The sequence below is a fragment of the Corythoichthys intestinalis genome, chromosome 17, assembly GCF_030265065.1.
Source record: "Corythoichthys intestinalis isolate RoL2023-P3 chromosome 17, ASM3026506v1, whole genome shotgun sequence".
NCBI classification, from domain to species: Eukaryota; Metazoa; Chordata; class Actinopteri; order Syngnathiformes; family Syngnathidae; genus Corythoichthys; species Corythoichthys intestinalis.
The window spans coordinates 8,532,494-8,676,672 of NC_080411.1; the positions used below are offsets into that span (position 1 = coordinate 8,532,494).

Genomic DNA, 144,179 nt, shown 5'->3' on the forward strand with positions numbered 1-144,179 from the left:
ACTCGATAATGGATTAGGCAGCAACTTTGCCGACCGTCATCCTGTCAGTGATCTTTAGAGGAAACACTCAAGAGGCCCCGTGTTTAAAAATGTTAGTCATACATCAATACCGCTTGTGGGTGGTCATACTGAACACCACCACTAGATGGTATCTGTAGCTTGATTTGATAGAAATCTTTCCTTATCCAATCAATGGTTGACTAATAACCATTTCTGCTTGTGCGTAAATGATTTTACCCCCCCACCCCTCCAGGAATGTCCTTATTCTAACATCATAAAAACATAAATTAAATCAATGCTTCTACATTATTTTGTGTTGCATTCCACCCGAATAAGAGGAAATTATTTCACGTCTCCCGGTCGATACCATTGATTATATACAGTCAGGCCTGGCTGCAGGATGAAATTACAGGGGGGACATTACATTTTTTTTGGGGGGGGCGGGGGGGGGGCAGGGGCACTTCAACGTAAATTTAGCCTGAACAGTGGCATTCTTACCCGTACATTACTACATCAGTGCACTGAAATATTTTCTGTCACTTAAGTCACAAGTGGTAGTTCATCGTAAAATCTTTAAGGCAAACGAAATTAGCATACCTGTAAACCCAAGGCCGTTGGCAATCTTACAAATAGTGACGTATGCCCTTACAAACTGGTGACTAATCTTACAACGTTGTATATAGCGTGCAATATAGGGCTGTCAAAATTATCGGGTTAACGGGCGGCAATTAATTTTTAAAAATTAATCACGTTGAAATATTTGCCGCAATTAACGCACTTGCCACGCTCAAACATTAAAATGACAGCACAGTGCAATCTCACCTTGTTACTTGTGTTTTATGGAGTTTTGTCGCCCTCTGCTGGCGCTTGGATGCGACTGATTTAATGGGCTTCAGCACCCATGAGCATTGTGTAATGATATCAACAATGGCGGGCTACTAGTTTATTTTTTGATTGAAAATTTTAGAAATTTTATTAAAATGAAAACATTAAGAGGGGTTTTAATATAAAATTTCAATAATTTGTAATAACATTTATCTTTTAAGAACTACAAGTCTTTCTATCCATGGATCACTTTAACAGAATGTTAATAATGTTAATGCCATCTTGTTGATTTATTGTTATAATAAACAAATACAGTCCTTATGTAACGTATGTTGAATGTATATCCATCTTGTCTTATCTTTCCATTCCAACAATAATTTACAGAAAAATATGGCATATCTTACAGATGGTTTGAATTGCGATTAATTGCGATTAATTAATTTTTAAGCTATACATATATATATATATATATATATATATATATAAAATGCAGAGCCATGGAAATGTAGTCCAGTCAATACACATTTACACAGTAGGCTAAAAACTAACTAAATATTTTTATAAATTACTATCACGACAATTGTTCTTGACAAATTGTTATTCCCATTCAATTGATATTCTCATTCAATGTTCTAGATTGCACACAAACAATAACCGACGTAAACTGACAAACTATTCAACCAGCATGTTTCCAAACGTAGCGGTTCAAAACTACGTTTCCCATAATGCCTAGCATGGTTTAGCTTACTGATATCTAGCTGAGGCAAAAATCAAACTTTGCTAGAAAAGTATACAATCATCGGCAGTGCAACGATGCGACACCAAATGGGATTTTACAGTCAAAGCTCCGATAGAAGTCAACAGTTGCCATTATTTATAGAGGCGTCCCGATCGATCGGGTCCGATCACGTCATTTTCAAAGTATTGGAATCGGCAAAAAAATATCGGCCATGCCTTTTTAAAAATTTTTTTTTTTTTTTTTTTTAAAATCTAATTGTTTTCTAATTGTATTTAACGTTACAGACATAATGTTACTCTCATCCAGAGTCTTTAGGCTTAAAGTAGGGTTATCAATGATATCCCGATAACGGCGGCAATTTATTAAAAAATGTGTCACGTTAAAATATTTAACGCAATTAATGTATGCGCTGCACGACCCTCTCACTCATTGTCGCGCTCAATCTGTAACGACGCCGTTTTACCTATATAGAGAGATAAAAGGCAACGCAAAATGAGTTAAGTGAATTTTGGCAGCCTTTGGAGTCTTGTTTTAATTAGCTTAAGCCTTGCAATCCCTCTTCCTATGAATAGAAATATCATGGGAAGCAATGTGGGGAAGCAAGGTGGCAATTGATCTTGTCTCAACACCTTAAGCTATTTCCCAACGCAGAGAAGATATATGAATTGGTAGCACGACGCAGAGTCATGGTTCCACTTCCCATCATGCATTTGGGATGGCCACAGTATCATTTACTGAAAGCTCAACAAATACACTAGATGGCAATATTTAGTCACAATATACAAAAAAGTCACAAGTCTTTCTATCCGTGGATCCCTCTCACAGGAAGAATGTTAATAATGTAAATGCCATCTTAAGGATTTATCGTCATAATAAACAAATACAGTACTTATGTACTGTATGTTGAATGTATATATTCGTCCGAGTTTTATTCATTTTTTTCTTAATGCATTGCCAAAATGTATATGATCGGGAAAAATTACAGGGAATGATTGGAATTGAATCGGGAGCAAAAAAAAGCAATCGGATCGGGAAATATCGGGATCGGCAGATACTCAAACTAAAACGATCGGGATCGGATCGGGAGCAAAAAAACATGATCGGAACAACCCTAATTAGTTACGTATTTATCGTTAAAAACTTAACTGGTCAGGCGTTGTGGCCAAATTGTCAACCCAGTAGATGGCGGTAATGCCTCATGATAGGGGTAAACTGCCAACAAAAACAAGAAGAACTACTTCTTCCCTCCCTTCTAGTAGGAGCCATGTCAACTGCTGCCACTCAGCGGCCGGAGGGATTCTCTTCAAATTGGCCCTGTGAAAAATAATAAAAACCGGACATTTTTATGAATTTATAAAACCCGCCCAGACGACGAGGATACTATGTGAAAGTAGGACTTGTCTGGGCAAAAGAGGACGTTTGGTCACCCTACCAAACGCCTGTGTAATCGATTTCCTACGGCCCCACTGAAAGTCCCTACCTCAGAGTAGGAACTACAATTTTTCTCGGAACTCAAGTTCCTGGTCCTTAGTTCCTACACGTGCGAACACGCAAAACGATGTCATCGTCCCCCAAAAGGTTCTAGGAACTGCATATAGTTCGTTTTAGGGGCAGTATACATGGCGACTCTGCGACACAAAGACACAATGACTGAGTTGCGGACTCGACTCGCGTGCATATGGTGTCGGCGAAGACGAAAAATTCTGAATCCTGCCTCCAAAGTGGAAGAATCCGATTGCGGGGGGGTTGAGAGGGGCATCCTCGGCATGCATATCAAAGGCTTCTGCGGCTCGAGACCGCACCGTTAACGTCAGCACTCGTACACGTCACATTGGGCGTGCGCAGTGGTGCTACTAAACATGAAAAACAGCAAATATGGCGGAATGTCGGCTTTAATTTACTGTTTTAATAATATTTTTAAATTAAATATGTTGAACGTTTCAATTTTTGTACCTTTTTGAACAAAAGAAAAATGACATTGCTTCGAGTGGGCGGGCATATTTTTTTTCCGGGCTGAGGGAGCTTGGTGGGGTCAAAGTGCATCATTCTCTGTCGCCCAGTAAATCTGCACTGCCCCCTAGGGCCTGGCATGAATACTACATCGTTTTCATGCGGAATTGCGACATTGTTCAAATGGAGACACAAATGCAAATGCAAATTTGAAATTTATCGTATTCTCGGAGAGTCATCATGTAAACGGCCCCTTAGTGCAGTTGTTGACTTTAAGGACTTTGTCACACCCTTCACTGTTTTGCTAAGTCACAAGAGACACTTTCACAGTCTATCAACCAAATGGTAAATGTCTTATTAAAAACAAAAAAGCAAGAACAAATTTAACAAGGGGATGACCGTCCCGCAGCTTCGTCCGTCATCAAAGTTTGTGGACAAATGTCAAAGAACTGCAAAGAAATAATGAACTTTATAATCGCTCTCTTGCTAGTGTGCACTCCTCTTTACTCAATTCGCTGTCCCGTCTCATGCTTGATTAATGCTCTTAATCTTAATAGCGATTCTGATCCTCACATCCAGGCTGGCATCTGTAGTCTATATCATCCAATTCCTTGAAAGCCTTAAGCTAGAGAAGAGTTCTGTGCATAACATACTTTGACAAAGGTCAAAGTGATTACTCCACTCTCCCCAAACGACCTACTTTTCTACAAATATAAATGGAGGAACCAGAGTTTGGAGGTTTGACTGCATTACCGGACATTATGAAGTAATTATTCAGAGGTTTCCTAAAACCAGTGGCGAATTTAGGGGTGGCGCCACAGGGGCACTGGCCCCACTTCTAATTTGAATGGCCCATGAAGTGCCCTTGTTCCCATTTTAGCACTAAGCATGGAGAATCCTTCATTTCCGAATGAGATGATAATGTCTCTAGAGTATGTTAAATATTAATGCCGCTTTTCGTGTTTAACCCTTAAACACCGAAAGTGTTGGCGGCGACATGTTTACGCATATCATTAGGGGTGTTACGGTACGCAAAAGTCTCGGTTCTGTACATACCTCGGTTTTAAGGTCATGGTTCGGTTCATTTTCGGTACAGTCAGAAAACAAAATGCAAAATATAAATGTGCTAGTTGTTTATTACACAACTTTGTGCTTTCAACAATAGGAACGTTAGCCTATACCAAGCTAGAATTATGCTCAAAAAGTAGCGGGTATTTAAAGATAATCCAACAACAATTTGCCTTTTAGACCCTGGGTATTGGTCAGCTTTCTTTCTGGAAGAAAGAAGAAAAAAGAAGTCCTGTGCTAAAGAAAAAGCAATCCCATTGACAAAGATTTTAACTAGGGTTGTTCCGATCATGTTTTTTTTTTTGCTCCCGATCCGATCCCGATCGTTTTAGTTTGGTAATCTGCCGATCCCGATATTTCCTATCTTTCCTCGTCATCACTGCGAGCCCGCAAACCATGGCGCCAACTAACGGTCAAAATATGGACTATATATTATAAAATATTGCCATTAATTTAACATTTTATGTGTTTCTAACAACATATTTTAGTACAAGAGAACAATTGTGGTTTATTAGAGCCTACATGTATTTAAGCTAGAGGATCACTTTAACAAATGAGCAAGACGCCACCTAAGGAGAGGGAGGCGCGGTAGCAAGCAACGGTCGGTTGGATTGAGCGAGCAACTTTGAAATGTGTGGAGTGAATCAAAAACTAAATGATGCGCAAGCTAATGCATTATTTCATTAACTCGAGGAAGAGGAAGGGCCAGATTTGTCGTTGTTTTCTTCGGATGAGTCTGACAGCAGTGCGCAAATGGCAGAACAGTGGGTTGTATGACGTAGTGTTTGAAGTAGCCCTGTTTATTGTTCAACGGGAAAGTGAGTGGCATGCCTGAAAAATTTGGCTCTAATCCTAATCCTTTTGTCCAAAAGAACCACCAGAAGATATCAATAAAGAAAACTTATCTTTTTCTCCCCCTTGCCGCAAAGCACATTTGGCCTTAAGCATGTTATGTCTAGTAAGAGCAAAACAGTAATAAGTAAGATTTTGAGGACAAAGTGGTGCTGACCCCAGAATTATTATAGCCCTTGTGACGGGATGTCTCATCTTTAATAGCATCTCACAGCCAGGGGAACAATGATAAGCTCCATCTCGTGAGGTACAAAACCTTTATTTATACCCCTAAATAAAACTTAACTTTCCTGTGCACCACTGCAATATAGGAATGGCTTCATGGGTCATTTACACTACATAGACTACACTAACTAGAAAGTGGGATCTCATTACAGGAACCAGCCACCAGTCCGTGTGGGAGTTAATCATAAACATCATGTAATACATTACAGCTCTTAAAATGTCTACTGCAGGCAGTTGTAGACTCAAATTCTTCTATTCAGCCATTTCCCATTGTGGTTTTCCTGATAAGGGTCAAAGGTTAACTGGTGCCTATTCCAGCTAACTTCGGGCAAGTGGTGGGATTCAACCAGGGCTGGTTGCTAGCCAATCATAGGGCACAAACAACTGCTCATAGTTACATAACATGGATGTTTGGTGTAACTTACACATGCAATATTTACATTATACAGCATTTTAGTTGGCTGTTTTTTCTTCCAAATATATTGAATATTAATAAATTATAGAATTTGCCGCGGAAATTTGGAAAATTTCATCAAAATTAAAGAAAAATGCAACTGACTGGAGCGGTCAAGTTAATTCGAGATTAGGCACCAATACAACCACAATCATCCATGACAATATTCTACACACAAACAAATAGCGTACCGCACGAATGCTATTTTTAGACCTTGACGTCGCCAACGCAGAAGTGGGACATTATGGACACACCCTCGCATATAACCTGTTATTTCTGCTTGTTTTCTCCGGTAATCTTAAAAAAAAAAAAAAAAACATGCCGATCAAACACTGCTGCTACAGAACTTGTAGAAACGACTGTAGACATTACGACATATGAAGGATGCTTTCTTCATACGTTTCCCGAAACCAAAAACTCAGATGAAAAAATGTGAAGAATGGATCAACTTGTGTGGACGTCCAAAAGACCAGTTTAACGCCAGCAAATTGAAGCAATTCACATTTCATATGAAGTAAACATTTTGTTGGGGACACGGTACTACAGAGGACAAAGAAGTATGCTATTTTGATATTTTTACTAGGGCTGTCAAAATTATCGCGTTAACGGGCGGTAATTAATTTTTTAAATTAATCACGTTAAAATATTTGACGCAATTAACGCACATGCCCCGCTCAGACAGATTTAAATGATAGTACAGTGAAATGCCCACATGTTAATTGTGTTTTATGGAGTTTTGCCGCTCTCTGCTGGCGCTTGGGTGCGACTGATTTTATAGGCTTCAGCACCCATGAGCATTGTGTAAGTAATTATTGACATCAACTATGGCAGGCTACTAGTTTATTTTTTGATTGAAATTTTTACAAATGTTATTAAAACGAAAACATTAAGAGGGGTTTTAATATAAAATTTCTATAACTTGTACTAACATTTATCTTTTAAGAACTACAAGTTTTTCAATCCATGGATCGCTTTAACAGAATGTTAATAATGTTAATGCCATTTTGTTGATTTATTGTTATAATAAACAAATACAGTCCCTATGTACCGTATGTTGAATGTATATATCCATCTTGTGTCTTATCTTTCCATTCCAACAATAATTTACAGAAAAATATGGCATATTTTATAGATGGTTTGAATTGCGCTTAATTGCGATGAATAACGATTAATTTTTAAGCTGTAATTAACTCGATTAAAAATTTTAATCGTTTGACAGCCCCAATTTTCACTTATTTTTAAGCGTTGTGTTTTGCCGTGCTGCTTCTATCTGACTATGGACGACCTGAAAAAAATTAAAAATGGTATCTGACTGCCACTGTTGCCTTTTCTGTTGTAATAAAAACAACTATGGTAAGGGGGGGAGTGTAAATACATTGTAGAATTGAGATTTGTTATTAATGAAAAAATTAAAAGTGTTCGGTGACTGTCACATTTGCGATCGCAACACAAAAATAGCAATCTAAATTGCCTTCAAGAACGGTCAGAGACGTAGGACAACCGGAGGATATAATGTATAAGAAAGATAGGGCACATGGTGGTAAAGGATAGCTTGTTGATTGACTTTTTTCATCCTTTTGGCATGCCTTTTTTCTTTCATATCATATCCATCAATCAATCTTTATCTGTATTATACATCTGTCCATCCAACTATCGACCAACCCATCTACTGGATCTATCCATTTGCTCTTCTATAAAATATTAATCTATCCATTTATGGAATGTATCTATCAATAAAATATTTATCCATTAGCAATCCATCCATTCACCCGTCATCTGTTTGAACATCTGTAGATATATAATACAGATATACAGTGATCCCTCGCTACATCACGCTTCAAAATTTGCGCTTCCAGTCCATCGCGGATATTTTTTCCAATTAAAAAATAAATAAATAAATAAAGTATTGTTGTATATAGCTGTCCCAATCCAATCACGTAGTCTCTCACTCTCGCTCCCGCACTTTTCTTAGTCACGCAATGCACTGGAGTTGCTTATTAAAGTTAACGATGATTGACAGACAGTTACGGTTTCAGCTTGCCAAAGCCATTTTTAAGCCAAGACTTCAAAGCTCTGCATGAGTTAACATCGTTTAACATGTTAAACAGTTGCTGTGGTAACTCATTGTGTGTAAGTGAGAAGCTGAAGCGGATTTGAGTGGACTCCCTCAATGAAGCATTTAATAAAGACAAGATTTTTGGGGTACTTTTTTTTAAATGGATTTGGCGTCTACTTTTATTCTTGTTTAAAAAAATAATTCAGTGGGACAGTAACATGTTTAAAACTTCTCATAATTATTACATGTGAAGTGCTTAAAAACCCTTTATTAAAAAATATATGGCGAAAAACACTCAGGCGACTTGAAGTTCCGCTCTGAGACCCCCAGTTTGGCCAAATTTCAATATTGTACTATATGCATGTGTCTCTATATGCGCGGTGTCTGTAAATGGGGGTCTCCAGGGTAAAACTGACAAATTAAAAATAGTTTGGGGGCTTAATGCGCCATGAAACAGATATGGCAGCATATAGACATATTGTTCAATCAAACACAACATTCTTTTGGCTTAAAATACAGCAGTTTATTTTAAAGAGGGGTTCAAGATTAGAAACTGCTTTTATAGCCTTGTCTGTGTTTTCCGCCATATATTATATATATGTGTGTGTGTGTGTGTGTGTATATATATATATATATGGCGGAAAACTCTCAGGTGACTTGAAGTTCCGCTCTGAGACCCCCAATTTAGCCAACTTTCAAAATTGTCCGATATGCATGTGTGATACATCATTGGAAAGCTTAAAATCTCAAATTTTTTTTTAAAAAGCAAAACCCTATCTGGAGGTGAGAGCACGCGAGAGCAGAATTACAGACGCCACGACTTTAACGAGATATTATCGCGTACTTACCTCGTTTCGATCCAAAAACTTAATGTAGCATACATCACTAAGTGTCAAGACACAGCTGTGAATGGCCACAGCTGGATTTTTGGGGGATTTTATGGGTGAAACATGGTAGTATAAAACAAGGGTCGCAGACATCAAATAGTGGTTGAGATTTTCTTTTTCATATGTTTGCCCTTTTAATACAATTAAGCGATAGTTATGAAGTTATCCGTGACTTTTTTACAAATGCCAATTTTTTGGAACCATATATACGTATATATATAAATATATTAGGGCTGTCAAACGATTAAAATTTTTAATCGAGTTAATTACAGTTTAAAAATTAATTAATCGTAATTAATCGCAATTGAAACCATCTATAAAATATGCCATATTTTTCTGTAAATTATATATATTCTGTAAAATTGTTGGAATGGAAAAATAAGACACAAGATAGATATATTCATTCAACATACGGTACATAAGGACTGTTGTGGGCATTTCACTCTACTGTCATTTAAATCTGTCTATGCTGTCCTCACTCCGAAGCGTCTACTTTTTCCAAAGCTAGACAGCTAGTGAACGACGCCTTAATAATCAGACTTCTTCCTTTTTCATCTGATTTATTAATAAAATGGCCTCAAACCATTGTCCTCTTTAGACCGTCGTAAAACTACAAAAAAAAAAAGTACACAAGCATTGCATTAGCAACAACGTTAGCTTAGCACGCTATACAGGTTCACTAAACATAAACAAAAAGCGTCTCATACAAAAAATATAACATTTCGCTTACGTACATAATAGGTACATTCTTTACAACAACCATACTTACAGACAAATCTTGTCCAAGGATCATTTAAGCACCACATTACAACGTAGGCGTCAGCCCGAGATGTCGTGCAGCCATATTGAACTGGCAAGAAGACAATAAACCATGTCGCAAAGCGACCACAAGAGTTCGCTGTTGACAGCACAAAAAGCCTTGCTGTAAAACTTACCAAAAGGCAGAATACTGTCTGAGCGGGACATGTGCGTTAATTGCGTCAAATATTTTAACGTGATTAATTTAAAAAATTAATTACCGCGCGTTAACGCGATAATTTTGACAGCCCTAACATATATATATATATATATATAATATATGGTTCGCTACTTCGCGGTTTTTCACTTATCGCGGCGGGTTCTGGTCCCCATTAACCGCGAAAAATGAGGGATCGCTGCAGATTGATTGATGCATATGATATGAAAGAAAAAAGGTATGTCAAAAGAATTAAATTACAATCACGTTTTATGGCAAGATAATATAATATCGTGTATGTGTGTAAAATACCAGTTACAATATTTTGACTAGGGTTGTTCCGATCATGTTTTTTTGCTCCCGATCTGATCCCGATCGTTTTAGTTTGAGTATCTGCCGATCTCGATATTTCCTGATCCGATTGCTTTTTTTTTTTTTGCTCCTGATTCAATTCCAATCATTCCCGATAATTTTTCCCGAACATTTTGGCAATGCATTAAGAAAAAAATGAATAAAACTCAGACGAATATATGCATTCAACATACAGTACATAAGTACTGTATTTGTTTATTATGACAATAAATCCTCAAGATGGCATTTACATTATTAACATTCTTTCTGTGAGAGGGATCCACGGATAGGAAGACTTGTAGTCCTTAAAGGATAAACGTGACTTTGTATATTGTGACTAAATATTGCCGTCTAGGGTATTTGTTGAGCTTTCAGTAAATGATACTGTAGCCATTTAACTTCTGCCCAAATGCATGATGGGAAGTGCAACCATGACTGTGCGTCGTGGTACCATTGATATATCTTCTCTGCGTTGGGAAATAACATAGGGTGTTAAGAAAAAGATCAACTACTACCTTTCTTCCGCACATTGCTTCCCACGATTATTCTAATCGTTGGGAGAGGGATTGTAAGGCTTTAGCCATTTTAAAAAAGGCTCCAAAGGCTGCCAAAATTCACTCTACTCATTTTACGCTGCCTTTTAGCTCTATATACTAACTGTATGGGGAAAATGGTGCCATTATAGATTGAGCGCGACAATGCGTGAGTGGGTCGTGCAGCGCATGCGTTAATTGCGGTAAATATTGTAATTAGAAAACGATTTAATTAAAAAAAAATATATTTTTTTAAAAAAGGCATGTCCGAGATTATTTTGCCGATTCCGATACTTTGAAAATGACGTGATCGATGACATCTCTAATTTTGACATTTATTAATGGGAACATATGTATTTTTAGGAGTATGGAAAAGAAAAGTAAGGCAAAGCAAGGCAAATTTATTTGTATCGCACAATTCATGAGAGAAGAGATCCATGAGCAGAGATCAAATGATTTGTAAAAATCACATTAAATCAAAAGAAAGTTAAAACAAAGACAACTGAAACAAAAACAACCTTGTACTTTGTAATCTATTGTCTTCTTGCACTTCAGGTTAAAATTATATGTGGTAAGTAGTCTTTCTATCCTTCATAAATAAAAATGTAAAGTGACATTCTGCACAGCCTGCATTGTTGAGTACATTGATAAGGGTACAGTATTGTAAATGGGACGGTGGGGGTGCTCACAAAGGACTCCTCCTGTACGTGCTTATTTATGTGCACTCGTGTATGTTAGACAGCGCCAGTTAACCCGTGGCTGCAAGCGTTTCATGACGTCGAATTACTTGTTTTGGTCCTGGTTCGAACCTGCTGTATAGTTTCCTTCTACAGAAGCCGATATGGCTCTGTCCTGGTCCGAGTAGCACATAACACTTTGCTGGGTGCTCAGTGGCGGGCTGACTGCTGCTGCTGCTTTAAAAAAAAAAAAAAAAAAAAAAAAGGAGCCGTGACATGGGAAGCCCGTTGCAGCTGCGGAACCATTTCTACCAGGAGCAGCAGTTGGAACCGAGTCAGTACCACCGGCACCCCTGCGGACAGCCGCCGCGATACACCTGCGCTTGCAGCGACTACTGCACCTGCCATGCCCGGGAAAGCTGCGTCCTCCGCGGGACGTCGCCGACATGCACCGCGGTAACTTTGAGGACATCTTCAGACACGTCTTCCAGGCGCGGCGTCCGCGACCCGACCCCCTCTAGTCATGCTACTTCCTCCAGGCATCCCCCTCCTCCACCGCCGCCGCCTCCTCCTCCTCAGCAGCAGCAGCATCCGCAGCATCCCGGGGCCAGCCACGCGAACGCCTCCCGCCATGAGACAGCCATGAGCAGCTGCAGATACAACGGCGGAGTCATGCGGCCGCTCAGCCACTTGAGCTCGTCCCGCAGGAACGTGCACGAGTTCGATTCCGAGTCGCAGCCCCTGCAGCCCCTCTCGGCCGTGGACGCGTCGGACAACTTGGCAACCTCCAAGCCGGAGAACCGCTCTGCCACGCTCATGCCGTACTCATCCGGGGACGGAGGCGGGGGCTGCGGCCACGGCGGCGGGAAATCTGGCAAGAAGAAGAACCAGAACATTGGGGAGAAGCTCGGCCACAGGAGGGCCTTGTTTGAGAAGAGGAAGCGACTCAGCGACTATGCTTTAATCTTTGGGATGTTTGGGATCGTTGTTATGGTTATAGAGACGGAACTCTCCTGGGGAGCCTATGGAAAGGTGGGTCAAATTAAATTAAACCAACTTTTTTTTCCCCTAAAAAGTACACAGACTCAAGCATGTACTGGAAAGGATACTGCCGAAGTGTGCCCTGTCCCGCAAGGTACATTATCCCTGAATGACTCCATATTGGACCCCGTAACTGTTTATTCACTTAGAAAATTTGTTTCAAGTTTTTAAAAATCAATGGTTCCCAAGCAATATCTTTGAAGGTGATGAGCCATTACTTTTTCCCGCTTAGCAGGGGTCAGCAACCTAAAATGTTGAAAGAGGCAAATTGGAGCAATAGCTATCTATCTATCTATCTATCTATCTATCTGAAAAAGAAAAAATTATTTGACATCAAATAATGTGTGTCACAATTATTAGCACTCCTGGTGTTAATACTTTGTACAACCCCCTTTTGCCAACAAAATAAGGTCTGGGGACTGAGATGGCCATGGGAGGAGCTTGATTTTGTGTCTGGTGAACTATTTCTCTGTAGATTTGGCCATATGTTTAGGGTCATTGTCTTGCTGAAAGACCCAGTGACGACCCATCTTCAGCTTTCGGACAGAGGGCAACAGATTTTGATTTAAAATGTCCTGGTATTTCAAAGCATTCATGATGCCATGCACCCTAACAAGGTTCCCAGGGCCTTTGGAAGCGAAACAGCCCCACAGCATCACTGACCCACGCCCATACTTCACAGTGGGTATGAGGTGCTTTTCAGCATGCGCATCTTTCGTGGCACGCCAGACTCAGAGTGTTTGTTGCCTAAAAGCTCAATCTTGGTCTCATCTGACCAAAGCACACGGTCCCAGGGTATGTATATATATATATATATATAAGGGCTGTCAAAATTATCGCGTAAACGGGCGGTATTTTTTTAATTAATCACGTTAAAATATTTGACGCAATTAACGCACATGCCCCGCTCAGACAGATTTAAATGACAGTAGAGTGAAATGCCCACTTGTTAATTGTGTTTTGTGGAGTTTTACTGCCCTCTGCTGGCGCTTGGGTGCGACTTATTTTATAGGCTTCAGCACCCATGAGCATTGTGTAAGTAATTATTGACATCAACAATGGCGGGCTACTAGTTTATTTTTTGATTGAAAATTTTACAAATTTTATTAAAACGAAAACATTAAGAGGGATTTTAGTATAAAATTTTTATAACTTGTATTAACATTTACCTTTTAAGAACTACAAGTCTTTCTATCCATGGATCACTTTAACAGAATGTTTATAATGTTAATGCCATCTTGTTGATTTATTGTTATAATAAACAAATGCAGTCCTTATGTACCGCATGTTGAATATATATATCCATCTTGTGTCTTATCTTTCCATTCCAACAATAATTTACAGAAAAATATGGCATATTTTATAGATGGTTTGAATTGCGATTAATTGCGATTAATTACGATTAATTAATTTTTAAGCTGTAATTAACTCAATTAAAAATTTCAATTGTTTGACAGCCCTAATATATAAATATATATTATCGGTTATCGTATCGGTATCGGCCTTGAGGAGCAGGAAGTTATCGATATAGGTATCGGTTTTAAAAAATGGATATCGCGCACCCCTAGTCCCTACCAATGTTAAGACCAAACCTACGTCCTTGTTCCGTACTATAAGGCGCACCTGAAAGCCTTTAATTTCCTCAACATTCAGCAAAATCTGATGTGGCTTATATATGGATCAATAGCAGTTAATCATGGCATGACATTGTTTAGCTCAGCTCCATCTTGTGGATGCATAATGCAGTGCGTCCTATACATGAAAAGTTTTAAAATAGGCCACTCATTGAAGTTGCGCTTTATACTACAATGCACCTTATAGTGCGGATAATACTATAATTATGTATTTTCTCTGCAGTGAATCCTATAGAAAATGACACACCACGTGACTACTCTGATGTACGATGCTCCCTCAAGTTTAACTTCATTACAATATGAATGAATTAGATGAATGTTTGTGTCATGTTTTTCCTCCTATAGAACCCGTATTAAAACTAAAAATATACTAGGGAGCCACTAGGTTAGCGCTAAAGAGCCGCATGCAGTTCTAGAGCCGCGGGTTGCTGACCCCTGTCTTAGAGAAAGCTAACCAAAGTGTTGTAGCCATCTTTGTGATTTCTCCACCTGTGTAACATAACAGTGGAATATTTTATACCACAATGTTGTCTTTGGTTTTAGTGTTGTCACTCTCTTCCAGGAGTCGCTGTATTCATTAGCTCTAAAATGCCTGATAAGCCTTTCTACAATCATTCTCCTGGGACTGATTATCATCTACCATGCGAGAGAGATCCAGGTAATGAAACACGCATTTGCATTTGTGTTTGTTTTCTTCCACTGTTTTAGATGTTAATGTGACCTACGGGGATAGAAATGTGTGTAGGATCATATAATTGACTAAAAAACTATTTTTAAACACTGAAAGAGAATGTGGCTATTTGCAGGTTAGAGGAGGTAAAGCTGCACACATGCTCGTTGGACTGTATATACAGTGTGTGCTTGTGTATGTGCGTGTTTCTACAAAATCATTCATTTCATTTATTGATTTACTCAACTACTGATGGCAAAGGCGCCAAGAACTAATAAAGACTAGGCAGACCTATAAAGTCACATGGAATCACAAAACATTCTAAAGTTATGTTACAGTATGTAAAAGTACTGAAACATTTGTGGTCGTTAAAGATTTGTTTCTTCTGCGTAACCCAGATTTTCTTTGACACTGTACACTGTACAGGGAACTCGTTACACTGTGCATCCATTTTACCTACGTCAATTCATTTGTAGTTGGTATCCATCTGAGTCTATTGAAGTTTTAGTGCAAATTCTGTGGAAAATGTGCACAGGAAAATGCAAAAGTATGCTGATTTACATGCGTGAAGGTTTTGCGATTTTTGGGAGAATAGTGCGCCATGTGATGATGTCATAAGGGCGTGACTGTACCTCCAAAATAGACAGATTCCTTAACGTTAACCTGTTCTATTTATTCTTTTTCGAATATGGCTTAAATGCCAGCAGCTTTTAATAATTCAAGAAATGTTTCAGATTCTTCATTCAGTCACTCATGTGTATTTATAATATTTTTGAAAATGTGCGCAGAACTATCGGTGGATAAACGGCACTTGTGTTTTGTTTGCTTCAGGTGGTGCTGCTGTTTTGGTTAGCATTCAAAAACTCAGACGTTAACTCTTGTTTTTTAAAGGTACCGTATTTTTCGGACTATAAGTCGCGTTTTTTTTTTCATATTTTGGCTGGGGGTGCGACTTATACTCAGGAGCGACTTATGTGTGGAATTATTAACACATTATGATATAATTTCACATGTTATTTTGGTGTTTTGCAGTGACACTGATGGTTTTGTAAAGTTGTTAGCATGTTCTTATGCTATAGTTATCTGAATAACTCTTTATAGCTATGGCCACGTTCGCGTTCTGCCTTTGGCAGTGTATGTTCAATTGTATTATTGACTTTTTTATCTTGAAATGGCTGCATTTAGTTTGTGGCGCTTTCACGCCCACGTGAGGGCGCACTCGCGCTTGTTTACGTGACACGCCAGAAGAAGACGGACAGCTACGTAGCTCTGAGTGAGTTGAGTGGGCGAGTTAGCTAGAGAGAATAGACGGCTGCGAACCTACTTTCATTGTTTATGCTTTTAAATCATCTCTACAGAGGCAACACCTGCGTGTATCATCTTTTCTGTTGTTGTTGTGTGTTTTCCACCCGCGATCGGACACTTAGAGCCAGTTGTGTGGTTTTTTTGAACGATGTGCTAATGATAGCGAACGCATGCTAACCTGTTACTTATTACTAATAGTACCTAATTATCATTTATTTACGTTGATGCGAACCTGTTTTCTATCGAGGACCAAATTGATTCAGCAAATTAGACGGACGTCCAGCATTGTCTTTTGGGAGTTCGCTGTATAGCCACGACCGAGCCTTAACGTAGGACAGTATATTCACATTTCGTTGTTCATACACTGTACACTGTACATGTTTTTTAGCATGTTGTTCTCAATTGTATTTTTATATTAAATTGCCTTTCAAGATGACATGTCTGTTCTATGTGTTGGATTTTTATCAAGTAAATTTCCCCCAAAAATTCGACTTATACTCCGGTGCGACTTGTATATGTTTTTTTTCTCTTCGTTGGGCATTTTATGGCTGGATCGACTTATACTCAGGAGCGACTTGTAGTCCGAAAAATACGGTAGATGTTTTTTGTCTGCTTGTTCGTAGACTTGTGCGGATTACCGGTTTCAAAGTATACCGTTGTATGAACACATCAAGTTTTCAAAATTTCCCTCATACCGTCCGTATTAGCTATTTTTTATGTTCCAAAAATGCATGGAGAAATTCATCGCTTGCAGCTGTAAGTCTCAATGCTTCCCCACCAGTTGTTGCTTAGTGTCAGTGAGTCAGCTGTGCTACACGATGACTGGAGGATGTGAAACTCATTAACTTTTTCCCCCATCAAAGAAAACAAAATCGCTGGTATGGGAATACTTCAGCTACAGAAAAGTTACAGACGGCCGCGGCTTTGAGGAGGAGGGCCCACCGACTTATAAAACATTGTTTGCGGAGGGTGGCTGAGAGGAGAACACTGTCATGAACGTTTCCCACCAGCTATGAGAGTTTACTCTGTCATGTCATGTCATTTCCTGTTTTATTTTGAAGGCTTCACCCTCCTCATGTCTGTGTACTTGCCCTTCCTCTTGTCACCTAATTACCTATTGTTTCCACCTGTTCCTCATTACTTCGTGTGTGTATATATTGCCTGAGTTTCCCTTGTCTTGTGCAGAAGTGTCTTTCTACCCATGTTGGTCACGTCAGCCTTGTTTCATAACAATCATAGTCTATCCTCCATTTGGAGTGCTTTGTGTTTGAACTTTTGATCCTCGTTATCCTGACTTTTTCCTCCATTTGGAGCGTTTTATGTTTGTACTCTTCCTCCATTAGGACTGTTTTGTGTTTACATTTTTGATCGTAGTTGTCCTGGCTATTTCCTCCGTTTGGAGCATTTTTTGTTGTACTTTTCCTCATCCCCGCATGCCAGCGGAAGAACCTTTGTTTTGTGAATAAAATTTTTTTCCTGGACTCAGCAGCTGAGTCCGCCTCGTCATCTTGGTCTGACAAACTCCAGCGTGTTTAGTGTGTCTAGCGGTGGTAAAACATGTTTTCTTCTCTCTGGCAACTGTCTGTGTTGAGAGAGACAGTGTGTGTATAATGTAAACATGATACGAGTTCCAATTTGCTAATATGTTTTGAAAAAAAAAATCATGTTCAATGGAAAAAAAGTTTTTATTTTTATTTTGTTTATTTTTTTAAAACCCAGATATCTCAAAGTAACAAAGTTTAGAGCTGTAATTGGAATTCCGTGATACCGTGAAACCATGATATTTTGGTTTAAGATTATCATACCGTCAGAATATCATATCGGCACATGCCTACTTGTTCGTCAACATCTAGTAGAGTGACAGGGATTGTTTGACGTAATGTGGTATTTTCATAACCAAACTCAAATGCTCTTATAAGGTTTTGTTGTCTCATATTGAGCATTACACAGTGGCGTGGGAAGTTGGGTGATGTTGGGGAGGAAAAGTGGTGAATTCCTTTTTTTTTTTATTGTTTTTTTTTTTTTTTTAACATATTGAAACAATATAGCATCCAATTTTTGGGATTAGATATATATGTTGAAAAAATGTTGTTTTTTTTGTCAATAACATGGTCTTTACCTGTCACCTTGCTTGCTACCAGGTGACGTTGGATAAGGCGCTATTGTAATGGAATAGTTGTCAAAGGAGGCGTTAACATTGCGCAGAAACAAATTAGCAATTTTTTCTCTACAAAAAAAAAAAAAAAGCAGAATTTTCTAAAATTCCATTAGAGGTAAAAAACGAAGACGATTATGATTGTTTATAATAGTGCCCAGAAAGGAAAAGTTAGCTTCTGATTTAGACTGTGGAGAACTACAAATAGCTTGCGTTATAGCCATATTATTGTTTGTTGGTGCTGTTGAGCTGCCGCCATGCAGAGCACTGTTGGATGTTCGTGTGCAATTTATTTGAGAGCTGTGGAAATTGGGTATTAAACAGAGGCTTATTGAACCTTTTAGTTTTTAAATATGTTTGTGTGGCATTGCGCCCTCTAGCTGCGGGGTTTTGCATTATAATACATGGGCGCTTTTATTTCCAATACAAAAACTCAAACACTCTGTAGGTGAAATAGAACGCTGTCTTTGTAGTAGCCTAGTAGTAGTAGGTAAACTATCCAGCATTCGTGTGTACTGCCTTTGCGCATGCCTTGTATGGAGAAAAAAGCGTAAGCATGACAAATTTGGACTGAAACGGCTCTTTTTAGATGGGGAAAACAAGATTAGATCCTCAGCACCCCCTGCTGTGAGTGACTTTCAGCGCCCCTGGCATTACATGGAATCTCAGATTAACCATACCAACGATGGATAAATGATAACTTGAATATAGAGATGGATGTGAGAGCATTTGAAAAACACATTAAACAAGATTCAAGAAGTTCTGGTGTTGAGTGTATGAATAGGGGCAGTCGCCCACAAATAAACACCCCATCCACATTGAGGTTTCCCCAGCACTTCGACAGTTTAATGACCTTGCTCAGGAATAGTGCCGCAACAGTTCATCTAAAGCCACAGCACTTGCATCTTTGTTGAACAGCCACAAAATCAATACTGACACATCTTGCCCCCGAAATGAATGGCGCTTCCACATATGCAAGACTTCTCCATTTTTATTAACATGAAAGGGATACAATTTGAATACAGGCATCTGCGTTTAAAGCAGGTTTGCCTAACAGTTTAGTACTCAATTCAGATTACAGTAAATATCAGACTACAATCCTCTTTGACTACCCCAGATAGCAAAATACTGTATAACTGGAGCGGACATGTGCCAGAAGTACTGCAATTTGGCCCAACTTTGTAAAACGGATCCGCCCCAGTGTCTTTTTGAACAATGGCCCAAACACAGTAAGGAGTCACTTGCCAGATCAGCAACCGGTTTTGGGCCAGAACTGGTCCAAAGTAGCAGACACGACATTAATGTATGGCCCGGATATGGCACATGTTACCCAATCTGGGCCAGATTTGTATCAAAACCACCATTTTCAGTATTAAATTAGGAGTCCATTTTGTTCAGTGTATCATACTGCAATGTTATATTATATATTGCAAAATAATTTGTCTATTAAAAGCAATAATTATAACACTTCTTTTTCATGCCATTTATTAATGCTAACATATTAATGCAACATACAACAACATAACAATATAATGTTGTTTTTTTTTCACAAAATATTTGAATTGGAACTAGCGACTCAACATTAAAGGTGACCAATTTTTTGACTATAAACAACATATTGTATTTGTTAAGGTTCTGGGGTAATGGGGGTCCTAATTCATTGACGATGAGAGGGAGTGTTCGATAGTGTCCAAAGAAACTGGTGGGCAATTTGGCGATAGAACAGATGAATGGCAGGTAGGCATTTTGCCAGGCAAGCAGTACAGGATCTAGGGGGGAAAAACACAAAAATGACCTCAGTATCAGGATTACAAGATTCTTTGTTAGCTGAAAGTCACATACTTGTTGGTGAGTTGTTGATCTGGCGATGATGTATGGCTAAGGACACTGTTTAACACTAGAACTACTAAGGGTGGATCAGTTGATGCAAATCACTTTTGTTACCAGAGAAGGGTCATCTGACTCTAATCAGCATATCTTTTGTGAGCATTGAGGTTCTAATTAGTCATTCCCATTCACACTCGCAAAACCACAGGGTTGGATTGCTCCAATTAGCATCTTTGAGCTGCCTTGGCTTTGTCGGACAGTGGATCGCTCAGGCAGGCAATCGGGCGGACAACCTTTTTACAGTATGTACGGTATACTGAAGCTTGTGTTTGCTGTGACAAAACAGCTGTTTGAGCTGCTGTGGAAAGTTCTTTGGTCATTGTGTGCTTCAACGTAATAAACTGTGAACCTTTACAACTGAATGTTGGAGTTGTCAAGACAAAGTAAAGGTGCTTGATGGGATATGTCCCAAACAAGGACAGCCTATACGCAAACTATGCAGCTGCTTAGGGCCCCTGACCACTAAGCGCCCCCAATCTGGCAACCTCATTTTATACGTTGTTAATAGAGCATCATGAATAATGTGTCGCGCATTGCCGTTTATTGGTGCAAACATCCATTTTCTTGTCATCACAATCTGGCAACCTGGGGAGTGACGTTGAACCTGCTTTGCAATGATTCGTGCTCAAACTTGCTTGGAAAATAGATGCACGAATATGTCGAAGAGAATTTATCCTTCTAGAGCAGAGAAACGAAAAATCATTAATATACAAAATATGGCCGTATGGGTTGGATTGCATGTATGGGTTTCACAGTACATTGTGATGAAAAATATGGACCCCTTGGCATTATTTTGCTTAGGGCCCCCAAATGGCCTGGGCCTGCCCTGGTCCCAAATGTTCTAACACTTAATTTTCTAAAATGTAGACAGTCCGGTTTAGCTGCAGTTCTGGATGCTGGACGTACTTTCATGCCACATGGCCCTATTTTTACAGTAACCCAGGAGTTAACAAATCTGGATCTGCAAATATTCAAGTTGCTAATTGCAGCTATCCAGCGTGACCCCCCCCCCCCCTCACACCTAGGCTGCTTGATTGCTTGTTTGAGTGGTCTATTGTTTGACAAAGCAAAGTAGTCAGTTTGATATCGGGGTCATTTGACGCCTTTCTGGTGTTTCTTTATAGCCAAAAAAAAACCGGGACTTCCGGTGTTAAGTAAGCTGCTGACGATGATCAGCGGCACCTGGTCCCAGGCTCCCCCATCGGTGCAATCAAGGCGACAATTAAGGCAAAACTGTCATAGTGCTGATCAGGGTCGCATCTGGCGCACTGACGTTAAGCGGGAGTTTGAGCACGTCCAGTCTGCCAGGTCCGCCCTAGAACAGTGCGTAACCTATCATTTGGACTGCCAAAGTGCTGATCCGGGCCGCATCTGGCACACTGACGTTAAGCAGGTGTGATTGATATGTGGATCTGGCGAGCTGAGACCGGATCCGGCACGCAGTCGCCTGCTATTGGGGTACGGTTTATAGTCCAGTGCAGTTTATATGTGGCATTTTACAGGCTGATGAACTGCATGTCTTTATTAAGGTTGTCAAAAGTATCCAAATTGAAATGCTGTTGATGTTGATGTTGTCGATACAATATTTGATTGCAAAAGTTTCAATACTAAGGTACACTGTTGTTTTCGTCAACGTTGACGATAATGAAAATATTTCGTCGACAAACAGTTTTTTCCATGATGATGACTAGACGATTACGAACTGAAAACATGTCTTAGGGGACGAAAACGTAACGAGATGAATGCCACTTTTCGTCCGACGAGACGAGAACAAGACGAAAATGAGTCAGTTCATATAGCCATATATTCGTAGCCATTTGCTAACAATGTGTGACATTTTATTTTACGTGTAGTGAGCCTGCATTGTAACAGTGTTTAGTTGCGTCACTCATGTGACGTGCTGCTAGAGCTGGGCGGTAAACCGAAAATTTACCGTCACCGAAATTCTTCACGATGACCGACGTAATTTTGACCATGTCGGTAAATTCGGTAAATTAATAAAACAAGAAAATAGTCTTTTCATCCCGCTTTGACTCTGTGTTGTTCGTCTATGCTCATTCCCCTTTAAGAAAGCAGTGAATGTACTTACGTAGGGAGTCACGTGATCATGAGGAAGCCAATCAAACAGAAGCCCGGTAAGCTAACGCTAGCAGCTAATGCTACAAGCAAAACGTGATGGAGTGTGGCTTAAGGGAGGTTCGCCAAACTTTCACCCGACATTTAATAGACTCTTGGTGGCATCCAGACGGGCTTTCACCAGCTGTCCTCCCTTGTTCTCACAATTTCCGGAGATGGTGCTTTCAGTGCTTTCTACCGGTAGCCAGGCCACAGGCTAACGCTAGCCGCTAACGCTAGCGGCCGCTAGCGGCTAACGCTACAAATGAACGTGATGGAGTCGGATAGCGGCTCTAACCTTGTCGAAACGGCTGAATTTAATGAGTGGATTGGGCATGGACTGCATCTAGCAATTACTATGTCGCGTTATTTTGTATCTGACTGTGTGTGATTTCTCTGATAGCTTTTGTGATGGTAAAGCATTCAGCATAAAGCACAAATGGCCCCAGCTATTTTTCTGTATGTGTTTAATTCTGTGTCATTATTGCTATCATAAAATCTTAAGTGTTTCATTTGCAGAAGATCAATATAGCTTTAATGTGTGTCTGTCTGTCTGTCTGTCTGTTTGGGGGTTCATGTATGTGTGCATTTATTAAAAAATGCACTGGGGGGACCCTGAAACCATAAAGTAAACACTTGTATTGAATAATTATGTCACAGCAGCCATTAACAATAAATTGTCTTTTTGAAGTGTACTGTTCGAGCTGCAAGTCATTTGTGTTACAATGACATGTTTGCACAGGCATATCGATTTTGACAATGTACATTGTTCAAGCCATACACTCTGTTATAAATGCTCATACTTGAATTCTTATTGTTTACAATTCATTTGTATAAACCTAATGTCTAGACTGCATGTACATTTGTTAAATATATAAAATTGAATGCTGGTAACTAAATCAACAAGAAACTGTTAATCTGTATTTCATGCATTGATTCAGATTTTCAAATTATATAACAGTCCGCTTGGACGACTTTATCGTCATTTATCGTTATCGAGATAAATCTGCTCCATTTATCGTGATACATGTTTAAGGCCATATCGCCCACCCCTACGTGCTGCGCCTTCGACTCGCTTGCCTGACTTGCTTGTCACGTGTAAGACTTGTTTTCTTATTTTGGTAGGAGAGAAAATGCAATGTTACTTTAGCCTTTAAAGGCATGTGCTCAGTGATCATCACACAAATGTAACCCATAGTAGCATTAGCATAGCATTCACGTTAGCAATAGCATGGCGAGCGTCATCTTAAAACTCTTCAACAATTTTTTTTAACATACAGTTCGTGGCTTCCAGATGGGTATCGTTGTTGAAAATACAGGTTGTCTCCGGTTTACGAACGAGTTCCATTCCTACGCTGGCGACGGAAACCTGTTACGTACCTCTAAATACCCTCTAAATCTCGAAATAACTATCCAAAAACATGTATTATACGTCTTTGGACTGTCCTCGCCTAGACATTGGAGCTAAGTCCTAGCTAGACAGTGAGCTAAGCTATAATCTTTCCCCTCTTTCTCTCACTCAGCTGCGCTACTTCTTCGTGGGAGCAAATAAGTCGACATTATAATCAAATACACATTTCGCTAAAGGGCGGAACGGTCATATTAATTAAATATATTAAATACTGATAGTGTAGATACTGTGATTCACAATAAGGTTTACTCGACAAAAAAAAAAAAAAAAAAAAAAACGTGCTCGTTTGTCAGTGTTCTTTTGAAATAGTTGGAAATATTTATTTTTGGACTAAAACTTTTGAATTTGATAGACGAAAAAATTTTGGGTAATCATCGACTCACACTAGACGAAAACGAACACATTTTCAAATGACTAAAATACAATTTTTTCACTACTTTTGATATCAATGGCGGATATTTATTTTGTATTTTTCTTGTTAACTCATTGGCAGCAAGTGACAGCGCTAGACGTCCAATCCATTTGAAGTGGGAGGGTTGTTTCTGGTGCGCACCAGAAACTATCTGGTAATAAACATTAGCATTATATAGTATTTAAGCTAGCGGACTTTTGCTATGCAAGTTAGCCAATTGTTGCATTGTTGCAATTGGCTTACTTGCATAGCAAAAGTCCGCTAGTTTAAATGCTATATAATGCTAATGTTTACCAGATTGTTTCTGGTGCGCACCAAATGTATCTTATTTCTGTCGATGTCCATATAGGGGCTCCGTATATATACAAATACTGTTTTCTTGTCAAATTTGATGGGTGTGGCTTATAGTAAGGTGTGCCTTATTGACCAGAATATACAGTAAAAATGTTATTTTGCACAAGTGTTCTATTTGATAAGTCTCTGAGGAATATGTCATTGGAATAGCCTAACGAAATCCTGTCGTATACCTTTCTTTTATGAGAAATGATATGAATGCGCACATTTAAATATTGATCCCATGTGGTTCCTTTCCTTCCCTTAGAACTATCTCACATCCTTGCAGCCTTTGTGTTAATTATTCAGTGTATAAATGAGGCTTTTCTGAACTTTTCTTTCTGTGCGTCATCTAAGGACTTTTTTGGGGGGTGATTGATAGCTCGCCACGGTGCATTCTTCATTATAGTGAGTTTCCATTAGTAGCAAATAACAGGTTGGCTTGAATTGCTGATGGAGCCTCAGTGCACATTTATTGGCTCCAGTTCCCATAAACACTTCCACTGCATGTGCATGTGGACTATGTTTGATAGTTTTAGACATTGTTATGAGGCACACTTGCACATTATCTCATGTATGAAAAATCTGCCTTAACAAAATCTGATTGATTAACCAATCCTGTCAGAGGAGTTTCATTTTAACAATGTGCTTAAAGGGGAAGTTCATACATTTTTACCTAAGGCTTAATCTTCGAGTTAGTGGGGGTTTAATTAGTCAGTGGAGTTGATTTCAACAAATTCTGTGCAGTTTGTTAGTTGTTTGTTAGTTTCAGGGCTCCAGTGTGGCTAAGCTAGCGCGAGTCAATGGTGCCTGCTTAGCATACCAATAAAAACCAACATATGTACGCATGAGAATCACTGGTGAGCCATGCAATCAACAGTGTTGGCTATCTTTTCAGGTTAAAGTTGTTTAAACTTATCATTGCATGTCAATAATTGAAATATGAACAGCATTTGTAATCCAGCAGCTCTGCAGGGAACAGGCTGTCTAGGCAAGCAGGGCAGAGTGATATCACATCGGTTATTCACAGCTAGAGATGTCCCAATCGATCGACATCCCGATCGATCGGGTCCGATCACGTCATTTTCAAAGTATTGGAATCGGCAAAAAAATATCGGACATGCCCTTTTTTAATTTTTTTTTTTTTTTTTTTTTAATTAAATCGTTTTTTAATTGTATTTAACGTTACAGACATAATGTGTTACACTCTTCCAGAGTCTTTAAGTTTAAGGTAGGGTTATCAAATTTATCGCGTTAACGGCGAGAATTAATATATTTTACATTTATCACGTTACAATATTTAAGGCAATCAACGCATGCGCTGCACGACCCACTCACGCATTGTCGCGCTCAATCTATAATGGCGCCGTTTTACCCATACAGTATATAGAGCTAAAAGGCAGCGTAAAATGAGTACAGACAATTTTGGCAGCCTTTGGAGCCTTTTTTTTAAATGGCTAAAGCCTTACAATCCCTCTCCCAATGATTAGAATAATCGTGGGAAGCAATGTGGGGAAGAAAGGGAGAAGTTGATCTTTTTCTTAATACCCTATGTTATTTCCCAACGCAGAGAAGATATATCAATTGGTACAACGACGCACAGTCATGGTTGCACTTCCCATCATGCATTTGGGCAGAAGTTAAATGACTACAGTATCATTTACTGAAAGCTCAACAAATACACTAAATGGCAATATTTAGTCACAATATACAAAGTCACATTTATCCTTTAAGAATTGCAAGTCTTTCTATCCGTGGATCCCTCTCACAGAAAGAATGTTAATAATGTAAATTCCATCTTGAGGATTTATTGTCATAATAAACAAATACAGTACTTATGTACTGTATGTTGAATGTATATATTCGTCCGAGTTTTATTCATTTTTTTCTCAATGCATTGCCAAAATGTATATGATCGGGAAAAATTATCGGGAATGGTTGGAATTGAATCGGGAGCAAAAAAAAAAAAAAAAGCAATCGGATCGGGAATTATCGGGATCAGCAGATACTCAAACTAAAATGATCGGGATCGAATCGGGAGCAAAAAAACATGATCGGAACAACCCTATTCGCAGCTGATTTTTTTTTTTTTTGTGGAACGAAAGGGACTGGGCACGATTGGCCGAAGCACACCTCTCCATTGTGGTGGCTTTACACATCTTCCAAATAGAGTCCTGCGGAGTGAAATAAATTGCGGCAGTGTGGTATGTATTGGTTTGCAGTAAAGCGAAAACATTGTTTCCTGTCAAGAAAAGCTTGTTCATTTGCTGCCACCCTCCCAGTTCAAATGGATTGGACGTCTACTACACTGTAAAATATTATAAGTTGACTTTACTAAAAAAAAATATGCAAACTTGCTGCCTTAAAAAATTTAATTTATGTTGACTTAGATGAATTAGATTTGATTAACTTAATTATTTTGAGTTGGCAGTACTCAAATTAACTTAAAAATTTTGGATTATAGTCACTTGTTTATTGTGAGTTGGCAGTACTCAAATTAACTTTAAAAAATTGGATTATAGTCACTTGTTTATTTTGAGTTGGCAGTACTCAAACTAACTTAAATAACTGGATTACAGTAACTTGCTTATTTTGAGTGTACAATACTCAAATTAACTCAAATAATTGGATTGTAGTAACTTTTTTTTTTTTTGAGTGCAGTATTCAAGTGATAATTGTGTATTAATTATCTTTAGTTTTCCATTTCATCCATCATATTCAGGTCAACTTAATTTTCTTGACCTAAAAGAATTCCACAATAGAAATTACAACTGCACATACTAATTTTATTAAAAACACATTATCTAATAGTAATGACCCCCAAAACACAATAAATGGAGAACACTCATTGGATTAACTCAGTGGAATTAAAGTTTACTTTAAAATGCTCAAAAGTGCATTTAATGGGAGACACTGGCTCCTGGCAGGCTGAACAGTGTTTGGTTAATTCTCAGTATCAATGAACAATCAGTGGATTAATTATAAACCCACTTTTGCCAACATTTTGCACTTCATACAAAGTACAGTATAAGTACCTAAGATAACCTTTTGCGACAGAAATTACTGAATAATACCTGAACTGCATCAATGTTCACTCCTATCCTGTGATTTCCAAAGACTAACAGGAGAGATCCTATTTTCATAATTTCAGGACATTAACTTAGCATTGAAGACATGGCAACAAACCAGTTGCCCATTATTTTTATTTATTTATTTAATAGGGACAGTGCACATTGATGAACATCTAAAAAGATGTAAATATGCCAGATTGTAGCAAGTATATGCTAATTTACATCTGTAGTCCCTAAACAGGTGACACAAAGATACAAAAAGGAAAGAAATAACAAAAGATTACAATAAAACAACAATACAATACGTTACTAAGAACTTAAAAGTCAGTGATTGCAAGACTGATTTGCTTTCAACCACTGCTTGAGCTGAGTTTGAAAGTTCGTATTGTGGGACATTGCCTGATGGCCCATTACAACATGAGCTTGAGCTCTGGTAAAGCTAACAGTTCTGATTTCTTCAACAATATTAGTGATCACAACGAACTACAATCAACATTGCCCCATGGTTTAAACTGTGCAGCAGTGATAAAATAAATATAAAAATACAGAACTCTTTTTAAAACACTCAGTTCAAATTCAAATTTCACTTTAACACCTGAAACAGTGAACAAGATACCTTGTTTTTTTCACATCACCAGAAGAGTACATGCAAAACGTGTACTGGAGTTATACACCTCAGAAACCTAAAATCTTACCAAGAATATGTGTCTTATTTTTATTCAAATTCTAATTTCATATTAAGCTCTATCGTCTAAAAAAAAAGTCTAATTTCTAGTCAAAAGTATGTCATTAGTAGATATATATTTTTTTTCAATCGAAGAAAAAGTAACTTTAAAAAAATCAATTGTAGAAAAAAAGGTTTGAATGTGAAAAAATATTTGAGACTCAGAAATTCACATTTCAACACTTTATTTTTCATTGAAACTGTTTTCTTTGATCGAAGCAATCCTTTTTGTGTTTGAGCCATATTATGGGTAGAGGACATTTGTGTCCAAATCATTCAATCCCAATAAAAGTTGCTTCAATCAAAAAAACTATTTTTAATCAAAGAGAAAAAAATCTTTTGCAAAATTTTTTTTAATTTAAATATATATTTTTTTATTGACGTGTCACTTTTTTTGAAAAGCAAAACGTTTTAAACGCCTTTTTTTTTTTTTTCTGAAGTGGGAAAAGTTTTGAAGGCACTTTTTTTCGGTTGAATCATTTTGACACGAAGATACAACTTCAACGCTACTTCCGACATGTTTGAGTGGCAGGTGATTACGCCAATGGCATAAAAGCAGGCAGCAAGAATAATGGCCACCAGGGCTTCATCCAGCCATCGGACTCTGCTCGAGTCCAAGCCAAAAATAGGGCACCGGTAGGGGGGTGTGACATCGGCATCTCACCGGAGTGTCCGCGATGGTACGGTGCCCTGTCTCGGCACACTGGCTGACCCCGATATCACCCCCCCTCCCCGGCGCGGAGGCCGGCTGTTGAGTGGACGGCCCACGAGTGACACAACACTCATTCAAAGCTGAAGCGACGGGGCTCCCGAAGGGGGCTCCCGGCGCGGATGCCGGCGACTCGCCGGTAGTCCACTCGCTTACTGGGCAGGCTAGTGTCGGGCCACTCGTCAGCCACTCACGTACCGGCGCGTCGCGACACTGCGGTAGGACCACGATTGCCAACTATCACGTCAGGGCAGCGGGTGAAGTTCCCTTTGTTGAATGACATTAAGCAGCAGCGCACCATACCATCGCAGGCACTCCGGTGAGATGCCGATTTCACACCCACGTACCGGTGCCCTATTTTTGGCTTGGACTCAAGCAGAGTCCGATGGCTCGATGGAGCTCTGGTGGCCATTATTCTTGCTGCATGCTTTTATGCCATTGGCGTAGTCACCTGCCACTCAAACATGTCGGAAGTAGCGTTGAAATCGTATCTTTGTGTCAAAATGATTCAATCGAAAAAAAGTGCCTTCAAAAACTTTTTCCACTTTAAAAAAAAAAAAGCTTAAAACTTCATGCTTTGCAAAAAAAGTGACACGTCAATAAAAAAATATATATATTTCAAAAAATATATATTTTCAAAAAAACATTTTAGCAAGAGGTTCTTTTTCTTTCATTAAAAATATTTTTTTTGATTGAAGCAACTTTTATTGGGATTGAATGATTTAGACACAAATGTCCTACCCATACTATGGTTCAAACTCATTTCACATTTCTGCTTTTGTGTGCAGTGAAGGTAGAATAAACAGTGCTCTGAAAGTTACAGTCTTGATATATGCAAGTAACCATTTGCCTCAGCTTAAGATGTCTTCGCAAATGGGTAAAGAAGTCTGCTTCTTAACAAGGCTCCACAAAGTTGCACAACTGACAGTCAAATGCAGTTTCTCCACTTTTGTCTGCATCTTTTTGAGAGTGGCATGTCGATAGGTGTACTTTGAGTGCATTAAAAGATTTAAATGTGCAGAGGCAGTCCTTATGAAGACATGGGGAGTAGGGATGTCCGAGTGTGGTATCCATGTTTTAAGCGGTAATGCTTAAGCAAGTAGCCTCTCTTTCCAGCAGAAAATGTGCAGTACTTACAAGTCCACTGCATTAGAGAATACTGCTCTGGTTGACCTGAAAAGACATAATAATTTCAGCATTGAGAACTTGTTAGAAAAAAAAGTTACATTTTTTCTTAACAGTTACAAATTAAAATGTCCAATTATTTTTAATCACAAATTAAAATCTGCAATGAATTAGTTTAATATTCACAAACAGTGTAATAATTAGTTAGTTATAATTAGTTATTTTTAAATTAATGTAATTGATTATTTTTTTAACATTCAAATTGAGATGTACAATTAATTTCTTAATCCATCTGTAAAAACATTAATGCATGTTTGTTATCCCAACCCAACAAATACAAATATTAAATAATTCATTGATCAGTGTATGAGACATACCTGTAATTGCAGAGACTGAGGTATGTGTGGACTTCTGACCATTTGCTTCAGCCTGATTGGGGGACGGTGAAAAAGAACACAAAATTAAGGCAACAATTTCAAAATATAGGCACATAAATGACCAACCTTCAACACACCAGGTTGTTATAGCATCGACTGTGATCTCTGCACTCTGAAATGTGATCTAGTCCTCCGTTTTTGCGATTAATGCATTTTAAAACAATTTCAAATTATCAGTGCAGTTTGATCAAACATGGAGGGGGAGCACTGCACATGAAGAAAAGCAAATGGAAGTGCAGATGACAAACACTCTAAAGCAGGGGTCCCCAAACTTTTTCCTGTGAGGGCCACATGACTTTCCCTTCTCTGATGAGGGGCCGGGTCAGTTTGTAACAGAAACAGTGTGACGATTGCAGCAGTGCCTAAATGTAAAAATGTATTGTTTTTCAGAAAGCCACAATTAAATTACCCTTTCTGGATTCTTCACGCAACAAAATAAAATAAAAATAATAACATAATATAATATGATATAATATCATATAATAATGAATAATAATAACACTATTAATTAAAGAGATAATAACCAAATAACCCTGTTTGGGTTCTTCACAGAAAAAAAGCCAAGAAATAGATAACACTATTTCGGGGGGGGTTCAGGAGGCCGGACCAAATGTGGAGGCGGGCCGGAAACGGCCCGCGGGCCGTAGTTTGGGGACCACTGCTCTAACGCAAGAACCGATTACGTTGGCGTACATAAAGTCTGAGTGTGCATTTAGCTCTTACCTGAGCCGAAATAGACAGGCTGAAGCTGACTTAATTCTAGCACTAACTCTGTAAATAAATCACTTTATCGACATTTCTAACATTTTTACGTGAGAAAGTAGCCGTTTAGATCCACAACGTGGAAATTCGGCGCTACTCAAGCTGGCCGTAGTGACTAAGGCACTTCCTGTTATTTTCACAAAATAAAACACCCACTAACGATAGAATTACTGTTTTTATTTTGAAAACAGGAAGCGAACCTCCTCTCGGTCTAGCTAACTTAACTGCTCGGTAACACAGGAAGCGAACCTCCCCTCGGTCCAGCTAACTTAAAACCGCTCGGTAACTGTTTTAAATCGGTTTTAAAAACCTCTCCCATCGCCTAAAAAACGTTACGAGCCCCGTCTGTCAACTTAATCACCAAGAATTCAAAACGCCGGCATAAATGGTAGTCTACCATAAACTGTAGTCTACATTTGTTTCTGAAAATTATGAGGTTACTGTCACGGTCATATAGCATGCTTGCTAGCGGTGATATTTGATGTAATTGACACTTTTCCTCCCTGGCAGCACACAGGCTACTACACTACAACAAGACAAATAGACGGTTTACAAAAGAGTAAAATATTTACTTACCAAATCAGTGTGCTGAGGACAAATAAACCCACAATGGCGAAAATAAATGAGAAAGGTGTTGGAAAGAGCGCGAAAGTAGGCAGGGGAGATCTGCGCATGTCTGATAGAACGCGCAAAGGACACTGGGTACAATAAATTATTTTTTCTAATTTGACTTAACTGGGATATATCAAGTTAAGCAAGTTCTCCAACCCCAAATTACTACTTACTTATTTAAAAGTAGTGTTCACAACAGGTTGATGAAAACTGAGTTTAGTTCACTTATCAAATTTAATTAATTTGAATGTTAGCATTTACAGTGTAGTGATAAACTCATTCCAATTCACAGCATAAACTTGTTTTTCTGTTTATTAGTTGTTTGTAGAAAATCCTAGAATGATTTCCTGACCAATGTATCGATAACCGTTGTATCGTTATATCGTCAGATCGTTATCGTGAGCTTTGTATCGAAAATCGTATCGTATCGTGATCCTAGTTTACATCAGATCTAACTTGCAGATGTTCATATGTTGAAAACCACTTCTTGCATATGCTTCATTTTTTCAAAATTCGCTTTTACAGGGATCAATGGCAGTCTAAAAAATGTCAGAATCCTACAAAATTCATAAATGTAAACAGTCCAGTTTCTGGATCCTCACTTTTATCCACGACTAGATTTATGGGTTTGTCTTTTGACTTGCAAAGTTAAGGCAAATTTGCTTAGCGTAATCCCCTTTATGTAATTTGGTAAGCAAACACAGATTAAAACAGTTAATGAGATTATAAAAGTACTAAAATACCTTCAGAGAAAAGCACATTTCCAATAAGAGTTTATCTTTCACCACTTATCTTACTCCTTTCAAAAACCATTTAATGGTGTCTTGTTAAATTGTCGACAGGTCAAGTGTTTTTCATAGGATAAAAATGCAGTAAAGTTGTATAATTTACAACGGCTTCATTTAATGTTTTCCAGGCATGCAGATAAAGGACAATCAAACTTTTATTTGCTTTATGCGTTTTTATTTTCAGCAACACTGAACTGCATAACTACTCAAATGAAAAGACTCTACGAAAAGGTTCATTTTGATTCACCACCAATGTGTTAATTCAACCTGATTTTTATTGTGAAGTCAATTCCAATGTTTTTGGTTGATTAACCGCTTCATTCCTGAATATACATTTAACAAATATACATTAAAAAGCATGAGGGAAATACATAAGTACATGAAAGTAATAATCATTAAATATATACTGTATTTATTTAAATACAAATAACAAAAATACAACTCCAAATTCAAAAATAAATTACACAAAAACACTTTTGTAAGTATTTGAACCTTTTGGAATTTCTCACTCTTCTGCATAAAATCACCATCAAATGTGAGCTGATCTTTGTCAAAATCACACAGATGAAAATACAGTGTCTGCTAAGCCTGAACGATATATCGTTTAAACATCGCCATCGCGATGTGCGTGATAGTCCCATCGCAAGCACGTGCGATAGTTTTACGCCTTGCTTTCCACTCTGCGCACAGCCTCACACCCTCCCTCTCCCAGCCCTTTGTTCCTCTCAGTCACTGCGGCACTTGCTTATTAAAGTTAACGATGGCTTTGATCTGGCCAAAGAAGCAGACTTCACACGGGCATCTGTCAATCATCGTTTAACTTGTTACACAGTTTCTGCAAGGAAGCCGCGCTGGAATGAATGTGTGTGTGTGTGGAGACGTTGGACACATATAAATGCCAGAAGTGATCATGAGGAGTTTGAAATTTCTACATGTCACTCCAACGTTCACAGCTAAGGTAGATAAACAGAAGCAATTAATAAAGCCAAGCATGTATCTACTACAGTACTTTATTCTTGTTCAAAAATGATTTGGTTGGACAGTTATGTTTAAAACTGATCATAATTTTGACATTTGAAGTGCTTAAAAAAACATTTTACATACATTTTTTAAATCACTTTGGGGGAAAAAGTGAGGAAAAACATGTCTTATATGTATCTCTTTCCAATGCTAAATCTGAATAAATACATTGAGCACAAAAAACACACACACAAAAAAAGGGATCACTGTACACTTTGGTGATGGCGAGTCATCCAAAGTCTTTCCAAACAGCTATGCAAGTCATCAAGTGAAAATTTCTTTAAAAAAACATATATAATTTTTTTTAATATCGCAATATAATATCGCAATATATCACAAACCCCCCAAAAATCGCAACAATAGTTTTTTCCAATATCGTTCAGGCCTAGTGTCTGCTTTAACTAAAACCACCCAAACATTTATAGGTTTTCATATTTTAATGAGGATAGCATGCAAAAATGTGATTTTATACAGAAATGTGAGAAATTCCAAAGGTTCAGATACTTTTTCATAACACTGTAAATCTTGTAAACAATATTGTTTTCTGTGTTTACAATTCTGGTGCTTATTTGATGGGGCAAACGCTCATTGCTTTATGTTTGTGCTCATACTACCACAGCAGGGCCAGGAACGAAAAGTGGTATTTGGTATATGGCAAAATGGCTTTTGGCAGATGGCAGCTTTTGGGGCATATGGCGAAACGGCTTTTGGTATATGACATTCTTTTTGGTATATGGCATTTTTTTGGCATAAGCCAAATTGGCTTTTGGCGTATGGCAGATTTTTTGGGCATATGGCATTTTTTTGCATGCCTCACACATCTATGCCTTTGACTGCCATGCACGTCCAAATTTCCCATTTATTTTAAATGGCAGAAAACATGTGGTTGTGATTTGTGACCATACACTTACCGTTACAGCACATTGACATTCAACTGGCATCCAAGTAAGGCAATGACAATGACAGCCATACAAAAACAATGCTATTTGTCCAAAAATGCCATTTTCCAAAAACCATTTGCCAAATACCCCAAATAAATCCATTGCCTAAAGCCATTTTGCCATATACCAGAAAAACTGCAATATGCCAAAAGCTTTTTTTGCCATACACCAAAAAACTGCCATATGCCAAAAGACATTTTGCCATCTGCAAACAAATGCCATATACCAAAAGTTATTTGGCCATATGCCCAAAATAATGCCATAAGCCATTTTTTCAAATACCCCAAAAAATTCTGTATTCCAAAAGCTATTTTGCCATATACCAAAAAAACTGCAATATGCCAAAAGCCATTTTGCCATATACCAAAAAACCGCCATATGCCAAAAGCCATTTTGCCATATGCAACAAAATGCCATATACCAAAACCTACTTTGCCCTATGCCCAAAATAATGTCATAAACCAAAAGCCATTTTGCCAAATACCCCCCAAAAATCCATATCCCAAAAGCCATTTTGCCATATACCAAAAAAAAAAAAAAAAAAAAAAACAGCAATACGCCAAAAGCCATTTTGCCGTATACCAAAAAAACTGCGGGATTCCTAGTCATTTTGCCCTATGCAAAAAAAAATGCCATAAGCCAAAAGCCATTTTGCCAAATACCCAAAAGAATTCCATATGCCAAAAGCCATTTTGCCAAATACCCCCAAAAAACCATATGCCAAAAGCCATTTTGCCATATGCAAAAAAAAAATGCCATATACCAAAAGCTATTTTACCATATGCCCAAAATAATGCCATAAGCCATTTTGCCAAATACCCCAAAAAATCCATATTCCAAAAGCTATTTTGCCATATACCCAAAAAATTGTAATATGCCAAAAGCCATTTTGCCATAAACCAAAAAACTGCCATATGCCAAAAGCAATTTTGCCATATGCCAAAAATCCCATATACCAAAACCTACTTTGCCCTATGCCCAAAAAATGCAATAAACCAAAAAACATTTTGCCAAATACCCCAAAAAATTCCGCATGCCAACAGCCATTTTGCCATATACCCCCCAAAAAAAACAGCAACATGCCAAAAGCCATTTTGCCCTATGAAAAAAATGCCATATACCAAAAGCTATTTTGCCATATGTCCAAAATAATGCCATAAGCCGAAAACCATTTTGCCAAGTACACCCCCCCCAAAATTCCACATGCCAAAAGCCATTTTGCCAGATACCCCAAAAAATCCATATGCCAAAAGCAAAACACTGCCGTATGCAAAAAAGCCATTTTGCCATATGTCAAATACCACTTTTCGTTCTCTCTTTTCTCTACTACCATGTGCACCATGCACAGTTTAACACAGCCTGCAGTTACACCTTAGGCCAGAGGTGGCAGTCGTGAGTAAAAATAGTGACAAACTCCATATAGCACCTTAAAAATGAAAATTAAAGAAATTAAAATTACTCTTTTTGTGTTTTTTTATTTTAACATTTTCAGCTGTATTTTCATTTTCTATGCTCATTATTTTTTTATTCATCCATTCATATTCTGTAGCACTTACCTCATAGGTTTAGCGGGGGTGCTGGAGCCTATCCCAGCTAATTATGGCGAGGAAGCAGGGCACACCCTGAACTGGTTGCCAGCCAATCACATTTTTTATCAATACTATTTAGAAAAGTATTAATAGCATTGTATTGTATCCCTCCAATGGTTTATATCCATTTTAGGTTTCAAGTAGATTGGAAATCTACTAGTAAACTCATTTCAATTCACAACAGAAGGACGATTGAACGTCTAACATCGTCATTGGCGCAATAAAAGTTGTAAATGTAGTCCTGTATATATGAAATCCATTATGCATGCACGTCCATGTGTATTCGCAAGACGTTTGTCACGTAATAAGTCGAAATGTTCCCTTCACCACTCCCAGCCGCTTAAAACCGATTCACCTGTCAAGCTCAGTAAATATTACTCTCGTTCCACTCGTTTATCTACTTCCTAACAACGTGAAATGTTTTTGCTCGCCGAAAAAGGTCACGTCAGACAGGGATGGATGCTGCCTACCTGCTGTCATGGGAATTAGTTGGGGAAGTATCTCCCGTGCCCAGGTAGCCTCCAAAGGCACATGTATTAACACAAAAAAGACACAGAATGTCCTAGATTGGTCTCATCTTCTCCAATAGCTTTCATGTAAAATCCTCCTTTCCCCAATGTTGATGTTCGGCCTATTTTTAGTCCTCCTTGAAGTGTTAGCAGATGATCAAGTTGCCTTTATACCTCTTGTTGACACATGGCTATCCGCCAGAAGAATTTTTAGACTTTTTACTTTAGCTGCGGTTGCTGTGTTGGCAGGCAGCGACTTAGCGTACAAATGGAAATTGTGTTGCGTCTCCCCCGACTTTGATTTGTCATTGTCAACGTGCGGACGTCATCCTGCTTCGAGATGGTCACCGGGTTCACCTTCCTCTCCACGGGGGAGTAAACTGGCATGATCTAGTTATTTTTAAGGTGTTTTATTTTGCTATTTGCTTTCAGCATAATAATATGGTGATGCCTTGTAATGACAGTTCTACTGGATGACTTAAAGGGACTATACGAGATTTTAATTAATTGATAGTAGCTTTGCATGTAATTCAAAAGATACAATCTATGTTATTCTGTTATCCTCCCACTTCTTCTCCTTAATCTTATTCTCCTCTTTTTTTTGCGCGCCGCCCAACCAAAACAGTTTGACCCACCGACATGTGACGTGGGCTCTCTTTCATTTGACCGTTTGCCGCAAAATGCTGATTTTTGACAAAAACATGAAATTTCTAAACACTACTTGTCCCAAAAAAATTTGTCCAAATCACATCATTTCTACATAACGAAAATTATGGTTGCTATGGGGCACAAAAGTTCGATAGTTTTTGCTAAAAATGTACTGTAATGTACTGTACTGTAATGCCAAAATTTGTCAAAAACATACAGTGGGGCAAACAAGTATTTAGTCAACCACTAATTGTGCAAGTTCTCCTCCTTGAAAATATTAGAGAGGCTTGTAATTGTCAGCATGGGTATACCTCAACCATGATAGACAGAATGTGAAAAAAAACAAAATCATATTGTTTGATTTTTAAAGAATTTATTTGCAAATCATGGTGGAAAATAAGTATTTGGTCAATGCCAAAAGTTCATCTCAATACTTTGTTATGTACCCTTTGTTGGCAATAATGGAGGTCAAACGTTTTCTGTAACTCTTCACAAGATTTTCACACAATGTTGCTGGTATTTTGGCCCATTCCTCCATGCAGATCTCCTCTAGAGCAGTGATGTTTTGGGGCTGTCGTTGGGCAACACGGAATTTCAACTCCCTCCACAGATTTTCTATGGGATTGAGATCTGGAGATTGGCTAGGCCACTCCAGGACCTTGAAATCCTTCTTACGAAGCCACTCCGTTGTTGCCCTGGCTGTGTGTTTGGGATCATTGTCATGCTGAAAGACCCAGCCACGTCTCATCTTCAATGCCCTTGCTGATGGAAGGAGATTTTCACTCAAAATCTTTCGATACATGGCCCCATTCATTCTTTCCTATACACAGATCAGTCGTCCTGGTCCCTTTGAAGAAAAACAGCCCCAAAGCATGATGTTTCCACCCCCATTCTTCACAGTGGGTATGGTGTTCTTCGGATGCAATTCAGTATTCTTTCTCCTCCAAACACGAGAACCTGTGTTTCTACCAAAAAGTTCTATTTGGTTTCATCTGACCATAACACATTCTCCCAGTCCTCTTCTGGATCATTCAAATGCTCTCTAGCGAACTGCAGTCGGGCCTGGACGTGTACTGGCTTCAGCAGGGGGACACGTCTGGCAGTGCAGGATTTGAGTCCCTGGCGGCGCATTGTGTTACTGATGGTAGCCTTTGTTACTGTGTACAAGTTCTCCTACTGAAAAGATTAGAGAGGCCTGTAAATTGTCAACATGGGTAAACCTCAACCATGAAAGACAGAATGTGTGTGGACAATCACATTGTTTAATTTTTAAAGAATTTATTTCTAAATTAGAGTGGAAAATAAGTATTTGGTCACCTACAAACAAACAAGATTTCTGGCTGTCAAAGAGGTCTAACTTCTTCTAACGAGGTCTAATGAGGCTCCACACGTTACCTGTATTATTGGCACCTCATTATCGGTATAAAAGACACCTGTCCACAATCTCAGTCAGTCACACTCCAAACTCCACTATGGCCAAGGCCAAAGAGCTGTCGAAGGACACCAGAGACAAAATTGTAGACCTGCACCAGGCTGGGAAGACTGAATCTGCAATAGGTAAAACGCTTGGTGTAAATAAATCAACTGTAGGAGCAATTAGTAGAAAATGGAAGAAATACAAGACCACTGATAATCTCCCTCGATCTGGGGCTACATGCAAGATCTCACCCCTTGGCGTCAAAGTGATAACAAGAACGGTGAGCAAAAATCCCAGAACCTCATGGAGGGACCTAGTGAATGACCGACAGAGAGCTGGGACCACAGTAACAAAGGCTACTATCAGTAACACAATGCGCCGCCAGGGACTCAAATCCTGCACTGCCAGACGTGTCCCCCTGCTGAAGAAAGTACACGTCCAGGCCCATCTGCGGTTCGCTAGAGAGCATTTGGATGATCCAGAAGAGGACTGGGAGAATGTGTTACGGTCAGATGAAACCAAAATAGAACTTTTTAGTCGAAACACAGGTTCTCGTGTTTGGAGGAAAAAGAATACTGAATTGCATCCGAAGAACACCATACCTACTGTGAAGCATGGGGGTTGGAAACATCATGCTTTGGGGCTGTTTTTCTACAAAGGGACCAGGACGACTGATCTGTGTAAAGCAGACATGTCCAAAGTCTGGCCCGGGGGCCAAATGCGGCCCGTGGACAAATTTCATCCGGCCCCCAGCCTCTGTCATAAAATCAATAACGTCTGGCACGCACACAGACTTCATAAATTGGTCAGCAGTACTGCTACCAGCATATTAAGTATCTTACACACTAAATGCTGCTCCTCATTTACCCACGAAAAGGCAGCAGCACTCTAAGCAACATTACCCCTTGTGGCCTTTACTCCCAATTTTCTAAATTTTCTAACAATCAACAAAAAAAAAGAACGTTGACTGCGACGGCCGACGCTTCAAGGATAGGTGGAAATTGGACTGTTTCTTCACTAAAATACGAAACAACTGTCTGCCTCATTTGCAAAAAGACTGTTGCTGTTTTTAAAGAGTTCAATGTGAGGCGATATTACCAAACAAGACACGCTGACATGTACGACAAGATTACAGGGAAGATCAGTAGCGAGAAATTGAAGCAACTTGAAGCCAGTTTAATTTTACAGCAGCAGTATTTCGCAAGAGCCCGACAGTCGAAAGAGAATGCTACAAAGGTTAGTTGCGAGATTGTTGAAATTATTAATTAAAAAAGTAATAAAGCAAATGCGACACACAGAATGGATTGCTAAAGGACGTCAGCCAAGGTCGGCCCCCCAAATTTTTACCACACCAAATCTGGCCCCCTTTGCAAAAAGTTTGGACACCCCTGGTGTAAAGGAAAGAATGAATGAGGCTATGTATTGAGAGATTTTGAGTGAAAATCTCCTTCCATCAGCAAGGGCATTGAAGATGAGACGGGTCTTTCAGCATGACAATGATCCCAAACACACAGCCAGGGCAACAAAGGAGTGGCTTCGTAAGAAGCATTTCAAGGTCCTGTAGTGGCCTAGCCAAACTCCAGATCTCAACCCCATAGAAAATCTGTGAAGGTAGTTGAAAGACTGTTGCCTAACGACAGCCCCAAAACATCACTGCTTTAGAGGAGATCTGCATGGAGGAATGGACCAAAATACCAGCAACAGTGTGTGAAAAGCTTGTGAAGAGTTACAGAAAACGTTTGGCCTCCATTATTGCCAACAAAGGGTACATAACAAAATATTGAGATGAACTTTTGGTGTTGACCAAATACTTATTTTCCACCATGATTTGCAAATAAATTCTTTAAGAAATGGTTGAGGTTTACCCATGTTGACAATTACAGGCCTCTCTAATATTTTCAAGTAGGAGAACTTGCACAATTAGTTGTTGACTAAATACTTACTTGCCCCACCCACTGTAAGTGACTTTTTAGCATAAACACAAGATGGTCTTGATGTGTTCATTTTTTGGGGAAGTCATGTGACTTCCCTGGCTGCTGACCTCAATGTTTTCTCCGAACACATAAGCTTTTGGAGCAGACAAACTTCTCTGCCTCCCGACCAGAACCCGAAGATTATTTATTGATGGCGTCCTCTAAAACGTGCTCTGTGTGGCAATGCGAACATGTGGGGCATTTCAGTTCACTAAATGTGTGCATCTTGGCTACAACAACAAAGGGAGAGAGATTTATTCAGGTGCTTACTTTGCTTGATTAAAAATACTTTATTTGCATGCGTGAAAGTTGATTTCAAAAAGAAATTCGAGGGGGAACCCGCGACAGCTTCAGATTTACACTGCAAAGTGGCCCCTTAGTGGCTCGCCTTGATATCATAAATAAAGCATTGCATTAATGTCTAATTGGGCCGAACCTCTCAACTTTGTTCGCTAATGAAATTGAGTGATTTCATTCTCGATGGCAAGATGTATGTTTCCCACTCGACATTACACAGATTAAATATTGAGCTGGACTCCATTAGTTATATTGAGCGTGGTGAAGTCGGTAACCAGCACAGCTAGCAGAGTAGGTGAACTGTCTCTAAGGCTATGTTCACACCACAAGAAGTGACCCAATTCTGATTTTTTCCCCCCCATTTTTATCCAACTCGAGTGAGATACTTTCTTGACGGTTTGAACGGAACAAGTCGCATGGAAGTTGCATTTTCAGATCCAATTTGCCACAGTGTTGTTTTTGGCAGCCTTTTTAATTTTGTCTTAGTCTTTTGGACAATAATACTTAGAGATGTCCTGATCACGTCATTTTCAAAGTATCGGAATTGGCAAAAAAATATCGGACATGCCTTTTTTTAATATATATATTTTTAAAATCATTTTCTAATTGTATTTAACGTTACAAACATAATATGTTACACTCATCCAGAGTCTTTAGTTTAGGCTTAAGGTAGGGTTATCAAGTTTATCCCAATAACGGCGGTAATTAATTTTTTTAAAAAATGTATCACGTTAAAATATTTTATGCAATTAATGCATGCCCTGCATGACCCACTCACGCATTGTCGCGCTCAATCTGTAATGGCGCCGTTTTACCTATATAGAGAGATAAAAGGCAGCGTAAAATGAGTAGAGTGAATTATTTTGGCAGTCTTTGGAGCCTTTTTTTAATTGGCTAAAGCCTTACAATCCCTCTCCCTACGATTAGAAATATCGTGGGAAGCAATGTGGTGAAGCAAGGTAGTAATTTATCTTTTTCTTAACACCCTGTTATTTCCCAACGCAGAGAAGATATATCAGTTGGTAGCACTACGCACAGTCATGGTTCCACTTCCCATCATGCATTTGGGCATGGCTACAGTATCATTTACTGAAAGCTCAACAAATACACTAGATGGCTATATTTAGTCACATTTGTCCTTTAAGAATTACAAGTCTTTCTATCCGTGGATCCCTCTCACAGAAAGAATGTTAATAATGTAAATGCCATCTTGAGGATTTATTGTCATAATAAACAAATACAGGACTTATGTACTGTATGTTGAATGTATATATTCGTCCGAGTTTTATTCATTTTTTTTCTTAATGCATTGCCAAAATGTATATGATCGGGAAAAATTATCGGGAATGATTGGAATTGAATCGGGAGCAAAAAAAAAAAAGCAATCAGATCGGGAAATATCGGGATCGGCAGATACTCAAACGATCAGATCGGGAGCAAAAAAACATGATCGAAACAACCCTAATAATACTTATTTGTCTTAGGGTTGGGCATCGTTTGAATTTCAACAGTTCCGGTACTGATTACGATTCCGGTTCCTAACAATATATATATATATTAGGGCTGTCAAAATTATCGCGTTAACGAGCGTTAATTAATTTTTCAAATTAATCACGTTAAAATATTTGACGCAATTAACGCAGATGCCCCACTCAGATAGATTTAAATGACAGTTCAGTGAAACGCTCACTTGTTGTGTTTTATGGAGTTTTGCCGCCCTCTGCTGGCGCTTGGGTGCGACTGATTTCATAGGCTTCAGCACCCATGAGCATTGTGTTAGTAATTATTGACATCAACAATGGCGGGCTACTAGTTTATTTTTTGATTGAAAATTTTACAAATTTTATTAAAAAAACGTTAAGAGGGGTTTTAATATAAAATTTCTATAACTTCTACTAACATTTTTCTTTTAAGAACTACAAGTCTTTCTATCCATGGATCGCTTTAACAGAATGTTAATAATGTTAATGCCATCTTGTTGATTTATTGTTATAATAAACAAATACAGTCCTTATGTACCGTATGTTGAATGTATATATCCATCTTGTGTCTTATCTTTCCATTCCAACAATAATTTACAGAAAAATATGGCATATTTTATAGATGGTTTGAATTGCGATTAATTACGATTAATTAATTTTTAAGCTGTAATTAACTCGATTAAAAATTTTAATCGTTTGACAGCCCTAATATATACATATATATATATATATATATATATATAAACACAGACAAGACTTAAAAAACAGTTTCTGCTCTTGCACTCCTCTTTAAAAGAAACTGCTGTATTTTAAGCCAAAACAACTGTTGTGTTTGATAGAACAATATGTCTATATGCTGCCATAGCAGATTCATGGCGCACTAAGCCCCCGAACTATTTTTAATTTGTCCGTTTTACCCTGAAAACCCCCGTTTACAGACGTCGCGCAACCGCTTTTGTTTCAACCTAACCATAAAAAGGTAATTATATTTATTATTCAAAATGTCTGTCATTTTTAGCTTTGAATCATTAATTGATGTCTAAATTTTAGTTAAAAAAAAAAAAAACTTTAAGAAATTATTCACTCTACTATTTTAAACTTTTAAACAAATTACGTCACAATGAAAAATTTGGCGTCTGTTAAAAAGGCACGGATATCAACCTCATAACTATCGCTTAATTGTATTTTTTTTGTTAGTGTTGCATTTTCCCCGATATGTTAGATGATAAATAATCGATCCTGTCAGGAATACGCGGGCAGGCTGGTGGTGTGTGGACCCAAATGCAGGGAAAGGGAAGCGAGGCAGAATGGCGGTGCAAAAGGTTTTTAATTAATGCCAACAAAAAACAAAGTACCAACAAAACGACTGGGGTATGCAAAAACTTATAACAAACAAAAGTCAGGCTAACAAATCAACTTATTTTCAAAGCAGGGCGAGTAACATGAGGGGGGGGGCGCAAGCATGAACGCGGACAAGTACATTGACAATGACGCAACAAGGAGTGACAAGAAACTGGGTGCTTATATACACACACACACAGACAAGGGGTAACGAGACAACGAGGAACAGCTGGGTTACACAGGAGGATGCAGATTAGAGGATACACTAGGAGAAGGAACAACAGGTGAAATTAATGGGCAATCACAGGGACAAGTCACACTAGGAGAAAACCAACACAAACCCTAACAGATCCAAACAAAAAAAAAATTTGAAAAATAACGTTTAAAACGACAGCCCCAAAACATCACTGCTCTAGAGGAAATCTGCATGGAGGAATGGGCCAAATTACCAGCAACAGTGTGTGAAAAGCTTGTGAAGAGTTACAGAAAACGTTTGGCCTCCGTTTTTGCCAACAAAGGGTACACAACAAAGTAATGAGATCAACTTTTGGTATAGACCAAATACTTATTTTACACCAAGATTTGCAAATAAATTCTTTAAAAATCAAACAATGTAATTTTCTGCTTTTTTTCCCACATTCTGTCTATCATGGTTGAGGTTTACCCATGTTGACAATTACAGGCCTCTCTAATATTTTCAAGTGGGAGAACTTGCACAATTAGTGGTTGACTAAATACTTATTTGCCCCACTGTATATAGTAGTCTGTGATTTGACGTCTATTATTGTCAATGGCAGCCAATGAGTTATTGAGGCCACCTCTTTAAAAATAAATAAAGTACTTCTGTAGTTTTTGCCAGATTCTTTAAACTACCTAACTATCTCACTCAGCAACTGTGGACAGTCTCTTTGGATTCGTGTTGTACAGTTCATAGGATTAGCGCGCCCACGTCTCGGGTGAGTGAACGTCCTCATTACGAACACATGTCCACTCCTTTCTCGGCTTAACTTCTAGGTGAAGGTGATTGGATCCAATTGTGTGTCACAAAGAGCCAACACGAGTGTCTGTGTGAAGCTGAAAGTGTAATTCATGGTTGACGTAGGGAGAAAAGGGGAATAACTAGCATGCTAATTAGCCTACTCACTTTCCAAACAGGCTCTTTTTTGTTACACGGGCCACAGCATAAATGTTTCTGTAATGTAGGGTGTAGTGTAGTGTAGAGTGTACTGCAGTTTTGTTTTTGGCATCCCTTTTAATTTTTGTTTTAGTCTTAGTCTTTTGGACAAAAATACTTATTAGTTTTAGTCAAATTATAGTCATTTCAAAATGTGTTCGTCGTCGTCTAGTTTTAGTCGAGGAAATCGCATACAAATTTAGTTTTAGTCACCAGTTACTTAAAATGTTTTCGTCTGTAAAATGCAAAAGTTTTAGTCCAAAAATAAATAAAGATTTCCCACCATTTCAAATTAACATAGACAGACGAGCACATATTGTAGCATCTGCAAGGACAACGCCAACTTATAAACCTAGATCGATTAAGATGATACACACTCATCAGGAAAAGCAGTACATCATTTTCAATTAAACCCACCAGGAAACCACGAACTGTCCATAAAAAAAAATGTTGTCCGAGTGTTAAACACCAGAAGCCAGAAGTTGCTAGCAATCAGTATTTCCCAGTAATTACTAATTTACCAAAAAAATAGCTGAAGTGGACTATTTGCTAATTGTCATTTCGCTAACTGACTCTCCTCTAGATTTACAGACCAGAAAAGCCAAGTGGCTCTGCTTTAGACTGGCTTATGCTTTAAGAGGACGCTCGCCATTCTGAAGCTAATGCTAACACTAATGCGTATGATACACTAACGCTAGAAGTTACATTTAGCATCTCATGCTCACTCAGCACAGACCTTAAAGTACCTGGCCAAAATAAGAAAACAAATCTTCCCACGTTTCCAGACAAGCAAGATGGAGCGCAGCCTAGCTTGAGACACATTGTAAACTCCGGCGAGGAGGGAGAGGCGCAGCACATCTCACATGAGTGATACGACCCAAACACTGCTAGGATGCAAGATGACGTACTCCATGTACAGTGGGGCAAATAACGATTTGGTCAACCATTAATTGTGCAAGTTCTCCCACTTGAAAATATTAGAGAGGCCTGTAATTGTCAACATGGTTAAACCTCAATCATGAGAGACAGAATGTGGAAAAAAAAAACAGAAAATCACATTGTTTAATTTTTAAATTATTTATTTATTTATTTATTTATCTTATAAAGCTAATGTTTTGCTAATATTATTGTATTTCCCCTATTTTTTGTACTTATTTTTACCCCTAATATTGATGTAGTTTTTAATAAATCTTTCATGTATGATATATCTAAAATGGCCGGGTTTTTTTCTATAGAGTATTATTTTAAATGATTTTTAAGTAGTGTTTATAAATCTAAAATTCATATTGAAAGTCCATTACCGTCACTGGCAGCCATTTAGTTAAATGCTGATTTTCTTTGTTTTTCATTTACTGAAATATGAGGATGTAAATAATTTTTTCCCCGTTGAATATGTATTGACTGGCCCTTTTAATAAGCAGCGGAGCACCTGAAAATGAGACTTTATGCTAAATGTGCTTCATTTAGTCGTTTATCAACGCAATTCATCATTCTGGCTTGAAAACAATTAGTTTTCTTTCTCCTGCTCATGAGTTTTGCACTAGCTACACCGTTACAGATGAATACACTCTGTTATTTTTCTTCAAGAAATAACGGGGGAAAGTGAATTATTTTGTCGACGAATGCAGTTTCTTTCATTCAAAAAAAAAAAAAAAAATACATGAATAAGTGATTTTTCGATGTTTCCTTGTGCCACATCAAGTTTTTCCGCAAGATCCCATTAGACTTTAATAGGAAATCACTAGTCACGCACTACTGTATATTGTATTCTCAGTTTAAAAATAGATGACTTAACTGATGCAAAGTGTTCAACAAACATTGTGGACTTGCACTTCTTAAAAGAATTATACAGGGTGTTAGAAAGAAAAAAAGGGAATTCATATCAAGTAATTACTGCACATTTCTGACATATGCAGATTGACTCATTAGCTGCCATTATCCAGACATCCAATCTATTTTGACTGGGTTGGGTTCGGCTTGCTCGTAAGGGTCAACATTGTTCACATCCTTAAGTTTGATCACATATCTGTTCTTCGCCTTAGTAACGAGTTTGTCTCTTTATCGAACTGGCAAGTTAAAGTTTAATGTCCCGCGAGCCAGACCTACTTCCAATATGGCTGCGTTGTTGTCAAATCTCACGTTATCCCCCATTCTGTGACGTAAACGCTCGAGCCTACCGGTGTTTTCACACACAAACCGGAACAACGCGTGCGGCAAACACGCACACGCAAAACAGATGCAGAGGGATATGATGGCAGAGCATTCAGAGGAAAATTTGCCCTTTATGAGGTGGAGATATAAACACTATTTTAAGTTGGTCGAAATTAAAGGAAAGAACGTGCATGTAAAGTGTAATTTATGTACATCTGTGGTAAGCAGTTCAAATCTATTTTTGTTGCACTTCAAGTGTAGGATAAATCTGTTGCTGGTGAGGTGCAATAAATAATACAAGGTTCTATAACACAACTACCTGTCTGTTATTCTCTATTCAACTGACTCGAATACTGCTCAGAAAATTTCAAATTCTTTGACATACAACAACTTCTTTTTAAAATAACGGAAATAGTTACTTTCCCTGGTAACTAGTTACTTTTACTATAGAGTAATTCAGTTACTAACTCGATTACTTTTTGGAAGAAGTAGTGAGTAACTATAACTAATTACTTTTTAAAGTAACGTGCCCGACACTGCTTATTACTATTCATTCATCACAACGCTGCTGGAAACAGAAATGTCATTTAATCCATCTGCAGGCAACCGGAAGATTGATTTTTGATTGATTGATGATTTTACAACACAGTGCGGGTGTGCGCTGATCATGGGAAACGCAGTCTTCCTTCAGGCAAAACACTACCAATTTTGTCCACTAGGATCGCTAAAATCGACCAAAGGGGGGGCCAATCGGTAAATATTTTGGTTTCCTTCATTTTTGGATTTAAATGTATTAAACAATGGGAGAAAAACGGTAAAAAAAATTCTTGAAAGAAAGAAAACAAAACCTAATACTCTCGGATTTTTGGAATACGAAAATTTTAACATCTGTTTTATTTTAGCGAAAAACATAAATTTGATGCAGTCATAATGGATTGGACGTTTTGTGCGGTCATGATCTTTCCATGCCATGCATCTTCGTTAAACTGAATTGTTCTTCATCTATCATTGTTAGTGGCAGGCAATGAGATTTTTCATAAATCCCAACAAAACATTTCCAAAATATACTTTGTGGGTTAATAGATTGATTTTAGTTGTTGCAAATCTGCAACGCCTGCTTTGAGTGAGTTGCGGATGGATGATAAACTATATTAGCTTGCAAGATCCTAGAGTCCAACATCAAAACATTCCTCGGTTTTAGTCTTTGATTCCATGCTTTATTGCCTTGTATGCACCTGTGTGTCATAACTGTTGTTCTTGTGTTGCCGTTGAATACTTGATGCTCTGTGGTAAAGGGCCCTGGAGTATTGTATTTCAGGTCAGCCATTACCCTAATTGCTTTCAGCCACCATGTAGGCTCTCCTTATGAAACCGGGGTCTAAATGTTTAATTACATTGTTTTGAGGTAACAAGCTTTGTAAATGCTTCACACAGGGACGGGCGTGTTGTTTAAAATGTAAAATAAAACGCAGCTTGAGCCGCGTAGAAAACAATGCATTTAGCCCGTGCAAAGTAAGTAAGTAAGAGGCGGGAAGCAGGAGGCCGACCGGTGGAAGACGTTTGTGTGTCTGTGTGTGTCTACATTACACCGGGCTGGACGGGTAGGTTAGGGTTACACACTTCTCTGACAGATGTCTGCTTGTCAAAAGAGCTCGGTGTCACTCCGCTGATATGAACAACAGCCACTGAAAATTTAATTGACGCGTCTTCATGTGTTTAGAGGAAACGGATTGCGGCTTTTAAATAATTATAGATGAGTCGGGCAGCCTTTGTTGGGCCACTCGGGGGACGTTCTGCTCTTTTCTCGTCGTATTATACAGAGCAACCTTTGACATGGGTAGAGTCAAAGAAGGTGATGCCTTTGTTTCAGTGGAGTTTTACCATGTTTTTCATTTTCAGTGTTGTTTTTGGCAGACCTTTTCATTTTAGGCTTTTGGACAAAAATACTTGTTGTTAGGGATGTTCCGATCATGTTTTTTTGCTCCTGATCCGATCCCAATCGTTTTAGTTTGAGTATCTGCCGATTCCGATATTTCCCGATCCGATTGCTTTTTTTTGGCTCCCGATTCATTCCAATCATTCCCGATAATTTTTCCCGATTATATACATTTTGGCAATGCATTAAGAAAAAAATGTATAAAACTCGGACGAATACATACATTCATCATACAGTACATAAGTACTGTATTTGTTTATTATGACAATAAATCCTCAAGATGGCATTTACATTATTAACATTCTTTCCGCAAGAGGGATCCACGGATAGAAAGACTTTTGATTCTTAAAAGATACATGCGACTTTGTATATTGTGACTAAATATTGCCATCTAGTGTATTTGTTGAGCTTTCAGCAAATGATATTAATTAAATGATTATTAAATGATAATGAATAATTAAATGATATTAAATGTAGCCATTTAACTGTTCTGCCCAAATGCATGATGGGGAGTGCAACCATGACTGTGCGTAGTGGCACCAATTGATATATCTTATCTGCGTTGGGAAGTAACATAGGGTGTTAAGGAAAAGATCAACCACTACCATTCTTCCCCACATTGCTTCCCACGATATTTCTAATTGTTGAGAGAGGGATTTTAAGGCTTTCGCCAATTGAAAAGAGGTTCCAAAGACTGCCAAAATTCTCTCTACTCATTTTACGTTGCTTGTTAGCTCTGTATATAGGTAAAACGGCGCCATTATAGATTGAACGCGACAATGCGTGAGTGGGTCGTGCAGCGCATCAATTAATTGAATTAAATATTTTAACGTGATTAATTTTTTAAAAATTAATTACCGCCGTTTACGCGATAAATTTGATAGCCCTACTTTAAGCCAAAGCTAAAGACTCTGGATGAATGTAAGACATTTTGTCTGTAACGTTAAATACAATTAGAAAACGATTTAATTAATATATATATATATATATATATATATATACAGTGGTACCTCTAAATACGAATTTAATTCGTTCCAGGACCTTGTTTGTAAGTCGAAATGGTCGTATGTCGAGCAGGATTTTCCCATAGGAATACATTATAATTCCATTAATTCGTTCCAAAGCCTAAAAACAGACACTAAATTCTTAATAAATACTGCTGGCACTGTTACAAATGGCAGTTAAACATAGAAAAACAAATAAGTTATAAATAAATAATTCAGAATAATATAATAATAAGAAGAATAATTAATAATTATTCCTGTAAATAATGTAACGAATCGGATTCTAATATGGCGGACACTTTTTACTGTCCCTGAACGCACCGCGAAGCTGACGTCTCAGTGAGATAGGTCGGTGCGGTAGAGATAATACTTTCGTTTTCTTGAGAGCAGTCAACTGCTTAAGACAATGGGCGTTTTGTGTTGGATAAGTTCTTAAATAAATGATAAAAACGTGACGAAGCTGGCGATTTCCTTGGCAATGTTACCACAATAATAATTGCCACCTTAACTTATAAATAGTGGCGAACGGTGGTCGGCAGAGGACCATGGAGCTGTATTGTTGAGCCAGTTCAGGGACGCGCACCCCAAGCTCATATTTTTCTATAACTTGCATCTTAATTTCAAAGGTAAGCATCACTTTTTTCCTTGTTTCTCCAACTGTATCAACTTTTTTTGAAAACTGTGTTGATTTCTCACACAAGAAAATCCACCGTGCGTTCGTTTGCAGTGCTGTCATGTCGTCGTATTTTGAGCAACTCGTCGGATGTAGAAACAAATGGCGGCTCAAATTTTACGTCGGATGTCGAAAAGATCGTGTGTCGAAGTGATCGTATGTAGAGGTACCACTGTATATATACAGTGCTGCTCGAAAGTTTGTGACCCCCACAGCGATGGTCAGATTTTTTGTAAAAAAAACTAAAATAACCTTATTAAATGTTAAGTTATACCCAAATCCACAATACTGACATTCCAAATAATGGACTGAAACAAAAGAAATAGTTATATTGTCATTCTTTATTTAACAAAAGTGGTTGATTTAAGAAAAACTCAGATATCATGTGTGCAAAAGTATGTGAACCCCTTCAGTTAATAGGATATTGCGCCTCCTTTTGCAGAGATTACCTCAACCAAACGGTTTCTGTAGTGACTAATCAGCCTCTCACATCTACTTTGGGGGATTTTTGCCCATTCTTCCTTGCAGAACGCAGTCAGTTGAGAGAGGTTTGATGGGCGTCTGGCATGAACTGCTCGCTTCAGGTCCCGCCACAGCATTTCAATGGGATTTAGGTCAGGACTTTGACTGGGCCAGTCCAGAACACGAATCTTCTTCTTTTTCAGCCATTCCTTGGTTGTATTGCTGGAATGCTTTGGATCATTATCATGTTGCATGATCCACCTTCTGCCAAGCTTTAACTTCAAAACAGATGGCGTCAGGTTATGTTCTAGGATTTGACAATATTCCTCAGAATTCATCATTCCCTGGACTATGTGGAGTTGTCCAGGTCCTGAGGATGAAAAGCAAGCCCAGATCTTGACATTCCCACCTCCATGCTTCACTGTTGGGAGAAGGTTCTTTTGGTGGTATGCGGTGTTGACTTTTCGCCAGACATGGCGGTTTTGGTTGTGACCAAACAGTTCAATTTTGCACCTACATCAGTTGATGAAAACTCTTTTTAATTTAGTCTCGACAACACAACTGTTAAAAAAACAAAAAAAAAAACTACTGAATTGATTGATTAGGAAATCAGGTTGAAATAATAGAAAATTCCAAAATGTTGAGGGGGTTCACAAACTTTTGAGCAGCACTATATATATATATAAAGGCATGTCCAATATAAATGTGCTAGTTGTTTATTACATGCCTTTGTGCTTCAAAATAGGAACATTAGCCTATAGAAAGCTGTAATTCTGCTCAAAAAGTAGCGGGTGTATAAAGATGATAATCCAACCACAATTTGCCTTTCAGACCCGCGTATTGGTCAGCTTTCTTTCTGAAAGAAAGTAGAAAAAAGTCCTGTGCTAAAGAGAAAAGCAATCCTAATGACAAAGATTTTAACATGTATTTTACAAATGAAATGCCTCAATGAATCATTTTTTAGGGCTGTCAAACTATTAAAATTTTTAATCGAGTTAATTACAGCTTAAAAATTAATTAATCGTAATTAATCGCAATTCAAACCATCTATAAAATATGCCATATTTTTCTGTAAATTACTGTTGGAATGGAAAGATAAGACACAAGATGGATATATACATTCAACATACGGTACATAAGGACTGTAATTGTTTATTATAACAATAAATCAACAAGATGGCATTAACATTATTAACATTCTCTTAAAGCGATCCATGGATAGAAAGACTTGTAGTTCTTAAAAGATAAATGTTAGTACAAGTTATAGAAATTTTGTATTAAACCCCCCCTTAATGTTTTCGTTTTAATAAAATATGTAAAAATTTCAATCTAAAAATAAACTAGTAGCCCGCCATTGTTGATGTCAATAATTACTTACACAATGCTCATGCGTGCTGAAGCCTATAAAATCAGTCGCATCCAAGCGCCAGCAGAGGGCGGCAAAACTCCATAAAACAAAGATGTGGGCATTTCACTGTACTGTCTTTTAAATCTGTCTGAGCGGGGCATGTGTGTTAATTGCGTCAAATATTTTAACGTGATTAATTAAAAAAATAATTACCACCCGTTAACGCGATAATTTTGACAGCCTTAATTATGAATGAATAATTTGTAAGCTGTGATTAACTCGATTAAAAATTTTAATCATTTGACAGCCCTAGTTTCCACCTAAATCCGCCGTTAGAACGCAGCGTGTGTGTAAGTTTATCGCAGTGAAAGCTTCCACGGCGCTCTGCCTGGCCTGGCCCCCTACAGGAAGCCGTGGCGTACTGCATGGAGAAGCTGTCTCGTCAACTGACAATAAAGTCTATGAAGAGTTCATATAGATAACTTTGTGCTGAGAAAAAAATAACATCGTAACCAGATATTTACAATTTTACTCATTACTTGAGTATTCTTTTCACCAAATATTTTTTTTTACTTATACTTGAGTACATTTCTTTGATGACTACTTTTACTTTTGCTTGAGTAATATTATTTTGGCTACTATACCCACCTCTGACTGCTACGATGCAGGCTAACAACACCTACGAAAAGAAAATGTCGCACATTGTGAACATATGACGGAAACTATGGCACATTTCAACTTGTTGTCGTCTCGTCACACGAAAACTGGCATTCTTCTCGTTACGTTTTATTCCCCGAAGACACAGTAAAGATGTCCCGATCGATCGGGATGTCCGATCACGTCATTTTCAAAGTATCGGAATTGGCAAAAAAATATCGGACATGCTTTTTTTTAATATATTTATGTTTTTTAATTAAATCGTTTTCTATTTGTATTTAACGTTACAGACAAAATGTGTTACACTCATCCAGAGTCTTTAGTTTTGGCTTAAAGTAGGGCTATCAAATTTATCGCGTTAACGGCAGTAATTAATTTTTTAAAAAATGAATCACGTAAAATTATTTAACGCAATTAACGCATGCGCTGCATGACCCACTCACGCATTGTCGCGTTCAATCTATAATGGCGCCGTTTTACTTACATATAGAGCTAAAAGATAACGTAAAATGAGCAGAGTGAATTTATGCTATCTTTGGAGCCTTTTTACAATTGGCTAAAGCCTTAAAATCCCTCTCTCCACAATTAGAAATATCGTGGGAAGCAATGTGGAGAAGTAAGGTAGAGGTTGATCTTTTTCTTAGCACCCTATGTTATTTCCCAACGCAGAGAAGATATATTAATTGGTGCCCCTACGCACAGTCATGGTTGCACTTCCCATCATGCATCTGGCCAGAACAGTTAAATGGCTACAGTATCATTTACTAAAAGCTCAACAAATACACCAGATGGCAATATTTAGTCACAATATACAAAGTCACATTTATCCTTATAAGTCTTTCTATCTGTGGATCCCTCTCACAGAAAGAATGTTAATAATGTAAATGCCATCTTGAGGATTTATTGTCATAATAAACAAATACAGTACATATGTACTGTATGTTGAATGTATATATTCGTCCGAGTTTTATTCATTGTTTTCTTAATGCATTGCCAAAATGTATATGATCGGGAAAAATTATCGAGAATGATTGGAATTGAATCGGGAGCAAAAGAAAGCAATCGGATCGGGAAATATCAGGATCGGCAGATACTCAAACTAAAACGATCGGGATCGGATCGGGAGCAAATAAACATGATCAGAACAACCCTAGTTTTTAGCTTGTCATCGTCACATCATTGCCATGAAAAAATGTTCGTCGACGAAATATTTTAGTTATCGTCATCGTTGACGGAAACCTTCTCCACAATTTTCCTTTGTCCTTAACTTGGAAGTGGTGAAAAGAAGCATCCAATTTTACATTGGGGGGGAGAAGACAATTCAGCAATTAAATTTTATGTATCAGTGCTAAATTTACAATCTAGGTCACTGATCCCATTAGGCCTCCAGAACTGTTTTCACCTCCATAATGAGAAATCTCAAATTAGACTAAATGGAAACTTGCTGGCGAGGTTCCGACATGAGCTTGCGGTGAGTGTTCCATATGATGGATATTACTGTAGTTGCATAGTCAACATTACTGTTATGACCTCTTTTCAACACATTTTATGTTTGATTATAATGTAAGCCATGCTGCGTAACTCAAAGCAGTTAAAGTTTGTTTGCGCGGGGTAACTTAGCTGGCCGAAGGCCTGGAATTGTAAATTAGCAAAAAGCTTTGTACAGCGCCTCATTTTCATGACCTGTCTTTGAACTATGCTTAATTGCAGTGTCCCTGTCAAATAAATGCAGGGGTAAAATATAAGCTCAGTGGTGAACGAGCAGACATTTCGGGGACACTGTTTGATTTGTGATTTGCTCAGATTTAAATTGAAAATAATAAACACGTATGAAATAGAAATGATGTTTTCTCTGTTTCAATTAGCATTAAAACTAGGGATGTCCCGATCCAGGTTTTTGCACTTCCGATCCGATACCGATATTGTTTTACACTTCCGATCCGATACCAATACTGGCCGATACCGATACCGACCTATCTGAGCATGTGTTAAAGTGTAAAGTTATTTAGCCTCCTTACTTAGTTGTCAGACTCATGTTGAAAAAGGTTTTAGTACTCTTGATAACAACTAGCCAGCTGAATTAGGTGAGTTTGAATAACACACAACGGTTGGTAACAAGAAACTGACCTGTTTATTCAGTGACAAACACAAAAAATTATAAATAACAAACAGAAATGGCATAGTCAGTCAGTAAAACGTGCAAATAATATTGTAAACTGTCTTAAAAAAGCAAAACACACCAACAACCTCAGTGGAAAATCCCACAAATCCCCCAAGCTATTAGATGCTTTTAATTTTTCGTGCATTAGTTACAAAAATTGTATAAAAAGCCTCTCAGGTTTAAATAAACGACTATTACAGTATCAAGTTAACATTTTAAAACAGTAAATAAAATACTCAAGTCCTCATTCTGTATCAGCAGCTTTAAGCTACATTCAATTCATTTAATTTTGCGAATCAACTGTTAAAGTTGTTAAAATTGCTCCCGTTATTCCATAATTTCCCTTCTGTCTACTTTCGACATGTGAAAGTTTTAAAACTGTTTTGAAGATAGATTCAAGTCAAGATTTTGCCGATTTAGGAGTATTTTAGATAAAAAGTTAATTAGGTTCGCTTGGAAGGTTCACAACAACCTACTAGGGAAGTCTTCTGCTTTAAGATGGCGGCTGTTTACTAACGCATCTGGTTTTCAATACTTCAATGTTGCTAACGCAGTCGAGTCTGTCCTTTTGCATCTAGTTCAATATACATATGATATCTATTATCTCCAGTAAAATGACGTTGGCGTAGTTTGTAGCGGCTGTCAGCAGCAGTCAGGTATTCTTGTGTTTTTTATCCAGCGGCATGAGTTGAGCTAAAGCCGTGAGTTAAGCATTGGCATTACCCGGGTCTATGGCAAACATTATGTTTACTTTCGGGACACAATGTGGTCAGTTTCTCATTGCGTCCCAAAGACCACGCTGTGTATTAGTTCCGCTTTACTTGACATATTTCATTAATCGGAATTTGGATGTTTGTGAATCGTTCTCGAATCTTCCATGGCCGAATCGCTCAAGGATGTAATGACGGCTGGGCATGTTGTACCGTGGTTCTAAGTGTTGGATGGTGCGTCTTTACTCACGTGAGATAATGGCTCGTCATCCAGAATGAATTCTTCGGCAATGACTCTTGTTATTCCCTGGGCTTTGGGACTGTCGAGTGCCAGTTTGTCACGCATAGCAAAAGTTTCTGCCAGTGTTAGTTGTGTAGGACCTTTCTTTTTGTCTTCGGTTTTCTTAACATACTCCTCATATTGTTTGTGGTGGCATTTCGCTAAATGCTTGATTAGGTTGGTTGTATTAAAACTTCTTACAGCTTTACCACTACGCTTGACTTTATTGTGGCATATGTTGCACTCTGCCTCTTCGTCTATGTCGTCCTTTAAGGTGAAATGATCCCACACAGCTGACATTTTTACCGATAAAGTCTCTCGGTAAATTGGGAGACGGTAATATAAATGCAGTGTGTTGAAGGTGTGCCGTAAAATTGGACCGGATTTTAAGCAAAGCGAAGCAAAACCTGGAATGCATTATGTAAATCGGTGTGCTGGAAAACCCGGACCGAACTTTTTTAAAAAAACTGGATCGGAAGTCTGGATCGGAATTTTTCCGTGTTCCAATCCGAGACCGATGCGCATTTTTTTGCCCATATCGGCGTCCGATCCGATCCAAATATCGGATCGGGACACCTCTAATTAAAAAATTTTCATGAATTGGATTCATGTGACGCAAGTGCCCCATCTAGAGAGCCCTATGTCTTCACTTTAATAACAAATAATAAATGTTACTGCATTGAAAGTGAGTCAGCATAGTAACACCCAATGAACTAAAGCCGGTGCTACGTATAGCTTGACATCATAGCTGATTTTTTTTTAATGTAAGAGACGAGACAAGATGACAAAAAAAAAAGTGTATGATTTCTGCTTCAATGTAATTCAACGTATCCACTTGTAATTAGGCTCGAGCGTTTACGTCACAGCAGCACGGGATCATGCGAGATTTGCGACAACGCAACCATTGCGGAAGCATCACGGGACATTTAAACTTAGCGGCAACCAAAGATGGAAAAAAGTAAGGAATACTTGCCAGTTCGATACAGAGACAAACTTGTTACCACGGCGAAGGACAGATATGTGAGCAATTTTAAGGATGTGAACAATGTTGACCCTCACGAGCAAGCCGAACACAAATGGAATAAAGATGTCGACAAGCTTCCACCACTACGCGAAATGGACATCATGCTGTATTTAGTGTTTGGTATATGTTACTACACTCATCAGCAATTCCGAAACTACAAATCGCTACAAAGCTACGAACAGTTTTGCTGCGGATGGGTGCAGGATCTTCACTTTATGACCATAGCAAACGGCAACACATCTTTCTAGCAAAGGTAGGCAATGTGTGTTTACATTAGTCTGTGACCACGGATGTACAAATCTTTTGCTGCATAAAATGTAGCCTGTGTACAAATTCTTTGCCACTCTCTCACGTCAAAATATTACAGCTTTTTCATTTAGCAACGACATGAATTATGTCTTATGAAGACAATGCACATGTATGCATGCTAGTTGTTTAGCTTTAGCAATAGCTAACAACAGGCCGACTTAGGGCGTAAAGTTACTGAAATTTGCGTAAACAAACGAAATTAACTTACCGGAGTGGAAGTGCATAGAGCAAACTCAGTGTGTAACTGGAGAATCAAACGTTATGCCCTTCCTTCTGATCGAGGCCACCCATGCCATTCTTCGACGTTTGGTAAGTTCAGATATGAGCTTTCCCTCGCCTTTTCTCCATGTAGGGATCCGGAAGAAACTCAATGGTGTTCCGTCGAGCTGTACATTCTCCTTTCTATTCGATCGGTTGTTGCAATTCTTTACCGCACAATAATTTCCAACCATTTTTAAAGAGCGACCTGTGTTGAAATGCCTCATTGCTTATGTTTCTCGCTTCCACAATGGCGATAGCGGCGGAAACCTCGCGAGTGCCACGTCATACGCTCGAGCCTAATTGGATTTTTTTTTTCAGAAAGTATGTATCCATATGTAACCCCTTTTTCTTTGTCTGCTGCAATTTGGAGCGTCGAACTCCTGGACTCTGGGTTGTGTTGTGTTTTAATTTAGCTCCAGGAGACGCGGATGGTTTTCGACTTTTTATTGTCTGCATAACACACGCACACGATGCGAGCTGGTCTTTCTCACAGGCCTCGCCACAACATGCTTTGCTGATGAAAAATTACAACTGGCGGAAAATAATAATAATAAACAATAATTGTACCTGCATAACACACGCACACGATGCGAGCTGGTCACTCTCACAGGCCTAGCCACAATATGCTGAAGAATAATTGGAAATGGTTAGCTCTTTGGCGCTAAGCTAATAGCAATTTAGCAATGCTATTCAACTCACCTTTGCTGATGACAAATTACAACTGGCGCCATCTGCGGCGCGCCCAGCTATTTATAGTCACCACATGAGTTGGGGGCGCTATTGTGCCTTCTAATGTGGACAAGTGGAATCACACATATCCATAATAACTCTGTTACACATATTTGATTAGTCCCAAAATGCATCAGATGCACATAAAATATGTTCAAAGAACCTAAGTTAACTCATGCAGTGCCATTGACAGTGATCGCTAAAAAGTGCTGTGTAGTTTTTGCTAAAAATGTACAGTTCGGCCAAATTTCGTCAAAGGCATTAACATTCATTTCTAATGGACAAAATTTCCGATTCATTTCAGTGGCACAAAACGTCCATTCACTCTTCATGATTTCCAACCCAAGTGACCCCCACAATGTCCCTGAACCAATAGAAAGTGACCCAGAAATCTTCCAAAATCAACAGGAAGTGTATGTACAAGAATTGAACTCAAAATCCCCCTCATATCAACAGATAGTGAGTCAATATAAATAGAAAGTAAACCCAAAATGCCGCAAAATCAAGGAGAAGTGACCCAATATTAACAGGAAGTCACCCTGAAATGCCCCAAAATCAACAGAATGTGACCCTGAAACCTCCCAATATTTACAGGAAGTGACCCAGTAATGCCTCAAAATCAATAGGAAGTGACCCAATCTTAACATGCAGTGAACCTGAAATGCCCCAAAATCAACAGAATGTGACCTTGAAATCTCCCAATATGAACAGGAAGTGACCCGATATCTACAGGAAGTAACCCGGTAATGCCACTAAAATCAAGAGGAAGTGACCCAAGAATTTAACTCAAAATCTCCCCATATCAATAGGTAATGACTCAATATGAATAGGAAGTGAACCCGAAATGCACCAGAATCAACAGGAAGTGACCCGGTAATCCCACAAAATTAACAAGAAGTGAACCGATACATATGAGAAGTTAACCCGAAATCCCCCCCATATCAACAGAAAGTGACCCAATATAAACAGGAAATTATATACAGTGGTACCTCTACATACGAATTTAATTCGTTCCAGGACCTTGTTTGTAAGTCGAAATGGTCGTGTGTCGAGCAGGATTTTCCCATAGGAATACATTATAATTCCATTAATTCGTTCCAAAGCCTAAAAACATACACTAAATTCTTAATAAATACTGCTGGCACTGTTACAAATGGCAATTAAACATAGAAAAACAAATAAGTTCTAAATAAATAATTCAGAATAATATAATAAGAAGAAGAATAATTAATAATTATTCCTGTAAATAATGTAACGAATCGGATTCTAATATGGCGGACACTTTTGACTGTCCCTGAACGCACCGCGAAGCTGACGTCTCAGTGAGATAGGTCGGTGCGGTAGAGATAATACTTTCGTTTTCTTGAGAGCAGTCAACTGCTTAAGACAATGGGCGTTTTGTGTTGGATAAGTTCTTAAATAAATGATAAAAACGTGACGAAGCTGGCGATTTCCTTGGCAATGTTACCACAATAATAATTGTCACCTTAACTTATAAATAGTGGCGAACGGTGGTCGGAAGAGGACCATGGAGCTGTATTGTTGAGCCAGTTCAGGGACGCGCACCCCAAGCTCATATTTTTCTATAACTTGCATCTTCATTTCAAAGGTAAGCATCACTTTTTTCCTTGTTTCTCCAACTGTATCAACTTTTTTTGAAAACTGTGTTGATTTCTCACACAAGAAAATCCACCGTGCGTTCGTTTGCAGTGCTGTCATGTCGTCGTATTTCGAGCAACTCGTCGGATGTAGAAACAAATGGCGGCTCAAATTTTACGTCGGATGTCGAAAAGATCGTGTGTCGAAGTGATCGTATGTAGAGGTACCACTGTGTATATATATATATATATATATATATATATATATATATATATATATATATATATATATTACAGTATATGATCTTTATTCAGGAGTCACACGGTGTGTCCATATCACACAAATCAACAGAAAAATGACATAAGAAAACACAGAAACAGAAACTGAAAAAGCAAAAACATGAAAAAGGCACAAACTGTGCACAACAAACAGGCTTTTACTCCAATGGCGCCACATGCTTGACCTACATCTATAACTATTTTTAGGATCCGTTATTTTCATTAAAATACTATTTTCGGACTTAAATTAACCCGAAAGCCCCCAAATAAAAAGGAAGTGAACCTGAAATGCCCCAAAATCAAGAGGAAGTGACCCAATATCTACAGAAGGTAACCCGGTAATATCTCAACATCAACAGGGAATGACCCAAGAATTGAACCCGAAACCCACCCATATCAACAGGTAGTGACCCAATATTTAAAGGAAGTAGTAGAATAATAATTACGATAATTATTCATTGCCAGTCATATTTGTCATAAAGAGTGTCATTTGAAAGCTATTCTTGGTGTAGAATCTGTATTCTGTAGTATTTACTCTACATATTATAATATTAATTCTGAAGTACAGTTGTGGTCAAAAGTTTACATACACTTGTGAAGAACATAATGTCATGGCTCTCTTGAGTTTCCAGTTATTTCTACAACTCTGATTTTTCTCTGATAGAGTGATTGGAACAGATACTTCTTTGTCACAAAAAACATTCATGAAGTTTGGTTCTTTTATGACTTTATTATGGGTGAACAGAAAAAAGTGATCAAATCTGCTGGGTCAAAAATATACATACAGCAGCGCTAATATTTGGTAACATGTCCCTTGGCCATTTTCACTTCAATTAGGCGCTTTTGGTAGCCATCCACAAGCTTCTGTCAAGCTTCTGGTTGAGTCTTTGACCACTCCTCTTGACAGAATTGGAGCAGTTCAGTTAAATTTGATGGCTTTCTAACATGGACTTGTTTCTTCAGCATTGTCCACAAGTTCTCAATGGGACTTTGGGAAGGCCATTCGAAAACCTTAATTCTAGCTTGATTTAGCCATTCCATTACCACTTTTGATGTGTGTTTGGGGTCATTGTCCTGTTGGAACACCCAACTGCGCCCAAGACCCAATCTTCGAGCTGATGACTTTAGGTTATCTTGAAGAATTTGAAGGTAATCCTCCTTCTTCATTATCCCATTTACTCTCTGTAAAGCACCAGTTCCATAGCAAAACAGCCCCACAGCATAATACTACCACCACCGTGCTTGACGGTAGGCATGGTGTACTTGGGGTTAAAGGCCTCACCTTTTCTCCTCCAAACATATTGCTGGGCATTGTGGCCAAACAGCTCGATTTTTGTTTCGTCTTACCACAGAACTTTCCTCCAGAAGGTCTTATCTTTGTCCATGTTATCAGCAGCAAACTTCAGTCGAGCCGTAAGGTGCCGCTTTTGGAGCAAGGGCTTCCTTCTTGCACGGCAGCCTCTGAGTCCAAGGAGATGCAAAACACGCTTGACTGTGGACACTGACACCTGTGTTCCAGCAGCTTCTAATTCTTGGCAGATCTGCTTTTTGGTGATTCTCGGTTGAATCTTCACCCTCCTGACCAATTTTCTCTCAGCAGCAGGTGATAACTTGCGTTTTCCTCCTGATCGTGGCAGTGACAAAACAGTGCACTTTTTACTTACAAACAATTGTTTGCACTGTTGCTCTTGGGACCTGCAGCTGCTTTGCTTTCCTGACTTGTTCAAGTCAATGATTCGCTTTTTCAGATCCATGTATGTATATTTTTGACCCAGCAGATTTGATCACTTTTTCTGTTAACCCATAATAAAGTAATAAAAGAACCAAACTTCATGAATGTTTTTTGTGACAAAGAAGTATCTGTTCCAATCACTCTATCGGAGAAAAATCAGAGTTGTAGAAATAACTGGAAACTCAAGAGAGCCATGACATTATGTTCTTCACAAGTGTATGTAAACTTTTGACCACAACTGTACGTGGGATTAACTCCAGAAATCTTTATTTATATGACGAACATGACATGCTTTTATTTTGAAATGTTCACCGGAGGTACGGTCGCTAAACCGCTAACCGAAAGCTTTACACTCCGTAAAAAAAAACGTTCTTCGTCATTGCTTGTGGTGTCACTAACAGATTTAATTTTTTTTTTCGTTAGCATATGCTGTTAACCAGCTGTTGATTGTCATTGTATGACTGATTGGAACTGTACTGCATTGTTTCGCCACAGGGTGTGCTGTCAGTGTGTTTATGTTCGGTGTGACGAAGAAGAAAGTTAAAAGAGGCATTAGCGGCCTATTCTCAACGTCTCCCTCACTGCACATTTGCTCATGTGTTCGATATAAACGATAGCCGACGTGCAAAGTAGCAAGTGAGCTGTAAAAATAGCGAGCTTAGTGGCGTGAAAAACGCGGGAGAGCTAAGTGAAGCTAACGAACAGCTAAGTGGAGCTAAGAGATGCTAAACGGAGCTAAACTAAGCTAAACGGCGCTAAATAAAGTTAAGCAACTAATACTCAGTCCGTCGTCGTGGAGCAGTCCATTGTAGTGCATGTGTGTGGGGGAGATAATATAAATGCAACTTTTGCTGCATTGCTTTCTTTTTTGTTTTGTTATTTGTTTGTTTGGTATGCTGACATAATTATACATGACGAATAGTTGGGGGTGCTGCTGGCTCCGGTGGCCCAAGCCCTTGCTCGTTGGGGCAAGAGCAGCTGGTTGGGGGCCCCCTACTTGTTGGGGGCCTAAGGCGATCACCTACTTCACCTGAATAGTAGATCCGCCTATGGGTATGATGCATGGTATGACCCAATATCAATAGGAAGTGAACCCAAAATCAACAAGAAGTGACCCAATCTTAATAGGAAGGGACCTGTTAATGCTCCAAAATCAACATGAAGTGACCCTATGTTTACAAGATTTGAAACCAAAATGCACCAAAATACCCGTAAAAGAGTCATCTGTCTGCCATTCTCAATGTAAAATGTCTACCTGTGGCGGTGCTATAATAGCTATAACAGATCTGGACAAAACTTGTACCAAAAAGCACTTTGTATTGCAACAGAGATGTGAAGTCTCTCACTTCTCCCGCTCTATTGCGTTGAAAGCAATTGTCACTGCATGTGAAGTGTTTCATACCTCAGCCCAAACACCGTCACTGACGCTATCGCACATTTGAATGCAGGGTGTTATGTTCCTGTTCCAATATGAAAGCAACATTTACAGTGTTGCACTTCTGAGATTCGTATAGCATAGCAATAGCATAACAAAGGCCTGTACAGTAAAATTCCTTTTTTTGTTGTTTTTGAATGGCGCCCCACACAGCCCGAACGGTTTGACCGATCGGCACCTTTTGGAATTTCTCACATTTCTGCATAAAATCACCATGAAATGTGATCTGATCTTTGTCAAAATCACACAGATGAAAATACAGTGTCTGCTTTAACTAAAACCACACAAACATTTATAGTTTTTCATATTTTAATGAGCATAGCATGCAAACAATGACAGGAGGGGGGGGGGGGGGGGGGGAATACAGAAGTGAACCCTCTGCCTAAGGCCGATATGTCCAAAGTTCGGCCCGGGGGCCAAATGCGGCCCGTGGTCAAATTTCATCCGGCCCGCAGCCTTTGTCATAAAGCCCATAACGTCTGGCCCGCACATAGACATAATAAATTGAGCAGCATATGATGCTAAATGCTGTTCCTCATTTACCTACTAGATGTCAGCAGCACTCTGAGTGACATCACTGCGTGTGACGCTTTATTCCCAATTTTCTAAAATGTCAGCAATAAACAAAAAAAGGAAAGTTGACTTTGAGGGCCGGCGCTTCAAGGATAGATGGAAATTGGACTATTTCTTCACCGAAACTGCCGTGGATGACATGAAACTCCTGTGGAATAAAATTTCTGGGATTATTACGGATGGAGTAAGTCTCTGAATTGATTTTGTTTCTTAGGATCTGTATATTCATCAGTATATTCAAGTGAATATTCAACGGCATGTGATATGCATGTTTCAAATTAACCAAAAGACATGCTTAAGACTGTTGAAATTATAATAAAAAGGCAAATGTTTAACAGAAAGGCTTGCTAAAATTTGTTTAAATTAGGGATGTAAAAGTTATCGCGTTAACGGGCGGTAATTAATTTTTTAAATTAATCACGTTAAAATATTTGACGCAATTAACGCACATGCCCCGCTCAGACAGATTTAAATGACAGTACAGTGAAATGCCCACTTGTTAATTGTGTTTTATGGAATTTTGCCGCCCTCTGCTGGCGCTTGGGTGCGACTGATTTTATAGGTTTCAGCACCCATGACCATTGTGTAAGTAATTATTGACATCAACAATGGCGGGATACTCGTTTATTTTTTTATTTAAAATTTTACCAATTTTATTAAAACGAAAACATTAAGAGGGGTTTTAATATAAAATTTCTATAACTTGTACTAACATTTATCTTTTAAGAACTACAAGTCTTTCTATCCATGGATCGCTTTAACAGAATGTTGATAATGTTAATGCCATCTTGTATATTTGTTATAATAAACAAATACAGTCCTTATGTACCGTATGTTGAATGTATATATCCATCTTGTGTCTTATCTTTCCATTCCAACCATAATATACAAAAAATTTTGACATATTTTATAGATGGTTTGAATTGCGATTAATTACGATTAATTAATTTTTAAGCTGTAATTAACTCGATTAAAAATTTTAATCGTTTGACAGCCCTAGTTTAAATATATTGTTGTTGTACCTAAAGAACCTCAGCCAAGGTCGGCTTCCCACATTTTTACCACACCAAATCTGGCCCCCTTTGCAAAAAGTTTGGACACCCCTGGCCTAAGGAGACTTAAAGAGCAATTGAAACAAATTTTTACCAAACATTTTAAGTCAGGTGTGTGCCCAGTCACTGATGTGTGGTTTAAAGCTGCCCTGCCCACTATAAAACACACACCTGGTAAGATTTGTCTTGATGAGAAGCACTGTCTGATTATCATGGCTCAGTCAAAAGAGCTGTTTGGAGACCTGTGATCAAGGATTGTTGATTTGCATAAAGCTGGGAAAGGATACAAAACTATCTCTAAAAGTCTGGATGTTCATCGATTGACAGTCAGAGAAGTTGTTTTACAACTGGAGAGAATTTGGCACTGTTGCTTCTCACCCAAGGAGTGGCCGCCCACCAAAGGTGATGCCTGGAATTTGTGCAAAATATTCAGAGAGGTAAAAAGGAACATTTGAGTGTCTACTAAAAACTTACAGAAATCACTGGCACAGTCCAATATCTCTGTGCACACATCAACTATATCTAAAACTATGCCCAAGAATGGTGTTCATGGAAGGACTCCACGGAGGAAGCCACTGCTGTCTAAAAAAAAAAAACGTTGTACGTTTAGTGTTCACAAAAAGGCACTCGGGCACTACCCAGATGTTTTGGCAAAATATTTTGTGGACTGATGAAACCAAAGTTGAATTGTTTGGGAGTAACACACAACGGCATCTGTGGAGGACAAATGGAACAGCTGACCAACATCAACACCTCATCTCCACCGTGAAGCATGGTGGAGGGAGCATCATGATTTGGGGCTGTTTTGCTACCTCAGGGCCTGGACAACTTGCAATCATTAATGGAAAAATGAATTCAAAATTTTATCAGGATGTTTTGCAGGAAAACATGAGGCTGTCTGTCAGACAGTTGAAGCTAAAAAGAGGATGGATGCTGAAACAAGACAATGAACCAAAACACAGAAGTAAATCAACTTTAAAAAATACACGTTCCGGAGTGGCCAAGTCAAAGTCCAGACTTGAACCCCATTGAGATGTTGTGGTATGACCTAAAGAGAGTGATTCATGCTAGACATCCCGGGAATCTGACTGAACTACAGCAGTTTTGTAGGGAAGAATGGGCCAAGATTAGATGTGCCAAACTGATCTGCAGCTTCAGGAAGCGTCTGGTTGAAGTTATTGCTGCCAAATGATAGGCCACAAAATATTAAATATGATGGTTCACTTACTTGTTTTCCTCCTTCTGTCATTGTTTGCATACCATCCTCATTAAAATATGAAAACCTATAAATGTTTAAGTAGTTTTAGTTAGAGCAGACTGTTTTTTCGTCAGTGTGATTTTGACAAAGATCAGATCACATCTGATGGTGATTTCATGCAGAAATGTGAGAAATTCCAAAAGGTTCAGATACTTTTTCATACCACTGTATTTAGTCGTTTTGGTGGAATTACATGTTTGAACGATTTGTTAAGAGAATTGTAAAAAAAAAAAAAAAAAATGTTAGCATTTAAAGAGCATATGACACCAGAAAAAAAGTCTTAAATGGCATTATTATGTGAATTAGAATCATATTTTGAGACAATTCGACTATATACAACAATTTAGCAAAGCGCAGATGACGAGAAATTAGTCTTTTAATCTGCCGGTTAGCCACGCCTACCATTATAGGGCTTTAGCGTCCCCAACAGGTGGATGACGTCAGTGGTAGCCTGGGCTCATCGGTTTTACTATTCAGCCCATTGAGGGGGAATTGTTCAGAACGAGGAAAACGCGACGAAGAGAGCCGCAAAATGTCATTGTTTCAGTCTCTCTACTCCAATATTTTTACAGGATATTCTTTTTAAGCCAAGTATTTTTCCCCAATAGCTATATAAATGGCTTGAGAAGGACCAGTCAGCCCGTCGAGGGGGAACTATTCACAACGAGGAAAACGCGACGAAGAGAGCGGCAAAATGTCATTGTTTCTGTCTCTTTACTTCCATATTTTTACAGGATATTCTTTTTATCCAAGTATTTTCCCCGATTGCTAAATAAATGACATGGTCATGGCAAATAACAATCTTGTGCTAAATGGAATATGAAATAATAAAAATCCATTTATTCAAGACGACATGGCAAAATTACTCCATAATGGTAAAAACTGTCGACTTCACCTTTGCTGTCGCACCTCCCGAACGATATTTTATGACACCTAAATCGGACATATGTCATTTCCCTTCCCCGGCTTCGGAGAATGTAAACAAACCAGAAGGAGTGACAGCTAGCCGACATGCTAACCCGAACCGAGGGATGTTTCAAAGTCTTCGAAGTGGAAAATCACACGTAACTAGCCTGGATTATTTGACATGACGACCCGGTTGTCGATTGTCTTCGCGGATCGGCAAACCGCCTGACGGAGAGCAATTTACAGTTCGTTCCCGGGAGGAGGGTGGCTGGAGTTGTTGTGCAGCTAACGTGCTAACAGCTAACTGCTAATGAGCATGAGGAGAGCTTTTTACATGCCTATCAATGATCAAACGTAAGTAGTCCTTTATTTAAAGGAATTTTGTAGTGTTTACTTTGTAATCACTGTATTCGTATTTGACATAATACAAAACAAGATGTTTACTCACTTCCTCGTAAGTCCAATGGTCCCACAGTAAATATCCACGGTGAGTGGGAACCTTTTGAAACTCCAAAAAGGCGCATACGCCTCTCCCGCACACAGAATGATTTTTCTACAGCCGTTTGGCTGGCGTGATGCGAAAAATAAACGTATTAATCCGCAAAATCAGCTGAATCCTTCGTCCTCATACACAACAGTACACTGTATAGTGAAGAGGATGTCTTCTACCGTACACGTCACAGCACCCTCCTCCTCAATGAAAGACCGAAGCCGGAAGTCACTCATTTTCATGGCGCGGGATTCAAAAAACTAAATAAATATAGCGATCGCTTCCACACACATCCAAGCGGTCCATATCATTCAGGGGCATAAAATACCGTGTGTATTATGAAATAAACATGCTTTTTCGTGTCACAGGCACTTTAAGCTAGCGGACTTTTGATGAATAAGTTAGCATAGCATATTTTATTTTGTATTCGCATTTAATGGTCTTTTGAAAGTGCAATCTTAGGAAGCCTTGGTTTTACAACTCCTAAGATTGATTCTGGAATGCGTTAAATGTTCCTAATTCAATTACACGATTATTCGAACTTACTAGTTGATAGCTTAACCGACTACTGAAATATTCAATAGCTGCAGCCCTAATATTTAATGTTCACGTTTCTAACTGAGCACACTTCACTGGCATGTTTTTTCCCCACTGGCTTCTACTCTCGTGGCATAAACAATCCACCAGGAATCACCCCGTATGTTTGCTGACTGATCAATTTTGTGAAATATCTAATGACGGCTCTGACAGCAAGAACATACAAGCAGAAAAGGGCCTTATTGGCAGGAGCTGGGAAAATCTGACTTTGAATTTGACAAATGTTGTGATAGCCAGTGCAGCTTGATGGACTTATCTTCACACAAAGAGGTTTAGATACTGTATAAATGTGATAAGAGAGCACTGTGATGGGACTGCTGCCATTAGTTCAGGGTGAATACGCTCGGTCTTCATAGATAGCTGTAAATTGCACTGAAAATGATGAAGAGTAGAAAGGAGGGGCCACAGTAGGCGTTTGTGTGTGTGTGTTTGTGGGAGTGACGAAGGGTGTTAAATTACAGCCACATTCAAGTCCCCAGAGAGATGACTTCACCGGTGGTCACTGGCACCGTCCACTCGGAGGCAAGCGCTTAATGTGGCGGCAGCAGATGTTCGCATCAGTGCAAGCTGAAAATGCTGACTGCACGCTGCTAATGTTGCACCTTTCTCTGCTCTTGTTTTATTCAAAGAGTCCAAGTAGTGAGAGAAATCACAGAAGTGGAAGAAAAGCAAAAGGGCTTGTGGTGTCGGAAGGCATGTGCCTGTATTTATTGCATTTAGGACAAAGACTGTTTATCCAGTGGGCTTTTATTATTTTCACAGCAATGTGGAAAAACTAGGAATTGTGATTTAAATTTGCAGGATTATTTTCTCAGTGAAATTTAACCCTGTTGTGAACAAGGCACTAGATGTCCAAGTCATTCTGACAGGGAGGGCTGTGCGTACAGAACATTCATTTAAGTCATTGGCATTTTTTTTTACCATGTGGCATTTTTTGGGTTATGTGGCAAAATGGATTTTTGCATGATGCATTTTTTGTCATGTGGCATTTTTTTGGCAAGTGGCATTTTTTTTGGGTATGGGCAAAATGGATTTTAGCATGTGGGATATTTTTTTTCTTATATATCTTTGGTATGTGGCAAAATGTATTTTGGCTTTTTGCATGTGGCTTTTTTTTTTTTTTTGGTATGTGGCAAAATGGATTTGGCATATGGCATTTTTTTGGTATGTGGCAAAATGGATTTTGGCATGTGGCATTTTTTTTGTATGTGGCAAAATGGATTTTGGCATGTGGCATTTTTTTAACCATTTGGCAATTTTTTGGTATGTGGCAAAATGGATTTTGGCATGTGGCATTTTTTTGGGGTATGTGGCAAAACTGATTTTGCCATGTGGCATTTATTTTTTTTTATTTTTTTTTGCCATTTTGCATTTTTTTTTGCATTTGGCATTTTTTGGGGTATGGGGAATATGGATTTTGGCATGTGGCGTATTTTTTTTCTGATATATATTTCTTTGGTATGTGGCAAAAATTTATTATGGCTTTTTGCATGTTGCATTTTTTTTTTTTTTTTTGGTATGTGGCAAAATGGATTTTGGCATATGGCATTTTTTTGGTGTGTGGCAAAATGGATTTTGGCATGTGGCATTTTTTTTGGTATGTGGCAAAATGGATTTTGGCATGTGGCATTTTTTTAACCATTTGGCATTTTTTTGGTATGTGGCAAAATGGATTTTGGCATGTGGCATTTTTTGGGGTATGTGGCAAGATTGATTTTGCCATGTGGCATTTTTTAGGCATGTGGTGAAATGGATTTTGGCTTGTCACATTTTTTTGCATGTGGCATTTTTTTGGGTATGGGCAATATGGATTTTGGCATGTGGCATATTTTTTTTCTGATATATATTTCTTTGGTATGTGGCAAAAATTTATTATGGCTTTTTGCATGTTGCTTTTTTTTTTTTTTTTTTTTTTTTTTTTTTTTTTGGTATGTGGCAAAATGGATTTTGGCATATGGCATTTTTCTGGTGTGTGGCAAAATGGATTTTGGCATGTGGCATTTTTTTAACCATTTGGCATTTTTTTGGTATGTGGCAAAATGGATTTTGGCATGTGGCATTTTTTGGGGTATGTGGCAAAATTGATTTTGCCATGTGGCAATTTTTTGGCATGTGGTGAAATGGATTTTGGCCTGTGACATTTTTTTGCATGTGGCATTTTTTTGGTATGTGACAAAATGGATTTTGGCATGTGGCTTTTTTTTTTTTTTTTTTTTTTTTTTTTTTTTGCCATGTGGCATTTTTTTCGAAGGTGTGGCAAAATGGATTTTGGCATGTGGCATTTTTTTTGGGTATGTGGCAAAATTGATTTTGCCATGTGGCATTTTTTTGGGGGGGGGCATGTGGCATTTTTTTTTTTTTTACCATTTTGCTTTTTTTTTTTTTTGGGTGTGTGGCAAAATGGATTTCGGGTTCTGATTGCGGGATGCCGTGTCACTGAGTGAAAAAGAACACAGTTGCAGCATTATCCCACTTTGGCAGGTTATGCATTAAGGGCAAAGGCGGATAAATAGCGGAAGAATAAAAGGTGCTGGTGGGGCAATTTATTGCATTTGAGTGCAAACACCACAACTCAAAGTGGTTTAAACTTTTTACATTACATTAATATGAAACATGGGCAAAAGTGGCTCAAGTTGGCAAGTTGTTTAGGTAAGTCACGTGGAAAAACAATCAAGTCATCAACTTGGTCACGATATTTTATTCACATATATAATTTACTGACTCGATGCACACATTATTCAATTTTGTTTACCTCTACAGGCGGTGTGCACTGCATTGACTTAAAAAATCAACATTTGCGTCACATTTTACGCCATGAAAATAGTATGTGAAGCAAGGATGTGATAGAATGAGAATGTCAACATGAAAACAAAAAAATAGAAACGGTGTGAAATGAATAGAGTTTAATTTCATTTTCCAATGTGATAAGTAAATCAAAAGGAAACATTATTTGTTGTGAATTCACACTGTCTATTGGAATTGTGAGAAGTGTACAAATTTGGTGATCATTCAGGCAGAGCCGAGAACGAAAAGAGGTATTTGGTATGTGGCAAAATTGATTTTTGCATGTGGCATTTTTTTGCCATGTGGCATTTTTTGGGGGGAATGAGCCAAAATGGAATTTGGCAGGTGACATTTTTGGGGGATGTGGATTTTTTTTTTGTATGTGGCAAAAATGATTTTGCCATGTTGCATTTTTTTGCCATGTGGCAAAATGTATTTTGGCATGTAGCATTTTTTTGCTATGTGGCAAAATGGATTTTGGCATGTGGCTTTTTTTTTTTTCCCATGTGGCATTTTTTGGTATGTGGCAAAATGGATTTTGGCATGTGGCATTTTTTTGTCATGTGGCATTTTTTTGCTATGTGGCAAAATGGATTTTGGCAGGTGGCATTTTTGGGGGATGTGGATTTTTTTATTTTTTTTGTATGTGGCAAAATTGATTTTGCCATGTGCCATTTTTTTCCATTTGGCAAAATGTATTTTGGAATGTGGAATTTTTAATTTCATGCGGCATTTTTTGGTATGTGGCAAAATAGATTTTGACATGTGGCCTTTTTTTTGTCATGCGGCGTTTTCTTTGGTGTGTGGCAAAATGGATTTCGGCATGTGGCTTTTTCTTTTTTTTTTTTTTTTGCCATGTGGCATTTTTTGGGGGGGGGGATGAGGCAAAATTGATTTTGGCAGGTGGCATTTTTGGGGGACGTTGATTTTTTTTTTTTTTTTTGTATGTGGCAAAATTGATTTTGCCATGTGGCATTTTTTCCATGTGGCAAAATGTATTTTGGCATGTGGCATTTTTTTTTCATGCGGCATTTTTTTGGTATGTGGCAAAATGGATTTTTGTGTGTTATTTTTTTGGGTATGTGGCAAAATTGATTTTGCCATTCGGAATTTTTTTTTGCCATGTGCCAAAATGGATTTTGGCATGGGGCTTTTCTTTTTTTTTGGCATGTGGCAAAATTTGATTTTTATGTGGCATTTTTTTGGGTTGAGAATCAAAAAAAAGACAAAAACATACATTTTGGTTTGCTGTCTAAATGACAAGGAATTTGAATGGAAATTCATTTAGGTTAGAAATTGATTTTGAATTTTAAAAAAAAAAGATTTTTCATTCCAAAGGGTTCGGTAAATGCACGTGTGAAACTCATGGGGTTCGGTATCTTTAGCAAGGTTAAGAACCACTGGTCTAGCGCCTTTAGACGTCCAAATTATTCAGATTCGAAGCGGCAAATGGACGAATGTTTATTCGAAACCAGAGCATTCGCAGCCAGTCTTTCCGATTTTCAGGATATTTTCGGGTAACTGCAATTTCTTTGGGCAGTATACTTTTATAAAGAATGTGACGAGTTGTGTGCATGTTGTAACAACATCGTAAATGGTGGAGGATAAATTTTACATGGTATTGTGATATTAGTATTTGCTGTCCCAAAAAAACACTGTCAAAAGTCAACATTTAAAAACAAAAACAAAAAACGATACGCAGGCGTCATAAAGTCGAAATCGCGTAAGTCAGGTCTGTCGTAACCCGGGGACTATCTGTGCTTCTACTCTAAAAAAAAACATTTTTATACCTATATATTAGATTTTTTCCTTTGATGCTTTTCCCAGTTGAACGAACGTTGTCTTTGCCCTTTTATTGTTTTGCAGATTGTCAGAGCGAAATGCTGCGAGCTATTTTATTGATCATCAAAGAAGCGCAAGATTTCTTGGCGAAGGGCTTTTTGATTCCCATTTGTTGTAATACATTAGTGTTCTTTTTCATTAATTTATACGCGCGTGTCGATATTAGATCAATATGTAATTTATTTGTGTAAGTTAGACTTCTGGGTAGGAAATTTCTAATTTAGATTTTCACTATAAAGGGTATTGGGTGTTAAGCAGGTACGCCAATTCTAATGTCCACTGGGAGCATACTCACAATCAATTGTGTTCTGCACAATGTCTTGGGCTAGATCAGAAATAAGAGTCTTTGAGTAATGTGTGGTGAGAAATGTACTTTAATGACCTCAGGCTATTAGTGGCATATTGTTCAGAGACTTTAATGATTTCCTGTTGCTTGTTGTGTCAAAATGATGAACATGTTGGCCGCTATGCTCGCAGTTATTCATGGTGGACAACGCGGCCGACGACTGGAGGATAGCCATGACGTACGAGCGCATCTTCTTCATCTGCCTGGAAATCCTGGTGTGCGCCATCCACCCCATCCCTGGAAACTACACCTTCACCTGGAACGCCCGTCTGGCCTTCACCTACGTGCCATCCCAGACGGACGCCGACGTGGACATCATCCTGTCCATCCCCATGTTCCTGCGGCTGTACCTCATCGCCCGCGTCATGCTGCTGCACAGCAAGCTTTTCACGGACGCCTCGTCTCGCAGCATCGGGGCGCTCAACAAGATCAACTTCAACACGCGCTTCGTTATGAAGACCCTCATGACCATCTGTCCCGGGACGGTGCTACTGGTCTTCACCATCTCGCTGTGGATCATCGCGGCGTGGACCGTGAGAGCTTGCGAGAGGTGCCTGGATCTGTTTTTTTATATTCTCACGCTACGCTGCGTCTCTCCACATTAAACATGGATAAGGCACAAAAATACATCATCTCCATGCATCCTGGAGCTCAATTAGCATCCAGCTACAGAGCTGTATTTTTAGGCTGTAAAATCTTAAAGGTCGAGCACCATCTGTTCTGGGACACCAAGCGGGGTGTTTGTAGTGAAAATGCGGCAATATTGTGTTATTTTTAAAAATGGTCTCCAAGCTAAGGACCGCGTGCCAACTGCGGCCCACTGCGTAGTTATGATAAATTATGAAAAACATCACTGAATATGCCCTGCACAAGAAGCTTAAAGGGAACCATGGATAGAAAGACTTGTAGTTCTTAAAATATACCGTATTAGCCCGAATATAAGACGGTGGTTTTTTTTTTTATCGAGATAAGACTAGTGCTGAAACCATTATTCGATTAACTCGAGTATTCGATTAGAAAAAAATATTGGAATTAAATTTTGCTGCTTCGAGTATTCGTTTAAATAAAGTTAGGGTTGTTCCGATCATGTTTTTTCGCTCCCGATCCAATCCCGATCGTTTTAGTTTGAGTATCTGCCGATCCCGATATTTAGATATATATAGAAGTCTTTTAAGTCTGTAGTTCCCTTTAAATTCAGCCTACATTCTGTCAATCAATGAAATCAATGGAGGAAACTGTTGTTTTACTTTATTTAAAAAAATAATCCAGTGCGATGCAACCAATCATGGTTGTGATTTTTTTCTTCATTCCTCAAAGTTTGTTTCAATAGTCTAAATGGTGGCGGATGCTGGTATTTCAAGTAGGGTTGTCCACCATTGAGTGCTTTGTGACAGTGAAGGGGCTCAGCGGCACCCGCTGTTTGGTATGGAAAGAAACTAGAGTGACAGAAATCAGTCTACAAACACAAGAGGCTACAAAAGAAGAAAAAGACTCGAAATAGAAGCTCGATTTTTCGCTCGTCGCTTTTAACACAGAAAGTCGCTCGGATGATTGGAAAAGTCTCTGTTTCAACTCAGAACAACGGAATGAAAATTGAAAAATTCTTCCCATAGATGTTAAACAGCAAGATCGCTGATTCACTGATTTCGCTGTCAGTCAAAAAGGGATTCAGCCTCAGACAGATCATCCAATCATCAGGACAGCCCAGCCCAGCCAACTGCCCATAGACCTCAAGAGACGCACAGCTTCCAATGGGCGGGGGAAACACAGCCTTTAGCCAATGACTCGTCTTGTTTCAGAGGATCAATGCACTCTCAAATCTGCAGATCCACACTGTTTAAAGGACTGTGAACTTGTGAAGCTTGGCGAATGATGGAAAACTAAGCTGCGTCGTAACCAGTGATAAAGAATGCAGTATGCATTTGATCACTTATTTTTTAACACTTTAGCTGAAGCTGAGCTTCCCTTGCGGTCTTAGAGCGATCGCCACTGCCTTATGCAGACGGACAAAAAAAAGAAGGCAAGGATGCAACTCGCAACGAAGGGGTAAAAAATACACACTGTCAAATGGCAGCAACTCAATATCTAGGCAAGCCGCCGAGGATCGGTTTATTTTTATTTTTCTCTAAGTAATTCTGTTGCTTGTAGCTCTTAAGGCAACACTATGTACAATAACGTTTCAGTTTTGGTCAATGTTACCGACGCTGGTGGACAAAAGCGGTAGTGTTTTACCTTAAGGAAGACTGCGTTTCCCATGGGGATCAGCACTGCTTTTCCTATGAGGATCAGCGCACGCCCACAAAGTGTCGTAAACTCATCAATCAATCAAAAATCAATCTCCCGGTCACTTGCAGATGGATTAAACAACGTTTCAGTTTCCAGTGGTAATGGAAAGGTAATGAATCCAGTTGGGGCTAAACAATAGCATATGACGGTTAGCAACTGTGGGGCTTAGTGTGGCTAACCCCTCACCTCACCCAAACTCCTTCGGTTGAGGGGGAGGGGGTGTCATGTCGAAGAGTGAAAGCCGGGCCTTTGTTTATTTTGTATATTCTAGTAGCCTCCCTCTTTTTCCTCATCAGACAAAACTTTTTGTCTGTTTTGTTGCTCTGCCGTCTTTTACAGAATGTTTGCATCGACTTCCGTCTTTATAATGAATGGGGAAGTGAATTATGTCATAGTCAGCACATTTGTGTTTTTTGTGTGGCACTCCTCAAAGTTAATTAGTGCCAGTGAAAGCGATACAGACCCCTTCAAGATATAAAAGAGGTGTCATTCAACTAGTGGTCAGTCGACATATCATCACAAATGTTTTGAAAATGTTTTATAAAGGTGTAAAAGTTAGCTAGTGTTGCTTTAACTAACCACTGGCACTTATTAGACATCAAATCCATTTTAACTGGCAAGCTGACATTAAACGATCATGTTTCACCACCATTGAAGGTGATAGCATGGCAGTCAATGAGTTATTACTTCAGACAAAGTTTGGGCACCCCTAATTCGTAGTATTTCAAGCCTTAAAGAATTGCCACAATGTACGCAATGCCCTTGCAAAAGTAATCCTGCTCAGTCTGCCGCATCCGATATTTATTGCAGGTACCACGACGACCAAGAGACCAACAGCAACTTTCTAGGGGCCATGTGGTTGATTTCCATCACCTTTCTTACAATTGGATACGGAGACATGGTCCCAAATACGTACTGTGGGAAAGGAGTCTGCCTCCTGACTGGCATTATGGTGAGTTCATCATAGACTTTAACAGATGATACAATATACTATGCAGAGTCCATGAAACTTTAAAAAAAAATATACCGGTAGATGGAATTGCTTTTCACTCCTTTCTGCGGGAAATGTTGTCCATTTATCCTGAACTGCATATGTGAGGTCAGAGCAAGGGCCTGGTTTGCAGTCTCTGTTCTTGTTCATTCCGAAGCTGTTTGGTGATTTAAGTTCTTCCACGGTGAGCTCATCCAAGCATGCTTTTATGGATCTTGGTCATCTTTCGGCACTGGAAAGCAGAAAAGGCACCTCCCTAAACCGCTCCCTACCTTTCCAAGCTGGCGTTGCTCCATATGAAAAATTTCCAACCCTTCATTGATTTAATCACATATTGAGATTTAGTCATTTTAATGTATATGATGGTACACAGGACCTTTGTGGTCAGAGCTGTTTGTTAGTGATTTTGGCAAGGAGGTGCAAAACATTCCCTATTAGATCTAATAACTTGATTTCTGTTTTAATCCAGTTGATGCAAGTCAATTACCTATTGTTACAGTTACTATCTACTGCTACTTGATATTCCCTTACATATACGTACATGTATTACTACACACACTGCTACATCAATGAAAACTATATTTACTACATCCGCTACCACTGTGACTGCATCTACTACATCCATTACTACATCAACTGGTAGTACGCCCACATCTACTCATCTACTACTGTCACTACTTACAGCAACTACTACATACTGTGTATTTCTACAATTGCTACATTTACTACTTTCAGTACTTCATTAATTAGTACTAGGGTTGTTCCGATCATGTTTTTCTGCTCCCGATCCGATCATTTTAGTTTGAGTATCTGCCGATCCCGATATTTCCCGATCCGATTGCTTTTTTTTTTTTTGCTCCCGATTCAATTCCAATCATTCCCGATAATTTTTCCCGATCATATACATTTTGGCAAAGAATTAAGAAAAAAATGAATAAAACTCGGACGAATATATACATTCAACATACAATACATAAGTACTGTATTTGTTTATTATGACAATAAATCCTCAAGATGGCATTTACATTATTAACATTCTTTCTGTGAGAGGGATCCACGGATAGAAAGACTTGTGATTCTTAAAGGACAAATATGACTTTGTATTTTGTGACTAAATATTGCCATCTAGTGGATTTTTATGAGCTTTCAGTAAATGATAATTCAGCCATTTACCTTCTGCCCAAATGCATGATGGGAAGTGCAACCATGACTGTGCGTAACGGTACCAATTGATATATCTTCTCAGCGTTGGAAAATAAAGTAGGGTGTTAAGAAAAAGACTTAACTACTGCCTTTCTTCCCCACATTGCTTCCCACGACACTTCTGAATCGTTGAGATGTTGTAATTCTTAAAGGGTAAATGTGACTTTGTATATTGTGATGAAATATTGCCATCTAGTGTATTTGTTGAGCTTTCAGTAAATGATACTGTAGCTATTTAACTGTTCTGCCCAAATGCATGATGGGAAGTGCAACCATGACTGTGCGTCGTGGCACCAATTGATATATGTTCTCTGCGTTGAGAAGTAGCATAGGGTCTTAAGGAAAAGATCAATCACTACCGTTCTTCCCCACATTGCTTCCCACGATATTTCTAATTGTTGAGAGAGGGATTTTAAGGCTTTAGCCAATTAAAAAGTGGCTCCAAGGACTGCCAAAATTCTCTCTATTCATTTTACGCTGCCTGTAAGCTCTTTAAATAGGTAAAACGGCGCCATTATAGATTGAACGCGACAATGCGTGAGTGGGTCGCGCAGCGCATGCGTTAATTGCATTAAATGTTATAACGTGATTAATTTTTAAAAAATTAATTACCGCTGTTTACGTGATAAATTTGATAGCCCTACTTTAAGCCAAAACTGAAGACTCTGAATGAATGTAAGACATTTTGTCTGTAACGTTAAATACAATTAGAAAACGATTTAATTAAAAAAATATATATATATATTTAAAAAAGGCATGTCCGATATTTTTTTGCCGATTCCGATACTTTGAAAATGACTTGAAGATCGGGACATCTTTATTAACCGGTAACACTTTATTTGACAGCAGCATCATAAGACTGTCATGAACCACCAAGGAGCTTTGAACCGATTGGCTGCAAAGCTTCAGTGCTTCAAAAAGCTTCATTTGGCCATCACTGCTCCCTTGGGGGAGACAGTCAACCTCTGCTGTCAACACGGTTGTCGTCCAACATGCCTCTTAGCATCCATTGCAGCGCTACGGATGTAAATAACAATCAAAATACATGTTCTGTGCTAATTTTTTCTTCAATTACTGTTCCAGTTGTTTCATTAATTGCTAGTTATGGTATTTTGGTAACACATTTGACAGTGGTGCCATAAGACTGTCATTAGGCAATCATAATTTGGACATGATACTGTCATGAACATTAATGAATGCTTATAACAGATGTAATTTAGTGTTATCCGGCAAATTTTCTCACTTTTGAATGGATGTAAAAGATCCAAGTTGGACATAAATGGTGTTTGTGGCATAAATTTCCGGATGATACTTATTGACATCTGTCGTAAGCATTCAGTAATGCCCATGATTGTGTCATGTCATAATTATGACGGTCTTATGACGACGCTGTCAAATAAAGTGTAGCCTATTAACTAGTGTTGCACCGATACCATTTTTACCGATACAGATACCTGGCTGTGCAGTATCGGCCGATACCGATAACATTCCGATACCAATGTTTGCAAAAAATAAAATTATATATATATATATGTATAAGGGATGCAACGATACAGTTAAGTCACGGTTCGGTACGATTTTCGATACAATTTAATACATTTAATGCTCTGAAACAGAAAATACAACTGTTATTATTATTATTTTATTTTTTTTGGTAACAAGCAAAAATAACAGTGCCATCATATAAACAAGCATTTTAGTGCATATTATTTATGTGCCCACTTCTTACTGATCTGAAGAAATTTTGTATATAAGTGCTGAGAACAATCTTTACTGTTTGTAAAGTTGGGCACACTGTTGATTGCTGCAGCTCTCTTAGCAGCTATATTTACCATATAAGCAAAACATCCTATTTGTGGTCCGAGTCCATCTGTAACATGTGCTGAATTAACAGTATTTGCAGCATTATTTATAGTCACTGGTATGAATTGATTTGGCCTGCTTAACTTCCATTCAGTCATAGCGGTTTCTAATTCATCAATGGACAATATGGCGTCGCTCTGGGCTCACGCAGCTAATGAGCACATCTAGGTTGCTATATGATGATATCTAGTGTGTGCGCGCGAGAGTTAGCATGGGATCTAACATAGGACATCTAGGTTGCTATCTGATGATATCTAGTGTGCGCGCTGCGCCGCTTGAGTGTTTTCTGCCCACAGAAGTCACTTCTGCTCATTACTTTACAGCACCAGCATATGAGAATCGACTTTCATAAACAGGACGAGTTTGAAGTACGGCGCTCTTAATTTGCCACTCATTATTCATCATGAAACCATGAGTTTGCTTAGTCTCTCACGGTTTTAACCTTTCTGATCCCATCGGCGCTCGAACAGCGGGCGTTAGCTTACGCATGCTAATCGTTTGTGAATGCCATGTTAGAAAATCAGCGTAACACCGCGGATATGCATTGTAGTGAACATCCTAAATATTGAAGACGAAGATGATATTTTCCGTTTGGTAAATTCGAGACAAAAACATACAGATGTCGTGCATCAGGATTTGGGGAAGTTAGCTCACGTGGGGAAGACAGTTTATTTGCGCTCAAGTGACGCCAGTAGATGGTATCTGCGCCCTAAATGTTGGTACTCGTCGATACCGATACCACCAATTCGGGCCGGATCGGCGCCCCCTGCCGATACTGGTAACGGTATCGGTGCAACTTTACTATTAACCCAAATAAATCAACAAATAAGCTGCACTGGACTATAAGCTACAGGATTCAAAATGAGGTGGAAAAGTAGCGGCTTATAGTCCGAAAATTACGGTATGCTACCTGGCTGTAAGTAGCAGTTTAAGTTCTTTACGACTGTCCTTATGAAGAAGGCACCATGTGTAGAAAGGATACCTCAGTAACCAATGGGATAGGAAGATAGGTCAGATTAAGGTGTGACAGGGCAGTCTGAGTACGCAAGCAGTGTTCATATTTTTCCTCCACCTTACAAATAGAAACAATGAAACAATCAAGACGATAGATACTTGGTAGTCAACTCTTTCAGTGACATTGAAGGTGATAGTTCTCCAGTCATGTGGCTCTTTTCATCCTTCTTCTGTGAGTTTTAAATGAGTTTGTCACAAGTAGACGTCCAATTCAATAATGATTGAAGAAAATAATGACTGCATATGACATGACATTTCACTGCTTATTCCTTAGGGTGCAGGCTGCACTGCCTTGGTGGTGGCTGTGGTGGCGAAGAAGTTGGAGTTAACCAAAGCTGAAAAGCATGTTCATAATTTCATGATGGACACCCAGCTCACCAAAAGAGTGAGTCATCCCTTTGGCTTCCTTCTGATTGGGTTGGATTCTCACTCAACTTTGGGTTTTCTCGGTTTTTCAGGTGAAAAATACAGCTGCGAATGTTCTCAGGGAGACGTGGCTCATCTACAAGAACACCAAACTGGTGCGAAAGATGGACCACGCCAGAGTCAGGAAGCACCAGAGGAAATTTCTCCAAGCCATTCATCAGTAGGTGCCACGCTTCCCACTTCTTTATTTTTCATCCAGCTGAACCTTAATCCTGAATTGTTTGACACCTGTAGCAAACTAAATGAGCTCTGACATGTACATAGTTTGTTCCCCACCTTGACTCACTTTCATTTCACAGCTAAGGAGTTGATCTGGTTTCGCGTGGTCTCTCCACTGCAAGTGCTAGAATATGCAAAAAGGATGAATATATGTAAATCTGTCTCCGCACCACGTTAGATTAAGAGTCTTGTAATCCATTTATATGAAAAGCAGTGTTGGTGTAGTCAGCACAAAAGCTGTGAAAAGGCTTTTTCTTGAACGAGAGCTGTAAAAACATTGTTGTGTGTACGTGTCCGGGTTGCTACGGAGCTGAAAAATCCAGCTCATGTATCGATTCGTACGATGCTGTCATTCTGGATGCGTGGCTGACCTGAGCATTTACTTTTTATGCTTTTTCTAACGGGCTCGTTCGCACTCTTACCTGGCAGCTGGTCTTTCAGCCCGAGCCTCCGAGGACAGCCAAAGTGCGCTGCGACTCCACTAAAGTATCGATCGTAGCCTCACCTTGCTTGTGTTTTTCTCCATTGACACAGAAGCTTCTTTCAGCGGCAATCAGCTCAGTGCTTTGTTAGACTAAAGGTGACTGACTGTGCTCCTATTTAGTTGAGAACCACAATATGTGCTGCTGTTTGTGTGTTTGGTTGTTCTCAATAGTTTGATGTCTGTAAATGGGCTTTTGTCTGTGACTTTCATTCGACATGTTATGTGTTGAAGACTGGTTACTAAACACAATGTCTGCTGCTGCTGCTGCAACCCGCATTTGGCGCCGTATGTTTTCTTTTTTCACGGTCACCTCGTCGCGTCATTGGGTCTTCACAGTTTGAAGCGATGATGTGATGATGACACGCAGATCTCGCTCTGCTAATTAAGGGGTTCCCTTCGAGCGAAGGCTAAATCTATAAAGGAAGCAGATTGGAAGGAAAGAGTGTGTTCAGATCTGTGTGGTAGTGTTTTGCTCAGCATCCTTTAGAGATTGTTACACGCTGTAGGTGTATGCGATGCTCGTATCAAGATGGATGTGGGACAGGAGATGGCCATCAGCGAGCAGATAAAAGCAGTGGGTTAGAAAAGACTTAGGTGCATTGTACAGTGCATTCAGAGTATTCAGAAACCACTGAAGTGATACATTGAAGCATGGTGGCCGAAAAGTGTCATTGCATGAAATTGACTTTCCTATAACTATAAAAGCTGTAAAGCAGACATGTCCAAAGTCCGGCCCGGGGGCCAAATGCGGCCCGTGGTCAAATTTCATCCAGCCCCCAGCCTCTGTCAAAAAAAATAAAGTCTGGCCCGCGACACACACTTAATAAATTGGTCAGCAGTACTGCTACCAGAATATGAAGTAGCTTACGTACTAAATGCTGCTCCTCATTTACCCACTAAAAGGCAGCAGCACTCCAAGCAACATTACCCCATGTGACTCTTTACTCCCAATTTTCTAAAATGGCGACAATCAACAACAACAAAAAGTTGACTGCGACGGCCGACGCTTCAAGGATAGGTGGAAATTGGACTAGTTCCTCACTAAAATACGCAACAATTGTGTCTCCCTCATTTGCAAAGAGACAGTCACAATTTGAGGCGATATTACCAAACAAGACACACTGACATGTACGACAAGATTACAGGGAAGATACGTAGTGAGAAATTGAAGCAACTTGAAGCTAGTTTAATTTTTTTCAGCAGCAGTATTTCGCAAGAGCCCGAGAGTCGAAAGAGAACGCCACAAAGGCTAGTTGCGAGATTGTTGAAATTATTAATCAAAAAGAAATAATAAAGAAAATGTGATACATGAAATGGCTTGCTAAAATTTGGTTAAACATATTGTTCTACGTAAAGAACGTCAGCCAAGGTCGGCCCCCCACATTTTTACCACACCAAATCTGACCCCATTTGCAAAAAGTTTGGACACCCCTGCTGTAAAGCAATAAAACTGCAACAAAAATGAATGAAATGAACAAAAAATATATTTTTATAATGGGTCAAAATTATTTTTTTCGAACAGATCATGTGACTAGCACCTTAGACGGTCAATTTGCATATAATTAAAAATAAATAAATAAATTAGGGGAAGGCTTTTTTTTTTTTCAAATGATTTTTTTCTTTGATTGAAATTTTTTTTTTTTGATTGGAGTAACTTTTTTTGGGATTGAAAGATTTAGGCTAGGGCTGTCAAACGATTAAAAATTTTAATCGAGTTAATTACAGCTTAAAAATTAATTAATCGTAATTAATCACAATTAATCGCAATTCAAACCATTTATAAAATATGCCATATTTTTCTGTAAATTATATATATATATTCTGTAAAATAAATTGTTGGAATGGAAAGATAAGACACAAGATGGATATATACATTCAACATACGGTACATAAGGACTGTAGTGGGCATTTCACTCTACTGTCATTTAAATCTGTCTATGCTGTCCTCACTCCGAAGCGTCTACTTTTTCCAAAGCTAGACAGCTAGTGAACAACGCCATAATAATCAGACTTCTTTCTTTTTCATCTGATTTATTAATAAAATGGCCTCAAACCATTATCCTCTTTAAACCGTCGTAAAACTAAAAAAAAAAAAAGTACACAAGCATTGCATTAGCAACAACGTTAGCTTAGCACGCTATACAGGTTCACAAAACATAAACAAAAAGCGTCTCATACAAAAAATAGAACATTTCGCTTCTAACATAATATGTACATTATTTACAACAACCATACTTACGGACAAATCTTGTCCAAGGATCATATAAGCACAACATTACAACGTAGGCGTCAGCCCGAGACGTCCTGCAGCCATATTGAACTGGCAAGACAACAATAAACCATGTCGCAAAGCGACCACAAGAGTTCGCTGTTAGACAGCACAAAAAGCCTTGCTGTAAAACTTACCAAAAGGCAGAATACTGTCTGAGCGGGACATGTGCGTTAATTGCATCAAATATTTTAACGTAATCAATTTTAAAAATTAATTACCGCGCGTTGTAATCAATTTTAAAAATTAATTACCGCGCGTTAACTCAATCATTTTGACAGCCCTAATTTAGACACAAATGTCCTACCCATAATATGGCCCAAACACAAAAAGGATTGGTTCTAGGGTTGTTCCGATCATGTTTTTTTGCTCCCGATCCGATCCCGATCGTTTTAGTTTGAGTATCTGCCGATCCCGATATTTCCCGATCTGATTGCTTTTTTTTTTTTGCTCCCGATTCAATTCCAATCATTCCCGATAATTTTTCCCGATCATATACATTTTGGCAATGCATTAAGAAAAAAATGAATAAAACTCAGACGAATATATACAGTCAACATACAGTACATAAGTACTGTTTTTGTTTATTATGACAATAAATCCTCAAGATGGCATTTACATTATTAACATTCTTTCTGTGAGAGGGATCCACGGATAGAAAGACTTGTAAATGTGACTTTGTATATTGTTATATATATATATATGTATATTGTTATTCTAATCGTTGGGAGAGGGATTGTAAGGCTTTAGCGTTTTAAAAAAGGCTCCAAAGGTTGCCAAAATTCACTCTACTCATTTAACGCTGCCTTTAGCTCTACAGCTGTATGTACTGTATTGATAAAACGGCGCCATTATAGATTGAACACGACAATGCGTGAGTGAGTCGTGCAGCGCATGCGTTAATGGCGTTAAATATTGTAATGTAATAAATGTAAAAAATATTCATTCTCGCCGTTAACGCGATAAATTTGATAACTCTACCTTAAGCTTAAACTAAAGACTCTGGAAGAGTGTAACACATTATGTCTGTAACGTTAAATACAATTGGAAAACGATTTAATTAAAATATATCTATATATATATATATTTAAAAAAGGCATGTCCGATATTTTTTGCCGATTCGGATACTTTGAAAATGACATGATCCGACCCGATCGATCAGCATCCCGATCGATCTCTAATTGCTTCAATCAAATAAAACTTTTTCAATGAAAAAAAATAAAGTTCAAAAACGGTTTCTATCATTGAAATTTTGCTTTTTGAAGATATATATTTTGAAGCAACTTATTTTTTGATTGAATAATAAGACAAAAACGTCCTTGCCAAAATGTGTCCGAAACACAAATCAGCATTACTTCAATCAAAAAAGTTGGTTCAATCCCCCCCGAAAAATTTCACATTAATTTTTTGCCTTTCAAATTTATTTTTGCTTTTTTTTTTTTTTTTTTTTAATTGAAAATATATATTTTGATTGAAGCAACTTTTTTTTTTATTGAAGCAACTTTTTTTGAATTGAATAATAAAGACACAAATCTACCTCCATATGGCTCCGCTCAGGGGATACAATTTTTGACTGGGGTAACTACATTGGCACAACACTGGCAGGCGTACCATATTCAATGGTTGACGATCTTGGCAAAAAGTATTGCCTAAGCAGCCTGATTTAGAATTCCCCTCAAGAATGATGGGAAACAAATAACACTCATTGTCAACTTATTACTATAAATAATCTTGTAAATTAATTTCATTGCTAAAACTAAGTTTCGGGGTCATCAACATGTTGTGCCCCCCGTGCCCCAAAAGTCAAACTTCACCTATGCATTGAAGTCGTCTGTCCACTCTAGAGAGTAAACACAGGCATAGACTCCACCATCAGTTGACAAGGCGGCTACCACAGACATAAAACTCATCATATCAAACTCGTTTGATAAACTCAAACACACGCTGCCTTCTTACGCCGGATTTAGGTGGAAATAGGACGAATGCTTTACTCCATACAAGCAGGCAGGAGTGTCTCAAGAGTGATTTGGTAGAGGATTCAAGGTAATTATTATATAAAATAGCACCTTGCATGCACTCTTCTTCACGTGAGGAAGCGCAAGGGCGCCCCCACTTGAGCGTGAAAGCACCGTTAAAACTAAAAGGGATGCATTTCAATATAATGGTAAATAATACACTTTAACACAGGGGTCCCCAAACTACGGCCCGCGGGTCAGATACGGCCCCCTGAACAATACCAGAGAGCATTTAGAATTTTTTTTTTTTTTTTTTTTTTTTCCTCAATAGTGTTATTTATTTCCTGGCCTGTTTTTCTGTGAAGAACTCAGAGAGGTTTATTTGGTTATTATCTATCTAATTAATAGTGTTACTATTATTTATTATTATTATTAGGGTTGTTCCGATCATGTTTTTTGCTCCCGATCCGATCCCGATCGTTTTAGTTTGAGTATCTGCCGATCCCGATATTTCCCGATCCGATTGCTTTTTTTTTTGCTCCCGATTCAATTCCAATCATTCCCGACTCTGGATGAGTCTTTAGACATTTTGTCTGTAACGTTAAATACAATTAAAAAACGATTTAATTTAAAAAAAAAAAAAAAAAAACATATATACATTAAAAAAGGCATGTCCGATATTTTTTTGCCGATTCCGATACTTTGAAAATGACGTGATTGGACCCGATCGATCGCACCTTTAATTATTATATTACACTATATTGTCATTTTTATTTTTTTTACTTTTGTTACGTGAAGAAAGGGTTATTTGATTGTGGCTTTCTGAAAAACAATAATTTTTTACATTTAGGCACTCCTGCAATCGTCACACTTTTTCTGTAACAAACTGACCCCGGCCCCTCATCAGAGAAGGGAAAAGTTATGTGGCCCTCACAGGAAAAAGTTTGGGGACCCCTGCTTTAACACATATTGCCAAAGGCAGAACAAAGACCTATCTGCCAATATATACCAATATTTTTTATTTCTATTCGATAAATGTTTCAGTAAAATGTTACACACTCTTGTGTATTTGCCACTTATTGCCACAGTTAACATTGAGGCTTTGGGCCTCTTTTGACCTCGTTGTGAGTTTGTAAGGTTGTGACTTCTCATTAAACAAACTCGATGCCAATCAAAATGTTTGTTCTTCTTTTTCCCCAAATTAGAATCGATAAGAGAATCGATCAAGAATCGAATCGTTAAGCAATATCGATAATGGAATCGGAATCGTAAAAATCCTATCAATTCCCATCCCTAGTCACTATATTCGTGGTTGAATAGGTTGAGAAAAAAAAAACAGGCAATAATATCACATATCGGCAATAATTATGAGACAATATATCACCGACTAAAATTTGTTCTTGCAACAGGCCTTGTCGAGACTAGAATTATTTTTTAAAAACATTCCCTATAAAAATGTAAAACTATGTGTTAAAAAAAAGTTCAATATTCCATTGCCCCGAGCACTGATGCACTTTTTTCCTCTGGAGAAAAGGCTCAGCTCTACCGCAGGAAGTCGCAAAGAGCAAGCATCAGTCAGAATCAGACAAGCTTACTAACATTGGAAGAGAGGTAGCATCTTTTCTATTTACGTTCCAGAGTGTAGCTGTTGTTACGCACAGGGAAGCACATTAACAGACTGCAGCAGTAAAGTGGAGACTGAAGATTATGTTACCATTTTAGATTTTATTTTGTCATTTTTTTGTCAGTTATCTGAGAAACAGCTTGTTTTTATGTTGTAATTGTGGATTTTTCAAAGAACAAGCTTTTCCCTTAGAGGGCCTGTGACAAGATAAAACAAATCCTAAACAGCAATATTATGGAATTTAAAATCATATTTTGAGAAGATTCGACTATATACAACAATTTGGCAAAGTGCAAATGACGAGAAATTAGTCTTTTAATTTGCCGTTTAGCCCCGCCTGTCATTATAGCGCTCTAGCGTCACCAGCTGGAGGATAACGTCAGCAGGGTCACGATTTCATCTGATTTAGAATTAAGCCCATTGAAGGGGAAGATTCAGAACGAGAAGATTTGCAACAGAGAGCAGCGAAATGCCATCATTTTAACCTCTCTACTCCAATATTTTAACAGGATATTCTTTTTATCGAAGTATTTTTCCCCAATTGCTAAATAAATGGTATGGTCATGACAAATACAGTGGGGCAAATAAGTATTTAGTCAACCACCAATTGTGCAAGTTCTGCTACTTGAAAAGATTAGAGAGGCCTGTAATTGTCTACGTGGATAAACCTCAACCATCAGAGACAGAATGTGAGGGAAAAAAACAGAAAATCACATTGTTTGATTTTTAAAGAATTTATTTCCAAATTAAAGTGGAAAATAAGTATTTGGTCACCTACAAACAAGCAAGATTTCTGGCTGTCAAAGAGGTCTAACTTCTTCTAACGAGGCTCCACTCGTTGCCTGTATTAATGGCACCTGATTTAACTCATTATCGGTATAAAAGACACCTGTCAACAACCTCAGTCAGTCACACTCCAAACTCCACTATGGCCAAGACCAATGAGCTGTTGAAGGACACCAGAGACAAAATTGTAGACCTGCACCAGGCTGGGAAGACTGAATCTGCAATAGGTAAAACGCTTGGTGTAAAGAAATCAACTGTGGGAGCAATTATTAGAAAATGGAAGGCATACAAGACCACTGATAATCTCCCTCGATCTGGGGCTCCATGCAAGATCTCACCCATGGCGTCAAAATGATAACAAGAACGGTGAGCAAAAAAACACAGAACCACACGGGGGGACCTAGTGAATGGCCTACAGAGAGCTGGGACCATAGTAACAAAGGCTACTATCAGTAACACAATGCGCCGCCAGGGACTCAAATCCTGCACTGCCAGAAGTGTCCCCCTGCTGAAGCCAGTACACATCCAGGCCCGTCTGCGGTTCGCTAGAGAGCATTTGGATGATCCAGAAGAGGACTGGGAGAATGTGTTATGGTCAGATGAAACCAAAATATAACTTTTTGGTAGAAACACAGGTTCCCATGTTTGGATGAGAAAGAATACTGAATTGCATCCGAAGAACACCATACCCACTGTGAAGCATGGAGGTGGAAACATCATGCTTTGGGGCTGTTTTTCTGCAAAGGGACCAGGACGACTGATCTGTGTAAAGGAAAGAATGAATGGGGCCATGTATTGAGAGATTTTGAGTGAAAATCTCCTTCCATCAGCAAGGGCATTGAAGATGAGACGTGGCTGGGTCTTTCAGCATGACAAACACACAGCCAGGGCAACAAAGGAGTGGCTTCGTAAGAAGCATTTCAAGGTCCTGGAGTGGCCTAGCCAGTCTCCAGATCTCAACCCCATAGAAAATCTGCAGAGGGGGTTGAAAGTCCGTGATGCCCAACGACAGCGTCAAAACATCACTGCTCTAGAGGAAATCTGCATGGACGAATGCGCCAAAATACCAGCAACAGTGTGTGAAAAGCTTGTGAAGAGTTACAGAAAATGTTTGGCCTCCGTTATTGCCAGCAAAGGGTACATAACAAGATATTGAGATGAACTTTTGGTATTGACTAAATACTTATTTTCCACCATGATGTGCAAATAAATTCTTTAAAAATCAAATAATGTGATTTTCTGGGTATGTTTTCCACATTCTGTCTCTCATTGTTGAGGTTTACCCATGTTGACAATTACAGGCCTCTCTAATATTTTCAAGTGGGAGAACTTGCACAATTAGTGGTTGACTAAAAACTTATTTGCCCCACTGTAAGCCTTGTGGTAAATGGAATATAAAATATATCAAAAATGCAATTATTCAGTACGACAGGGCTAAATTACTGTATAATGGTCAAAACTGCTAACTTCTTGAACCTCCTGAACGGTATTTTATGCCACCGGGTTAGTCAGGCTTTTGTCATTTTCCTGCCCCGGCTTCGGAGACAGGAAATAGCGTGAACAAAACAGCAGGCGTGAGAGCCAGGCGATATGCTAACCGGAACCAAACGGCTTTTCCAAGTCTTTTCCTCGCATTTCTAAAACGAAAAATCACACAAAACTACCCCGACTCATGTCACACACGGCGACAGGGTTGATTGTCTTCACTGATATGCCAGACCCCTCGGTGAGCACGTTTCTGCTCGTCATTCTGCTGCAGCCCCTGCAGGCAGGCAGTGCTCATCGCCGGGGATGCAGAGGGAAATGAACGCCATCGCTGTCGGAATTCACGTTGATTATGCCACACGAATATGCCGTAAATTAATGCTTAACTACACAGCGAAGACGTAAACAATGAGAGAGCGGTGTGCAGTTGTTGTGTGCACCTAACATAGTAGAATGTGTCTGAGGAGAACTTTTCTACATGTCCGTCCATGATCAAATGTAAGTACCGTAATTTCCCGAATATAAAGCGCACTTTTTTCCCCCAAAATCAACTTGTAAAATCTTGGTGCGCATTATAAACGGGTACATGGATGGAGATAGAAATATATATATATATATATATATATATATATATAAACCGATTTTTTTTTTCTTGACACGGCCACGTTGTGTTGAAGAAAGGTATGCGGCGATCCGTTGCCGACAATTACGGTACGTGACGTCACCATTAATTTTCAGTAATACTTCACTCTGATCGGCCGAATGATTTCGTCTGTGTTAAATTCTGCTTTTTTCACTCTTCATAAAGCACAGAATTTAGTTTCTTGAACTCATTTGAGGCAACGTTTATTGCAGCTCCGCAACTCGGACCATAACAAACGTAACAACACAGACTTCCTGTGTGTGTCCGTCAACTATATCTGTCCCTCGGGAAACTCAAACCCAAATAACAATAGTTCCTACTGTTACTGTCATGTCGACAGCGATGAGCGCTCTCAGATTTTCGACTTACGTTCTCACTTTGATTTTACCGTATCAATCCATGGAAGAAACATTTATTCATCATGATGAAACGAGCAAGTTATACAGCAGCCTTTAAAAGAAAAGTAACATCTGTTTTGTTTTCTCCTAGATTCTGGTAAGTTGGAGAAGTTGTCAAATCATATTATTACCGTAAATATTGTCAATTTATGGTAATGTTTTGAACTACCAATATGCTGTGCTTGTGCTGTGTTTCACCAGTCAGCAAAATAACATTTCTGTATCCGTGCACGAGCTCTGTTTTCTTGTATTCTTCTATTTATTGGTGCTAAAATTAGGGTGCGCGTTATAAACGGGTACAATAAGGCTACGTTCATACTACAGGTCTTAATGCACGAATCCGATTTTTTGTCATATCCGTTTTTTTGGCGTGCCCGTTCAGACTGCCTTTATCCATTGAGACCGTCCAAGTATTACACATGCGCACTAATTCGCAGTCCGACACGCGCTAAGCAAGAAGACCCGCATGCGCAGAACCATCAAAACAAATGACAGACGTCATCCGTCATTCCAGGGATATCATATTTTGCTTTTCAAAAGGTGGACACAAATAACAGACATAAATAATCCCCGTTTAGGCTTATATTCAAAGTTTATATGGATCGATAGCATGCACGCACTGTCCGTGCACGTCACACACACATACGGGCAGTTTGTCCCGACTCTCGGCCGTGGAGGCAATGTTGAAATATTGCTCACTTGGAACAGAGAGAAAACTGAGCATTCTCAGGCTTATCCTCAACCCATTTTTATTTTTTATGACTTGTCAAGCTCAGCCCTTCCTCAAAAGCAGTGTTCACTGCAAGCTAGGCGCTAATAACGCACAGGTGCATCGCTACGGTAACGACTCTCTCGCTATTTGATGACGTAATTGCTGCATTAAATCCGATTTGCGGGACTGGACAGTACAGACCGCCGCGACAGTCTGGAAAAATGTGGCCCAGATCGGATTTAGACCACATACGAAAGTGACCCAGATCGGATTTGAAATGGTCCCGTTCTATGCGACTTGTCACGTTCAGGCCGTCAAGTTAATGCCTCACTCGAGTCAGAAAAACACGAAAAAATCGGATTCGTGCATTAAGACCTGTAGTATGAACGTAGCCTAATTTTCCCTAGATTTTACAAGTAAATTTAGGGTGCGCATTATACACGGGTGCGCCTTATATTCGGAAAATTACGGTAAATATTCCTTTATTTAAAGAAACTTTGTAACCACTGTGTTCGCGGCTATTCTTAATACAAAGTTGCAATTTCTGATGGGGTGCAAAATTTGACAGAACACCTGTTAACACCGGCGGGCGTACCATAATCAATGGATGACAATCTTGGCGAAAAGTATAGCTGTCCTAAGCAGCCTGATTTGGAATTGCCCTCAAAAAGGATGAGAAACAAAAAACGCTTGTTTTCAACTTATTATGATAATTAGTAAGGTTGTTCCGATCATGTTTTTTTGCTCCCGATCCGATCCCGATCGTTTTAGTTTGAGTATCTGCCGATCCCGATATTTCCCGATCCGATTGCTTTTTTTTTTTGCTCCCGATTCAATTCCAATCATTCCCGATAATTTTTCCCAATCATATACATTTTGGTAATGCATTAAGAAAAAAATAAATAAAACTCGGACGAATATATATATTCAACATACAGTACATAAGTACTGTATTTGTTTATTATGACACTAAATCCTCAAGATGGCATTTACATTATTAACATTCTTTCTGTGAGAGGGATCCACGGATAGAAAGACTTGTAATTCTTAAAGGACAAATGTGACTTTGTATATTGTGACTAAATATTGCCATCTAGTGGATTTTTATGAGCTTTCAGTAAATGATAATTCAGCCATTTAACTTCTGCCCAAATGTATGATGGGAAGTGCAACCATGACTGAGCGTAACGGTACCAATTGATATATCCTCTCAGAGCTGGGAAATATACTAGGATGTTAAGAAAAAGATTAACTACTACCCTTCTTCCCCACATTGATTCCCACGATATATCTCAATCGTTGAGAGAAGGATTTTAAGGCTTTAGCCAATTAAAAAAAGGCTTCAAAGGCAGCCAAAATTCCCTCTACACATTAAGATAAGTCGTGAGTAGGTAGTGCAGCGCATGCGTTAATTGCATTAAATATTTTAATGTTATTACTAGAGCTGGGAATCTTTGGGCACCTAACGATTCGATTACGATTACGATTCAGAGGCTCCGATTCGATTATAAAACGATTATTGATGCACCCCCCTCCTTTTTTTTTTTTTTTTTTTAATAAAGTTTTGTACATTAGTTCCAAAATTGTTCAAAAATACTCTCAGGCGAAACCAAACTACTATTTCAGTATCAAGTTAACATATAGCAGTAAACAAATATACAAAAATAACATTAAATAAAAAAAACTCCAGTCCCCATTCTGTATCAGCAGCTTTAAACTACATTCAATTAATTTAATGTTGTGAATCAACCGTTAAAGTTGTTAAAATTGCTCCCGTTATTCCATAATTTCCCTTTTGTCTACTTTTGACATGTGAAAGTTTTAAAACTATTTTAAAGATAGATTCAAGTCAATATTTTACCGATTTAGGAGTATTTTAGATCAAAAGTTAATTAGGTTTGCTTGGAAGGTTCGCTACAACAGCATTGCAGGGAAGTTTACTGCTTTAAGATGGCGGCCGTTTACTAACGCCCGCATCTAGCTTTTTGCAGATGTGCTGCTACCGCTACAGAGTCTACAATCCATCTAGTCCTATATAAATGATATCTACCGTAACATTATGTAGCTTAGCTGTACTTGTAGCAGCTTTTCGGCAGCAGGCAGGTATGTTGTTGTGTTTTTTATCTCGTGGCATGAGTTGAGCTAGAGCCGTGAGTTGAGCGTTGGCATTACCCGAGGGGCCGGTTAATGAGAAGCATAATGTTTAGCTACTCCCGCTCCGTTCCGTCCCGAAGCCCGCGCGGCGCGCTGAGTGTGTTGTACTTCCGCTTTACTTGGCATATTTCAATAATCGGAATTTGGATGTTTGTGAATCGTTCTTGAATCTTCCACGGCTGAATCGCGAATAATCTAAGAATCGGAAATTTTGCACACCTCTAGTTATTACTGCCATTGACACGAAAAATTTGACAGCCCCACTTTAAGCCAAAACTAAAGACTCCGGATGAGTGAAAGACATTTTGTCTGTAACATTAAATACAATTAGAAAACAATTTAATTTAAAATATATATATATACGTATGTATATTAAAAAAGGCATGTCCTATATTTTTTTGCCGATTCCAATACTTTGAAAATGACGTGATCGGACCCGATCGATCGGGATGCCAATCGATCAGGACAGCTCTAATAATTAGTCTTGGAAGTTAATTTTTTTGCTGAAACTGCGTTTCGGGTTTACCAACATGTTGTGTCCCCCCTGTCCCAAAAGTAAAACTCCACCCATGCCAGAAGTCTCTCATTTTCGTAGCGCGGGATTCAAAAAATTGAATAAATATGTCGATCCCTTCCACACACATCGCAGCAGTCCATTTCATTCAGGATAAATTTTTAAAAATACCGCGTGTAATATGAAATAATGTTGTTGTTTTTTTGTGTGTCAGGGGCACTTTAATATGGCAGTAAAAGTGTGCTTTATATTAAAATGGTTACCCACTGCTGTTGACACACTTGGAACGCTAAAGAAAGAATTTCTCCTGCTACGCCACGCATTGTTGGGTAAGGAAGAAAAATCACAATTTCAAGTAGTTCACGAGTGCCTAAAACTCCCCAAAAAGCTGAAGGAGTTTTGAATACTTGAGAATGCACTGTGTAACATGTTGTGCGGCAATGTGAAACATCAAATCGCACCGCTGTGAGACGTCCTCCCTCGTGGCAGTAAAGGATGCGAGGTGCTAACAGCTGTAGGGCCGTTAACGCTTTGAGGCACCGTCTGTCTGTTTGGCCAAGCGTAAGCATCCTGACGTCAGCAGCAAGGTTGTTTTTGTTGCTTCAGTGTGTGTGTGTGTGTGTGCGTGATGGGGGGATTGGATGCAGTGAAGAGAGCAAGCGCAGCAGCAAACAAGTAAGACTGCAGAGAGATAACATTGTGGTTACTGGAGCAATAAGTCAAGACGGTGGAGATGAGGTTTGCGCAGCAGCCAGACTCAAGAGAAACCGATTATTTTTGCCATCTGAATATATGTCTATATGATGTTGCAATAATTCATCTGTCTACTTCATGTTTCCTTTTTTTTCCTGTTTGTCCACACTCAATGCAATAGAGCTCGAAAGTAAGTGTTCGCCTCACATTTAGATCCAGACCTGTTGTGTGCATGCAAACGAGAGCTTGTCCTCGAACTCGATAGTGTGACTAAAAATAACACACCCTCATTTGATAAGTGAAATTCATGCCACAGGTTGTTGTTGTTTTTTTTTGCGAGAACACACTTTGTGTTGCAGTCAAACTGATTATACAAGGATCTGTGTAGTGTCAACACTCAAACAAGTGAATTTCAATTATCAGTGATGGAGGGTGTTCTTTCCATTTCTGCATGGGTGTGATGACAATTTGATCTTTAATCAGAAAGCCACTGATTAAACTCCAATCAACTGTGCTTTCATGTACCAAAGGATGACGACTAGAGCTCTACAGCAACATTTTTTTTCCCTATCATATCACTTGTTTTGTTGAACAGCTTTGTCAGCCGGATCAGGGCTCGGGGGTCATCTTTCGGTGTGTGGAACCATTGTTTGGCCTGCTCCTACATTTGTAGCCCACATTTCCTCTCTTTCTCTGTTGGACGACACGGTCGAAAAGATGATCGCGGGAGCTGCCATGCATTTCCTTCTCTTGAATTTTTAAAGATTCAAAGCTAGTGCGTTCAGAGCGAGTGATTTAGAAGGCAGCGTACCAAATGTGAGGCACTATATTATGTTCAAACTGGACTATTTTCCAGCAACACGCATACATGAGTAAGTAAGCTTTGGATAAGCTATAGTAAGTCATATTGTGCCATGCAAATATAACATTTGTCCATCATTTCAAAGCAGTTGAGAGCATAAGCGGATTTTAAGGGGGGGCAGCCCCCACCCACCCCCGGTGGTCGAAAAGTGTCATTGCATGAAATTGACTTTCCTATATATACAAAAGTTGTAAAGCAATAAAACTGCAACAAAAATGAATGAAATGAACAAAAAAATATTATTTTTTTAATGGGTCAAAATTGTTTTTCGATCAGATCATGTGATTAGCACCTAAGATAGTTATTTGCTTTGCATATACCTTTCCAAAAAAAAAATAAAAATAGCAGAGGGCAATTTTATTTTTCAAATGATTTTTTTCTTTGATTGAAAAAAAATTTATTTTTTTTTTGATTGAAGCAATTTTTGGGGGTATTGAATGATTTAGACACAAATGTCCCACCCATAATATGGCCCAAACACAAAAAGGATTGCTTCAATCAGAGAAAACTTTTTCAAAACTCTTGTCGCTTATCCATTTTGTAGAAACAATTGCTAATAATTTGTGTTTTAATTATTCAGTTGGTTTCAGAAATGGCTCATATGAAAGCTAAGATGCTCCCATATGATGTTGAATATACAAAAATATATTTATAATATAATATTTAAAAATATTTATCATTTAATGAAGACATAAAGGTCAAATTTTGGCAAGACAAAAGTTTTGTCACCTACAGAAAGCAGTGTGAAAATTGAACAAAAAATGTACTTCAAATACAAAAATATGTTACATAATATAAGCGAATTACGTAGTGATGCTGTGAGGTCCAAATTTAATATTTTGTATGATTTCCTTGGGCTTCGGTAAGGATTCATACAATTTATTGATGAAGCCATCAGGAACATCAAAGAAAGCAGTCTTGCATACCTCCCAGAGTTCATCAACATTCTTGGGTTTCGTCTTCCATGCTTCCTCTTTCATCCTGTACATGTCTAGTGACTAGGCTGGCCAGCCCTGGAGGATCTTGATCTTCTTTGCCTTGAGAAACTTTGAGGTAGAGATTCAAGTATGCGATGGAGTACCATCCTGCTGCAGAATTTGTCCCTTTTTATGGTTAGGAATGTAAGAGGCAGCTAAGATTTGTTGATATTTCAGACTATTTATGTTGCCTTCCACCCTGCAGATCTCTCGCACACCCCCATACTGGATGTAATCCCAGACCATGATTTTGGTAATGATGTAACCACCAAACTTCACTGTTTTCTGAGTGAATCTCAGATCCATGCGGGCTCCAATAGGTCTCCTGCAATATTTGCGGCGACTGTGGTGAAATTCAGAGGAAGATTCATCTGAAAAATCCACCTTTTGCCACTTTTCCAGCGTGCCTCCTTTTGACAGGCTGTGGGCTTTGGCAAATGCCACACAGTTTTTTAATTGTCTACACCCGGAGAGATAAATAGTCTGAAATATTAACAAATTTTAGCTGCCTCTTACATTCCTAACCATAAAAAGGGACAAGTTCTGCAGCAGGATGGTGCTTCATCCCATACTTCAATCTCTACCTCAAAGTTCCTCCAGGCAAAGAAGATCAAGATCCTCCAGGACTGGCCAGCCCAGTCACCAGACATGGGTAGGATGAAAGAAGAAGCATGGAAGACGAAACCCAAGAATGTTGATGAACTCTGGGAGGCATGCAAGACTGCTTTCTTTGATGTTCCTGATGACTTAATCGATAAATTGTATGAATTCCTGCCGAACCGCATGGATGCAGTCCTTCAAGCCCATGGAAGTCATACAAAATATCAAATTTGGATCTCGATGCACCACTACTTAATTCGCTCATGTTATGTAACATATTTTTGTTCAATTTTCACACTACTTTCTGTTGGCGACAAAACTTTTATCTTGCCAAAATTTGACCTTTATGTCTTCATTAAATGATAAATCTTTTTTCAGTGAAGCAAATATATTTTTGTACATTCAACATCATTTGGGAGGGTCTTAGCTTTCATAAGAACCATTTCTGAAACCAATTGAATAATTAAAAGTCAGGTTATTAGCAATTGTTTCTACAAAATGGATAACCGACAAGAACTTTGTCAGGGACTGTACAGTACGTCAGAGCTGTCCAACTTTAGAGGCTCCACTGTATCTGTTCCATTACAGTAGAGGTGCCGTCCCTCTCCATTCCCAAGGTTAACATGAGAGTCAACGCAAGCGCAACGCCAGTGAAGCGGCTCAATGTCTTTTAGCCACGAGATACGCAAGGTGGAATCTGACCCGAGAGGAAGGTCAGGTCAAACCCATCATTTGCACGGCCGTGTGACAGATGCCATAAAACTGTCAGCTGAGATAAACGTATGACACGGTGTCGCAAATGTCCAAGTCGTCCTTTTATGCTCTGACGAAATAATGAAGAGGGGCAACGATAAAAGCCGAAATAAATAAATAACACTGGACGTGACTCGCTTGTGTTGCCGGGCGCTCCTGATGAATAGCAAGCAGATTTAGAGAGGCCCTTCCTATGCACAAGCATCCATGACGGGTGATTGATCGAGGATGGGGGGACACATAAGGGAATAAAAGGCAGGGCAAGGCGGTCTACCGCCACTGACCTTTTCACCGCTATCGGTCATCCGGCCAAGTCCTACATTAAATGTTACATTGTCCGTCACACATTTGATCAGTCAAGAAGATGGGAAATGTCACATTTTTGGAGTAGGACTCATTTTAGTTGTGTTTTGGTGTCAGGAGATTGGTCCTTTTGTGGCCTCTCTGGCGCCTTCTGCTGGTCACGTGAGCCTGTCTCCAGGACAAAGACGCTTCTCCAGCATTTATAAGAGAACATGCATCAGCACATTTATTTCCCTTGTGGTTGGTCTTCAATTTACATAACCAAATGATCCCATAAGTGCATTAAATCCATCTTGTGCTTTATGAAGGAGATTTTCTTTTCAAAAGCACACATGGTCAAAACTCCACAGCTGTTTTTTTAAGGTCACTGAGAGGAGAATAGTAAATTAAACAGGGCAAGTGAATTATAAAGTGTGCTGTAGTTCAAGTTCAGACTCAAGAAATACATGTTTGGAATATATAACAAAAAAATTATGAAATAAATAGTACATAAACTGTACTACAGATTCCCTAAATGGACCAGAAACTATATGGTAAACATTAGCATTGTATTGAATTTAAGCTAGCGGACTTTTGTAATGCAAGTTAGCCGACTGCTGCATTGGCAGCAAAAGTCCACTAGCTTAAATGCTATATAATGCTAATGTTTACAACAATTGGCTAACCTGCATTGCAAAAGTCCGCTAGCTTAAATTTTTTTCATGACGATGATCTCACGATGATGAGCTACAAACGTGTCTTGGGAGACTAAAACATAACAAGATGGTTACCAGTTGTCGTCTGATGAGACGTGAACAAGATGAAAATTCGCCATTGTTTCCGTCATACGTTCACAATGTGTGGTATTTCTTATCGTACCTGTAGTTAGCACGCATTTGTTGTATTTGACTAACCTGCATAGCTAAAGTGCGCTAGATTAAATGCTATAAATACTAATGTTTACAACAATTGGCTAAGTTGTATAGCAAAAGGCCGCTAGCTTAAATGCTATATAATGCTAATGTTTACAACAATTGGCTAACTTGCATAGCAAAGGTCCACTAGATTAAATGCTATATAATGCTAAAGTTTACAACAATTGGCTAACTTGCATAGCAAAAGTCCACTAGCTTAAATGCTATTTCATGCTAATGTTTACAACAATTGGTTAAATTGCATAGCAAAAGTCCGCTAGCTTAAATGCTATTTCATGCTAATGTTTACAACAATTAGCTAAGTTGCATAGCAAAAGTCCGTTAGCTTAAATGCTATATAATGCTAATGTTTACAACAATTGGCTAACTTGCATAGCAAAAGTCCGCTAGCTTAAATGTTATTTAATGCTAAGGTTTACAACAATTGGCTAAGTTGCATAGCAAAATTCCGCTAGCTTAAATGCTATTTCATGCTAATGTTTACAACAATTGGTTAAATTGCATAGCAAAAGTCCGCTAGTTTAAATGCTATATAATGCTAATGTTTTATGTTTACTAGATAGTCTCTGGTGCGCACGAGAAACAATCTGGTGCTCAACACCTTGCAAAACAGGTTCCTCTCGCGCGCTGCCAGTCTTTTCATGTGCATTTTAATTTTTGGGATTTATGGATAGTGGACTAACTTCATTCACTGTCCATAAATGTAGAGATTACAGACGTCGTTTCGTGTAGATTGCATTTAACATAAAGCCCGCCCCCCATTGTGTGTCAAATCGCAAAAACTCAAGTAGAAACCTGTTTTGCAAGCAAAAAGATTGGTGGCGCAAGCGAGAAAGCTTCATATAAATAGTAAGGCTGCAGCTAGTTCTTATTTTAGTAGTCGATTAATCCTTCAACTAGTTAGTTTGAATAATCGAGTAATCGGATTCAGAACATATAATGTGTTGCAGAATCAATTTCAGGAGATGTAAAATTAAATTTAAATACCTGATCTTAAAATAAATAATTAAGGATCTAAGTACAAAAAAAGAACAGTTGGCTACTCTCATAGCCAAAGTCCGCTATCTTAAATGCTATAAGTAAATGTTATAAATTCTTTAGGAGGATCTATGTACAACAAAAGACCAATTGGCTAACTTACATAGAAAAATTCCGCTTGCTTAAATGCTATGAAACGCTAAAGTTTTTTTACAGTGCTCTTAACAATTTGGTTCAAACACATAATCCACTAAAAATAAGATAAATATACCTACAAACTAAATTAAGAATGCATAAAAAACAAATTCAAACAAAACCTTACCTTACGTTGGTCTTAACAGAGAGCAGCTGGATTCAGCCATGTTAAATTAGTTATGTCTTACTACTGTTCTCACCAGAGGACGGGAGTGTATCCACCCAAATCAATAAAACTAAATTCAAACACTTTCAAAACAAACCATTACAACGTCACTCTAGTTAACTCGAAGCAGCAAAATCTGATTCGGAGCTTTTTTCTAATAGAATAACTCGAGTTAATCGTTGCAGCACTAATAAAGAGCAAAAGTCTGGGTAGCGAGAGCGAAAAAGAGAAAATTGGAAATACTGTTTGTGTTTAGTTTTACTTTTTAGATGCATTATTTTGCTTAGAGTCTTTTCGTTTGCAATTTAGGAAGTTTTGTTTGAATCTTTTATACACAAATCTAATTCCATAGCTAAGTGGTTGGACAGTTGAGGTTTGCACCACGCTACTGCATACTAAATCGATGAATCAGTAAGTAACGTCTTGCTTGCAAGGCTACTTAATAACGCCATCTCTCTACATCACATTAGTGCTGCAATGATTAATCAATTAACTCGAGTATTTGATTAGAAAAAAATATTTGAATTAAATTTTGCTGCTTCGAGTATACGTTTAATTAAAGTGACGTTGTAATTGTTAATTTTGAAAGTGTTTGTATTTAGTTTGGTGGATACACTGTCCTCCAGTCGGCCTCGTTTAACATAGCTGAATTCAGCAGCTCCATGTAAGAACCAACATAAGCAAGTTTTTGTTTGAGCTAATGTTTTTTTAATGCATTCGGCGTTTAGTTTATAGGTATGTTTAGCCGTTTTTTGTAGGAATATTAGGAATATGTGTCTGAACCATTTGTTAAGAGCATTGTAAGAAAAAAACAACAACAAAAAACGTTAGCGTTTTATAGCATTTAAGCTAGCGGACTTCTGCTATGTAAGTTAGCCAATTGTTCTTTTGTTGTAAATAGATCCTTGTTTATTTATTGTTTTTGAGCTCAGCTCAGGTATTATAATTTTTCATGTTTCTTATCCGATTACTCGATTATTCGAACTAACTAGTTCATCGATTAATCGACTACTAAAATAATCGATAGCTGCAGCCCTACATCACATACTGTCAAACTCATATTTAACAACCAAGTCATAAGAAAACTTTAAACATGATTGGTTTGCAGGTCTAAATTCTCAAAGGTTAGTCACCGTCAATACGTTTTAGTACAAAAATGTGGAAAATTAACAAATGTTAAGAGGATTTATATCTTCGTCAAGTGGCAATTGGACCTTTGCCGTATTAAAATACACTACTAATCCAATTTGAGTCCACTTCATACAGTCGCTACCGTCCTGTTTGCATTAATGAAGTGACTGTACAGCTTGTAAAGTAGAGCAGTCAAGATTCCCCTTCTTCAAGCACCTTTTCCACTTGCATGCAGCTCCAACCAAACAGAGTGACCCCCTTGCATTCTCTCTCTACACATACACACCCTTGTGCATGTCCTGGGACCGTGCTGCGTGTGTACAGTATGCCCTGTGTGTGCACAAAGCTAACCCCGACCCCCCTCCTAATGATGGCAGTCTTCATTTACTGGCCTCTGGATGGTCTTGTGTTCAGATTGAGAAGTGTTAAAATGGAGCAACGCAAGCTGAATGACCAAGCAAACTCTCTAGTGGACCTTGCCAAGGTAAGCTATATGGACTATAACAGTTCTATGCTGCATTGCACACGAGGAAAGACCTGAACGCTTCTTTCCTTGTGTGTGTGTTGTTGCTGTGACGCATGCCGCCTCACTCTTCAATTAAAGTCTACAGGTGTCAAATGAACAGACAGGTGTTTCACATGTGTGCCAATTCCGGTTGTCCGCACTCACTTTTTGTCTTCTACTTTTTCTTCCACGATATTTTCTGACAATACAACCCCGCCTTTGTGTGAATGTGTGTGTACTGTGTATTCCATAAAGAAATAGAGAAGTTAGTCTTCAAATGGGCTAAACAGAACAGCTGTCCAACTCATGGATCGAGAGCCAGATCCGGTCCACCACATCATTTTGTTTAGCTTGTGAACGTTAATCATGTGCATTGACTTCTCTATTTTAATTATAGGATGTTTACTGTTTTTTTCCCCTTTTTTTTTTTGTTAAAGAGATAAATAAATTTGTAACAAAAATCCAAATATAATATACTTTTGTATAGAGATGTGACCAAAAATATATTTTTTAATATATACATGCTTATATATATATGTGTGTGTATATATATATATGTGTATATATATATATATAATATATATATATATTAGGGCTGTCGATTAAAGATTAAAATTTTTAATCGAGTTAATCACAGCTTAAAAACTAATTAATCGTAATTAATCGCAATTTAAACCATCTCTAAAATATGCCATATTTTTCTGTAAATTATTGTTGGAATGGAAAGATAAGACACAAGACTGATATATATACATTCAACATTCTGTACATAAGTACTGTATTTGTTTATTATAACAATAAATCAACAAGATGGCATTAACATTATTAACATTCTGTTAAAGCGATCCAAGGATAGGAAGACTTGTAGTTCTTAAAAGATAAATGTTAGTACAAGTTATAGAAATTTTATATTAAAACCCCTCGTAATGGTTTTGTTTTGATAAAATTTGTAAAACTTTCTATCAAAAAATAAACTAGTAGCTCGCCATTGTTGATGTCAATAATTGCACAATGGTGCTGAAACCCGTAAAATCGGTCGCACCCAAGCGCCAGCAGAGGGCGACATAACACCAAAAAACACAAGTAACAAGTGCACATGACACTGATTTAATTTTAATCTGTTTGAGCGGGGCATGTGCGTTAAATGCGTCAAATATTTTAACGTGATTAATTAAAAAAAATTCATTACCACCTGTTAACGCGATAATTTTGACAGCCCTAATATATTGTTTACTTTTCGGCCTTTCCGTTTTTAAGTATTTCCAATATTTGATTTTCGGTTTCGACCTGTACTTTTGTTCAGGTACTCGACGTGATTTTGACTTTACGACGTCGGAGTCTTGTCCACCATTTTGTCTCCAGTCGTTTTTCTTTTCTTTTCTTTTCTTTTCTTTTTTTAGCCGCACAAACAGTACCTAATTGTACCTCACAGTATCTTATTTTTTACTGTACTTTATTAACATTACTTGTTCTGTTCTCACTTAACATGAAGTTGTTCAGCTCAACAGACAGCAAACAAGGCAATTTATATTTCCTTCACGTTTGACAATTTGTAAAGCTGTAAAAAACATGTACGCGTCTGTTCAAAACGACACGCATTTTAACAAAACACTCGACATTAACGATTGGTGTTCAAAAGTCCATTTAGTCTGATTATTATGTAAATTTAGTAGATTAAATTAGCCTAATTTGCTTCACAAAAGTCTGCTAGTTTAAATGCTATGAATGCTAACGTATTTACAATTCTCACAGCAAATCGTTAACATGTAACTTCACAAACTGTAGCTCTAAACTTCATTACAAATGCATACACAAACATATATTAGCTGAAGCAACTCACCGCCTTATGTCCACTTATGGCCAACCCGGAGCGCAGCTATCCTTTATCCATGTGAGACGTCTGAACGACATTCCAGTCAGACCCAACGCTGCCATCAGAGGGCAGTGTATCCTCCACCTTAAACAAAATGCAATACTTTTAGACTTTTTGGATAATTATCTTGTAAAAGTTTAAATCTGACTTATATGGAAATTCGGGTTACGTCACCAGCGTAGGAACAGAACTCTTTCGTAACCTGGGGACTACATGTATATTAATATAAATAAGCATTTACCTTTTTTCAATCTTTTCCCCAGTAAAAAAAACAAAAATAAATATAAATATGTAAAATAATATTTTGTGATTTCCCCTTTCTTTGTATGTTGTAAAAAAAATAAATAATAAATCTATTAAAATATAAATAAATAAATAAATAAATAATTAAATAAAGACAATATTTCCAACCCCCTTTTTTGTCTAAAAAAAAAAAAAGAAAATACAAATCAATTTTAAAAAAGTAAATTCTGGTTCCCCTTTTTTGTTTTTTGAATTTTAAAAAATGTAAATTGAAAATTTTGTGGTTGTGCTATTAGGCTGAGGGTGTCAATACTTTTTCCCATTTTTGGAGTTTTGTGTAAAATGATAATGATTTTTTTTTTTCATTCTGTTTTGTGTTTTTTCATTGCAAGCAAAATGAATAAAGATATTACCGTATTGGCCCGAATATAAGCAGTTGTTTTTTTGCATAAAAATAAAGTTGAAAAATTGAGGGTCGTCTTATATTCGCGGTCTAGAGGTTATACCCATTCACGACGCCAGATGGCGCCAGATATCATTGAAGTGATGTTCTGTCATGAGAGATCTCAGCTACTCTCAAGTTTAACCAGTTTGCATTATATTATTGCAATGTTTTTCCTTATTCAAAATTTGTTTCAAGACTACACATACAGTCAGACTTCACTTTGACGATTAATGCAGTTATTGCAATTTTGTTGTTTAATCACAATAGATTGGTTTATTTACATTTTGAAACCAGAAGCCATTCATTTACGAATGTGATTGCACTTTATTTTTCATATTTAAATGTTCAGATATTAGATTTGAATGAGGCAAAATAACATGATTTTTCTCTCAAATATATTGTTATAATCATTTGTTTGAGATGTACTGTAATTAATGTCTGTATAAAAATTAATTTGGTGTTCAAAAAGTCTTTTTTTCAAACTTGAGTCTTGAAAAAAAGGGGGTCGTCTTATAATCAGGGCCGTCTTATATTCGGGCCAATATGGTACTACTAAAGCATTTGTAATTTTGCAATCATTTTCTGGGAGAAATTGAGCATTATCTGCCAGAATTGCAGTGGTGCCAATACTTTTGGCCAGCACTGTATCCTTAATGTCCCTCCGAAGGAAACCCTAACTACAGCGTGGCCCGCGACAAAGATAAGTTTGACAACCCTGCTTTAAGACAAAGCCTAGGCAACAAGCCAACCTGACACAGCAGAACCAGTAACCTGCAAAAAAGACACTCTGGATTCTGATGATTCTCTCTCACACACATAGAGAAGGAGAGAGAGTGTTGACATTCAAAAGAACACTGCAGTCAAAATGGATGACGGCCATGGTGTCATGAAGTCTAATATTTGGCATTGTGTCGTGCTATTAAAACAGCTGCAAGATGGATTTTATGCACACAACAGCCGGTTCTAGGCTCTTTTCATGACCCGATTGTGTCACCACAAGAGAGCAGTGGAGAGGCAAGTTGCTCTTCATGGAGCTTCTTTATATTATCTGATACATTTTACTATATATAGCAGTTTTCCGCCACAGTTTTATTTTAGGGTAGATGTCTGTCAGACACTTTTTTTTAATTTCGGAATGAGAATGCTTTTTTTCTGTCTTTTGGTTTTTTTTACTGGACCCTATTTAATTGTGTTGTTCCACATGGGAGAAATCCACTCTAAAGTCTTTCTTTTCAGTGCTTGCTAATGTTATTTCTCCCCCCTCCAGAGGCTCTCTCTCTTCTTGTCAGCAGCCATTAGCTCGTGCTTTTGTTTTTCTCCAGTCTTTAATTCTTTTGGGGGTCACTGTTGACATGTTTAGCATCTTTTGCTCCTTGAAGCGTGCAGCACCACTTTCTTTGAAATAGCATCAAATACACCAGCTTTACAGACATCAGTTCTGCAGGCTGTGTGGTGTTGTGGTAGAGCGTTTTATGTGGCACAACCTGGTATCAGTAATTGGACAAATGATTACAATCTCTTAATATTGTTCAATAGACTTCGTAATTATATTGACGGGTCACAACCCTCAGACACGGCGCCACGCCTCCAAGTAGGGGGCCTGCCCACACCAAGCATCAAGAGGAGTTATTCTCAAACACACACAGGCAGTGATCTAACGCCAGATTTAGGTTGGAAAAGTATGAAAGCTGTACTGCATACAAATAGGAAGGATTGCCTCAGGAGTGATTTGTTCGAGGATTCCAGGTAATTATTAGGGTTGTTCCGATTGTTTTTTTGGCTCCCGATTCGATCGTTTTAGTTTGAGTATCTGCCGATCCCGATATTTCCCGATCCGATTGCTTTTTTTTTTTGCTCCCGATTCAATTCCAATTTTTCCCGATCATATACATTTTGGCAATGCATTAAGAAAAAAATAATAAAACTCGGACGAATATATACATTCAACATACAGTACATAAGTACTGTATTTGTTTATTATGACGATAAATCCTAAAGATGGCATTTACATTATTAACATTCTTTCTGTGAGAGGGCTCCACGGATAGGAGGAATTGTAATTGTTAAAGGATAAATGTGACTTTGTATATTGTGACAAAATATTGCCATCTAGTGTATTTGTTGAGCTTTCAGTAAATGATACTGTAGCCATCTGTTCTGCCCAAATGCATGATGGGAAGTGCAACCATGACTGTGCGTAGCGATACCAATTGATATATCTTCTCTACGTTGGGAAATAACATAGGGTGCTAAGAAAATCTTTCTTCCCCACATCGCTTCCCGCGATGTCTCTAATCGTAGGGATAGGGATTGTAAGGCTTTAGCCAATTAAAAAAAGGCTCCAAAGGCTGCCAAAATTCACTCTACTCATATCACGCTGCCTTTCAGCTCTATATATAGGTAAAACGGCGCCATTACAGATTGAACGCGACAATGCGTGAGCGGGCCGTGCAGCGCATGCATTAATTGCGTTAAATATTTTAACGTGATAAATTTTTTTGAAAAATTAATTACCACCATTAATGGGATAAATTTGATAACCCTACCTTAAGCCTAAACTAAAGACTCTGGATGAGCGTAACATATTATGTATGTAACGTTAAATACAATTAGAAAACGATTTATTTAAAATATATATATATATATATATATATATATATTTAAAAAAGGCATGTCCGATATTTTTTTGCTGATTCCGATACTTTGAAAATGACGTGATCAGATCCGATCGATCGGGATGCTGATCGATCGGGACATCTCTAGTAATCATTATATTTTTTTGTACCATGCATGCATTTTGAAACTTTGTGAAAAAAATCAATGGGCGAAATTACAATAAGAAGTTAGAATTCGCAATATTTACGTAAAATAAATGCTAACAGCACGTTTTTTTTTTTTTGCTTTTAACCAAGAATCGAGACTGTTTTACGTCCATATCTATGAAAAAAATTCAGGGGTTTAATCATTTATTCACAAAAACTTTCAACGTAAAAAGCTCTTTGTGGTGATAAGGCGGCACCACATTGGCTTAAAGACTAGCAGCACATTCGACATATTTACGTAAAATAAATGCTAACTGCCTGTTTTTTTGCTTTTAACTCTAGAAGTCCCAGTGAAATCTGGTACTCCTACTAGTCCCAAGCAATGGCCGATATGGCCTCTCCCCCGGAAAACCCAGAGGTGGCCAAAATGACCCAAGTGCTTTAGAATTGGCAAGTCGTTGTCCGACAGACAACAGCCGTTCATATGGAAATGCAACCGCTACACATACATTAACTTCAGACACAATGACCACAATTAATGCTCCATGCCCCTGATTCAGTCCTTCTAACCTTGAATCAAGACTGTTTTACGTCCATATCTATAAAGAAGTCATGGACTTAACGCATTTATTCACAAGAATTTTCAACGTAAAAAGCTCTTTGTGGTGATAAGGCGGTGCCACAGTGGCTTAAAGACTAGCAGCACATTCGACATATTTTCGTAAAATAAATGCTAACTGCCCGTTTTTTTTTGCTTTTAACCAAGAATTGAAACTGTTTTACGTCCATATCTATAAAGAATTCAGGGATTTGCGCATTTATTCACAAGAATTTTTAACGTAAAAAGCTCTTTGTCTGTGTTTCCACTCGGTCACTTTTGACGGAGATAGGCCCCCTATGAATCGGCCCCGTGTCCCATCAATGTATTATGAAGTCTATGATTGTTGCCTTATATAGCTGGAAAAGGTGTGTATTTAGTTAGTTATTTTTTTTGTTGAGTGGTCTGATATTATCTGGTGGCTGATAATATCAGCTGACAAAAACATTTTAAAAATACTGTATTGCAAAATATCAAAACAGTGGTACCTCGACATACGAGCACATCTATATACGATCTTTTTAACATCCGACGTCAAATTGGACTCATCATTTGCATAAACTTCACGATCAGTTGACGGGACATGGGGCTCGGGGCCGATCCGTAGGGGGCCTATTTTCAAAATCGTAAAATTCACATATTTCTAAACCAAAGCTGCGAGCGACCTAAAACCAAAACAGGCACCTCCCTTAGGCATATATTAGTCTCCATGAGCAGCGACACCAAAAAATTCAAAGTCGTTTGCTAATAAAATCCTGATTAATTATTTTTTTAGTATAAGAAAACTTAAAATTGCTATAAAATTCTCCAATTTTACGCTAGATGCACAAAAATCACCAAATGCAAAAATAATCATCTATATTTTCAGGATCAATAGCAATATTTAACATATATAAGTTTTTGCTCAAAATAGCAATGTAATTTTTTTAAATTTACTTTTCAAATGCTAATAAATCACTCAATTTTCACATCAGAAACTTAATATTTGAGGAAAGCATGCACAATAATCTTAATTTTACTCAACAAAAGCAAACTTTGCATTTTTCTTGATACAATCACAACTTATTTAGGTTGAATTCCGCTATTCTGTAGAGATACAAAGTCCAACATGGCGGCCGTCACAAAACAGAGCTTTTTAAGTTGAAAATTCTTCCAGATAAATGCTTTAATCGTGAAATTTCTACAGATATTGAACGTAAAAGAGTCTAGATTCTTGGTTAAAAGCAAAAAACGGTCAGTTATCGTTCATTTTAGTTAAATATTTCAAGCAAAAGTTAAGGTATTGTGTAATCCAACATGGCGGCCGTCACGAAACAAAGAGTTGTGAAGTTGAAAATTCTTGCAAGTAAATGCTTAAATTGTTGAATTTCTATTGATATGAACATAAAACAGTGTAGACTCTTGGTTAAAAGCAAAAAAAAAAAAAAAAAACGGGCAGTTATCATTAATTTTATGTAAATATTTCAAGCCAAAGTTATGATATTATTTAATCCAACATGGCGGCTGTCATGGAACAAAGAGCTTTTTAAGTTGAAAATTCTTGCAAATAAATGCTTAAATCGTGGAATTTCTGTAGATATGAACATTAAACAGTCTAGATTCTTGGTTCATAGCAAAAAAAAATGGGTAGTTATTATTTTACATAAATATTTCGAGCTAAAGTTACACTAATTTTTTCCCATGCTTTTTTTTCACAACGTTTCAAAGTGCATGCTTGGTGCTATTTTATCTAATATGGTCTGGCGTTTGAACGCAGCGTGTGTTTATGTTTATCAAAAATGAAAGCCACCTCAAAACTGCCTGGGTCGGCCCCCTCTGGGAAGGTGTGGCGCAAAATCTGTCTAGTCAACTGATAGCGAAGTTTAAGTCAATTTTCTCAAAATCTGGCTCTGTGGCTAGCTTTATGTCAGGGAGTTCCGCCAAAAACAAACATTATACGTATGTTAAACTAATAAAATGGAGCACAACAGGCTAAATAGGTATCTGTTAATGGAACATATTAACAGTTTTTCAGATAACTATTACCTAAAAAACACAACATGACAATCTTGTGGCTGTCAGAGTGAAATAAAAACATGTATAAGTCGCAGGCTTAGCCACACTGTGAAAAAAAGTGCGGGTTATAGTCCGGAAAATAAAGCCACACAGAGTAGACGGTTTCTGTTACTCCTCATTTGACCTTTTTTACAATGTGACACTGTTTTCAAAAGATGACTCTTTTTGTTTTAAATGAACCACCTCACCCCTAGAGCATTTTTACGTAAAGGTTGTTGAACAGATGCACTTGACTAACCAGAAAGTAGACCGTAAAAGTCAGCAACACCTTTTTTGTCAACCCAAGGTCAGATGAGCTAATATGCTCAAACATGAGTACCTGCTCATATAACACAAGCCCTGGTGGCCTGTATCTCCTCCAGCAAATATGTTGCTGCCGCCACTGCCTGCTTCGGGAAGGTATACAGTAGCTGTAAAGATAAGTGATGCCCTCGTGTTATTGAATGTGCCTCCAACCATACTGGATGTGTTCTGCTTTTAACCTTTACTCCTGTTTGGATACACCCTGTTAGTTCTTACTACTTTTGGGTTTGCGGCTTTTTACCGAGATCAGCTATTACTGTTTAGTGGCAATAAGATTATTTTTAATAGATGGTGAAGACTTGACAATGAGGGTTTAATCTTGTACTTTGCCATTTTATGGAGCACTTGTTGAATCTGCTCGGTTCATTTCTCGTCATTTTAAAGTAAGTTTCCAGCCAGGAAATCATGGGAAATGAATGGTATGTTCACAGTGCCAATCATTTTTGGCTTTACACCCATACATTTGCCAGTTTTAACTGTTATACAAACCTAACAAATTAATGTAAAGTCAACCTTTGTGGACACAAAGTGATTGTAGGGGAATAGAATGTGTTTGCAAAGTCATACTTTCCTCTCGTGGTGTTTTCTACATATTGCTAGAGGCAGTAAACTTAGGATGGGTCTAGTTTTATTTGCGGTTTAAATCAAGAACAGCAACAAGAGAAGGGGAGTTTTAGACCAGTGAAGTTGTGCATTGTTATGGTTTATGTTAGTCTGAACTCTAAAGATCTGTTTTATTCTAAGGAAATGTTCACAATGGATATTGCGTGTTGAAGTGTACTGCAATATGATCCAATATGGCAGAGACATATTGCAAACCATATTTTAATACATTGGGCAATGCTTGTCAAACTTTTTTTTGTTTACAGATTAAGGATAAATAAAAAAAAATAATCTTTATCCATTTATTACATGCAACGGCAAACCATTTTCAGTAATTATAGCTAGCTAGCTATTATAATAATTAGCTAGCTAATTATAGCTATCTATCAGAGGTGGGTAGTGATGCGTTACATGTATTCCGTTACATTTACTTCAGTAACTTTTTGAGAAAAATGTACTTTTAAGAGTAATTATAGCTAGCTAGCTATTAAAACAACATTGCAAATCGCATTTTAATATATTGGGCAATGCTTGTCAAACTTTTTTTTTTTTTTTTTTTACAGATTAATGAAAAACAATTTAAAAAATCTCTTTATCTACCACTCATTCCATTTATTACATGCTACTGCAAACAATTTTCAGTAATTATAGTTAGCTAGCTGTTATTGTAATTAGCTAGCTATTATAATAATTAGCCAGCTATAATTAGCTAGCTGATTATAGGTATTTATCAGAGGTCGGTAGTAATGCTTTAGATGCACTCTGTTACATTTACTTTAGTAACTTTTTGAGAAACATGTACTTCTAAGAGTAATTATAGCTAGCTAGCTATAGCTGTATAGCTAGCTAGGTATTAAAATAATAAGCTAGGTAATAATAGCTATCTACAGCTAGCCGTTTAGCTAGCTATTGATATTTGACGTTTAAAAAAACGGTACAGATTGGGCAATGCTTGTCAAACTTTTATTTTCGTTACAGATTATTGAAGAAAGGAAAATAATCTTTGTTTAACTACCGGTAATTTTATTTATCACATGCTACTACAAACAATTTTCAGTAATTATAGCTAGCTAGCTATAGCCGTATAGCTAGCTAGCTATTAAAATGATTAGCTATCTATGATTAGCTAATTGCAGCTATCTATAGTGAGCCGTATAGCTAGCTATTGCTAGTTGATGTTTAAAACAACCGTATAGATTGGACAATGCTTGTCAAAATTTTGTTTACAGATTATTGAAAAACAGAAAATAATCTTTATTTAACTTTTATTCATTACATGCTACTGCAAACAATTTTCAGTAATTATAGCTAGCTAGCTAGCTATTGTAATAATTAGCTAGCTAGCTATAAGAGGTGGGTAGTAACGCATTACATGTACTCAGTTACATTTACTTGAGTAACTTTTTGAGAAAAATGTACTTCTAAGAGTAGTTTTACTACTTTTACATGAGTAGATTTGTGAAAAAAAACACTACTCTTACTTCGCTACTCTGGGCTACACAAGAGTTGTTACATTTTTCCTCTTTATTCTACGTTTTAGATGTTTTTTTTTTTTTTTTGCCACCGATGTCAAGAGTAGCTCTACCAGTTTCACCAATGAAACGTCACAACAATAATCACATGACACCATTACCATAATCAGACGCAAGCTTGCCCTTCTATGATCACGCCGACCTGTTCAATCGCGTGGCGTATTTAAAGAACCGTGAAAATGGAAGTACAGTGGTACCTCGACATATGATCGCTTCGACACACAATCTTTTCGACATCCGACTTCATGCTCGAAATACGACGACATGACAGCACCGCAGACGAACGCACGTCGGATTTTCTTGTGAGAGAAATCAACACAGGTTTCAAAAAGGTTGGTACAGGTGGTGAAACAAGGATAAAGGTGACGCTTATCATTGAAATGATGACACAAATTATAAAAAAAATATGAGCGTGGGGTGCGCATCCGTCAACTGGCTCAACAATACATCTCCACGGTCCTCCTCCGAGCACCGTTCGCCAGTCTTTATAAGTTAAGGTTGCGATTTTTATTTTGGTAACATCGCGAAAGAAATCGCCAGCTTCGTCAGGTTTTTATCATTTATTTCAGAACTTATACAAACACAAAAGTTGACAGTGTTCTCAAGAAAACAGTGAAAGTGAAACTCTCACCCTCCACTGCTCCCTCTGTCTGTCACGTCAGTCGCGCGGTGCGTTCAGGTACAGCAAAAAACGTCCACCACATTAGAACCCGATTCGTTACATTATTACAGGAATTATTATTATTATTTTATTAATCTGATTTTTATTTATAATTTGTTTTGCGATGTGTAATTGCCATTTGTAATAGTACCAGCAATATTTAGTTTTTGGGCTGTGGAACAAATTAATGGAATTATAATGTATTGTTATGGGAAAATCCTGCTTGATATACGACTATTTCGACTTACAAACAAGGTCCTAGAACGAATTAACTTAGTAAAGTATGTAGAGGTACCACTGTATTTGACATAGAGCGCTGCCCTCAACATCAATCGAAAGCGCGGTTTTAAACCTCTCTCCTATTTTTATTTGGCGCCGATAGACCACGGAAAACCGGAGATATATAATATGATAGAATAGTAAGAATGAAGGAACTATTCACTATTCAAACTAGGAACTATTTTCTCCACTAGAGGGCAGTCATGCTCTTTGGACGAATAATGCTTCATTTTTGTCTTTTTTTTTTCTCACCGGAATTCCATGATTTTTTTTTTCTTTTTTAATTTGCTTAATGTGGTTATGTAAAAAAAAAAAAGGGTAAGCAGTTCCTCACAATGTTACTCATTACTTAAGTATCCTTTTTACTGAATACTTTTTTACTTGTACTTGAGTACATTTTTTGTGTGACTACTTTTACTTGAGTAATCTTATTTTGAAGTAACGCTACTCTTACTTGAGTAAAATTTTTGGCTACTCTACCAACCTCTGCTATCTATAGCTAGCCGTATAGCTAGCTGTAGCTAGTTGATGTTTAAAACCACTGTATAAAAATCAAAGTTTTAAAAAAATCATGCGACTATGATGAATTGTAGTTTCGTCTGGCCCGCCCAATTCAACGTGGCATCAAGTAGGACTGCAGCTATCAATTATTTCAGTAGTCGATTAATCGATGAACTAGTTAGTTTGAATAATCTAGTAATCGGATAAAGAACATAAAAAATTAAAATACCTGAGCTGAGCCTCAAAACGTTATAAAGAATTGATAAATGAAGATCTAGGTACAACAAAAGAACAATTGGCTAGCTTAAATGCTATTAAATGTTTTTGTTTTTTGTTTTTTTGACAATGAGTTACAAATTTTTCACAACAAAGCGGCTAAATATACCTATAAACAAAATTCTGAATGCATTAAAAAAATTAGCTTAAAAAAAAACAGCTTGTGTTAGTCTTAACAGGGGGCAGCTGGATTCAGCCATGTTAAATGAGTAATGTCATATTCACTGTTGCCACTAGAGGGCAGTGTATCCACAATTCAAAAACTAAATGCAAACACTTTTAAAAGAAACAATTTCAACACCACTTTAATTAAACAATTACTCGAAGCAGCAAAATTTAATTCCAATCATTTTTCTAATCGAATTACTCGAGTTAATCTATTAATCGTTGCAGCACTAGCGTCAAGTATCCATTGTACGTGTTCGCGGCTCGCTTCAAAAGAGAATCACGCATTCGTGATCTTCACTACTGATGTCAGATGGTAAGATGACCTCAGTGATGAAGAAAATACTGAAAATAGTTATGATTGTGAAGTATTTTTCCAAAAAAAATGCACTCAATATATTGTAAACGAACGCCGTGTCACTTCATATCACTATATACCGATTACAGGTAATACTGTTCATTTTCTGGGCTTCTTGCCTGTCTTTTTTTCAATGAATAAAGTTGTTATATTACAATATAAACAAACAGTTGTTTATCAAATTTGATATGATGTGTGCAGCCTAACTGAGATTTTTCATTCATTCTTTTTCAGAAATCCATATTCAGTTGGTTGCATTCTAGTCTCTCTTTAAAGCGCACTGTTGTGCAGTGAGCAATTGGAAAGTGTGTGACGCTAAAGCTGTGTTTCCTCTGCCTTACCCCAGACTCAGAACATCATGTACGACATGGTATCTGACTTGAACGAGAGGGGAGAGGACATGGAGAAGAGGATCGCCCTGCTGGAGACAAAGCTGGAGACTCTGCTAAGCAACCTGCAGGCTCTGCCTGCTCTCATCAGCCAGGTGATCAGCCAGCAGCACAGGGACTTCCTGGAGGTGCAGCTGCAGCCTTACGACAAACACAGCCCCGAACGCTCGCAGTCGGCGTCGCGGCGGCGGTCGTCGTCCACGGCGCCGCCCACCTCTTCGGAGAGCAGCTAGGGTCCGAAGGGAAGGCCTCCATTGAAGACTTTTGCCATCATATGGCCAAGTTGCATTTATCTTAAAGCCTTATGGCTTCAATAAGTATTATCCAAATTCTGATGACAGAATCCGAGATAGTGGATAACTACATGCAGTTTATTTTTTAGTTTTTGCTTTATATTACCTCAGTGTTGGCATGACGCTTCCCTCAGTAAAGGCCTGTCAGCGGGTGGGAAACTACTGCACTAAAATAGTGCTTCTAAGTGAAACATGACCGTTATGTTGAGGAAATGGTTTGAGCTGGATGGACTGGATTGACAACAGAAGGCGAATACAAACAAGTATCCTTTTTTTTTTTTTAAGAGATTACAGACAGCATCAACATTAGTCAGAGACGGTGGAACAACTTGTGGAGTCGGGCGGTACTGTTCTCAGGGGGCATTTCCAACAAGTAGGGCAACCATGCTTCAAAAATACAGTTGTGTTCAAAAATATTGAACAAAAGTAATAACTTTCAGGGATGCACCAAAATGAAAATTCTTGACCGAAACAAAGTGAAGTAACTGAGGATGAATTCATTCCAAATGGCTGGACCATTCTGCGGACTTTGCCAAATTTGTCTCGCTAATAAAGTGAGGAAAAGAAGTATTTGAACCACCTGCAATTTTGCAAGTTCTCCCACTTAGAAATAATGAGCGGGTTTGAAATTTTGATGGTAGGTGCTTGTCCACTGTGAGAAACAATCTAAAGGGAAAAAAATCCAAAAATCACAGTTGATGATTTTTTAAACAATTTATTTGTATTATACTGCTGCACATACAGTGGGGCAAATAAGTATTTAGTCAACCACTAATTGTGCAAGTTCTCCCACTTGAAAATATTAGAGAGGCCTGTAATCATCAACATGGGTAAACCTCAAACATGAGTAACAGAATGTGGGGGAAAAAAAACAGAAAATCACATTGTTTGATTTTTAAAGAATTTATTTGCAAATCATGGTGGAAAATAAGTATTTGGTCAATACCAAAAGTTCATCTCAGTACTTTGTTATGTACTCTTTGTTGGCAATAACGGAGGCTAAACGATTTCTGTAAATCTTCACAAGCTTTTCACACACTATTGCTGGTATTTTGGCCCATTCCTCCATGCAGATCTCTTCTAGAGCAGTGATGTTTTGCGGCTGTCGTTGGGCAATGCGGACTTTCAACTCCCTCCACAGATTTTCTATGGGGTTGAGATCTGGAGACTGGCTAGGCCACTCCAGGACTTTGAAATGCTTCTTACGAAGCCACTCCTTTGTTGCCCTGGCTGTGTGTTTGGGATCATTGTCATGCTGAAAGACCCAGCCACGTCTCATCTTCATCGCCCTTGCAGATGGAGATTTTCACTCAAAATCTCTCGATACATGGCCCCATTCATTCTTTCCTTTACACAGATCAGTCGTCCTGGTCCCTTTGCAGAAAAACAGCTCCAAAGCATAATGTTTCCACCCCCATGCTTCACAGTGGGTATGGTGCAATTCAGTATTTTGTCTCCTCCAAACACGAGAACCTGTGTTTCTACCAAAAAATTCTATTTTGGTTTCATCTGACCATAAGACATTCTCCCAGTCCTCTTCTGGATCATCCAAATGCTCTCTAGCAAACCGCAGACGGGCCTGGACGAGTACTGGCTTCAGCAGGGGGACATGTCTGGCCGTGCAGGATTTGAGTCCCTGGCGGCCTATTGTGTTACTGATAGTAGCCTTTTATACTGTGGTCCCAGCTCTCTGTAGGTAATTCACTAGGTCCCCCCGTGTGGTTCTGGGATTTTTGCTCACCGTTCTTGTTATCATTTTGACGCCACGGGGTGAGATCTTGCATGAAGCTCCAGATCGAGGGAGATTATCAGTGGTCTTTTATGTCTTCCATTTTCTAATAACTGCTCCCACAGATGATTTCTTTACACCAAGCGAAGAGTGAAGAGTTACAGAAAACGTTTGGCCTCCGTTATTGCCAACAAAGGGTACATAACAAAGTATTGAGATGAACTTTTGGTATTGACCAAATACTTATTTTCCACCATGATTTGCAAATAAATTCTTTAAAAATCAAACAATGTGATTTTCTGTTTTTTTTTTTCCACATTCTGTCTCTCATGGTTGAGGTTTGGAAATTGTGGTCCCAGCTCCTTTCAGGTCATTGACCACCTCCTCCTGTGAAGTTCTTGGCTGATTCTTCACCATTCTTAGGATGATTGAGACCCTACAAGGTACATCTTGCATGGAGCCCCAGTCTGAGGGAGATTGACAGTCATGTTTAGCTTTTTCCATTTTCTAACAATTGCTCATATCACCAAGCTGCTTGGCAATCGCCCCGTAACCCTTTCCAGCCTTGTAGAAGTCTACAATTCTGTCTTTGGACAGCTCCTTAGTCTTTATCATGTTAGTAATTGGAGTCTTCCTGATTGTATGGGGTGGACAGGTGTTTATATGCAGCTAACCCCCTCAAACAGGTCAAAAAGTCAGACTCAAAAAGTCTACCTCCACTGCACTTATTTGTTAGACTTTCTAAAGGCAACTAACAGGTATTTGAGGCTCACAATTCTAGCTAATAGACAGGTGTTCATATACTTATTTGCAGCAGTATAATACAAATAAATGTTGGAACTGTTTTGTTGTACATGTGTAGAACATAAACAACTATATCTATACTATAATCACATATACAGATAAAGGACTCTGATGCCTTTGTACATTTTTACAAGAATTTAAACAGTGCTCCCCTTATATACCTGTCTAAACCCAAGTAAACTCATCAACACTGTTATCACCCAAAATGCATGTATTTTTTATCGTTTATTCTATCACATACCCTAATTTTTTGACTATAAAGCGCACCTGACTATAAGCGGCCACCCACCAAATTTGACACGACAACGGCATTTGTTCATAGATAAGCCGCACTGGACTATAAGCCGCAGCTGCCCTTACTGTATTATGGGATGTTTACAGCAAAATATATTATTAACCTGTAACAATTTATTTGACAGCGGCATCATAAGGCTGTCATCATATGCAGATATTGAGGGGGGCGCGGCCGGAAATGTCACTGCATGACTTACCAATATATGAGTTTAAAATTAAGCCTTTGCCGGTAAAATGTTGTCTATAAAAGTTGTAAAACAACAAAAATGAATGAAATGACCCCCCAAAAAATATTTTAAAATGTGTCAAAATTATTTTTCAAACAGATCATGTGACGGACATCTTAGAGACGGTCATTTTCTTTGCTTAGCTAAAAAAATAACTCCTGAGACAATTTCATTTTCAACTTTTTACTATAGTAAATTTTCCTGGCTGCAATATTCAGTCAAAAAGCATGCGGAGTTCACTTCTCCACTAGGTAACACAGAAAAACATGCGCGCTCACCGACGCACACAGCTGGGATGTATGTACAAGCATGGGCTAAGCTACTATGCGAGCATATATCTTGTAAGTTAATTTTATTGCTTCCACTGCGTTTTAGGGTCAGCAAGATTTTTGCCCCCCCGCCACAAAAGTCATACTCTGCCCATGACTGTCTTGTGCCAAATGAACCACAGTGAAGCTTTGAACCAATTGTCTGCAAAACTTCATTGCTTCAAGAAGCTTCATTTGGCCATCACTGCTACTTTGGGGTAGACAGTCAACCTCTGCTGCCAACTGCTGTCAACACTGTTGTCATCCAGCATGCCTCCTAGCATGCATTGCAGCGCTACAGATGTAGATAACAATCAAAATTCATGTTCTGTGCTAATTATTTCTTCAGTTACTTTTCCAGTTGTTTCATTAATTGCTAGCTCTGGTATTCTGGAACACTTTATTTGACAGTACTGCCATAAAGCTGTCATAAGACCATCATAATTATGAAAAGACACTGCCATGAGCATTAATGAATGCTTATGACAGATGTCATTATGTGTCATCCGGCAAATTAGCTCACTTTTGAATAGATGTAAAAGATCCGAGCTGGACATAAATGGAGTTTGGGACATAATTTGCCGGATGACATCTGTCATAGGGATTCATTCATGCCTATGATAGTGTCGAGTCACTACTACGATGGTCTTATGGCTATCTTATGACGCCGCTGTCAAATAAAGTGTTGCCTATTTACCCGAATAAATTAATGTTCGAACTGGACTATAACCTGCAGGATTCAAAATTAGGGAAAAAAGCAGCGGCTTATAGTCCAAAAATTACGGTCCATTTCTATATCTGCTGTCATCGCTCAAGAGGAAATGATGTCAGTTCGCGCATGCGCAGTAGCAATCCGTCACGATACGGTAGCCCGTCACGTTCGGGTAGTGACGAAGATCAACTGCTAGCTAAAGCTAGCATAATATTTATAAATTGGCAAGTGGGTCAAACCCCCGGTTCCCAACTTGTTCCGCTGTTCTGACAACAGTAGTAACTCCTTAATTGTATGCCCCTCCTCATAAACTCTAGTATACGACCTAACAGTCAAGTCCTTCAGATTTGCGGTCCGGCATACGCAAATTTATCACAAATTTAGGTGAATCCATCCTTAGTAATTTGCTGCAAAAGTAACATACTTGCTGCTTTTGTATTTTCAATCCAAAGCCAGTTTTAAAATATTGTTTTGATCTAATCTGGAGGCATTTTAGTGCCAAGCAACAATATCGAACTGGACGGCCTAGCTTCATTTTTAGCAGGCCTAAGCCTTATCTAATAGTAAAAGTGCATTGCTGCCATCTAGCGGCATCTGTAGGCAATTACAAGCCTTTTAGTGTAGGCGTCAATAACATACAAATTCTTGCTATTTTTGGTAGAGTACTTGGAAATACTATGAGACAGAAATACATTTTGTAAAGCAGGTTAAAAAAAATAATGAACACATTCAATTTAAATATCAATAAACCACATTTATTCATTAATTTTACTCAAATATCTCCTACTTTCACAAACCACATGTACTACTTTTCCCCTTTTTAGCTGCTATTAAATCTAGTATGGTCAGTTGCTCCTGTGACATTTAGGACCTGTGATTGTATTTATTTCGATTTTGAAAATTACCTTTTGCCAATTGGGACTAAAAAAGAATCATCATCCTATTGCTTTGAATTGAAATGTGTTTGGTAGACATGTGCCGGTATGATATTCTGACGGTATTATAACCTAAAGCCAAAATATCACGGTTTCACGGTATCACGGTATTGCAATTACAGCTCTAAAATGTGTTACTTTGAGATATCTGGGTGCTAAAAAAAAGCCACAGCTTAACATTATTACCACAGAACAAAAATTATTGAATTATTTTCCACAAAAACCACGTGTGTATGACTCGTATCATGTTTACATTATACGAACCCTCTCTTTCTCAACACAGACAGTTGAGAAAAAAACATGTTTTACCACCGCTAGACACACTAAACACAGTGGCGTTAACTCTCATAGCTGGTGGGAAACGTTCATGACAGTGTGTACCAGGGGTGAAAGTGGCTAGAATTTCTTGCCGGAACTCCCCGACGTGCAGGTCGCCACGGAGCCATGCATTTTATTTATTTATTTTCTTTCAATTTTTTGGGGGGGGAGGGTATGTCAAACCTCCTAAACTACTGAAATGCAAAGAAAACTGTTTTAGCACAGTCATTTCTATAACACATACAAAAACTGATTTTCATTCAAAATTGTATTTTTTCAATGATTTGCAATATAAAAGTTAAAAAAAACAGCAATAACCTCAACCTCTATCTCCTAATTTTTATTTTCCCTCATTTCCTCACATACTAAATGCCAAATCTCAATTTTAACTACTTAAGAACATAGGATGTAAATTAAAATTGAAATTAATGTAAATATTTACTTTTTTAAAATAATAAAGATAGAAGTAACATACATTCAGAAAAACAAGTACAAATGATTTATATTATGCAGTCAAATGGGATATATTTTGAAGATTACACAAACATTGACTTTTTTAAATTATAAGGAAAAAAATAAGTAGCCTAACATAAATGAACAAGTCCAAAGTGCACATTGACAGCTAAGATGTTCTGAACCTCCCCATCACAGCAAATAAAACTAAATATGATGAATAAGCCTCCTCAACTCTTTCGTTGCTCTTAAGGATTTGATCCATTTTATGTTGTATTGCTCTTTTTTTGTCACATCAATTTAACAACCTTTTTTTTTTTTTGCTGTTCTGGAAAACATGCATATTTGAACCAATCAGAGCTAACTATCTCTGCTGATCACATCAGTATGTCAGCCAATTGAACGGATAAATGAGTCAAGGTGTTTTGTTTCGCTGCGTGCATTCGCACATTGACATGACTCATCATCGTCAGACTCATAACTGCAGCAGCTGAGGAAACCTCCATGCCGTCCGTGGAATAAAAGAAATAATAAATATTAGTGGAAACGGATTACGCCACACCAGCACTTTATTATGCTTGTTGTTAACACTTGTGCATGTAAATCTGATGTTGGTAGATTGTTTTCTTCTTGGAGATGAAATGTATGTGTGGCAGCTTAGCATTTAAAAAAGAAAAAAAACATTTTTTTTACATAGCATTCTGACAGTTGCCGTCATATTTTCGGAATCAAAGCACCGTGTACAGGAACAGCATCCCGGCCCTGAATCTTGTACCGGAACAGCATTCCGACCCTGAATCTTATACCGGAACTGCGTTCTGCCCCTGAATCTTATACCGAAAATGCGTTCCTGACCGTTCTGGCCCACTTTCACCCCTGGAGTTTCTAACATTTAATTTTGTATAAATGCGAAATCATATTGGAGGTATTGCCTCCTTTGCAGCCACTCTCCGTATACAGGTTTTACAAATCAGTTGGCCCTCCTCCTCTAAGCCACAGCTGTTAGTAACTTTTCTGTAGCCGAAGTATTCCCACGCCAGCGCTTTTGTTTTCTCTGATGGGGGAAAAGTTCATGAGTTTCACCTCCTCTAGCCATTGTGTAGCACAGCTGACTCACTGACACTGAGCAACAACCGGTGGGGGAGGGTTGAGCCTTACAGCTGCAAGCCAGGGATTTCTCCATGCATTTTTGAAACATAAAAACATAGCTACCGTAATTTCTGGACTATAAGGCGCACCTGACTATAAGCCGCCAGCCACCAAATTTGACATGAAAACGGCATTTTTATCATAGATAACACGCACTGGACTATAAGCCGCAGTTGTCCTCACTGTATTATGGGATATTTACAACAAAAGATAAAACTGGTAACGCTTCATTTGACAAAGGCATTATAAGACTGTCATGAAACCAAATGAACCGCCATGAAGCTTTGAACCAATTGACTGCAAAGGCTTATTGTTCCAAAAATCTTCATTTGGCCATCACTGCTCCCTTGGGGGAGACAGTCAACCTCTGCTGCCACCTGCTGTCAACACTGTTGTCATCCAACATTCCTCCTAGCATGCACTGCGGCACTACAGATGAAAATAACAATCAAAATTCATGTTCTGTGGTAATTATTTCTTCGGTTACTGTTCCAGTTGTTTCATTAATTGCTAGTTATTGTATTTGGTAACATTTTTATGGATAGTGGTGCCATAATACTGTCATAATTATTACACGACACTGTCATAAGCATAATTGAATGCTTATAATAGATGTCGGTTAGTGTCATCCAGCAAATTATCTCACTTTTGAATGGATGATTCAAAAGTGAGATAATTTGGATGACGAATGGAAGATCTGAGCTGGACATAAATGGAGTTAATGACATATTATGCCACATGACACATATTGACATCTGTCACAAGCATTCAGTAATGCCCATGATAGTGTCATGTCATAATTATGACGTTCTTATGACAGTCTTATGATCCTGCTCTCAAAAAAAGTTTTACCTATTAACCCAAATAAATCATCATTATAAGCCACACTGGACTATAAGCCGCGGAATTTAATATATATTATATAATATATATTATAGTCCGAAAATTAGGGTAATACCTTAGGGATGGCATTACGGAAAATTTTGGCGGTTTTGAAACCTTGATGTTTTCATACCACGGTATACCTTGAAATCGGTAACCGGCACATGACTAGTACGAGTGGACGTCCAATCCATTTGAACTAGGGGGGCTAGCAGCGAATGTATATTCAGTCCATATGGATTGGACGTTTTGCACCATCAGTGGCGGTCAAGGAATTAAAATATTTCCATGATATTTCAGTGTAAATCCAGTATTTAGAGATGTAATATTACAAAGATCTTTAGTGTACATATGATAGTGTTATCATGGCGATATTCAGATTACACGATATATGCCGAAATATTGTGGTAACATTTTAAGGACAGCCCCAAATGACAACAATAGTTTATTTGCCTGTGTTGATTGTTTTGGGAGTTTGTGATCATGTGACGCCCCCCCAAAATACAACTGTGATCAACATTTCAACATACAGTACTTGGCTGACATTGTTAACAGAAAAAGTGAAGACTGATGGGAACATGCATGTCCAAGGAGTTACCAGCAAATAGGCAAAAAATAATAATAATAATTAAGCCCTGTTGTGAATGGAGAAACCATAGTTGATTTCTTTCCCTACTTCATGTTATCCATGTTATCCTTCATGCAATTTCCCCCTTTAAAAAATGTGCGCATTTGACTTGCACATTAGTGGTATCAGTATTTGAATATTAGCATGTTCCCGAGTAAATATTTTATCCAATATCACCCAAGAAACTAGTGAAAGGTAGTTGGATGCTATTCTAGATCTATTCACTGATTGAGTTTATGAGGTAAAAGAAGTAATTTGTATACAAAAAAAACAGTATTTTTAGGAAGACTGCAAATTAAGTGGGGTACACATATGTCAAATTTGTAACAATTCAGGGTTAGTTTTCCCTCTGTTATGCTGGCCAAATATTTTGTGGCGTGGGTTGTGTTTATAGTTATTTTTCCCGAACTGCTTGTAAAATGGTTGAGCGCAGTTTATTCATTTCAAATCTTTACGGGTGTTTTCACCAGTGAGTTTGGATTGCGTAGTTGTGACGTGAAATGGAACGTTAGCTCTTAGTACGCACTACAGGGGCAAACATCAGTTTTCAAAGTTGGAGGGGACAATAAACAGTCAAATTTTAGAGAATAATTGTCGGGATGGAGACAATGTTAAGTTATGTAGCATCTTTTACTGCAATTTGTTGCTTTAATCTTGAAACAGGGATACAAGTATCTTTCTTAGCACTAGCTCAGTCCAGATTTAGAACCAAATGATTGAAATTCAATGAACATGTTGAACAATGAACATGAACAATTTCTCATTATCAGATAACTCCCCTTTTCTTAATGAATGGTATCATATTATGCTACAGTGCCCTCCATAATTATTTGCACCCCTGGTTAAGGTGTGTTTTTTAGCTTCTAATAATGTTTTTTTAATGGGGAAAAAAAGAGAAAATCCAACTTTCAATACAAGTGCATTTATTCAGTGGGGAAAAATCCCACATAAAGAAAAAAATTATTTCACATCAAATAATGTGCGTCACAATTATTAGCACCCCTGGTGTTAATACTTTGTACAACCCCCTTTTGCCAACAAAACAAGGTCTGGGGACTGAGATGGCCATGGGAGGAGCTTGATTTTGTGTCTGGTGAACCATTTCTCTGTAGATTTGGCCATATGTTTAGGGTCATTGTCTTGCTGAAAAACCCAGTGACGACCCATCTTCAGCTTTCGGGCAGAAGGCAACAGATTTTGATTTAAAATGTCCTGGTATTTCAAAGCATTCATGATGCCATGCACCCTAACAAGGTTCCCAGGGCCTTTGGAAGCGAAACAGCCCCACAGATTCACTGACCCACCCCCATACTTCACAGTGGGTATGAGGTGCTTTTCAGCATGCGCATCTTTCGTGGCACACCAGACCCACTTAGAGTGTTTGTTGCCAAAAAGCTCAATCTTGGTCTCATCTGACCAAAGCACACGGTCCCAGTTGAAGCCCCAATACCGCTTGGCGAACTTCAGACGTTTGTGTTTATGATTGTGAGTGAGGAAAAGTTTTCTCCGTGCATGCCTCCCAAACAGCTTGTTGGCGTGTAGACAGCACCTCACACCTCAAAAGCATGAATCAATTTCTCCAAATAAGAGCGTGAAACAATAGATTTCACCATAGCAATCTGGCGAAGCTGATAAAAACAGTCTGGTACAACACAAGAAATCTGCTTCTCAAATTTAAAATCAGAATCAAATTGGACCCCTAGATTTCTTACATAGTTCTTAAGAAATGGAGACAATGAACCGAGGTCAACATTCAGGGAGGCCTGGCTGCTTGGTCCGAACACCGTGACTTCAGTCTTGTTGTCATTCAAGCTGAAAAAATTAAGTGAAAGCCACGACTTTATATCGTTGAGGCATTCAATGAGTTGACAGAAAGGCCCATTTTGCGCCATTGGAAAATACACTCACCGGCCACTTTGTTAGGTACACCATGCTAGCAACTGGTTGGACTCCCTTTTGCCTTCAGAACTGCCTCAATTCTTCGTGGCATGGATTCAACAAGGTGCTGGAAGCATTCCTCAGAGAGTTTGGTCCATATTGACATGATGGCATCACACAGTTGGTGCAGATTTCTCGGCTAAACATCCGTGATGCGAATCTCCCGTTCCACCACATCCCAAAGATGCTCTATTGGATTGAGATCTGGTGACTGTGGAGGCCATTTGAGTACAGTGAACTCATTGTCATGTTCAAGAAACCAGTCTGAGATGATTCCAGCTTTATCACATGGCCCATTATCTTGCTGAAAGTAGCCATCAGAAGTTGGGTACATTGTGGTCATAAAGGGATGGACGTGGTCAGCAACAATACTCAGGTAGGCTGTGGCGTTCCAACAATGCTCAGTTGGTACCAAGGGGCCCAAAGAGTGACAAGAAAATATTCCCCACACCGTCACACCACCACCACCAGCCTGAACCGTTGATACAAGGCAGGATGGATCCATGCTTTCATGTTGTTGACGCCAAATTCAGACCCTACCATCCGAATGTCGCAGCAGAAATCGAGACCCATCAGACCAGGCAACGTTTTTCCAATCTTCCATTGTCCAATTTCGATGAGCTTGTGCAAATTGTAGCCTCAGTTTCCTGTTCTTAGCTGAAAGGAGTGGCACCCGGCGTGGTCTTCTGCTGCAGTAGCCCATCTGCCTCAAAGTTTGACGTACTGTGCGTTCAGAGATGCTCTTCTGCCTACCTTGGTTCTAACTGGTGGTTATTTGAGTCACTGTTGCCTTTCTATCAGCTCGAACCAGTCTGGCCATTCTCCTCCGACCTCTGGCATCAACAAGGCATTTCCGCCCACAGAACTGCCGCTCACTGGATATTTTTTTCTTTTTCGGACCATTCTCCGTAAACCCTAGATATGGTTGTGCGTGAAAATCCCAGTAGATCAGCAGTTTCTGAAATACTCAGACCAGCCCTTCTGGCACCAACAACCATGCCACGTTCATAGTCACTCAAATCACCTTTCTTCCCCATACTGATTTGAACTGCAGGAGATTGTCTTAAACCACGTCTACATGTCTAAATGCACTGAGTTGCTGCCATGTGATTGGCTGATTCGAAATTAAGTGTTAACAAGCAGTTGGACAGGTGTACCTAATAAAGTGGCCGGTGAGTGTAGATCTGACAGTCATCAGCATACAAATGAAATGAAACACCATGTTTACTAAAAACAGAACTAAGAGGCAATAAATAAAGCAAAAATAAAAGAGGGCCGAGAACAGATCCCTGGGGAACCCCGTGTGGAAGCGTTGCCTTTTTGGACATGAAATTGCCCATTTTTACACAAAACTCAGTTCATTTAGGTGCGACTTGAACCATTCAAGAGCGACACCTTTTTACATTTACCTTTTTGCTTTGAATTAAGTCTACAGCTGCAAAAATACTTACTGTGGGACAGCTTAGTTGAGGAGGGGGACATGTCCCATCTGTCCTCCCGAGATATCAGCCCTTCCCACACTACTCATAAAAATCTTCCAGAGACGAGCATCAATCGGTAGAGTAAATCGAAAGTGAGACAAATTCTCAAATTTGACTTAATTTACAATATGTGTATCCCACTATTAGTAAAACTTTAAAGTGGATGTCTCTAAATCAGTAGCTGCACTTAATTTTATTAACCAATGCACTTCAATAATGACTGATGTTTGCTGATGCATTCTACTTAACGAAGAGTTATGGTAAAGGTGGTTAAATGGAGGCAATATATACAGTACAGATGTCACAAACTCAGTAATAATGAATCTTGTCTTGTCTTGCTGTGTTTCACTTCCTCTTTTTGCGCTCCTTGTGCTCAGCTGGACAACAACTGATGCTGAACAACTCGCTGAATACCGTATCTACCTTATAGAAAAGTACTATTTTTGTATTTTTGATGAGGACAAGCACACCTCCTACAATGTAATAATTAACAGCAACAGGGATCTGGGCACAAACAGATTCAGCATACCATGCATGTGGTGTTAAACCAATCAGAATGGAGTACATACATATATATTGAGTATGATATAAAAATCTGCGAGGTTCTTTACAGAATGTAATTATGAACATGTTTTTGGGAGGGTGTTGTTTTCAATTATATCATCTTTCAAATGCATTTATTTTTACAGGGAAATGGTTCCACTGAGATGTATTCAAGAGAAGAAATGATAAATGTGGCTGACAGCTGATTTGTGGTGTGTTTTATTTCGATTTCAAATTATACAGCGCTCATCTCATCCTTGCTATCAATACTTTATCTCCTCAAATAACGGAAAAAGGAGCCGTGTCTATGTTATTCATCACTATATTGCTGTTATCTCATTCTAGGGCTGCAACTAACGATAATTTTCAAAAATGATTAATCGGACAATTAACATTCACTCCCAGCTATTTTCACCGGAGCAAGGCCCTTCACTCCCATCCGTTTTACTGGATTTTGACTGATTCTGCAAGGCCCACAGAAAATTCTGTTCTATTACTATATAAACATGGAAGCCACCAAAAGATAGATTAGACTCTCTTCTTTCAACAGAAAAAAAGTTACTTCATATATTTTTCCATTCTTTAAAAATCAGCATTAGAAAATAGCTTTGTTTGAGCAATTCTCCAATTTCTGATGAAAAAACGTAGAAATTGAACTTTTTGTGAAAGCATACATTTCAAACATAACTTTGACTTATACACAGCAATTTTTTTTTTTTGCTTTAGTTACATCCCAAACATCTGAATAATGTTTTTCTTTTACAAAATAAGATAAACAACAAGATAAATAGAGCTTTTGATAGCAAAGTAGCAATTTATTTACACTAGGGCTGCCAAACGATTAAAATTTTTAATCGAGTTAATTACAGCTTAAAAATTAATTAATCGTAATTAATCGCAATTCAAACCATCTATAAAATATGCCATATTTTTCTGTAAATTATTGTTGGAATGGAAAGATAAGACACAAGATTGGCAGTGTATCAAATACTTGTTCTCCCCACTGTGTATACATTCAACATACGGTACATAAGGACTGTATTTGTTTATTATAACAATAAATCAACAAGATGGCATTACCATTATTAACATTCTGTTAAAGCGATCCATGGATAGAAAGATTTGTAGTTCTTAAAAGAAAAATATTAGTACAATTTATAGAAATTTTATATTAAAACCCCTCTTAATGTTTTCGTTTTAATGAAATTTGTAAAATTTTCAATCAAAAAGTAAACTAGTAGCCCGCCATTGTTGATGTCAATAATTACTTACACAATGCTCATGGGTGCTGAATCCTATAAAATCAGTCGTACCCAAGCGCCAGCAGAGGGCGGCAAAACTCCATAAAACACAATTAACAAATGAGCGTTTCACCGTACCGTCATTTAAATCTGTCTGAGCGGGCCATCTGCGTTAATTGCGTCAAATATTTTAACGTGATTACTTTTAAAAATTAATTACCGCCCGTTAACGCGATAATTTTGACAGCCCCTTCGGCCTTCCTGTGTGGAGTTTGCATGTTCTCCCCGTGCCTGCGTGGGTTTCCTCCGGGAACTCCGGTTTCCTCCCACACCCCAAAAACATGCATGGTAGGCTGATTGAATACTCTAAATTGTCTGTAGGTATGAGTGTGTGCGTGAATGTGTGTATGTCTCCTTGTGCCCTGCAATTGGCTGGCAACCATAGTTAGCTGGGATAGGCTCCAGCATCTCCGCGACCCTCGTGAGGAAAAAAGCGGCATGGAAAATGAATGAAAAATGAATAATTTACACATAACTAACTGAAAGATGACGCTGTTCTGGCCGCGACAGCCAGTTAAACTTCTCCCTCATCGCTCTCTCATAAAGATGAATTTTTTTGAGTCTCTGCGGGCTCTGCTCACGAGCATCACGGACTCAAAGGCATCATCCGCTGCACTAGTGGTCCCGGTCGTTATGCTCGGTCGTCCAGCGCCTGGCATCCATTCGGTCGTCTTCCGCCGTCGCCCGGCCATGCGGCTTGGCTGTTCGTTGCCGTTGAATCAGGTTGCGGGTCTTACCAAATGCGCTACTGCCCTCCAGTGGCCAGTTTTATTGCTTTAAAATGGATTTTCAGCTTTGTGCTTTGGAGCTAGATTGAATCACGACCCAGATATGTCTTTTTTGAAGGAAAAAAAAAAAAACTTCTTTGGGACACTGAAACAATTAAAAAATAGAACGTATTTATACATTTTGGGGAGGAAATTAGTTAAACGATTAATCAATTAATCGGATAAATGTCACTTCTTTCAATTACCTTCACAATTTACCTTCAAGTTGGTTTTGGCATGTTGTAAGTAGCAATGAAGACAAAATGGAGGAATATTTCCTTCAAAAATAATTTTACAGCTTCCTGACTTAAATGTAGTCTACGACTGTATTGATCATCAAATCTGTTGGCAACTAATTTATTAATCTCTTTAATTCATTAGTTGTTACAGCCTTATTAGAAGCTAGTTAGACAGTAAAATGTCTGAAAATTGGCAAAAATATGAATTATTTTCCAAAGTAAAAGCAGGTTTATGTTCACTTTGACTTGACAAAAAGAAGAAATCTGATCATATTTACAACTGAGAAGTTATACATATGTTATATTTTAAGAATTTAGACAGGTTTAATGTGAAGAAGGTCCTAAACGATTAATCTGTTCTCAAAATAGTTGTCCATTTATTTGCTAACCAATTAGTTGTCGATTAATTGTTGCACCTCTATCTCATACCACCGTAAACACGGCAGATAAATACCGTAATCCGACCAAACCTGGCCATCACTGCTCCCTAGCGGGAGACAGTCAACCTCTGCTGGCAACACTTTTGTCATCCAACATGCCTCCTAGCATGCACTGCAGCGCTACACATGTAAATAACAGTCAAAATTCATGTTCTGTGCTAATTGTTTTTTCAGTTACTGTTCCAATTGTTTCATTAATTGCTAATTATGGTATTTGAGAACACTTTATTTTACAGTGGCACCATAAGACTTATTAGACAATCATAATTATGACATGACGCTGTCATGAGCCTTAATGAATGCTTATAACAGATGTCATTTAGTGTTATCTGGCAAATTAGCTCACTTTTGAATGGACGTAAAAGATCCAAGCTGGACAGAAGTGGAGTTAGTGACATAATTTGCCGGATGACACCTAATGATATCCGTCCTAAGAATTTAGTAATGCCTATGATAATGTCATGTCATAAGTATGATAGTCTTATGGCAGGTTTATGACATTGCTGTCAAATAAAGTGTTACCTATTAACCCAAATAAGTCAACAAATAAGCCGAACTGGACTATAAGCCGCTACTTTTTTCCTTCATTTTGAATCCTGCGGCTTATAGTCCATAAATTACAGTAATAGATATGTCATAATACTGTACATTTGTTCATGTGCATTATTCGAAAATGTTTATTGTTGTATAAATTAATTATTTTAAGCAAGACAAGGCTAAATTATTTGCATGGCACAATTCAACACAAGGTAATTGAATGTGCTTTACTTGATATCAAACTCAGCAAGAAACAAAACAATGAAAAAACACTAACAAAATAAATCTGGAACACAAGTACAGTGTTTTTATCAGTTAAAAACGTTCAAACAATCAAATATTATAAATCTAAACACTTTTTTTTCAAAGCAAAGATCAAAAGCATAAAATATTTTCTAAATTTAGTTTTTAGCTTTTCTGTTTTTTTTTTTTAGTCCTACGAGTCTATGACGAGGGCGAAGTGATCCCGAACACATGTTCTCGCGAGATTAAACGCCAGGAAGTGAACGGTGGCGCCTGCGTGGAGAGTATCAGCGTTACCGCCACATACATCTTTATTAACCTTTCCAATTTCTCTGTGATTTCTTAAACGTTTAACAGCAACGCAATACTGTGACTCGAAACTCGACCATCATGAGTATACTCGCCAAAATCGCAGAGATTGAAAATGAGGTAAGAGCGGAAAGGAATGAGTCGAAGTCACGTTGTCAGCTAACGGCTAGCTTGGACCGCTAGCAGAAATTAGCCGCGTCCACACAGCTGACAGTTTTAAAATGGGCTGCTTTTATTCCCAGGATACTGTTTGATTTATCCACGTATTGATCGTTGCGACATTAATTGGTCGCTTAATCTCTTTAAAAAAATATTTTTAATGTGCCTTCTTTGTGTTAAAATTCACTAGGATAACTATTAACCAGTTATTAATGTGTAGCCTTTTTAGGACTCGGAACTGAATTTAAACGCACTAATAAACCACTTTACGTCAAAAGGAGTGTTCCCAAGAATGCCAAGAAGACGAAACGTATTATAGTTCTTAACTCGTAATGAATTCGACCTGCCAGTTGTTGCCGGGATACATGTTAAAACCGTTAACTCACGAATAGTAGATAAGCTCTTCTTATTTCAACATAGTTCTACGGCACCAAACAAATACTTATTTCATTTAGATTAAATTTGATTCCCCAAAATGATCCTTCGATTTATTAATTTATGTAAAATTTAGATATTTTTTTAATCGGCCTTCGCAAAATACATGCAGGCAACTCTAATACAGTGGTACCTGTACATACAAAGTTAATTCGTTCCAGGACCTTGTTTGCAGGCTGAAATAGTCTTGTGTTGTGCAGGATTTTTCCATAAGAATACTTTGTAATTCCTTTAATTCGTTACACAGCCCAAAAACCTACACCAAATCCTTAATTGATACTGCTGGTACCATAAGAAATGACAATTACACATAGCAAAACAAACAATTACACATAGCAAAACAAATATAAATAAAAATCGGAATAATAATTCCTGTAACAATGTAACAAATTCGGTTCTAATGTGGCGGATGTCTTTTGCATGCTGAACCTGAACGCACCGCGTGGCTGACGTGACAGTGAGATAGTAGGTGCGATAGAGATTTTACTTTCTCTTTTAATGTCCTGTTGTCGTTGGCGTCAAGTTCTGAAATAAATGATTAAAAACCTGACTAAGCTGGCGATTTATTTGGCGATGTTACCACAATAATAATAGTCACTTATAAAGACTGGCAAACGGAGGTCGGGGCAGGACCGTCGAGATCGTAGACATACTACAGCCGCACCGACGCGCACACGACGCTCAAATTTTTCTATCATTTCTAGAGCTGGGAATCTTTGGGCACCTAACGATTCGATTACGATTCAGAGGCTCCGATTCGATTATAAAACGATTATTGATGCACCCCCCCTCCTTTTTTTTTTTTTTTTTTTTTGTGTTTTTTTGTTTTCTTTTGTACATTAGTTCCAAAATTGTTCAAAAATGTTTTGTACATTAGTTCCAATATTGTTCAGAAATCCTCTCAGGCTAACCAAACTACTATTTTAGTATCAAGTTAACATAGAACAGTAAACAAATATACAAAAATAACAGTAAAGAAAATACTCCAGTCCCCATTCTGTATTAGCAGCTTTAAACTACATTCTATTAATTTAATGTTGTGAATCAACCGTTACAGTTGTTAAAATTGCTCCCGTTATTCCATAATTTCCCTTCTGTCTACTTTTGACATGTCAAAGTTTTAAACTGTTTCATCATTAAAGATAGATTCAAGAAAGATTTTGCCGATTTAGGTGTATTTTAGCTAAAAAGTTAATTGGGTTCTCTACAACAGAGGCTTCTCGAAAAGTCTACTGCTTTAAGATGGCGGCTGTTTACTAACGCCGGCAAGTCTATCATTTCGCATCTAGTTCTACGTAAATGATATCTACTCAGGGTACCCGCGGGTTATTAAAAGTTTTTAAAAAGCATTGAATTTAGTTTTCCATTATTATAGGTATTAAAAGTATTAAATTAGCTGTTGTAAGTCTGGAATTTTTTCACCGTGGTCTTAATTTTCAGGAACATCTCAGTGCGATCTAAATTATATCCGTGACGAAGTTTTTTTTAAATTTTTTTAATTTTTATTTTTTTAAATCCATAACGAAGATGACGCATAGAATTTTTATGATGCACTGCACTACAAATCGAAATGCAACTCGTGCGTGCCAAACCAACACAACCGGCAAAACGGAGAATCCACCTCTTCATCGGGAATGCGTCCGTTTGTCGGTGGAACGAAAACCCTGCAGGCAGAAGTATTGTGGATTCTGAACACCAAAACAGACCACCATTCATATACTTCAATGAGTGGTGATGATAAAATTACTCTGATCAGTTTTTAAACTGGAGTTGCTCGAGTATTCGTTTCAGCTCTAAACTTGTTTATTTAGCACCTTTGGATAACATTGAGAGTCCAACTGAATGTAAAAGAGGGCTTATTCACAGCCACAAAAATACATGACTGAACAAACAGAATTAAAATGTCAATTGTGAGGCATAATTTGCATGAATAAAAAATAAAAAGGTTGAATATCAATCAATTAAAGAAACAGCAATTTATATATTTATTTTTTATATAATTTCCCCAGTTGTGCGAATTAACCTAACCTAATGGGGGATCGGGCGTCTGTTGTTTCATTTGTTATAGATGGCCAGGACTCAGAGGAACAAGGCCACCGCTCACCACTTGGGTCTGCTCAAAGCACGTCTAGCCAAGCTAAGGAGGGAGCTCATCACTCCGAAGGGAGGCAGCGGTGGTGGCACAGGAGAGGGTAAGAGGCATTGAGTTTTATAATGCAAATATAGCAATCACACAAAACATAAGTTGATGATATACAGATTAAAGGGATCCAATTCAACATCGAAAATGATGTAAATTATCCACGTGCGCTGCCGTTTTGGCTGATGCTATTTCTCTATTTTCAGGTTTTGACGTTGCAAAAACCGGCGACGCTCGTGTCGGCTTTGTGGGTTTTCCCTCAGTGGGGAAGTCTACGTTGCTGAGCAATCTAGCGGGGGTCTACTCCGAGGTCGCCGCCTACGAGTTCACCACCCTCACAACGGTGCCAGGGGTCATTCGCTATAAAGGAGCAAAAATCCAGGTGCACAAGAGCAAAAAAAGTTAGCTGTCACTGATAATTTTGACAACCCTAATATATACATTAAAAACTATCGCGTTAACGGGCGGTAATTAATTTTTTTAATTAATCACGTTAAAATATTTGACGCATTTAACACACATGCCCCGCTCAAACAGATTAAATTGACAGCACAAGGTCATGTCCACTTGTTACTTTATTTTTTTGTGTGTTTTGTCGCCCTCTGCTGGCGCTTGGATGCGACTGATTTTATGTGTTTCAGCACCACATGAGCATTGTGTAATTATTGACATCAACAATGGCGGGCTACTAGTTTATTTTTTCATTGAAAATTTTACAAATTTTATCAAAATGAAAACTTTAAGAGGGGTTTTAATATAAAATTTCTATAATTTGTACTAACATTTATCTTCTAAGAGCTACAAGTCTTTCTATCCATGGATCGCTTTAACAGAATGTTAATAATGTTAATGCCATCTTGTTGATTTATTGTTATAATAAACAAATACAGTACTTATGTACCGTATGTTGAATGTATATATCCGTCTTGTGTCTTATCTTTCCATTCCAACAATAATTTACAGAAAAATATGGCATATTTTATAGATGGTTTGAATTGCAATTAATTACGATTAATTAATTTTTAAACTGTAATTAACTCGATTAAAAAATTGTATCGTTTGACAGCCCTAGTATATAGTCATTTTGACCTTTTTTGTCCTTTTCCCTCAAAGCTTCTGGATCTCCCCGGAATCATTGAAGGGGCCAAAGACGGCAAAGGCAGAGGGAGGCAAGTTATCGCAGGTAACATTGCAGTTATTCTTTAAGTCGTGGTTGACTGTAAGGTGTTGAAACTATATATAAAACCTCCAGTTATCTAATGTATGTCTCACTTGATGTGTGCGATCTAGTGGCTCGAACCTGCAACCTGATCCTGATAGTGCTCGATGTTCTGAAACCTCTCTTGCACAAGAGGCTAATAGAACACGAACTAGAGGGATTTGGCATCCGACTGAACAAACAGCCGCCCAACATCGGCTTCAAGAAGAAGGATAAAGGCGGCATCAACTTTACCGCCACGGTAGATCCCCTTTTAGGCCTATAACATTGCTGCCCTCTAGTGGACTTGCGTTTAACTTGACTGTGCGTTTTCAGCTCCACAACAGGATTAATATTTGCTTGTGTGTATGTGTTATGCCTATGCAGTGCGCACAAACCGAACTGGACAGCGATACAGTCAAGACCATCCTGTCAGAGTACAAGATCCACAACGCCGACATCACCCTCCGCAGTGACTGCACAGCAGATGACCTCATCGACGTGGTGGAGGGTAATCGGTGAGAAGACGAGTTAACGCGGGCATCCCTTTGTCACTCCCTGTGGGTGTGGCCACTCGGGTTCATTCATGTCATATTTTATCCTAAATAGGATTCATCTTATATTTTTAGAACCAGGTGGAGAATGCAGTCCACTATGGGCAATCATACATTTGTGAAGGTGGCTGAACAGATGTTAATACACAATAAGAATATACTGTGATTTTCTGTGGCTAAAAATGGTCAAACTATATATTTTTTTCATGAATATTTGTAACTGAAATGATTCACAAAAAGAATAATATTCTTGGCATTTGCAGCTAAAAGTTTTTCCTACCTGTTTGAGTTGAAAATTTATGATTAGGGCTGCAGCTATCGATTATTTTAGTAGTCAATTAATCAACTAACTGGTTGGAATAATCGAGTAATCAGATTAAAAACATTTAATGCATTGCATTTAATGCATATACTTTTAGGAGATGTAGAGCAAAATTCCCAAGTGTTTCTTCAAACTATGCAGGACTGCACTTTTATTTAAAAACAAGTTAAAATTTCTGAGCTTAGCCTCAAACGTTATTAAAAAAAAAATGAGGATCTAAATACAACAAAAGAACAATTGGCTAACTTGAATAGCAAAACTCCGCTAGCTTAAGTGTTATAAAATGCTAACTTTTTTTCAAAATACGCTTAACAAATCACTCAAACAAATATTCCCACAAAAAAAACAGCTAAATATACCTGAACGAAATTACCAATGCACTAAAAAACATTACCTTATGTTGGATCTTAACAGGGAGCAGATGGATTCAGCCATGTTAAATGCGTTATGTCATATTTTCTGTTGCCACTAGAGGGCAGTGTACCCGCTCAAATCAATAAAACTAAATGCGAACACTTTCAAAACAAAACATTACAACGCCACTCTAAACGAATTAGTGCTGCAACGATTAATCGATTAACTCAAGTATTCGATTAGAAAAAAATATTCGAATTAAATTTTGTTGCTTCGAGTATTCGTTTAATTAAAGTGCCGTTGTAATGGTTTATTTTGAAAGTGTTTGCATTTAATATTATTGATTGGGGGATACACTGCTCTCTGGTCTGCCTCTTTTCACGTGGCTGAATCCAACTGCTCCCTGTTAAGACCAACATAAGCCAAGTTTTTGTTTGAGCTAATGTTTTTTAATACATTCAGAATTTAGTTTACAGGTATATTTAGCCGTTTTTTTGTGGGAATACGTGTCTGAACCATTTGTAAAAAGCATTGTTAAAAAAAAAAACTTCAGCATTTTATAGCATTTATAGCATTTGGACTTTTCTATGTAAGTTAGCCAATTGTTCTTTTGTTGTACATCGATCCTCATTTTTAAAAAAAAATATATATATATACCGTTTGAGGCTCAGCTCAGGTATTTTATTTTTCATGTTCCTTATCCGATGACTCGATTATTCGAACTAACTACCGTAATTTCCCGAATATAAGGCTCACCCGTGTATAATGCACACCCCAAATTTACTTGTAAAATCTAGGGAAAATTATTGTACCCGTTTATAACGCGCACCCGAATTTTAGCACCAATAAATAGAAGAATTCAAGAAAACAGAGCTTGTGTACAGATACAGAGATGTCATTTTACTGACTGGTGAAACACAGCTCAAGCATAGCACATTGGTAGTTCAAAACATTAACGTGAACTGACAATATTTACGGTAATAATATGATTTGACAACTTCTCCAACTTACCAGAATCTAGGAGATAACAAAACAGATGTGACTTTTCTTATAAAGGCTGCTGTATAACTTGCTCGTTTCCTCATGATGAATAAATGTTTCTTCCATAGATTGATACGGTAAAATGAAAGTGAGAACGTAAGTTGGAAATCCGTGAGAGCTCATAGCTGTCAGCACGACAGTAACAAAAGGAACTATTGTTATTTGGGTTTGAGTTTCCCGAGGGACCGATATAGTTGACGGACACAGGAAGTGTGTGTCCTTACATTTGTTATGGTCCGAATTGCGGAGCTGCAATAAACGTCGACTCAAATGAGTTCAAGAAACTAAATTCTGTGCTTTATGAAGAGTGAAAAAAGCAGAATTTAACACAGACGAAATCATTCGGCCGATTAGAGTGAAGTATTACCGAAACAAAACGGTGACGTCACGTACCGTAATGGTCGGCAACGGGTGGCCGCATACGTTTCTTCAACACAACGTGGCCATGTCAATGAAAAAAAATCGGTTTATATATATATGTAATACATATATATTTCTGTCTCCATCCATGTACCCGTTTATAATGCGCACCATGAGTTTACCAGTTGATTTTGGGGGAAAAAGGTGTGCGTTATATTCGGGAAATTACGGTAGTCTATCGATTAATCAACTACTAAAATATTCGATAGCTGCAGCCCTAAAACAATACTCGAAGCAGCAAAATCAATTCAAAGATTTTTTCTAATCGAATTACTCGAGTTAATTGATTAATTGTTCCAGCACTACTTATAATATATGGTATGATCATGGGTGATAAAAACTGAAAAAATTGCAAATTATGAACTGTATTTTGCTGTAATGGCAAAGAAATGCGTACATTTTAAGCTTTTAGGGCTAAAAATAGAAAACAATTTCCGTATCAAAATTTGGTGCTAAAATGCTATATAAGAAGTTCTAGGATGCATGATACTATACTACTTGGACTATACTAACAGACTCAAGATCCAAAATACATCAACACAATGCAAGGAAAACTACAAGTAAAAAATAACAATACTAGATTGACGTGTTGGTCATTTTTGCTCAGTAAAAAATGACAAGGTCGCCTTTCCTCGTCTCGTGTGTGCCCCCGGCAGGGTCTACATCCCCTGCATTTACGTACTCAACAAAATCGACCAGATCTCCATCGAGGAGCTGGACGTCATCTACAAGGTGCCGCACTGCGTGCCAATCTCTGCTCACCACCGCTGGAACTTTGACGACCTGCTGGAGAAGATGTGGGACTACCTCAAGCTTGTGCGCATGTAAGTGCGGCAAGGAAGCCCTGCAAATCCATATTTTTTTTCTTGCGCTGTCTGTCCTAACCTGAGATGCGATGTGTTTAGCTACACCAAACCTAAAGGCCAACTGCCCGACTACACGTCTCCTGTGGTTCTGCCTGACCAACACACTGCCGTCGAAGACTTCTGCTTGAAGATTCACAAGAACCTCATCAAGGAATTCAAGTAGTAAGTACTGCAGCACTCACAAAGGATCACGTTTTTTTTTTTAAATAAAAAAAGGATTGGGTTTAGTTTTTTAAGTATTAATTTATTGGCTGCCATTGACTGCGAGACGTCCAATCCAATTTGACTGGGGGTCTGGCCGCGATCGAACGTGAAACATGTACATGTACGTGTACTCAATGCCAGCCTTCTCATTTGAAATGGATTTGATATCTATAACTGTCAGTGGCAGTGAATGAGCTACAAGTAACAAAACAATCCAGAGGTATTAGGATATTGTGTATATACTGCGTATATTGATACTGTATTTATACTACTGAATAGGGATGTCCCGATTGCATAAATTTGCACCCAACTCAGAGTCTGAGACACCTGATTTTGAAAATCTGCCAATACCGGGGCCCGATCCGAAGTCTTTTTTTTTTTTTTAACAAAAGTTCCAAACATGTTATACAGTTTACAGTATTTCATCTTCCGCTTTTTCCTGGAGTGTTGCGGAGTATAAAACGTATATATTTTTGTTTCTTTTGGCAATACCATTGTATTTCTGGATTATTTTGTTACTTTTTAGCCCTTACAAAATTAAACAAAATCCGATCCTTTCCACCCAATTTGGTTCCTAAAAAAATGGCGCAATTGGCCCGATTTACGATCACATGATCGGATCAGGAATATCCCTAATTAGGAATTTAGCGCATCGTTGCTCCCTGCCAGTCATACATGTGGGGCTGCAGCTATCAATTATTTAGGCAATTTCCTGAGTGTTTCTTCAAACAATGCAAATTGCACTTATATTTCACATGAGCAATAAATACATTTTAAAATAAATTTAAATTAGGGCTGCAACTAGCGATTATTATTTTCATTATCGATTAATCGGATGATTAATTAAACGATTAATCAGATAAATGTAACTTCTTTCAATTACCTTCGCAATTTACCTTGAAGTTGTTTTCGGCATGTTGTAAGTAGCAATGAAGACAAAATGGATGACTTTTTGCTTCAACTGTATCGATTATCAAATTCGTTAGCACCTAATTTATTAATAGACTTAATCGATTAGTTGTTGCAGCTTTACTAAGTTAGTTTAGACAGTAAAATGTCCGAAAATTGGCAAAAAATGTGAATTGTTGTTTTCCAAAGTAAAAGATTTTTTTCCATGTTCTACTTTGAATTAACAAAAATATAAGGAAGAAATCTGACATTTACAACTGAGAAGTTTTAGATTTAGACAAGTTTAAGGTAAAGAAGGTCCTAAACGGTTAATCGGTTATCAAAATAGTTGTCGATTAATTCGCCAATCAATTAGTTGTCGATTAATCGATCAAATTTTGCACCTCTAATTTAAATACCTGAGCTTAGCCCCAAACGATATAAAAAAAAGAAATAAGTAAATGATGATCTAATTACAACAAAAAAACTGTTGGCTAATTTGCACAGTAAAAGTCCACTAGCTTAAATGCTATAAAATGCTGACATTCTTTTAAACAAATCATTCAAACGCATATTCCCACCAAAAAAAATTGCTAAATATACTTCTAAACTAAATAACAAATGCATAGACAAACATATTAGCTTAAACAAAAACATACCTTATGTTGGTCTTAACAGGGAGCAGCTGGATTCACCCACGTTGGACGAGTTATGGCATATTCACTGTTGTCATTAGATGCAACACCCAAATCAATAAAACTTAATGCAACACTTTCATAACAAACCATTACAATGTCATTAATTAAACGAAACAACGAGGCAGCAAAATTTGAAGCTTTTTTTCTAATCGAGTTAAATGAGTATTGGTTGCAGCACTACATTCATGTAATACAGAATTTTGCAACAAAAGATAAAGCATAATTATTTCATTGACTCTCTGTTTAGCAAAATTTCTACATTAGCCGTTTTGATTCTAATTAAAATGAAAACAAGCATATATCTTAGTCATACAGTGTATCACAAAAGTGAGTACACCCCTCACACTTCTGCAGATATTTAAGTATATCTTTTCATGGGACAACACTGGCAAAATGACACTTTGACACAATGAAAAGTAGTCTGTGTGCAGCTTATATAATAGAGTTTAATTATTTTCCCCTCAAAATGACTCAATATATAGCCAATAATATTTAAGCCCCTGGCAACAAAAGTGAGTACACAGCATGGGAACTACATGCATCCCTAAATGTCCAAATTGAGTACTGCTTGTCATTTTCCCACCAAAATGTCATGTGACTCGTTACAGGAGTGTTGTCAGCATGGCTATATTATATATATTATATTACTATAATGGCTATATTTTCAGGGGAAAATAAATGTATTATACAAGATGCACACAGACTACTTTTCATTAGGGTTGTTCCGATCATGTTTTTTTGCTCCCGATCGTTTTAGTTTGAGTATCTGCCGATCCCGATATTTCCCGATCCGATTGCTTTTTTTTTGCTCCCGATTCAATTCCAGTCATTCCCGATAATTTTTCCCGATCATATACATTTTGGCAATGCATGAAGAAAAAAATGAATAAAACTCGGACGAATATATACATTCAATATACAGTATTATGACAATAAATCCTCAAGATGGCATTTACATTATTAACATTCTTTCTGTGAGAGGGATCCTCGGATAGAAAGACTTGTGACTTTGTATATTGTGACTAAATATTGCCATCGAGTGTATTTGTTGAGCTTTCAGTAAATGATACTGTAGCCATGCCCAACTGCATGATGGGAAGTGGAACCATGACTGTGCGTAGTGCTACCAATGGATATATCTTCTCTGCGTTGGGAAATAACATAAAGGGGTTAAGAAAAAGATCAATTGCTACCTTGCTTCCCCACATTGATTCCCATAATATTTCTAATCGTAGGGAGAGGGATTGTAAGGCTTTAGCCAATTAAAAAAAGGCTCCAAAGGCTGCCAAAATTCACTCTACTCATTTAACGATGCCTTTTATCTCTCTATATAGGTAAAACGGCGCCATTACAGATTGAGCGCGACAATGCATGAGTGGGTTGTGTAGCGCATGCATTAATTGTGTTAAATATTTTAACGTGATACATTTTTTAAAAATTAATTACCGCCGTTATCAGGATAAATTTGATAACCTTACCTTAAGCCTAAACTAAAGACTCTGGATGAGTGTAACATAAAATGTCTGTAACGTTAAATACAATTAGAAAACAATTAAAAAATATATATATATTAAAAAAAGGCATGGCCGTTTTTTTTTTGCCGATTCCGATACTCTGAAAATGACGTGATCGGCATCCCGATCGATCGGGACATCTCTACTTTTCATTGTGTCAAAGTTTCATTTTGTCAGTGTTGTCCCATGAAAAGATATACTTAAATATCTGCAGAAATGCGAGGGGTGTACTCACTTTTGTGATACACCGTATATAAAATGGTGAAACATGGTCTCAAACCAACCGCTAACCAGGAGTCCCGCCTCCAATTTAACCAGTTACAGCCTCTTTATGCGCAAATACTGCAGAGATGTATTAACTGCAGCCTTTCGGATCAGTGGGGAGGGGGTCCATCTCTAAATGGGTCCGCCCCGCTCGTCAATCAGTCAATACATTAGTGCTGCCGAGCATTAGCGATCGTTCGGGGAGGCGGCGGAGGCCAAGTGGTGTCACGCCACATTAGAGAGAGTCTTTTGTGCCACTGAAGGGTGTCGTCTGCCGCCGTTTACCTTTTGCTTCCATCGCACGTAATTCATGTGAACTTCTTTCCAGCGCGCTGGTGTGGGGAGCGTCCGTCAAACACAACCCTCAGAAGGTGGGCAAGGACCACGTGATGGAAGATGAGGATGTTATCCAGTTGGTGAAGAAATAGTACAATCGTTTAATTTAAAAAAAAAAAAAAAAGATCAATGTGGCATCGTGTGCATGACTCTAGCACCACAAAGACAAATGTAATGTGCTTGTCACGGCTGTCTTATTTTGAAATGGATGACATGAATGTGCATGTCACTTGGGAATACTTCAACACCATGATTAGTTCATATTGAATATTGGTTAACGCTTGCATTGAATGGAAACAATGTTAAACAATAAATGAGTCTCACAACCTTGCAAGAAATTGACTTATTTCTGTCTTATTT

General features: G+C 38.2%; 2 protein-coding genes and 1 long non-coding RNA gene across 5 annotated transcripts; 2 read left to right on the forward strand and 1 right to left on the reverse strand.

Annotated features, from left to right (window-relative positions):
• Window positions 1-11,743: 11,743 nt before the first annotated feature.
• kcnn2 (potassium calcium-activated channel subfamily N member 2) lies at window positions 11,744-118,111 on the forward strand. Of its 3 annotated transcripts, XM_057818308.1 has the most exons (8): window positions 11,744-12,604; window positions 14,810-14,905; window positions 73,882-74,300; window positions 76,847-76,988; window positions 81,382-81,492; window positions 81,566-81,693; window positions 102,763-102,832; window positions 115,854-118,111. In XM_057818308.1, exons 1-8 carry the CDS (start codon window positions 11,849-11,851, stop codon window positions 116,127-116,129), a joined length of 1,998 nt encoding a protein of 665 aa, XP_057674291.1. In that variant the 5' UTR covers window positions 11,744-11,848; the 3' UTR covers window positions 116,130-118,111. The 3 variants fall into 3 exon arrangements, with proteins under 3 accessions (XP_057674291.1, XP_057674289.1, XP_057674290.1); XM_057818306.1 differs by lacking the exon at window positions 102,763-102,832 and having other exon boundaries at window positions 115,854-116,023; XM_057818307.1 differs by lacking the exon at window positions 102,763-102,832 and having other exon boundaries at window positions 81,566-81,697; window positions 115,854-115,907.
• Window positions 29,634-32,260, reverse strand: LOC130905180 (uncharacterized). Its single transcript, XR_009061063.1, has 3 exons — window positions 31,940-32,260; window positions 30,542-30,593; window positions 29,634-30,212 (listed from the first exon to the last, which is right to left on the reverse strand). It is a non-coding gene; the product is annotated as an uncharacterized LOC130905180 (long non-coding RNA).
• A 14,234-nt stretch (window positions 118,112-132,345) lies between the features above and the next one.
• Window positions 132,346-144,145, forward strand: drg1 (developmentally regulated GTP binding protein 1). The gene is made up of 9 exons (XM_057818090.1): window positions 132,346-132,546; window positions 135,089-135,212; window positions 135,367-135,542; window positions 136,274-136,343; window positions 136,451-136,620; window positions 136,746-136,876; window positions 139,706-139,873; window positions 139,955-140,077; window positions 143,812-144,145. The coding sequence occupies exons 1-9, from the start codon at window positions 132,508-132,510 to the stop codon at window positions 143,909-143,911; spliced, it is 1,101 nt and encodes a 366-aa protein (XP_057674073.1). The 5' UTR covers window positions 132,346-132,507; the 3' UTR covers window positions 143,912-144,145.
• The last annotated feature ends 34 nt before the right edge of the window (window positions 144,146-144,179 follow it).

Excerpts from the sequence above, each read along its gene's own strand:
- kcnn2 (XM_057818308.1), top strand. The coding sequence starts at position 11,849 with ATGGGAAGCCCGTTGCAGCTGCGGAACCATTTCTACCAGGAGCAGCAG. Across the intron at positions 12,605-14,809 it reads CCTGGGGAGCCTATGGAAAG|GAGTCGCTGTATTCATTAGC; the intron begins GTGGGTCAAATT and ends ACTCTCTTCCAG. Across the intron at positions 14,906-73,881 it reads ACCATGCGAGAGAGATCCAG|TTATTCATGGTGGACAACGC; the intron begins GTAATGAAACAC and ends CTATGCTCGCAG.
- drg1 (XM_057818090.1), top strand. The coding sequence starts at position 132,508 with ATGAGTATACTCGCCAAAATCGCAGAGATTGAAAATGAG. Across the intron at positions 136,877-139,705 it reads GACGTGGTGGAGGGTAATCG|GGTCTACATCCCCTGCATTT; the intron begins GTGAGAAGACGA and ends TGCCCCCGGCAG. Across the intron at positions 139,874-139,954 it reads TACCTCAAGCTTGTGCGCAT|CTACACCAAACCTAAAGGCC; the intron begins GTAAGTGCGGCA and ends CGATGTGTTTAG.